Here is a 144,179-nt window from a genome sequence, read left to right on the forward strand (position 1 = left end):
AAAAATGAAGAGCTCATGAACTATGTATAGACCTCATTCTGCCTCATATGCTATAGCCTTGGTGTGAGCTCATTAGCAAAGTTGCGCTGTGCTTTTCCAAGCACCTCAAAGTTTCCTCCAGTCCAACCCCCGCTTAATTGTCCTCAACTCGCTGCAGAGATAATGGATGATGACAACTTATTTTTGTTAATGCAGCACACAAACTCAACACAGCTTTGAGTTATATCCAGGGCTCGACAGTAGAAGTTGCCAGTCTAGCATTGGCAAACATTTTGAAAAACTGTCAATCGGTTCTTGGCCTTTGGTTGCACATAAAAAATAGGACAGGAAAAACTCAAAAATCTATTTAAATTTAAATTCAGACCGGGAACCAGATAACTACTTGTGACAGTGCTTTATGTTCATTGACTTGCGTGTGCACAGGCCTTTTTTTGGACAATGGCAAAGCAAATTAAGCTGTTTAACTATGGAGTGAAAATTTTGACTAACAACATAATGCAAATTGATTGGACTGAAAAAAAAGCAGATGGACCTGAATGAAAAACAAAAAGGACAATTGTATGTCATATTTATATTATTAGGCTGATGTATAACTGCAGAGTACCCTAATTACTCAAATAAGGTGAATACACATTTTCAGTTCCAGCAAACAAAAGCTAATGCCTGGTTGCAAAACCGGCAATCATTTTTAAAAGTTAGTGCTGAGCCCTGATTACATACCTGAAAAGTGAATCAGAAGGTCTAAAAATGTATGACATTTGACGCAATTATCTACAATAGTGTGCCAAGCTGTTACCAACACAACACTATGTAGTAAGACAACCTTTGTTCCCAGGTACTACCTTATTACTGCCTGCTAGAAGGAACCGGTTCTTCCTGTCCAACTTCATATGTAATCACACAGCTCTAAGGCTAACCCAGTATGACAAAGGAAAGAAATATCTTGAACAGACGCAGACGGAAGGATGTGAATGATAAGAAGGAGAGGTTCCAGGTGTTTAAGAAAGCATTATCCCACGGTAAACAGATCGAACACATTTAAAGCACACCCGGAGTGCTCTGAACTCACTTATTCAACACAGTATGAAATTTCTGAGAGGAAACCGTGAGCATTAACAGTAAAGGTTGTAGCCCCTCCTGTTATATCCCGAAACAGCTGAACGAAGGCGATAATCAAGATGAAAAATACTATACACACATAACTGGACACTTGGAAATGGCATGTGGTTCTACATCGCCCTAATGTTTTATAACAGTCACCATGACCCGCTTTGTTTTGCTAGTTAATTCATAATTTAAGCTAATTAAAAATGTATTTGAGCATGTGTTCTTGTTCCACCAGGAGAACAAAGGAGATCACAGCAAGTTTAAGAAAGAAAAATGCAATATAAATGTTAGTTATTCAGTGGACAGAGGACTTCCATGTTTAACAGTTTTGACCGGCATATCACCACAACTCACTGTCCTCCTTAGCGGAGTATATCATCATTAATCAATTATTCATACATAGTTTTATTATATTCTGAGGAAGATTTGAGTTGTGAAAGCTAAAGACAAATGATTGCGCTTTATGAGGGGAGAAATGAGTTTAACATGTTTGTTAGACATTAGGGATTACGGGTTAAATGTAAATGAAACATGATTTGATTAAAATTAGAGGGCTCCTGAGGGCTGGATTAAACTTTAATTAGCCAAAACCTCAGTGTCAACAGACTTGTCCGCACATGACACAGTGCTGTTAAATTAAACTCTCTGTCCTTAAGCATTGAGGAGTTACAGAAAAACATGCGTCTTCGATAATATAGTTGTTGGTGTTTATTTGAATATCCTTATTAGAGAGAATGTGTGCAATAATAAAGTTAATATTACATGTTAGTTGCCACAATTATGTCACATTATGTCCTGCAAAAAGTCATGCTAGTCACAATTGAACAGTGGCTTCATAACCAGATACAGACAAATGTGAGCAACTGTGCATATATTAATATATGGCAAATTGCTAACATGATTGCAGTAAAAGACGGTGGAGTTAGTGCAGCTCAAAGAAACCTGAAACTTAGGTAGAGTTCAGAGGTAAAGTGCTCTGATCACCCTGGGGTATTGACTGCTTAATCTGCAGAAGACTGAGAAGATAGTGAACACTCATCATGTTCATATATAATACCTTTGGGAGACAAGTTCAAACATCTGGGCCGGGAAAATGTACCGACATCAGCACAACAGTTGCCCAAGTGCTACATGCCCTCTGAATGTGTGTTACGGCGCACCAGCCTCCAGGGCGCCAGTGCTGCACGGGCAGAAACAAAACCACAGGCGGATTAAGGGCAGCATGTTCGACGTAAGCAAATAAAACCAGCATGCCTGAGCCGGTCCTCTGCTCTGCTGTCCTGAGCTCCTGTCAGGGAAACTCAACACCTCAGTCCATCCAGAGAAACACAAACAAACAGACCTCATGCTGCCCCTCCAGCCCTACTCCAAAATCAATCTACTATTGCTTTTGGTGTGTTGCACAAGCTCCTGTTATGACCCCGACAGTCACACCCAGTAAACACAACCGCCACCACTGTCTAAATTGAGTACATTTTTTTTTTTAATCTTTTCAAATCCTGAGATCCAGAAGCAGAGGACAGGCTTCCAAACGCTGTCTCTCCATTTGCAGTCAAGCTGGTATTTTATAAAGCGGTTACAGTTGGACAAATCAGGTTAGATCCTGGATGGCCTACCATGCTGTGCTCCAGCTTAACGGCTAAAAACAAAATAGATAAATGACCATGTTTCTTAATTATATAATAAGGAATTGTCAAATCTAATCTCCTGGGAGTTTGTTTTGGGGAAAAATAACACCCTCTTCCCCATGTGTGGATAATATACAGATACAATACCGCAGGGATTTATGTAAAAGGGAAAGGCACAGATGGCGGCACTGAAGAGAAACGCACCCTCAAAGGGGAGGTGGAGGGTGTCACCGCATTGGATTCACTCAGCCATGCCAGCACGGCGACAGACGCTCTTTCTCCGTGTCCCGCGTCAAATGTGCCCAAACCCTCATTAAGCTTACAGTGAAGGGATTGTACTCTACTGTGTGTGTAAGTGCGTGTACACGAGAGTACATGTCTAATTAATCATTGAAATCTGGCCCATCAGTCTCTGACAAATAGACAGCATTCACGCCTGGTACCAGAGTGCAGGATCTGAGCCAAGTGGTTGAATTAACCGCCCAATAGCTGCTGGACAACAAAACAAAGCAGAATTTCTACTGAGGGTTGTGCTAAAAAAAAGCAAAGTGGAGATACAAAATGCTCTGTTACAGCAGGGATCCTAAAGTCACAGTTGGCTTGCACTAGAGCTAATAAGTTCAAATAGTGTACTGGCAATATTGGCTGCTATTTTTATTTTTTACAAATTAAGAGTTTAAGAAGTACTAACATGTTGCTCAGAGTAGGACCTTTGGGAAACAAAACATGCCAAATCAGCGAAAAGATAAGCCGACGCCGGTGTGACAATCTACAAACTTTGGTGATATCAGCACAAGGCTTCTCAGTGTGACCAGCAGATAAGTGACCAGCTTCTGAACTGAGTCAGCTTCTCAACGCCTCCTGGCATCTTTTTTTTTTAGAAGCAGCCTCCCCACTCGAGTAAAACAAACTGGCTATAAAGGCCTCAAGCACCGAGTCCTGACTAACAAGATGAGTTAATAAACCCCCATGGTGCTAACTTTAATGACACCTACAGCAAACAACAAAATGTGCTGACAAAAGAGATCACACAGGCGCACAAACATGGCCACTTCAACCTGATAATAGCAATTCGCAAAAGCAGTTAACAAGCGTTCAAATCCCAGAGCAGGACAGAGATAAAGACTCCTGCCCTGCTAAACACACGAGGACTGGTTTGCTTTCAGCAGCTCGGCTCACTGAGACAGAGCTGATCTGTGTGCATGCAAGAATCTAATATGAACTCGATATGTGCACAGCGACTTTATGTCTAGTGCTGGCACAATGAGTCAATTAATAACTTTTGATAATCGTGTAAATGTTTTTATTATTCATGAAGCAAAAATATAAAATATCCTCTGTCTCAGCTTGTCAAATGTGAGGAATTGCTTATCGTTTTGTGTTAAATATCCCTGGAAATTGAATATGTGGATGTTGGAGCAGGGGTTGGACAAAACAAGGAATTTGAAAATGTCACCATGAGCTTTGGGAACTCTTGCCAAGTCGTTTCTTCACCATCTTTTGAGCATTAATTGGATTAATAGGAATCATTAGTTGTAGTTCTATAAAATAAAATGCCAAAGGAAAGGTAAATACTATTACACAAAACAACATAAAACCCAGAAAATTAATGTCACCAATGGCTCCTTTGAAACGTGTAGATTTGTTGTCCAGATGACAAAAGTGCCAAACTCTGAAAGATGTTGGGAATAGGCACCTGATTATGTCAGGAAAGTCTTTGAGGTATCACCAGTTCCATCTTAACTTTTCCATCTTTCTTTTATTTGGTTGTCTAGCTGTCACATCTGGCATGCTACTTTGATTTGGCAATCAAGCTACAACTTGGATTTCCTGGAAACATACAGTATGTCTGCAAGCATAAAGTTTTCATTAGTGAAGCGTACACAGATGGCCTGCTGTGGCTGTGTTTGCATTCAAGTGAATCGTGTGTGTGTGTGTGTGTGTGTGTGTGTGTGTGTGTGTGTGTGTGTGTGTAAGTTTGTATGTGTGCAAAGTGAGCACTAACTTCAAAGTCCATTAACGGTTTTTGCTCAAACTGCCATAAATAGGTTCAAGGTTCATCGGGGAGAGTTGGCCTCTGAGTCACAAACAAATGGCTCAAAACCAATCACACACACACACACCCTGTGGGTTCCCAAATGGCAGACAAAATGGATCTGTTACTGAGGAAGCAACAATTTCACACAAATTACAATAGAGGAGAAAGAACAAAAAACAAAGCAGCAGAACAGGGGAAGACGCAAACCAAACCCTTTTGGCACACCCAAACCACATGCACGCACCTACGTATAAAGACAAACATTTACGTGCACATAGACACACACATGCACAAGATGGGGATCAAAGGTGACCCACATGACTCTCTATTGACACTAATATACAAATAATTTAATGCAAAGAGACAAAGCCTTGAGATGCTTATCCTTCCAGGTATTGTAAAACTTCCACCAAAGTCCATTCACAGCACTGAAAGGCTGACCTAAAATGTCCTCTGGAGCCTCGGGCAGGAAGATGTGCAAATCTTTATTCATAAGGAAACCACTATTTCTCACGGGATCATCAGACAACCACGATGAGATCCCACAATAGTTCATGTGACCGTTCCCATCTCCTGATCTAGTTTTCCCGGCATGGATTTGTCCTCTCGTGGGCACAGAGGTGACCACAGTTCCGCCAACAGCCCTCCTTTGTCTTTTCAGTAGGCCTGAGAGAGAAACCACCTGTTTCTGTGTTGGTACAGAGTCGCAAAACAATGAGAGCTCGCTGGACTGTAAACAGGCCAAAGCCTGGACCACAACGGCCAGCTGCACATTTGTGTGCGTTTTCAATATATGACCCAGTCAGAGTCGAGTCAACATATATTGGACCAATCGGGGCCCTGCTGCTTAAAACAATATTGTACCAGTGACGAACTGGAGCGGAGGGAAACTTAATCCAATCATTCGTGGTTAATGTTTAACTGTGTATTCCAAAGAAGCCAGCGTTTGTGCTGCTACAGATGACAGAGCTGATGAAGTAGTGACTGGAATTTAATAGGAATGTACAAGAAAGAGCGGTCCACGGAGTTTCTTATCAGACTGTTCGATTTACACAACTCAGCTGATAAACCTGCTATAGAGTTCTGCAGGAACGAGTCCTAAATCCCTTAAGTGAGTCAGCATTTTGGCAATAAATAAGGTCTGTTTTTGATGAATGTGTAATATATTTTAATGTTTTGTTCTGAGATTAAACACAGCAGTAGAAAACCCCACTTGTACATGTCTTGAAAAAGGCGGTGCTAGCAAATGGCTAAATGAGACAACGGGCGTACACGCCAAGAAGACTAGCGAACTGCTATGGCATAAGCTAATGGGGATCCTTTAATAAAACATAAAACGCCGTAAAACTGAAATCAGTTACAAGCTAGTGAGTGGTGTGGTTTGTTTATAGCCTAATGTTAGCTTTTTACTTCTGGCATTTACGCTCCAAAAATGATAAAAGTAGCGTTCAGTTGTGAAGGTTATTCTGCTGTAGTATCATAAACTTTTGTTTGCCACAGAACTTGCCTTAATGCCACTGGCTTTTTGTCAAGGGAACCCATGGCAATGCTAACTTCTGGGTTTGGGGCAACAAAATCTTTTCTTATAAATGTATCACATGGAGAGATGAATTGATTTACACCAATATTACTATTAGATATCTGGCCGATACTGACCCAAATAGCTGGATCGGGTATCATGATTATGGGCTTGAGCTATTGAATTCATTTTCTATTATTACTTTTTTAAATAAATAACAATTCAGTAAATTTATATCTATGTATTTATTTGTTAAAATATGTTTCATTAAGGACATTGGGAAAGAAATGCTGAAGTCAAGCCTGATGTGGCCTTACATAAAAGAATGATCCAAGTAACTTTAAGTGAGCTATACAGCTTAGTAATTAAACACTGGTATCGGATCAGTGCTCAGGATCGGCCTTTTCACAAAGCCCAGGTATCAGTATCGGGACTGAAAAAGTCAGACACCCCTGGAAATTCCTGTAGCTGCTGGGATCATTTTGTTCTAGAAAGCTGTAGAAGGGTTGTGTGAAGGGTTCTTCCCAAAGTCGGGGTTTCCCAGATTCGAGGTAGCGAGTATCATCAGGACCAACAGACATATTGGACAAAAATGTTAGGAATAAGACCCGGGTTGACGGAAATTTCCCTTTGAGTTAGTGTCACGGGTAATACCATCAAAGTCAAACTCGAAAGAAAGCTATGACACATGTAACAAAATATGTTTGGAAGAAGATATCATTCCAGAGGATATGAGCTGCACAGGTGTGCCAGCTGATGATGGATGATGTTCTCTGTGGTGTATTTGTATAAAACAGACACTGCAGAGGACCCACCCACCGGGCTGGCCACAGCTGGCTTCACCTCAGACATGATAATTATCCTAACTGGTTTGCGCTTTTAACAATTCAATTGAAGACGCGAACAATGACATGTGTTGCAACAGTGATGGGGTTGTAAACGTAAAGTCAATCTTCCATTGGGTTAAATAAATTATTTTAAATCACATGCTGCAGAATTGCTGTGTCAAAACTGTTGTTGGGGTTTTCGTGAGTGGAGTGGAACGACTTCAATGCGGAGTTTAAGCCGTACAGGAAAATAGTTCCTGTTGAACTGGTTATTTTCCTCCACGATGGTCACATTACACTGACAATAACCAAAACAGGCACAGATCTGAGCGATAGAGTGACAGGTGCATACGGGTTGTTGCACACAAAAAAAAAGAAGAAGAGAGAAAGCTGCCTTTTTTCCTGGGAACAGCTGTGATATATTGTTGTTAAATGGGATGGTAAAGGGCATGGGTGTCACTGTGCCAGAATCAGCTTAAGTTTCTCTCGGAGTAACAGGGTTACAGCGTTGTGAAGACTGAATGTTGACTGCTTTTCATGGGGTTTCTTTAACTATTCAACGCTCGAACTGTATAGTTCCAGAATACTCTCACAACAATGAATTTAAGGCGTTGGATGATTACGTGGTTCCCTAAGAAGACAAATCTGTAGGGTCTTAAGAGGATTAACAGGATAGGACAGCAAAACATATTTCTGTTAGAACAAATTATGTTTGTTTTTAAGGTGTTCCTACACAATTTGTAATTCCTAAAAATACTCTCATGTAAGTTGCTGGATAATTTCACCTTTAAAAATGTTTTAAAATGAAACAAAATACTTTTTTGGTCATAAACAACCAGAAATGAAGGGTCACATTGCTTTGTTTTAAATAATACAATCCAAACAGGTTGGAAACCAAAGAACTAAATGATGTCTCTTTATTTTTTTTACAGGGAAGCTAGTTTCAGATTACCATCTGGTTAATTTGTCTTTTGATTAAAGTTCAAAGTCAAATACATCCTGCCAAACGCCTGAATACTTTGCATAACATTGAATTCTTCTTCCATATAAAGTCTGTTTTGAGCTTAGCCTCAAACAGCCTCAGCATGATTTTTCTTCAAAGTTCGAATACTTCACTGCCTTCTTTGCAGGTGGGGTGAATCCTGAAATGGTCTGAGACAAAACAACTCTCCTCGGGTAGTTCGACTCAAGTCTCAATGCTTTCCTGTATCGGCCGATGAAAAACTTTTACGTCTGAAGGGATTAACACGTCACAGAAACTGGAAGGCTTCCACAGCTTCGGGGCGATGAGTGAAACGTTACCTTGTTTTCGCTTTGTGTTTCTAAAGACTTAATAATGGTTTTCCCTCAAAGTTGTTAACAAAGTTGTTTTCTAACCCTCTCAAAACATAACTATGTTTCATAAAAACAGATCTCACAGAGTTTTTCTTTCCCCCAAACTCTAGGACCTTCTGCGCAGGCTGTGTAATTGCAACAAAGTCATGCAGAAGACCAAATGTCAAGACATTCTCCCAGTGTTCTCTGTCGGCCTCCTATGGAGCATGGGATAAAGGTGGGTGGATTAGAGGCCGTGAACAATTTACATAGGCATTTCCTGGGGCACGAGAAGCAACAAGAACATGCAATATACTGTAAGTGATCGCATCTGACTCCAGTTAACTCATTCGTATTCCCCCTCTCGTATAAACAAAAGCAAAAAGTTTATACTGCACACATTAACCCTCCACGTGTGGAATATGGAATCCAGACACACACACAAATAAAACACCGCCTGAGTGTTGATTCACAAGGAAATTAGTTACCCTCCACGTTAACGAACTGCCTGTGAAACTGCCTGAAGGTAGTGTTTTCATGAGAGTGCAAATGAGTCCAACTGCCTCACCCAAACCCCCACTCCTGCACGCCCTCTTTCCAGTATAAAAGTGTAATGACCTCAGCGCAGTCAGAGTCGGGCAGGTAGCCAGCTTCCTCACTACACAGCGGCAGTATCCTCCAGAGCTAACTGAAATAGCCTCCATTGCAAAAAAAAAAAAAGGAAAAGCCCAGTCAGTCAGAGATGACACACACACACACACATATATACCCCCCCCCCCCCCTCCCCTCTGACCCTGCAGCACACACAATAGATCTTGATGGAGAGATATCTGCCTGGCAGCTCTGGAGAAGTCATACAATAAGGAGCTGAAAGGCCTGGAGTGTGTGTGTGATAATGCACCATTTTAGTTTGTGAAAATGACACAGAAAAGCAATGGGATGTTGGAAAAAAGGGCCGTTGCTGGTGTGACGGTGACCAGGCAGAGTCTGACCTTGGCCTAAATCTCTCCAGTAAAGTCTCTTTATTTCCCAGATCTACTAATACAGTGTTAGGTAAACGATTCATCAAGCCAACGGACAAATACTAACTGACTTTAGGGCTGTTGTTAGAGTGTGTTTGTGCAGGTCAGAGGGCAACGGTCGTACAAAGACAACACCAAACCCAAGCCCATTAGTCAACATGTCCCCCTGCTTTTGTCCAGACCGGCTGTTTAACAAGAGCGACGATGAGCGAGTCATAATTAAAGGTTATAAAACAGGCCTGCAGATTTTATGGTCAGTCTAGTTAAAGCCAAGTAGATCAGCAGCGTGATGAATGAGACCGGGCAGGTACGCGGTCACGCGCGGTGGCAAGCCTAGAGTAAATTACCCAGCTCATCAGGCATGATGGGCAAGTGCCAGGTCTGTAAACATAAACAGGAACGACTCACTAATGATGCGGGGAAGTGAACACATTTGCGAATTGGAAGGACTGAGGTGAAAGTAGCCTGGCAGTGTTGTTGAGCTCATGGTGGATTCCCAGAGAGGAGCGGAGTATAACTGTTACATAACTCTCTGTAAGAGAACCGATGCTTTTAAGTCCATCTGCGCACTCCCATTGAACCATATCCTGTCCTGTAACTGAAAATACTTATTTGGGACACTTGTTTCTGACTTTGCAACCCAGTTCCCACTGTTATGTATCTCCTAACTGAATATAAGTTATTAGAGATTGTATTAATGTTGTAATTTGTGTGTACACAGTCTGTCGACCCTTCGGGGCTCCTAATGCGGATCCAAATGTGGAAAAGTTCCCTTTCACTGAGCAGCTTATTGTGATTTTGGCTTTGTGTGCCTCTAAACACACAGATAATTACGTAATCTTATGGACATTTATATAAAGCAGGATGTCTATATAAAATGGACGCCTCTGTGCCTAAATGTAATCTGGACAGTAATCTAACACTTCTAAGTTTGGAGATCCCATGACATAAAAAAGTTTGAGGGGCTCTACAAAAAGTCACGGCCTGGATCCAGACTCAAAGTTCCTCCAGTGACTGATTCAAAAGAGATCCAGATCCCAGACAAAGCAAATGTTTACAGAGAACTTGGAAACAAAGAATCAACTGTAGGCCTAATAAAGCACACTTTGACCCAAGAAGATGAACTGAGCTGGCGACTTGAATAGTGTTATGGTCTTCCTGTCACTTTCTAGTCTTCACCGGGGGGACGTCAGGGGGCTCATTGTTGTGGCTCCATATGGGACAACCAGGAAGCTCCAGGAGAGCGCACGGCGCTGATTGACCAAAGGCAGGTTTGACATTCAAATGAGATGCAGATTTCATACTTTTGGCTGTTTACTTTCACCTACATTTGTTCTCTGACCCCACAGAACACTCTAGTAAACTATATCACGTCCCTAAAAGTCGTCCTTCTCTTATCCCAAAACAATAACAAAGGAATGTTACCTTTTTTTTACGGTCCCGAGCGTTGGCGAAGTTTCCGGCTATATTCCACTCGACTTTCCGTAGACGCAGCAAAAGCGGGAGAAGAACCGTGCGTGTGGCTACAGTGTTTCAGTTCGGAGTTTCCTCGGCAGGAGAGGCGGCAGGACAGTTCCCTTGTCGGTGCTCAAATGTCCGTTGAGTTCGCATGTGTGTGGCGCACAAAGCGGCCCTTCCCCTCCTCCTCCTCCTCCTCCTCCTCGTCCTCCTCCCCTCCCCGCCTCTCATGTGCCGGAGAGCACCACCTCCCGCTGCGGTTTAAAGGGACAGAGGCCCATTTATCCCACAACACATAACAATGGGCACAACTTCAACTTGGTGGGGGCTCCCAAGCCTGGCAGTCAAGGGCCTAGCTAATGGTGAAATAAGATCCTCAAAGGGGTCGGTGAAATGAAACTTTAAGGAATAGTTTTTTAATAATAGTTATAAAAGTAATAATTACTTTTTTTGACGTACTATATTATGTCCTTTTTTCAACTCTTACTATGCTATGAATAAAAACTATTATTATTATTCTATGACCTTTTTTCATTTTTTGATACTATGTCTTGTTTTGACACACTATACTTTGACCTTTTTTGACATAGGCCTACTATTATATGATTTTTCTCCTGACAGACTATTTCAGACTTTTTCAAACAAATTATTATGACAGATTTTCATATTTATTTTACACATTGTACCATGACTTTTATGGGCTTTTTTTGATACACTAACGACGCATCGCGATGACGTCAATCAATGCGTGTGACGTATTACGGCGTGATGACGTATAGACAGCAAGAAGCATTCCGCCGAGGCCCAGGTAGTTTGAGTACAAACGGGCCTGAAGGGGGGGACAAGGACCCTAAAGCGCGGGGCACGGTATGGATGGACAGTGTGAGTGCGCCCTTAGTGACTTTTCAGACCTTCTTAGGAACATCATTTATAAAAAGCTACTAGGGACCAATTTAGCAACTTGTTCAGACCATTAGGGAAAAGGGGGAAATATATGGTTGACCTAATTCATTCACATAAATGTCGCTCAGAGTGCAGTTCAGTCTGTGGGTCCATTTCTCTCCAAGCAACAGCACTGGGGTTAGGCGATGATGGCATTTTTTAACAAAGTATGTCCAATCTTCCCCCGCTGGGACCCGGTTACAAAAGATACCATTTTCAGGCTCCGATAACGGCGGCTGTGTGTGGATGGTCGGCCTAAACGATACTAAAGTTGTGCGGTTACAGGAAAAGGCGTCTTCAGGTGGACGGGCCCTAAGGACTGGGCTATGTTCTCAAAGCCACAAGCTGCAGTTGCTGAATGAAGAGGAGTGGGACACAGCTGTGACGTCAGAGGAAGAGATGCCACTGCAGGATTTTGAGGCATATGGGGCAAAACCCAAAACAGGGCAGATGGGGACCACGTGTTTGCCAGAAGTGGGTCCTTCAAATACCCAGATGATAGATCTTTTCAGAGACTTTTTAGCTGCTCAGGAGAGGAGAGATTCCCAGTTGGGCCAATCACCACAGAAGAGGGTGGAAGCCCCAGTCTGGAACTTCCAACTCCCGGACCCAGATGTAGAGGCCCACCTGACACCTTCGACCTTGGGCAGTCGTTAACATAATCACCTGAAAGAGCGGGTAATCTGCATGTGAGTCCACAAGCTGTCCAGTTTAAAGAGCCACATATGCCAGTGTACAAACTAGGTGAAGACATTGAAAATTGAAAATGACAAGGGATACTCTGCTCAGTCAGGGACTATGCTGTAAGTGTGTTATTATTATCAGCATCAGGGCCTCAAAGCATCTGTTTGGCCCCTGAAGAGACCAAATCTGACTGGATTGTGTTATGTGCCTAGAGAGGGTGAGTAAAGGGAGGAAGAAACTAGATCAGTATCAGTGAAAGTAAATGGTAAACCTGTTAATGCACTTCTTGACTCTGGTGGCTACATTTCACTCCTGTGCCATGTGTTATAGACTACAGTCAACAAACAGAGGTTCTATGTGTACATGGGGACTGCAACACTGTTTTTGAGCTGGTAGGGAAGATTATGTGGGTAGACCAAGCTCATTTAGCTTAAACAGAAACATTAGCTATTACCTTTGTCCTTTAAAAAAACTTCTATTCATGATCTATAAAAAATATAGTATATTATATACAAATTTGTGTTATTGATAAATCCTCTGTCTGCTGTAGCTGATGAATTAGGCCGTTTAAAATGGTTGTCCCCAAGTAACAGATCAGGATTTATGGGTCCACCATGTTTCATTTAACTACGACAACAAACACTTTTAAACACAACGCACTGATAATTTCCAGCTTACAATGGAAATAACCATCTTTTCCATAGAACGTGACGGCAGCATATGTACATTTATGTTGTTTCATTTTTTGTTTGTTCTGACTTTTGTTAGGACTATGTTTTGCAAATTAAAACGCCCTAAATCTATTTTTGTGACTCCAGCCATCTTGTTATTTTTGGTCAAATGAACCATGGCTTTTTCTAACAGTCATAAGATTGCCTTTCTAAAGCAGTTATGGCATAATTTCTTGATAAAAGTCAGTAAAAGTCATATAAAATATGTCCTGAAAACAAATGTCATAGTATAAAATGCCAAAAAAGTCAAAATATAATATGTCCAAAAAATTCTCAAATCAGTCATAGGAGAGCCTGTTTTAAGCAGTCATGGCATCATTTCTTGAATTAGGGTCATAGTGTAAAGACACATCTTGCTATGCCTGTTTTACACTTGCTGTAGTATTATTTTAACATTTTTCGACATAGTATACTCAGACTTTTCTGGATATACAATACAATGACTCGTTTAAACTTGTCTCGACATACACTTCGGCTTTTTCGACAGACTGTATTGGCCTACAGATTGCATTTTGAGAAATGGATTTAACAAGCAAGATGCACAGTGTCACATGACAGATGTGTGCCGCAGTACCATACTCATCCTCATCTAACTATTGTTCCAGGTCTACCAATTAAAAAAAAATAATTAATAATAATAATAATAATAATTGGTCACCTGCAACAGTGAACTTCTAAAAAGTCGCAGAACTGTTTTCTCCCTAAAAGTAGATTTGATAATTGGCACATTTTAGACATTAATGGTAACTGTGGCTGACAAGTTATAAGGTAATTAGAAAAACAAGATTGTATGATAACAACCCACACTCTTTGTCATTCTTGCAACAACAAAGAATTACATATATCTAGTGTGAGCATGTAGTAACTGCTTAAAATATTGATTTAATATTTGAAATGTGCAGTCTGAGTATGAGCCGAGTCCATACAATCCAGTAGGAAATAAGGTTCTTCCCACACATGATTTGTACCATTAGGGAAAATGTACTGCAAATTAGCACAGTACTGCAATCAAAGGTCAGAACATATTGATTTATATTAGTTCCAACTCATAAGAGCCGTGAAGGTAATTGGGGTAGACTTTATGCACTTTACTCCAATTATTTTTGACAATTCCCAGATTGCATTAAAAGGGGTCTTTAATTACACACACACACACACACACACACACACACATACACACAGCAAATTTTAGTGGTTACAGCAGTCATCTGGTCCTCAGGTGTGAACTTGAACGCCCACCTGTCTGTAAAAGCCTCATTCGCCCACCAGGAAATACCATCACCTCTTAAATTATTACATTATGGACAAATTATAGGCGCGTAGTTTTATGGGGAGCTCTGTTTGGGTCCTTTAGAAATTCAGTGAAGGGACAGGACGAACAAACTTTGATGGCGCTTTACCCTGAAGCGGGCCCCTTATTCAATTATTGCTTCCTTGTGTGGCTTTATGTAATACATTATATAATGCGTGCAGCCCGCCTGGAAAGGCTACAGTTAGAAAATGGGGCACAAGGGCTCTCTTTTCTGCTGGAAACCTGTCAACTGGACAAACCAAAAGCATTGGAAATAATTGTGACGGAATATGACTTCATCCAACAATTTCAGCAATTTGTGTCACGATTTTCAGTTGCCTCAGAAAGTAGATCTCGTTTGAAACACATACACTTTGAGAGTGAGGTTGTGCTGGGGCAAAGGGACTTACCGAAATGGTTACGGCCATTTTTGTGCTCTTTCCCATAATGTGCATTAAGTCAGAAACCAATTTCAGCATCCGCCAAATAGTACATAAAGAAAGGCATTCATGAACGACACTTGGGGAACATCCCCTTACTCAAATTAGTATCCTTTCTCCAACTGCCAGTATATCCTCTTCAGATCCCCAACCCGCCCTCAGTGAAGCTCACAAATGAGGCAATTAAATTCAGGGTTTCAAACTCCTTTGAACTACACCTTCTGTCTGAATCCTTTATTATTTCAACGGCGTGTTCTCAAAGCTCATCGGGGCTATTTAGTACCTTGGGCTCCCTTTATAGCGGGGACCACCAGCTCGCTCTATTCTGTCATTCATTTCCTGAGGGAGAGCAAGAGAGACCGAGACAGAGGGAAATTATTTTTTGCAGCAAGTGAAATGCCTCCTGTCTGTGATTCTTCTATTGGAGGGAGATTTCCCATGTGTTTTCAAAAAAGGGATTAGCGCTCTGGACGTGTTCGTTCCAATTCCCTGTTCTGTCCTATCCCGTCTAATCTCCTCTCTTCTCATGCCTATGTGTTTAGTAGGTTAGCCCTGGATCAAGTTCACCGTTATCCAATTAGCATCCAACACCATCTGACATCGCACATGTGCTTCTTCATGCAAGGATGTGTCTTTCAGTGTGGGTACTTTTTCATACTCTAACACATTGCTGACACCTTAAATCCAGGTATCACTTGACGTGCAGTCTCACAGGTTTAAAAGGCCAACTGAGCCAGTTTAGTCGACCGAGGAACAAATCGTGAGCTAATGAATTGTGGTTATCTGGGAGCATGGAGGAAGATGAAAAAGTCCTGAGGGCACATTTGTAACCAGATAACAGGATTTCACAGCATCTACACTGATCCAATTTATTGCTGCCCTGAGTAACACTAAGGTTAGGTGGAATTTCATCAACTAATTAGCCGTAGACAGATCCTACCTTTGTGCTCGCAGAAAGCTTTTACACACAGAGCATGGCTGGCATTTTGTACTCACATTTACCTTGGTGTTTTCACAACATATCATTAAAGGTAAGGCGCTTTTCGCGACACGGCTTGGTATTTAACGCGTGTACGTTTTACCTGGGAAACACTAATTAAACATGAGCACACTGAGAATAGCTTTAAGTTTACATGCTTTCATTTCACCTTATATAAGTGATGGTGGGCTACACATTTACTTCTATAGCTGGAGGCAAAAGTTGAGCCAGGATATACTTTTTTTTCGGTATAGCTGCTTTTCTGAAGTCACACCTAAATGAATACGAAGACTGCATTCTGAGAGCTACTGTTGGTCTGAATGTAGGCTGCAATAGTAATAGGATTTGAAATTCCCCATCAGCATTTTAATGTTACACCTCTTCCGCCCAACTACCCCGTACACATTTCAATGAGCACTAGACCTGCTAACATTCAAAAATAATTTATTTCAGAAATGTACTGTGATCATATATATTCAGATTCTGCATGATAAGCTTTTGTTGCGTACAATGAAATCACCCCACAGAGAAAAAAAAGAATAAGTAGATGACGTTTTTTTTCTTAGTTTTTTTTTTTGAATTATGAGAACTAGGAACACACCACTGAGTCTTCACTATAGCGTTATGAGTGCGCCTGGCGGGCGGCTTGGACGGCGCCGGCCCTCTGTGGCGTTACTCCAGGCAGGTTTACAGATGCTGCAGGACAATCTCTTTGTTACCAGACACACGGTGAATGATCTGAAGAGCTTACGCACAAGAAGTGTAATCACACGCACACATGCACACGCACACACACACACACACACACACACATTAGCATTTGGGACAATACAGTCACACCTGAATAGTACAGAGTGTTTGATTACACAAAAAGGGAAAGAGGTGAGGCAATTCAATGACATCATCTCTTGGCGCAGGCTTAGCGCTGCCCCGTGACTGTGAGCAGTGACAGAAGAGATATACCAGCAGGGAAAACAGGAAAAAAAAAACTTTGTTTCTTATCAAAATCTCACTATTAACATTTTAGCGCAACTGTGCCCACATGTGACTGTCCCTGTCTACTTCAGTTTTGACCCTTTTAGGTCATATTTCAAAGCATTTTCAGTAGACATATGCAAAATGAGACAATGAGATGTGTGTATATGTGAGCCAGCAAAGGGTGAAAACAAAATATGGGCTGTGAATGCAAATGACTTCACGCCCCACATCTGTCAGGATTAAAAGAAGGCTCTCGTAGTGAGAGGCCAGCTATTACGATGCCACAGTCAAGGGCACCGTCAGCAGTTCGGTAACAGTTGGTGCCAGATATCATAAATAAGTGTTTCTCTATCAAGGCATCGCTGATCCACCATTACACACTCACAAAAAGACTTAAACACTTTGACTTTACCAGATATACACTCATTTCATATATCTGTAGGATCCTTCAGGCACAGCATAGTCATTGACATTTGACCTGCCTTGGCTAGTTTTTCTATGTATTTGTGTGCTGGAGGTCAGAGAGCTGTTTCCATGGAAACCCACGATTGGTTCGCCAACGTCCGCTTAAAACTCTCCGGGCCAACGCATTATAATTTGTTCATTTTGGCATGAATTCCACATCCATGTCTGTCTTTTAGCACTTCCTCTATTTTGTTGTTTTAACATCCAGTCCAAACAAACACTTGTCCTTTCACTTCCACGATATGGCTCCATCGTAATGTTATTTCAGTCTCCATCAATGCCGACTCTGCATTGACTTGATTTTGTCTTTTAGGTACATCTACTATATATATGTATATATATATTTATATTCATGTGTGTGTGTGTGTGTGTTTTCAGAGATTCTTGTGGCTTTGTACAGAATCAAGAGATTATCGTTTGAATGAGTTCAAAGAAAAAATTACAAAAAAAAGGAGGAAATAAAGTTATGCAAATAGTTCAAACAGCAAAATAAAAGTGAACAAATGATGCAGCGAGTATTTTATCAACTGGTGAGAGAAAACTACACTTCCACACATTAAACAATTAAAAAAAGTGCTCCAAAAAGTCTGTTTTGTTCTGCATGTCTCCAGGCTGACTAAAGAAAAACAACATGTAATAAAACAGAAATAGTGATGAAAAGAAAAAGGATGGCGTAAATAACTTGATTGAGTTGACTGCGCGTTACTGTGTTCTCCTTCAACACAAGGTGGGTAGGTATTTCCGGAAATTTCAAAGTCCTTTTTCAGCATTTTTCACACAAAGGAGGAGAAGCCAGCGATTGGGGCCCGTGAGCCTGGGGCTAGGCTGCTGGGGGGCCTATAGAGGGTGCTGTGCTGGCTTGGGGGGTTGGAGCTTTGCTGGGAGGGGGTGGGAGTCCGGCTACCTTTGGGCCTGAACAGGCTGCCTTGGCCCTGGGGTGGCACCTGAGGTGGGACCTGAGGCGGGCCCTGAGGCTGGCCCTGGGCTTGCTGAGGCTGGGGGCTAGGTGAACTGAGCTGGGGTGGGAGGGGAGGTAGAGGAGGCAGCGGTGGTGGGGCGCAGTGCTCCGGCTCGCCCGACTCGGACTCAGTGTAGCTGTAGGCCTGTGCCCGGGATATGCCTTTCTGTTGGCGGCGCCAGGAGTTGTAGTAAGTGGGGTCGCTTATGTAGTGGTTGACGAAGGAGTGGGTCTTCTGTCGGTTAGGGTCCACCTCATACTCACTGTCACTTCCCTGCGAAAGACAGAAAACACATATTGATATGTAGAGTTAGCAGGGGACGACTCTGTTTATGTTTCCATGTGGAGCAGTTAGAGATGCTGAGGCTATATGTGTAAATGAATATGAAGTTATTGAATTATTCTGAGCAAAGTTATCAATTCACAATCATCCAAATAACACACACACACACATGCACACACACAATTACATTTACAACACAGCACAAGAACGTATGGACACCAAAAATGGTCAAAAATGGTCAAAGCATGATTACAGAAGGACGACTTGTTACTGAAGCGTGCATTGTAGACAGACCATCAACACAAGATGGCAAAGGTCAATTTATCTTCAGGACTTAATCGGTATGTTCAGGGTTTAAGATCTTTGTATCCACACCACGCCAGCAAGACGGGAGTTGGTAAAACCTGTAATTGGGATCTGAGGGAGAGGATTGGATGGGGACTAGCAATAGGAACCAGTCTCCTATCAGGCTACAAACATTCAAAGCAAGCAGCCACAGGAACCTCACCAAATGCAGTGGAAGTGTATGTAGGCCACCTGTCCCATATGAAAACACCAGCGCCTCCTATGGGTGAACAAAACAATGGGTTTTACAGTACATCACCATAACAGAATGATTCAAATGGCCCAGTCATGATGATGGTTATAATATAATAAATACAGGTATGTTATACATATATGTATATGTATATAACAAGCTAGAAATAAAACAGAGGTTGTGCAGTGCATTCTCAAACACAGAAAGTGGGATTTTAGGAGTCTAGTGGGAAGAAGGTAGATTATATTTTCCCCATTCTTTAAATCAGTTTCAATTCCCTTCAATCTGTAAATAAATGACTCTAACCCTCAGCACATTCTCACTGACCCTCAACTGTGCTGCAGGCTAGGCTAGAAACTATTGTATTCATGTCAAGTAACATTCCAGGTGTCAAACGAAAAAGCAATGTGATCATTGCACACTCGGTGGGGATTGCTCAACTAATTGCCTTGAAAGCAAGCTGCCAATTGGCTAGCTAGCCTGTGATTAAGCACCTGGCCACGAAGAACTGATGTACTTGGCTTTGCCAATATCTGCACTGGATAATTGCCCAAAGAGGTGACTTGGAGAATCCATTAGGTGTGGTACAAAAGTAAGGCAACAATGGCTTATTCTTTTCAGAACAGTTACTGCAGAGGTGCTGCTGATAATTGTGACTGTAGTAAGGTTTCTTTGCTCTCTCTCTCTCTCTCACCCCCTCGTATCAGCTCTGGTCTCGTACAGAAACATGGCTGTTGGCGCACACAATCTCGAAGGATACACTCCAGAGCACAGCTCTCACGCTGGATATTGCACAGCACATATGTGATACATATGGCAGTAGGCTCAGATTTCTCTCAGCCTCGACATGGTTCATGTCTCTTGTGCCGAAGCCCTACACAAACACTTTTCTCTTAAAGTTGTCAGCAGAGTTTATATATTTCCAAACAGAATGCTGTGTTGGATATCCTGCTCTTTTTTTTAATCTTCTTTGGTTCTAAACAAAGGAAAATGCCCCCCCCCCCCCACACACACACACACACGCACGCGCACACACCTTTTTCTTCTACAAAGTAATCGATGGCAGACTTTGTGCACTGAGAGATCTGGCTCAACCAATAAAGTTGAATATAATGATTATACTTAGTGTCTCTTGCTTCCTTTTATATTTCTCTCAACAACGACAGCAGGGATGTGAGATGCATCTATGGCTGTCTGTGTTTGTTGTCCATTCCTAATACTGTTACCCAGTCGTAAACACTTGAGGCCAACCAGTTGAAAAGCATTCCAGCCATGCCAGTATGTTTAGCAACACAACAACACAATAACAAGATCCATTCACAGTGGATGAACAAGTAATACTGAGCCACTTCAAGAGCTATTACCTCACTCTAAAAGAATTAACACTGCAATGAGACATGGAGCCCCACTCGTGTGTGTGTGTGTGTGTGTGTGTGTGTGTGTGTGTGTGTGTGTGTGTGTGTGTGTGTGTGTGTGTGTGTGTGTGTGTGTGTGTGTGTGTGTGTGTGTGTGTGTGTGTGTGTGCGTGTGTGTGTGTGTGTTAGTGGGAATGAGTAAGTGCAGACCAAGTGTTGACAAAGTGAATGGTGTCCTACTTCTGCCTGGCTGTGGAGTGTGTACAACAGATGTTTTTAGTTCAGGTATAAACCACTGCAATCTGTCCTATTTTTTTTTTTGCGTTTGGTTCATCACCAGTCTTTAACAGAAATAACTCAAGGATCCAATTGAGGAACATACAGTGAAGATGCTTGACAATTTGCCTCTGGGGCAGCACGGCCCGTGAAACATCTCCGTAACTCATTACGAGCTAATTACTCGAGCTGAATGCTGTGAAAGAAACAGACTTAAGGCATGAAATGCAGCATTGCACCTTAGCCTCAAGGGAACCACCAGCGTATTGATGCAAGTATATGTGTAAGTCAGACACATACCAGTCTGCCAATGACAATTAGGAGACATTTTTTTCATCATTATGGTGTTAAATTAAGCAGAGAAAGCGATTAAGACATGTATCCAATTAACTGGTGAAATCTCTCGACAGTAGTTTGTTTCATCATGAGAAAGTCCCCCTGTGTTTGTGTTTGTGTTTACCATTGCTAGCATCATAGTAGGTGAACAATGTGGGAAAGGGAAAAAATATAAGAAAATATAACCATGGATTTGCGTTAAATATAGTTTACTCTTTTGTGTAGATTAATTGGTCATCTCTGGCAAATAGGGCAGATGTTCAGACAATCTATCACTTGAACTTTGACCTCAGTCTTGAGTTCAGCTGCAACTACCCATTACTGTCATTGTTGATTAATCTGTTGAATAATCGATTAGCTGTTTGGTCCATGAGAAATTATACATTTTACGGGTAAACAAACCAGAAAGTATGCACACTGGAACCTGAGAATTTTGTCGAAAGCTTTGAAAGTTGACAACTAATCGATTCAACTTTGCAGGTATAGTGTAGAATGAGACATTACATAACATGCTGTCATATCAGTTTTAAACCTATTCTTGTTTTTAATCAACATTTATACCTAAAGTTGTTCCCCACAGCACCTTACGATAACGCAAGTGTTAAAATGCTTTGTAAGTAACTTTTAATTTGACCTTCCTGTGGTTTGTATAATGGCATGGGACTGAAAGAACAATCTCATGGCAATCCTGTCCCCCATCCCCCCAAACAAAGCTGATGCATACCCCAATACCACAGAGTGGGTCAGTCCTTTGTCCTCTAGTTATGGATTTTTGCAACGAGGACGGGGAGGAAAAGGGGGAGGCTGTCTATGTTACTCTCATTGATGAAGTGAACGCAGCAGGGGTCCCCAGAGACAAAGACAATATATGTGGGGCTCGAGGGGGATTAAAAAGTCCAGAGTACATACATTTGTGTGGGTTTTCAGCGATTTCTGTGTAGAAAAAAAGGAGATTAGATTTTTTGGAATATGTTTTTGGCATACTGAAATACCTGCCACATCAAAGTGAAGTTGTATTTAGTCATCATCAAGACATGGATATAGGCCTCCAATCCCTTCTCACTGCTATAATGCATGTTGCTTTTATCAGAACAACTATGATCTGGGGATTTGAGATTTTGTCGTGCATCAGTCCCAGACTGAAGGACTTTAATCAGAGTAATGGTAGCGCGTGCTTTTGTTGCCATTCCATACTAATAGTTTTTTTTTTATTTAATTTATTTCCTTTCTGTAGTTTAGGACTATGAGACTAGTTTCCATTGACCCACTATTTCTGTCTCTCCCCACTATCCTCTATAGACGCCTTGAATTTATTAAAAAATAAATGTAATTTAATTGCAGCTATGGTTCTCCTTTATTCTGGGTAATGACATCATACTTTCAGACTGGGCCAGTCAAAACAAAGTGGTGCGTTGTCACCAGAGACAATTCAAACATTACAAAAAGTGTTTTCTGTTGAGCCTCAGCCAAAAAAGCTACAGTAGCCAGGTAGAGAGAGAGGGAGTGGGAGGGTGGACAAAGAGTGAGTAGATGGAGGCAGAGAGAGAGAGAGAGAGAGAGCGAGAGAGAGAGAGAGAGAGAGAGAGAGAGAGAGAGAGAGAGAGAGAGGAGAGAGAGAGAGGAGAGAGAGAGGGCAGACATTTTCATTTCTCTCCCCCGGAATGCCACTCTGCAGAGAGAGCATGATCTACAATCCATCTCTGACTCAGAGATGAGATCATCTATCTTTGACTGGTTTCGGCCTCAAATGACACGCAAAGACAGTGCCACAGAGACAACCTTGCGAAATGAAAAAGCCTATACTCTGAGGGAAAAAAGTCAATAGGGAGCTACCTGCAGGGGAGCCGAGCAGTAATGGTGGCCCTGTTGCTTTGCCAAGTCAATGTTAGCTTTCTCCAAATCCTCTGGAGGAGGAGTACAATAGTGAACTCATACCTGCTGGTGCTGGTGGAGCCCCCGGGGATTAAAGAGGACAGACATCACAATGTCATACTGATAGCTTAGAGTTATCCGCTCAATAAAACTTCAAAGAGCATTCCTGGACTTTTCTGAAGCACCATTGGGTGCTGATATGGTGGCCTGTCAGGGGAATGGCAGAGGAACCCTAGGGTAACAGGCAGTGCTCTGTGTGGTGTAGCTCATCAAAGCCAGCCCCTTGAGTGTGCGGTGTGGCAGAAGGCGCATTGTCATCTCAGGCTGAGGGGGCAGTTGCTGCATTAGGACTGTGTTTGACAATACACAAGTGCGAAAGGTAGATATGTCACACAGGCGATGAAATGACGAAATGATTCATTCGAGGGGATGTTATCGTGCTGCGAAAGATCCTGTCTGTAACGATTCATTGTAGGGAGATTTTCATTTGATCTGGAAATAGGACTTAGGTCCCGATAAGGTCAGGTGAGGAAAGACTCCTGGCTGCGGAATTCACACTAGGGAGGTATCTGGCTGAGAGATGTTCCAAGATAATTTGAGAAATGCCCAGAGTAAGGAATTTGTAGATAAAAGAGAACGCTGAAGCAAGCCTAAAAGCAAGGGAATTCAGGACTGTATACCCCCCCCCCTGATGCTTTCATCTGACTAGGATCAAAACCAGCCTGCAGATCGCAATATGGTTCGCCCGAACTACTGCGGGGAGTAGGTGACACGACAACAAAAACAGAAATAACATAATGCATATTTCAGAAACAATAACATGGAGAATAAAGGAAAATCCCCCAAATAAAAAGAAGGCCAGAAATAAGAGGCATGAGGGTGGGCCGCACACAGACAGATCAATGAGAAGGGAGACAGAGAGAAAGAAAGTCACTATTTGTCGATTGCTCTTACTGGGGAAAAAGCAGTTCGTCTAAGGACGTAGGGCAGGCCACGAATTGGACATTGGAGCAATACTTGTTCATCTATCAGCCCTGACAGCGTCTGCTTAGAGTGCTTTAAAAATTAAACGCGATTAAAACTACATTTGACTACTTTCAACACTAATGAGACTAGGCTCTGCCACGGAAAAGGAGCGAATACAGTATTTTAGTTTTCCTCAGATGGCTTTTACTGACTCTGACCTGACTTACAGAAAATGCTGTAGAAAGGTTGGATAGGCTGCCTGGCTGAAAAGGTACCTTCCAATCCGTAACCAGCTCTCCAATAAACTTTGTAGAGTCCACGTGCCCTGGCTGTCTTACATAACAAGTGCTGTGGCTGAGTGCAGTGGCCTGGATCGCAGGTGGATGTTTGCCGAGTGACATTCTCCACAGGTCACCGCCTGGTCTAAAAACTGCTTTGCCGCCACTGAGCAGAGTCATTAATCTTTCGTCTCTCTTTGTGCATTACTGTAGCTCTTTCTTATGACCTCTGCAGGCCAGATAGCATCCAGGTGAATGACAGAGAAAAGGACACGATATGAACAGCATGAACTGACAAAAAAAACACCGCACAGCCAATAAAGACGACGCAAAGCGGAATTCCAGAGGAATTCAAGGAGATGGCGGTGTGCACACAGACAGGTACAAACATTTAACAAATACACACTTAATGCAGACGGACGGTGAACATTTTACATACAGCGATCATACAAGATGTAGTTCACAAACAAGAGTTGCTACTGCACCTGTGAGTCTGAGATTTCGGATGGTTTTTCTGTCAGGCTGCTGCTCTCTGCAGGGATCAGGTCATTGTACTTTGTGCTGACGTCCTCGTCTGAATAGTGGAGACTGCCTGGACTGGGCCTAGGAGGAGACCTGGGCAAAGATAAAGATCAGAGGGATTCAGTTGGTTGTTGTCCTTCACCAAAGACAAAATAACTTTTTGGTCCATCTGTCTATGACAATTGTACCGGCCAAAACATTTTTCAACGGGACATAAAACTGCAAAAGATAAAAACAAACACAAACAAACAAACAGGTCCTGTTTGTTGAGTACCCGCAGCAAACACTCCTCGCCCCTCCTTTATCTGTGACGTGCTATTAAATATCATTTTAATCATCCTTTATTTTTCCTTTTAGGTTGATCTACCAATGTGCCGCCTCATACTGGCAGACTATCTTTGCAGATAACACATGTGTAACCCTCGTAAGGGTCAAGCAAAGAATTGTAATATAGTAAATAATAATAATAATTAATGCAGTTATGGATGGACATATGTTGCAGAGTTGATGCAAAAAAAATGTGGTCAGTTAACTTCCGTGTTGTAGTGATTATTGAGTGGCGAGTGCCAATTCGGGATCCTTTCGTAGACTTTTACATTGTTCATGATAACCATTGAAAATCAACTAGAAATTTCAAATATAATTCCAGTTTTTGTCGTCTTTCCTATCAAAGTCGTTGCTAAGCTATGTGAATGCACTGAAACTACAAAAAAGGGGGCAGAGATCATGTCAGACGATCTGCCAGATTTGAAAAACAAGATGAGAAAACAAAGATAAGCATGACAACTTCTCTTACAGCTTTGTCGAAACGCACATTCTGACTGTTGCAGAGAAAGATAAAATAGTCACGGCTGAAATAACTTTCCAGAGTTGTGAAATCCTTCTCTTAGCATTACAAACAACAATGTTTTGGCGATTCACAGATCGGTTACTCAAAATGGGACTTTCTGATTGTATTTCATAGTCTCGTCAGTACCTGAAGCTACGCGGCCCCAAACGCCACCCCCCCTCCCCCAAACGCAGCCCCTTGCTTTGTTTACCACAAGGCTGATTTCAGTCTGAGGTGTTCAAGAGCTCATGTTTCTTACGCCAGCAGACTTTGTTGTATTGATGTCGCTGTGTTTACTTTGGTGAGTACAGTGCTATCATAACCAATAGAAAACAAAAGCCGGCTTATGCAAATAAGAACCGAGTTGTTGTCCTTTAAAAATCATTTGGCCTTCTTTATTGAATTCATAAATCATATTGAAAGTAGTTTCTGAGAAACAGGCAAACTTAGCAGTGCAATGACTCAAGGCCTCCCTCATTCCCACTAACGTAAGAGACACTACAGTGAGCGCTTCCTCTCAAGTTCACATGCATCACTGTCTGAATGTATAGGACTGCAGCCTGATGAGGATCATGGGACACTCATGAGATGACTCCCTGCAGCCACTAGCTGAATATGAATAATTCACCCTGGTTCAGTCCTCACTGTGGGCTGTGGAACGTCAAACTACTGGGTCCTTGTGACTAAATTATAAACTAAACGATTGCATTGCTCAAGCGGTCATCAAACAAACGGCAGCCTCAGGCTCTGCTTTGGCAAATGTTATCAGAGCCTACATGAATGATTGCACGGATTACACTGTCAGTGGCATCCTGCAGCGATCAAATATGTCATTCAGATGTATGTGTAAAGAGTGTAAGTGATAGGGCTGAGCAAAGAGGGGCTGTAAAGAGAGAATAAGGTGAAGGAGAGGTGTTGAGTGAGCGTTACAGCTGAAAGAAAGAAGGAATGAGGAAAAATGAGGGCAGAGGAAGATGAAATACTGGAAAAACATTCCCTAAAATGGTGTGCTCTAGTCAGGGGTTCTTTGAGTAAATATGAAAGGGAAAAACAGCTCTTGGTGCCTAAGCTCCTCCGTACTTTCCACTGTCGCCGGTCCTGCTAAACAAACACCCATCTGTTTCTGCTGATTGGTGCTGGTTTGGCTGAGCCCGCTGGGACATACTGACTCTTGTTGACTTTCCAGGCCAGAGTGTTGGCGGCCAGTTGCTGCCAGCGGAGCTGCTGCAGCACACACAAAGCCGCTTTACGCGTCGAAAACCACATTAGCATTATTCAAAATAAATATATTTTGAAAGCATTTAAAAAATGCTGCGGGTAAATTCCAGCAGTTTTCATAAGGACTGGAATTTTGAGTGTGGCGCGGACAAAATGGAAAACTCCCTGGGGAAATCACAGAGCAAGCTGTAAATCAATTACACTTGATAAGTTATATTAAACTAAATTCACTTCAGCAGAGGATTGAAACGTGTGTGAGAGCTACTTATATACAGTGTACTACAGGTCGGCGAACTTGTTATCTCTCTAACTCCGTGTCTCTTACATGACTTTGCTTAATTTTGCAAAATGGACACACATTTCTACTGGTTCAGACCTTTTTACATTTATTAGGTGTTATAAAATAATGGATAAATATTTATTTTGTATATTGAAAATAGATTCTTTACAAAAAGGCAAACAGGAAGCCCAAGTAGAAAAAATGAAAGAAAAAAAATTAAATCATGAGGAAAGTCACTTTTAGATGAGTGTGAGCTACATCAATGGATGGAATTAGAGTGTATATTTAGATGGTGTGTATTAATGTACAAACATGTCTGATCATGCATGATATACATGTATGCACATCCATCATGTCATACCTGAGGTATAACTGTAAATGCATACTGGACTTCACTGTATTAACTGCATTATGTACTTTACTCTTGCTCTACTCCATTATAAACATTTTCTCTTTATAAGTGGATTTTGCACTACCATTCCTATGCATCCCATGCCATAATGACATAACGTATAACTTTTTTTTTTTTACGATACAACCTTTCTAAGATGCGGTCCAACTAAAAAAAAACCTTACAACAAAGTTTCATCGACAACTCTGAATTCCACTCCTGTGCACTCATTCCCAAAAGGACTCTAATGTAACCTTTACCAGCCTCTGTTCCTCAGAAGACCGCACAGCGAGTCCCCCTTACAGCACAGCCAAACAAAGAGCCGTAGCCAGTGTGAAGAAATGCTCTCGGGAGCCCACTGGGTCATTATGATAAACTGCCTGTTTCAAAACATTGAAGAAGCTCAGCCCATTTTCACCTTGTCTCCTTGACTCTCATACACAGTTGAATGAGGCGTGAATTATTTATCAGCTCTCTCATTTGGATAGAGGAGGGTGCACTTAATCCTCTCGCAGCAAAATTCCGTCAGCGTTACGTTCGGCTAAGAGAAGAGAACCAGGGGGTGAAATCAAATCTGCCCCTGGTCTATACTCATTATCAGGCTCTCCTCTTGCTACAATCGCCTGTAGGGACTCATTAACATGTCTGAAGTGTCCAAGAGCTTTGTCACACAAGAGTGTTTAGAACCCTGTTAATCTACGCTAAATTACTTCATCGAGACCTCCTCCGTGTCAAAGTAAGTTTCAAACTATTGAAAGAGAATGATACAAAGCTACAGGGACGATGCTACTAATCCGCTCCTCTTTATCATAACAGCCGTAAAACATTGATCTTCCCGGTGTCGAACCTCAACCCAGAGACACGTTTGGACTCCTGTGTGTGAATCCAAGTAGGAGTTTAAGTGCTGTCGGAGTGGATTTGCACTACTGATGTCTTACATAAGTCTCTTTCACACATGCACTGGAACCCTGGACTTATCTAGACATCACCTGGAAGAGCTGTATGCAGGAACACAAATATGTGAATTAGTTGGACTTTACAGTGCCAGCACCCTAGTACAAAGTTGATGTCATGTCCGATTGCTATCATGTGGTCGGCGCGAAAGCTGAATTTTTCCACATCCATGGGTGTACTTATGTTTCAGTACACTGTTTCCGTATGTGTATTTGTGTATGGGTATGTGTTTATATATAGGTGTGACGTCCCTCCGTGGAGGTGGAGGTGTGTCTGTACATGTTTGTACACCTACATACCACATTTCTGCTTAATTTTTAATTATTATTATTTTATAGATTAGTTTTAATTTCACTTCTTATGTATTATTATTTCTCGTTTTTATATGTGTTTCTTCTTTTCTAAGTGAGGGTAATAAAAATATATTAAAAAGAAACTAAAAAAATTCAGCATCCAACAACAGCCGACGCATACTAACTAACAGTTGAACCAAAGAGTCTCGATGTTTATGATCAACTATGCAAACTGCACGCTTTACACACGTGCCACTCATTACCTAAACCAGTATTTCCAGTATTTCCAGTGTCTGACATGGACAACTTCCTGTTCTGTTCCACATGTATGAAAGAGAGTTCATATGAGAAAACAGCTAATACCATAGGACCACATAATACCTATATATTTTTTATTTTAACCAGAATTAGCAATGTGCTGTTGAACAGTTAATTCAAGTGTATGTTAGTGTTACTATTTTTCACATACATTTGAACCTCCTTACAGGGATTTACAATTCAAGTAGTACGTTTTCAGACACCCAGAGTTACCTTGGCTGACCCGGATCGTGACTGAATTTACTGTCGTGCACATGTTCCCTTTTGTTTTTTTTTGTTTTTTTTTTGTTTTTTGTAATTGATCTCCACAATGAAAAAAATGTCTGTATCCAAAATCAAACATAGATGGCATTGGCTGTCTGACACAGCTCTGGGTAAGAACGAATACAGTGGGATTAAGAACGTTTGATTTCTGATCCTGGTATCAGGCAGAGTACTTGGTATTCTGAGACCGGAGATCAAGATGTGGTATTAATCCATAATCAGGGGGCTCAGGTGTTGGGATTTGGGTTCCTCAGCTATGGGCTGAGTTCAAAGAGTGCTGAGTCTGAAAGTACATCTGTGCATTCTTTCACTCCCAGCCTCCCCCTTCAAGCCCAGAGACATAATAGGAAGCTGCCTGGAAGCTCCTCAAAAGACCTGGAGCTGCTTTGATCTGGCCTCAAGGCTGCACTCACATGCACACATACAAATGCACACACCGAAAAACAAATTTCTCACACATTCTTATGCACAAAACAATGTAGGTTTAACAATATGGACATGCAGACTCATACACACACGGAGGAGGCGAATTCCCAAACCACGTCTCCCAGTCAGTACAACTACAGAATGCTATGAGATACATATGAAATGCAGTCGCTGTCCTTAAGAAGATGCTTGCATTTGCAAAGTATACAGTCAGATCCAAAACTGGATTTATGACTGAGCCCCATGCTGTGTTCTTAGCACAGGGGCCAGTCAGAGTCATTAGCTTTAAAACAAGGTCATTGTCTCAGCCTGCTGCATGTCCTACAGCTGGAATTCACTGAAATTCAGAGATTTAAGCCCTAGCTGTCACAAGGAGAGAGTTTCTTTCCACTTTGCTGAAAATGTTTTGAGGCATGAGGTCACGCTTTCACAGATAACCCAATGATCTGACCTTAAGCTTCAAGTTTAAATATCATCTTGCAAGAGGACCTTTTATGCTTTTCTGTGTTTTCTGAGCTAAAAGTGTTCTTTTATAGTGATGTTTCACAATAACAATGTGTCAAATGAAGAAGTACTTGCATTTAGACGTGAGCCCTGCCGACTGCCTGGGTTGGCTGTGCTCAGCTCTGAACGCTAGGGTGTCGGTCGCTATTAGAGATTTCCTTGCATTTCTGGAATTATGTAAAAGAAGCTGGACTCCCCTATTGGTCATGCTGCACACAGGCTCAAACTGTGAGCTGCAAGTTCGGCCACTTTTATGCTGTTGAGGTGTTTATTTTGGAGGTTAACCTTTTAAAGTTAACCTTAGCATGTTGTGTGGCTAATATGGCCAGCTTCTAAATAGACAGTGTTTACAGCTGCTGAGTTAACTGATTCCGTATATGGGAAGGAGCATAACATTTCCCGGCACGCATCGTAAACAGTTGACCAATCACAGCAGAGCGGACCAGCCGACCAATCAGAGCACACGGGGATTTTCAGAAAATGGGGGTAAAAGCTCAGACAGAGCCTGCTCATATGAGCCTGCCACCCAAAGGTGCTGCATGGGTGCTGCAGCAATGGACAATATGAGAAATATAATGTGTTTTTAAAGATCAAAAATACAAATGTGACCCTAGAAACTAGCTCAATAGGGCATCTTTAACGTTCTGGTTCATAAGCCTTGTGCATCACTGACCTGGTGTAGACACCGTTCTTTCGGCAGAAAGAGTTTTTGACAGACAGCCTTCGGTTGTTGAGTTCCAGAGCGGGGAAGCGTCCTTCGTCCAGGCTGACCATGTCTCCGTGGGTCAGAGCGTTACAGTTGGAGTTGTTACCTGGACACACGTACAGAGACACTGTGTGACCACAGGCCAGACGGACAGGCAGGTTAGTGCATGGGGAGGGTGGGTGGAACTGATGAATGGCTTATTTAGTGGGTGAGTGAGTGAATCAAATCAGGAATAGGATGAAATATAGAGAGATGATTAAATTATTCTATATTAAAAACAAGGATGAATGAACTATCTGCAGAGTGAATAAAGGGCATTATATATATCATTATAGTTTTTCATGTCAAGTAAACTCTCAAGGACTAATATTTGTGACTTTAAGCAAAAATTCCTTAGTTTGGTGAATGTGCTTATTTGCTGTTTGCGTTACATGAAAAGATCAATACCCCAAAATCTGTAACTGTAGCCAGCAGCTTGTTAGCTTAGCTTAGCATTAAGACTGGAAACAGGGGGAAACTGCTAGCCTGGGGGGTTAATTAGTGGGTTTTAGAGGCACTGTTTCCTTCAGACAGAGCAAGGCTAGCAGTTTTCCCTTGTTTCCAGTCTTTGTTAGCCAACAGGCTTCAGATTTATATTGAACAGACACGAGCGGTATCAATTCTCTCATCTAAGTTTCAGTACAAAAGTAAATAAGCCCATTTCCCAAAACGAAGGGAACTTTCACAACGAGGTCAGTAATGCAAAAATGTGGCATACATAACAAATAATTTGAGTCTCGAGCAATAAAGTTTCAAATAAACGACAGACATGTACCACAATGAAAACTTTACAGTGTATTAAACACAGCATGGAGACATGTTACCAAAGGTCTAATGACAAAGGACATTTCCTATAGAATACGACATCACACCGTTATGAGTACAAATGTATATGCAAACACATGTAGAAAATACTTCAGAATATGATAAATGAGTGTGCCCCCCAGTGTAAACAGTCTGTGGATCACACATGAATAGACAATAACGCAACTATTTTGCATCAACTCCCAAGTGTCCCTCGTGATTAATCAACCCTGCACACACTATAAACTGAGAGTGACAGACTTGCTATGCTGCTCGACAGTAGATTAATGTTTGGAGGCACTTTCGCTCGCCATGCTACAGGTTAAGAACACTCTCAGTCATCCAAACGACTTATGAGGGACAGCAGTGAAGGCCAGGACCTCCGTGGTTGCTCCAGGGGCTATTTAAGGTCAATTGGTGGTTATGCAAACACAAAGTAAAAGAAAAACCACTAGGGAAGGTCCAGTAGCCTTGGCCAGATTCCTAGAGGGGAATATGGAGGCTTTGAGGGAGTCTTTGTGTTAGAGTGAGAAGGAACCTCTTGTTTTCCCTCCGTCAGTCAGAAAGATGGGCAGTGACCCGCATGGACCCCCCTCCCCTCCCATGCCTGGCAGCTAAACAGCAATGGCAGAAGTGCTGAGCCGAGGGAAATACCCGCTGATGTCAGAGCTGCACTGAATGGACAAGTATGCCCCCTACTCCGGCTTCCCTACCGCCGTACTTCTCGCCTCCGCTTTTTTGTTCTCCTGCTACTTAGTCAATTATCCGATTCATTCAAAATGAAATTATAACCTTCTCAAAAAGAAGTTACCTCAAGTTCACTCAGTTCATTATTTCAAAACTGCAAATCATTAAAATACCCGTATGAAAAGAAACTGTTTTATAAAAGAAAGTCCAGTCAACAGATTCTTGGCCCCTTCGTGCCATGGGGTTTAGAAGGTACAAAACTTCTATAAGAGTTAGAAGTCTAGTTAGAAACTCTCCATTTAATTGTGTGCACTCACCTGATTCAGACTTCTTGGCATACTTCTTGCTCTGTCCTCTGATAATGAGGATGAAAACCAGCAGCAGGATGAAGATGAGCCCCACCAAAGCCACGACGACCAGGAACCACCACTCCTCGTAGAACGGCGCCACTTTTTGTGCTGGAAAGAAAAACACAGAAAATCGGAATTCATGGTTGTTAAAAAACAGTTGGCCATATTTCTGTGATGTCTGAAACAACCCTAAGGAATTTAATTTGAGTCTGAAAAATGAATGTAACTTAAGTTAATTTCAAGAAATGCATGGAGGCTCACCGGATATAGAAGGAGAAGGTAGACTAGGGGAGCCATAGCCGTAGTCGTTCACTCCAATTACCCTGAAGTCATAACTGACCCCTTGTTTCAGGATGTCCATGTTGAATGTGTGCGATGTTACTTCCTTGGGGATGTCCTTGATTAGGATATCCCACAATCCCTCATCTGTAACAGAGATAAAATTATAATTTTGAATGAGTATGGGTCTGATGAGAAACAGGAAACTTGTAAAACAATTGAACAATGTCAATATGTCTTTGTTAACAAGTTGTTTGTTTAGTCTGATATAAGGCTCCTGTCTGGCTGGCAGCTCCCGGGGTAATTCATAATTCCTACAAATATTACACAATCCATCAATTTCACTGCCCCCGTAAAATTTACAGCGACCAAATCTACATCATGAATAGCAGTACAGCCATATTTCAAAATGAAGCAATGTTGCTTGCTTTGGAAAACCTGCCAGAGACCATTTATTACACATGGCTGCTTGTAAACATCTATGTAAAGTTTGACTCTTCCTCTAATGGGGTAAACAAACATAAACAAGCAGCGGAGTTCATCTGTCATGTTGCTAAACTTTGGCAAAAGTTTTTTTTTAAAAGCAGATGTAATTTGATTTGAACACAAAAACAAGTCATCAAGTTAAATGATACTGCAGAGAATTATGGCTCTTGGTTTATGGATACAAGAAGATGAAGGGGGGAAGGAGGTGATGTGAAGTTCATTCAACCATCTTCCTCATACTCTGGGCATTAACCTAGGCCACCGGTTCTCAAACAGTGGTACTTGTACCACTTTTGGTACTCAACCTCTCTCTGGTGGTACTCGAAATAATCTCCATAATAAAAAAAGGCAACATTAATTACTAAACAAATATGATACTCTTAGAATACTACAACATTTTGAAAATACTTAAACTCTTAAGATCAATGTAATGTAATTTAAAACAAGTTTGGCATTTTCCTGTAATACTTTAGTTCATGATTCATGAGCTAAACTGTGATGGCAAGAGAGTGAGCAGGGGTAAAATGAAATCTTCTGATGAGGAATAAACCTGCCTGCCCGTAGTGTCGGCTAGTAAATTTTAACATCCGTATTAGTGGTGGTACTCGAGAGAGCCTGATATTTTCTGAGGTGGTACGTCATGTACAAAGTTTGAGAACCACTGACCTAGGATATGTATTATCATCAACAAGGCTGCTTAAATCTAGGACTAAATACTCCCTTGAGAAGCGGTGAAACACATCCATCCCTGTGAGTCAGCTACCATGCATCACTTTCTTAACCCTGCCAGGGCCTGTCAATCACGACTGGAACCTGATGCCAGCTGTCTCAACTGCAGCGCCACGATCAATAACCCATTAAAATACCAGGGAGACAGACTCTGGGGCAGCAGATGTTGACACCTGACACCGCTCTCCTTAATCAAAGCATCAAGGAGGCGGACATAAGGCAAAGATTTGCAAATTCATGACTTAAGTGGTGAACCTTTGTGCCCTTATGCTTCTTAGGCACACACCTGAAGGTCTGGCCTCGATCACGTAGCGTGTGATGGGAGCACGCCCTGGGTCCCCACTGGTCCAGTGAATGGTCAGGGCCGCACCATAGCGCGTGATAAAAGGTTCTCCGGGGGGTCCTGGGGCGCCTGAAGAAGAATAATGAAGTGTTTGACATAAAGTATAAAATGAAGGATTCAAAACATCACAATCCGCATAGACAAAACATCAGGGACGGTACCTTCTCCTGGCCCAGTGGTGATGTTGGCCTCCACCTCGGGCCCGTAGGTGAAAGTCCTGGCCCGTATGCGAAAGTTGTAGGTGATGCCGTCAGCCAGGTCTTTGAGTTTCAACCAGAGAGGACCGCTCCCCTTCACATCCACTGTTACTGTCTTACTGACGCCTGGGGGGGAGGGGGAGTGAAGACAGTCGACACAGGCCACTGAGGACTCTAGACAAACAAATCACATTTAGAGCAGGTCTTACATAGGCCAGGCAATGTGGGAGCACATCCAAAGACAAGCAAACAGGCACACATCCGCAGTAATGGGATTAGTAATGGCAAATATGTTCACATTTTGGCACTGCAGTAGATCTATAAAAAGTTGCAATGATATGCAAGCTCAAGGTGATGATTAACTTATGGCCCCAAAAAATGCACACCACAAGATTTTGACCAGGTTGAGCTTAATTGATCTAAACAAAAGTCCAATTCTATCAATTAAATCCTAATAGATCTTGTCGTGTGCATGAAGCTTTAATATAAGCCAGCAGTCATTGTGAGCAGAGAAAGTCTAACGGCTAAGAATGAAAGCTCACCATCTACTGGTGTGCAAGGTTCATAGACCAGACGGTAGCCCTCGATTATGCCATTAGGGAAGGTGGGCTCGCCCCAGGACACGTTGACTGAGGTGGTGGTCAGCTCACTGAAGTGGATGAAGCTGGGAGCACTGGGAGCTGGAACATTCAGAGGTCAACGGTTAAACGATACACAAGAAGTAGACAATAAAGTACGTGCAAGGGATTTTAGATGTTTTCTACGGACACATCTTTTGAATCTTAAGGCAGTAAAAAGTGTGCAAAATAAAATGCAATCTGTGAGAAAGAGGGCTCATGATAGAGTAGAGCCAGAAAGATATATCAGATATTGGCCTGTCACAGACAAGTTGGTGTCTAGCGTATCAGTGTATAGGTTTTCTGATATGTGCCAATATGAAAACCTTTTTTAACAGAACATATAATGCAGAAAATAATGCTCGGGGTGATTTAGAATTTGTGTCATAGAGCTATTTTACTTTTAGTGGTTGACAATGAAACTTATTGAATGTATAGTGTAAAATAATAATACAAAAGATTCAATTAATCAGCCTTCTGAGCACCTTTGCAGAGATATATAGATATATATAGAGCCTATAATAAAGTTTAGATACAACTAAAAGATTATCATATGACAAAGAGGATCACAGATTTATCTTTGTCACTTGGTTTGCATGATATTTGCAGATACTTTATATTCTATTCTTATATTGTTGTATCAATTTCTTGTTATAGACTAGATATCATCTTAGATTTTGAATATTGTAAGTGTTGTTTTTTCCTGGTTTGAAGGCTGCATCACAGTAAAGTGCTGTCATTTTCTGAACTCACACCAGACTCACACTAGCTGTTCTATTATTTGGTTTTACCAACTTAGTCATAATATCCACTTTACTGGATGTTACTTGTCAAGACCTCATTGTGTAAATATTTTATGAAAGTACCAACACTACAATCTGTTTGCAATATCGAGTTATAAAAATTGTTGATCTCTGCAACTGAATGATATTGTCTGAGTCTGGTTTCAGTGCCCGTGTTGTTCACCAGCTGAACTGCCTTGACTGGGTCAACACCACATGTTTGATATACTGCATACAGGCCAAAAGGCTAGACATCACTTGAAAACACTTTCTGACCTGGGTCATAGCAATCCAACTTCGGCATGCAACTTTATTTGTCCCCGGAGGGCGACTAGTTTTGCAGTATGGACCGCAACATAAAGCACCAATAGTCAGAGCCAGACAGACTCGGCAGCACTGCACGAATGAACGTGCATAGTCATCAGAACCGCAGTAATAGAATACATGAAGACTACCCTGTCATCCACCTACATACAAGTATAACCGGCATGGAATTATAATTAACATCAAAAATACATCAAACAGAATCAGAACATAATCAGAGATTAACATGAACATCATCCTACAGGCAAGTCTACATATTTCTTCCTCCTTTTCTGTGAGATTAGGAGTTTAATGCCGCTTGTATTCACTATTATATCCAGCGAGTTATTCCAAATCACAACGACAATTCACAGCCTCCAGGCTCCATCACAGCTGACTGAGCCTGTGACACGCCACCGTGCTCGAGACACAGTTTGCCCTGTTGTCTTTAAACTTGTCGAGCAGAAGTTGAGACGCTCTGCCGAAGACAAAGCCCCTTTGTCTTCTAAAAAAATGGGATAACTATTTCCACCCCCCGTTCCAGCTTGTCATCTGCTTCCTCCTCTCACGACAGTGAGCCGTGCGGGAAACCGAGAGGCTGTGAACACACTCTTTTTCTTCCTTTTTACTGGGCCAAGTGACGATATTAAAAGGCACATAAAAAGGCTTCTTTTACACAGTGGTTTAAGGCTAGATCCACACTAATCCAGATCTCTCTTAGGAATGAGACCCCATGTTTCAATGAGATTACCTGTATAAATAATTCTATCTCTAACCTCACATGCATTTTAGAAGAGCAGAAGGAGGAAGAACAGCAATGGGGAAAATATTTATTTGCTTGGACGGCCGATGAGGTGGAGCATAAGGCAGCAAAGGCAGCAGAAAACATAGGTCTGCAGTTGTTTCAAAGCAAAGACGGTAGAACTGGAAGATAAAGCCAAAATCTTCTATTCCGATATATCACGTTATACTAAGTTCTCTGGTAATTCAATAAATAGATCTTATTCTGTATGAAATAACCACATGGTGAAGCCTATTTTACTAGATTCTGGTGTGAATTTTACGCTGACAAATGAAAAAACATTGAAGAACTTTAGTGCAAATTGTAAACTCACATCAGATCTTCTGACAAGTCAGTGTGTGCTTGTTATTATCAGTTTCTCGATATATGATTTCATCGTGATATGATTCCATTTCAGACTTAAATGGGGTCAAAGTCAATGTGAATCCCGGGCGTTAACGTAGCAAAAGTTATGCATTTTAAAACAAAAATGTATTCATGTGGATGTCGCCTAAAAAGAGGGAAAGAAACAAAGAAATAGATGGGTAATGGGGAAGTTCGGTGGTGATGCTGTGTGTACACATGGCGTGCTGGTAGACAGAACGCTTGCTTCGAGAGTTTCCATACCATCTACCTTCCAGACAAAACGGGAGATTCAGCAAATGAGTTCCGAGTGCCTTTGCTGATGAGGAACTTATGCTCAGTGTGTGGTTCCGCTAACATCGTTTGGCATGCTGACAGCAACAATTAGCATCATCTTCACATCAAATCCTTTCCTCTTGGTTGACTCATCCACTTTGGGAAAACACTCAGCGTTCTCCAAACTAACATCGGCACCAGTACCAGCAGCAGTACATAAATATGACAAATGAATGAGCATGGCAGAGCGTGCTCTAATTCATCTGCTTTAGTCATGTCATTCCGTTACCTCGTTTGTCTTTGGCTTGTCTTCGTTTCCTCAGTACCTCTCCATCATGTGTTCATTCGTTACATGCAGAAATATTTGTTTTGCTATATTGCTTGATTGCGGTAGTCCTGACTGTTGCACTTCAAAGCGTATAAATAATTTGCATGTTTATTGGTATCTTGTGGTTAGATGTACCTGCTTGCTGAGTGCGTCCCCTGGTCGGTGTGCTGCGGGGTCCGTCCCCTGCTGCATTGAAGGGAGCCACGCTTATCATATATGTGGTGTAACCAGTCAGGTTTTTCAGCTTCACCCCTCCTTCCGGCATGAACAGAGTGCGCAGCCTCTCTGTCTCATTCTTACGCTGGAACTCCCAAAAGTAAACCTACACGGGGTGAGAGTCATAAATAAATATAAATGCAAGTCTACAGATGCTATTCAGGGAATACGGATACTTCTGCTTCTATAAAACTCAGTCCCATTTCAAACTCCCTCAAGGGAGAGCAGTCTCATTTTATTTCCTGTAAATGTTTTCAGACTAAACCTTTCGTTGAGGGCCCCTCTGGAGAACAGTGCTCTCTAAGAGTGTAAAAAGTAAATTTAATGGTGATTAACATCAAATAAACGTAGTCTCTCGTGAACCACAAAGCCATTTGAATATGTATGTAATGATAACAACTGAAGACAATATTGTTGCCTTATTGGGAAGTGGTCCCATAAAATGTGTTGCTCCTGGGCCCAATATGGCATTGGCAGTGTTTGCTGAAGGTTTTAAAGGTCCTATATTGTAAAAAGTGAGATTTCCATTACTTTTTTTTATTTTAAAGCAGGTCGATGTGCTATATAAATACTGTGAAAGTACCAGAAAATTCAATCCACAGAGAAATGCAAACGGCCTGTATTCAGAAACTGTGTCTTTAAACAAGCCGTCAGGACTTTTGTCCGTTTGCGATGTCACAACTATACTATATATAAGTAAAATGTGTTGCTACAATACTGTTACAGTCCCTTCTTGGCATTTCAGATAGAGGGTGATCACAGATACTCAGACATTATGAGAAAAAGAACATTTTTGAACATTAAAGCATGTAAAAATGGAAATAATAGAATCCCAAAACACAAGGTTGAAGCTATAAATGACTATAGTACCACTCCTTTAAGAAAAGTGTGAATCTAACCTTGTAGCCCTGGATGTCTCCATTCTGTGCGTCCACAGGAGGAGGGTCCCATGTCACGTCCAGCTGGGTGGCTGTTGCGGACTGAATGGCCACATTCTGGGGTGGGGCTGTAGGCACTGTTGAAGGTCATCACACAAATTAAGCATACAACACAAGAAAATGCCATTTTTCTATATTAGAAGTGATTGTTTAAAATTACTGGTAATGCTATAATACTCATTGTGTAGTACAACCTAAGCAGGAAAGCCCTGGGATTAAAGACACAACACACCTGGAATCTTAGCATGCTTTTAAAGGAGAATCCTCCAACACACAGGTTGTGTGTACAGAAAAGCTTAATCCACTTGCATCGAGGCTGCTCAAATCATTTTTCACTTGAGACTGTGTTGATTTAAATGACAGGACGCATACATACCTGCTTCTCCCACAAACACCTCCTGCGGCGGGCTGGTTGGCCCCTCGCCCACAGCGTTGTATATACTCATGCGTATCTCATAGCGCTTGTGTTTACTTAGCTCTGCAGAAGAAGTAAACATCCAGGGATATAAAGTTAGCAGTTATATTTAACACCAATTTGGAAATTGTACTTGTTTTAAAGTTTAATCCCCATTTGCTCTCAATTTTGAAAACCCAGTATTCCTTTCAGCCATTCCACTTCCCTCAACCTACCTCCAGGTACCACAAACAATTAGTAAAAGTCATTAGTGCAATACTAAGGATATAATCCCTCACTGGCATCCCACTGATCCTTACAGCACTGCCACTGGGAATTGAACACTGATTTTCTGCTGTAAACAATTACAAGAGAAGTATGTGGCCATCTGCTTTGGTAGTGCTTATCCAAATAAGCTGACATGTGCAAACCAAGGGGAATGTTGGGCTATGAGGGCTTGTGTACTCAGTACACAAGAATCTCTGTAGACAGAGAGCTTCCCTTCAGGGCACACTCACACTTGGCCCAGATGATCCGTGTCGTGCTTTAGTGTGATTGCCCTTCTTCCTTCCCCGTAGTCCAGGCCCCCCTGCAATTACTTGCAAAAATCTTGGCCTCGGCTCGATTGCTTCTTGCTTCTTTATATGTCATCATCCCTAGGAGATTTTTTGTTGTCCAACTGTTTTTGGAATATTTTAATCTGACCAAATCTGCAGTTAACACTCGCCCTCCGCATCAGACAAACGCAAACCCTTCAGCGGCATATTTTTAAATGTCGGTTGGGGGGAACAGTCGTAATAAACAGTCTCAGGATCACTGTCAATGCTCGTGCTCGTACACGTGCACATGCTCATACTCATGTGCACTACATGTGCATCTGTGCTTTACTAAAGCCCACCTTTCTCAGCCGGGCTGTGGCTGGGAAGTGTGTGGTACCTGGGCACAGAACAGTTGTGCTCTACTGGTCAAACTAGACTTTAGCCTACGTTCGTGCTTGGGCCCGGTAACAATGGCAAGTGTTAGTGCGCCCTTAGTTTTCAGTAGAAGTGTTTGTACCTATGTGATGTGTGAATATAAGCAGCCTAATGTGTTAATTTCCTCGACACTCAGCAGGCCGATTGAAACACATGTTGAGATAGCTGTTTGGGGATTGAATCATCGAGAACACATGTGCATGTGAGACATAACAAAACTTACTGTCCAACTCATGCTGGGTCAGCGTTGAATCACTCAGATTCTGAATGCTGTAGGGGGCTGCAGTGGAGAGGTCAAAAGGAAAAGTCATTAAAAAAATGGGTCAAACTAAAGGGAGATAGTGAAAAGACAATACAATTGGTGTCCAAAGTCTGATATTTTCCTTGTTGAGAAACGTTTAACTGCCATCATGAAGAGATAACACAATCACAGTGATCATACCTCTGAGTGAGCCCCAGAATAACTCAACCAGAGTAAAATTACAGGCTAAGTTACACCGCGCAGTAGAAACAGAGCTGTTCCTGAGTAAACCTAATAATAGCTTGCAGCTGATAGCTACTGATCACAGATTGCTGTGAAGTGTCAAGACCAGCGGGGAGATCTTGAGAACAGAAAGGGCCTGTGTGAAAGCTTTCCTCTGATGGAAATAATGTTGCTGCTGAAACATAAAGACTTCTCAGAGATAATCAACTGTGACTGAGTCTCATAATTGTGTGACATAGTTACTGCAGTAATGTGAGGGGAAAACTTCCCCCCCCGATGTACCAATGCTGGATGAATTTTTATGTGCAATTTCTGTCCTTGGTTAATTTCTTAAAAGTGAAGTTGGCAACTTTCTATGGAAAATATATATATTTTGCATATTTGTGGAAACTGTCACTATATCCTGACAGCAGAAAAAGTAATGCAGCTCTTCATGGACCTTCTGTTCCTGTCTGCTCCCAGAGCCCTCTCTATGTGCTCCTAATGCCATCTGCTAGATTCCACCACGGGCGACCTACAACACCCACTCAGAGCCGAGGAGTCTCTGACGCAGTGTCAATGACTGCTCTTGAACTTCGATCAAACTATGAAACTAGTGCTGATTAAATATGAATCATGATTCTGTTACTGTATCGCAAATTTCTCGCAATATCTGTCGAGCTAAACAAAGCAATGCTAAACAGTGCACTAAAATATGTTTCTGAAAAGACTTTATGCGAGAAATATGCAATACAGTAGCAGCATTTTGATTTATATTTGATCAGAGCTGCAGTTTGATTGGAATTCAGAATCATTGACACTGTCTCACAGACTCCTCGGCCCTGATTGGTTGTCAGGCGCAGTGGAATCCAGCAGATGCCATTAGAAGCAGACGGAGAGCAGAAGGTAGAGGTAGAGCAACATTACTTTTTTACAGATATGATGTCAGGATATAGTGACAGGATCAGCAAATATAAAGAGAAACAGAGAGTTACTGACTGAATGTAGCATATTAAATATCATACAGAATATTTACAATAAATGCAACACATTCATAGTTCTACATGAACATTTTCTACTGTAAAATGTCAACAGTGTAGGTGGTAAAATACTGAAATTTGTCATGTTATGCTGCAGTAATTCCTTACCAGTGAGCTCACCCCAGGAGGACACACTGTTGATGGCGTGAATAGAGTAACTACGAAGACGATCATACAGCAGCTCACGATATCTAATTCGGAAGCCCAGTAGGATTCCATTGATCTTTTCCTCAGAGGGGGGCTGTAGGGAAAAAGATGGGGAGTTAAGGACTAATGTAGCAGATCTGTGCAGAACTGATCCCCAGAAAGAGCTTAGAATATTGTGAACCTATTTGAGCCACTTTTTCAGTTTGAATGCGGCTATATACATTGCTTTCACCTTAAAGCAACTATAGGGAACTTTCATTTTGGCGGCCCCCTCGACAAAAGTGGTTCCATGGGCATCACCGCCTCGCATCATAAAGATCTTCATCTGGCGAGCATGTGTTTTAGAAAGCGAGTGAAATCACGACGCAACTTATTTTTCTTTTTTAAACACAGCCGGATGCATTGCTTAGCCATCAACATAAATTCATACATTGATGTAAAACCACATCTCGCATGAATTTCTTAGGTATAATAGACAAATTACATGCCTGTTTAAGAGGGAGAGGGCCGATTGAATGACCGACCAAAGATGACTATCACTGTCCCTTTTAAAATATTTTGTTCTTTGGTTTCTTTTTTTGCATGTTCTCCCCGTGTCTGCGTGGGTTTTCTCGGGATCCTCCGGTTTCCTCCCACAGTCCAAAGACATGAGGTGTTAGGTTCATTGATGACTCTAAATGGTCCGTAGGTGCCCTGCAATAGACTGGCGTCCTGTCCAGGGTGTACCCCGCCTCATGCCTGATGTCAGCTGGGATCGGCTCCAGCGACCCCGATAGGGGCAAGCGGTTGAAGATGGATGGATGGATGTTCTTCGGTTAATTCTTTTCTTTGTCTCTTTGCTGATCCTGCACCAGTATCAGCCGTAACTACAAATGTAACGTCAAAAACTTATTTTAAAAAAAGAAAAATCTTCTCGTTCTGTACAAGGGGAAAAAAGACCCAGGGACAGGTATAAAGAATATAGAATAGCCGATCTGCTCGCTGATGGTCTCATTTTCTTGTGTAGACGCATCAGATTTAAATTGTGACTGTTTCATAACCAGTTAAAAACTCCTTATAGCTGCTTTACCAGGCATTGTACATTGTACGTTTCTTCATTGTAAAATTCCCCTTCATCATCCCGTGTTTGGACTCCAACTTACCATCATTGAGGAGGCTTACAGTAATTGAAAGAGAAATAAATACCTGCTCTCAGACAAAGCTCGTCATCAGGTGAGTCACACAGAGAATTCCCCTTTGGTTGAACATGAGAGAGCAGGGCCAGAGGGGAGAAGCAAACAAGTACCTCTCTATCCTTATAAACTCTACAACTGTTCTCCATAAAAGTGAAATTGCGGCATGGAGCCTCCTGTTTTTCTCTTTATGACCTGTTAATTCAGGTGTGAGTGTGGGAGAGGGTGGTTTTTTTTTTTATTACACACACACACAGAGTAGATGGTGTGTGCACAAAAGTGTGTAGCATCCAGTCATTAATTATAGGCCTACTCCGTGAACTGCTATGGTCTGTCATTAGAGGCCACTTTCTTAGACTTTCATGGATTTTGCAAACAATGAAATGTTAAAAAAAAAGAAATTATACTGTCTCCTCTTACCTGCCAGCGGATCAGCACGGACGTTGTTGTGTGCGGCGTGACCGAGAGAATTGCGGGTGCTTCGTCAGGCGCTGAGGCAATAAAAGTGAGATAAATGGGCTAAATTGACCTGAAAATGTGCACGATTCAGGATGCTCAAACCACCCATTTGTGCAGTGGCATTCATGGAGCATAAACACACAATAGCTTACACAGAACAGCCATTGACAAACGAATCAGAAATAGCAGTTGGAAAAAAGAACATTTCTTTAGCTGGTTAAAGCCAGACTGGCCACACTTTGCCAAGGTTTTAATGCTGTCCTCTTGTCTCATGGTAACTGCAGATGGCGCACACATGACATCACCCAGTGCCTTTGCCAGTAGTGTCTGAATCACAACAATAGGCTAATTCATGCAGACATTGAACTCCTTTCATAGTGTTACACAAGTGTGTAGTGTAATATCATGCCTATAAATACTTACATTACGTATATGTGCATATAGGTTATAAGAAATATGACCATGTTAAACCCACAGTGCATTACAGAATTATTTTCTTTTAAATGAATAGTTTGACATTTTGGGATGTACCCCAATTAATTATTATTCGCTCTTACGTGCAGGATTATTTCTTGGGCGCAGTGACTTCCTGTAGTCTTGTCAACACTAAACGTATTTTCCCATCATCTGGTTTGGAGCTAATAAACAAGGCTACAGCATAGTTTCATCAGCAGTTGGTGCTATAGGCTGTAATCTGCCATTAACGGAGTAGATGAAGTCGAGGTTGTTAGCCAGAAAGTCGTCTTGGCTATCTAAGCCATCTACAAGAGAAAAATGGATAGAGGTCTTCAGGAATTTGGTTCACTTGGGCACGTTTTAATTGTTTTTTTCATGCTAGTAGATTCCATGTTTCATGCTGTCCAGAGATGAAGACACGTTATGGGAATATACGGGATGACGCGGACAGCAGAAACAGCTTATCACTCATGTGACTTAAATGGTTGCTATGTCAGAACTAATTCAGCAAAGTTGTTTCCATGTCCCATTTAGTGCATCAACTCTTTTTCCACTTTGGAGAAAAAACAACTTCAGAATGCAGATGCGCAATACAAGAAGGTTTTAGGAAATGTTGTCGTTTTCATGCAGCTTTTCTAGAGCAATACTTCAAAACGCGCAAAAAAGTATGTGAATGAAAACACAGCTATTGTGAGGTTGCCGGGCAACTCAACACATGACACATGAGTGTGAGCGTGCTGGTAGGTGGATTTTGTTACCTTCCTTTCAGTTTCATGCTCAACTAAGCTAATATTTACCACACAGACATTAGATGGGTATCAATCTTCAAATCTAACTCTCGGCAAGGAAGCAAATAAGCGTATTTCAGGAAATGTCAAACTATTCCTTTCCGATCAAGCGAATTTACACATCAGATATTTAAACTTGTGATGTCACTCTTACCATCCTGTAGAGTCGTGATTGCTTCGCTTTCCTCGCTGTACTCGCTGTCCCCGATGTCATTGGTGGCTTTTACTCTGAACTGGTACGATGTGAAGGGCTTAAGCCTTAGGGATGGAAGCACAGGAGAGAACATCAGCTTTGATTATACATGACAGCACCGGATCTCAAGCCTTTTACGCCACAGATATCAGAAGAGAAATGTAGACTCACTGTGGGAGCTGCAAGTTTTTCAAGCAAACTGAGACCTTAATGCTGCATTTACTGAATTCCTAATATCCTAAATGTGTTTGATTAAGCTACACCATTGTTTACCTTTGACACCAGACTGTAACAGCCTGGGAGCATTATTCTGTATAAGGATATTGTAGATTTGCTAACTAGACTACAGCTTAGGGAAAGTTAAAGTGGCAGTGGGGACTGTGAGAAGATTGAAGTGTTGCTTCATTTAAAATTGAAAGCACACGTTACCTGGATACTATGTAGGAGGTGGCCTCGTGGTTGACAGAGGCAGAGTGGACTGTCCAGTTGTTCTCAGGAAGCTCTCTGAGCTGCACTGTGTAGTAACGCACAGGGGACAGGCCGTCACTGCCCGGCTCCCACGACAGCAAAACCTGGCGGGCCTGAACGTCTTTCTGAGGAACCATGGGACGGCTGGTGGGCTGAGGACGAGCTGAAAGGACGGACACACAGACAGAACGTATAATGTGTAAACGAGGGGAAGAAACATTGGTAACAGAGGGGATGGATGAGAGAAATTTAAATTAGCCGTAAAGGGTAGAGTGGGATCAAAGGATTTAGGGAATGAATGTGGAATTGATGAAGGCAGGAGGGATACAAAGGAGAATGAAGAAATGAAAAAAAAATACACTTTTTACTCGCTCACATTTGCATGGGCTGTGTTGCACAAACAAGGAGAGTGCGATTCTGATGAATGAAAAGTAGCTGAGGAATGAAAGTTGCAGAGTAAACAATCCACTCCACGCCTCGAGGGAAGCAGATGGACTGATTCGTTCTCAACAACTGCATCAGAGCGATAAACACCCAAAGGGCACACACACTCCTTTAAAGAACACATCTGCTGACTGGACTGTTAACTGCAAATGAGCTGAGTGCAAAGGAGGCTCTCTACCAGTGGTGTCATTGCTGAGATCACACTGGGTCTGCCCTCAGAATCATGCATGCAACTGTTTCCTGTTTGTTTCACTCCAAAATCCCACTTCACTTGGTAAAACAGTCAGATTATTGACGTGTAACCATCCACCACCGGCAGTCTTAACATGTTGGAATTAAAAATACACCACACAGTCGGTAAGCTTTGGTTACCTCGTTTCTCCGTGGTGACCACCAGTGCCTCGGCGGCCTCACCCCAGCCCTTTCTCGTCTGCGCTTTGATGCGGAACACGTAGACGGACTCCGGCTTGAGGCTGGTCACTGCGTACTGGCGAGCGCTGGGGATCAGCACGTCCACTGTGGGTGTGTTGCTACTGGAGGAGTTGAGGTGGTACGTGATCTGGTAGGCTGGAGAGAAGTGGTGGATGAACATTCATATTGAAGGTGACATAAGGAGCTCATGGAGGAAAAAACATTTTTAGGTTTTTGAACTAGGGCCTAACCAATGAATGAAAGAGCTAGATATTACTGTGAGTTCAGTGTCAATTGTACAGCATTTAAATAAAGAATGCATTTAAATAAATGAACTAGCTATAAGACCATTTCTAATTCGCTGCAAGCATTGTTTTCTGAATTATAAGTTCTGTAAAAAAAGGTGTTTATGTCAGCGCGTATTCAGCACATTGATACTGATATCTCTGTTATAGGCTGATATGGGCTGATAATATCTAGTCCTGGTTCTAATTTGAAGCATTTGTTCTTTGTGCTGGTTTTCCTACTCACAAGGAAATCCCCAATTATCTTACAAGAGAATCCAACTTATCCAATAATCCCTTTACAGCCAAAAAATAACAGGATTTGATGTTAACATTACAAAAGTGCAGTCTGTTGAGAGTCATCTGGAGCTACACCTGTGGGCCCGATGCTACATTCAATCTAAATAAAGACATGTGTGCAGTATCTGGTAGTTTCCAGGTCACTTACTAACACTAAAGCGAAACATCCTGACATTTCCAGACTAGAGTCTACATTATCTAGTTAAATGTCAGTGAATAAGGTTAATAAATAAATAAAAAAACAACATCTTCCCCAACAGAAAAAGGTCTTGTATGTTTTACTAACCAAGTATAATGCCATTGGGCTGCGAGGGGGACTGCCAAATAAGCCGGACTGAGATGGTCCGCACTTCAGGGAACAGGATACCCACTGGTGGTCCTGGCACTGCAGGGAAGCAACAGACATATTGTATAATACTTTAACAACTCAGAATCAAACTAAAGATATATTCTTCACCTTTACATCATTTAAAATTAAGAAGAAACACTGTTAATTTCCCCAGCATGAAACAAAATGTTGCTACTTTCCATAAAGTCATTATGTAAATTCGCAAGAAAGATTATTGCTATAGTATCATTCATGTTTTGCCATTAAGGCTGTTTAACTGTAATGCTTAATGTTGCTTTGTCCCTACCATCATCCAAAGTCCTCTCCAGGATTGGTGGCGAACTGGGCCGTCCATCTCCAATCCGCGTGAAGGCCAGAACCTGGATCTCGTAGAGCACATATTTTCCAAGGCCAGTCAGCTGAACACTGTGGGTGGCGTTCCCCTCCACTGTCCAGAAGTGGACAGCACTGTCAGAGTCCTTCTCTTTGTACACCACCTGATCCAGTGAGGAGATAAGGAGAAGTTGGGGGGGAAAAAGAGAATTTGGAAATGAAATAGGAGAAATAGCCTTGCATTCTTTCACCCTGCTGCTTCGTATACAACCCTAAAATAGCTTTAGCTTTGACTGCTCGGACAGACCTTGTAGCCCAGAATGAGACCATTTCTGTCAGGCTCAGGCACTTCAAACCAGCGCACCAGGATACTGCTAGAGGTGGTGGCGAAGGCAGACACGTTGGTGGGTCCACAGGAGGGAACTGGAAAACAAAGAGAGCAGAGAGGCGAAAACATTATGTCGGAACAGTCCACCGTTAGTCATTTATTCTGAAACATTTATTTGCCACGCTCCTTATGCGCATTTGTATGTACTCTGCTGTGTGGACATAGGTGTTCCGCAGAGATGCAGTTTAAGTGATCCGCTATGCTTATATCATGTGTGCTTGTGTTTGTACAAAGCCCTCTGATATCCTGGTATACCCTCCAGGCCTGTTTGGAAAAAAAGAAAGACTCAAGAATAGGCCCTTTTCTCTTCCTTGGCACTCCTCCCTGGACATAATACGCTGATTCCTAAGAATCTGCTGGAGTGAGTGGAAAAAAAAGAGAGAGCTGGAATTCCACATTCGAGTCCATGTGTTCTCAATTTCCTCAGTCTCCTTCCATTCCTTACTACCCCGCCAATGTCTGGTGAGCGATATGAAAGCAGAAGCGTGGAGGGAAAAGAGGTGCTTTTGCATTGAGCAGCTGAGTCACTTGCACATAGATTTAACACGTGGCACGTCTGTTACTTTCAATATGACTGACAATCAGGATATTCCACAGAAATGTTGCAAAAAAAACCAACATTAGTATTAGAAAATTAAAGAGGGTGCTTTCCTTTTTGAGAAAATCAATGACAATATGTCCATGATACTGTACATGATACAGGAACGTGTGTGTCGCAGTGGTTTGAGGTGTGACATAAATCATTGTTTCATTGGTGTTTCTCTCGACAAGAACTTAACATATGGCAGCAAAAAACAAAAATGCTTTTGAGCAATTAAGCCAGCGATGCTATGTTTTTGTGATTGAATGATACAGTGCAATTTGCTGCTGAATCACTTTAGGATCATTGATCTTCATACGTCTTCATATTCTTCTATTTTCATTTAGGATGACAGATAAGGTGCTAACTCACCAGACTCCCTCGTCCTGCCTCTGACTGGCTGGCTCCAGGGTCCCGTCCCGATGCCGTTGACGGCCTGGACCCTGACATCGTACTCCGTCCACTCTTCCAGGTCCTCGATGGTGAACTCTCTCTCCAGACGGTCAGCGATGATGTGGGTCAGCGCTCGGCCCTGTGAGCCCGCGCGGGAGTACTGAATTCTATAGCCCACCTGCTCTGCGTTCCCGTTGTATTCCCATTCAGGCAAAGGCTGTGTGCGAACATTGAGAGAGGGACGGCAAGGGAAACATCATGATTAGAAAATGTAATGAATAATTCAGACTCGGTGTGCACACGGGAAGCCGATTCCTTCTCACCATCCATCGTAACCAGAGGCTGGTCTCGCTGGCAGTGCGCAGGGTGACGTTTGCGGGGGCCATGTCGGGAGGAGCCGGCAGGGTCTGGATCTTCCTGGAGGGCTGGCTGGGAACACTGGTGCCCACAATGTTCACCTGACGCATGCAGAACCTGTTGTTTGGAGTTAAACATTATAATGCAACTCCTGCGTAAAGGTTGCTTTCATTTACTTGCAGCGTGCATCCACTGACGTGATGCTTATTGCATTGGAACTGAGATCAGAGCATAAAATATGAATACAGTATAAAAATGAGTGCAGTGCATATTTGTGATACAGGCTGAATATGCAAAAAAAGTTGTTTTTTCTTTTTATATCCAACACAAGCGTTTGCTCTACTTAAATGTAAAGTGGCAGCACTAATGTTGGAATGATGACAACTATAGCTGTTAAGGGTCTTCAGGGATTGGCTCAGTGAAAATGTTCGTCGGTTTATATTGAATGGGATCATGGGAAAAACAGCAAGCAGACTGCAACAAGATAAAGATCATGTGCATGCTGTAAAAAAAACAAATTTAAATCACGCTATCCATAACAAGCTTGTGTCCGAATCAAAGGAATGGAGAATAAGATAAGGCTTGTGGGAAAACGCTGAAGATATACTGAAGCGCACATAAAACCTTATCTGTTGTTGTCACATTTTGCGCACGCTTAATGTTATCTAGCATTATTTTATATTGGAAAAATCATCCCTTCAAAGACGATTATATTACTTTAATAATGAACAATGCTGTGTATGCATGTCTTGTATACAAAAGTCTAGTGACAGCTGATCAAAATCTCATGTGTTTGGGCCTGTGTTCTGCTATTGGAGAGCATGTTTGTTGATGTGGTCCTGATTAAAAGAGAATTAGACACCAGGCTAAGTCTTGTTCCATTTATAGGTTTTTTTTGTCAACCAAATAGATAGATAAATGAAGGCAGGCACAGTGAAGCGGATAACAGTTCCCAGTAAGCTACCTGTAGAAGGTGTATGGGTTGAGACCCGGCACCTCCAAGGAGCGAGCCTCAGGTTCGTTGGACACCTGGTGGACCATCACCCAGTCCTCAGTTTCTCCCACCACACCCACCTGGGACCATGACAACAGAGAGCATGACACATACAGTAGATACCCTAATGGGGATGATACCTCCAAAAGAAGATGATGAATGAAACTGGAGTTTCAGCTCTGGATTAAATGTGGTTCACCTGGGCCTCCACCTGCCAACGTGAAATAGAGGTTTTGCCATCATAGCCAGGTTTGAACTGCAGGGTGACAGAGCGTGGGCCGATGTTGGATATAGCCATGTTGGTGGGAGGGCCAGGGAGCTCTGTGAAGGAAAAGAGCAGGACATGAGAGAATAGCTGCGGGAGCAAATCACTGGCCTCTCACTCAGGGTGGTTTTGCTTTGTAGACTTTGCTGCTAAGGCAAATCTATCTACTCCAGCGCCCCCTTGTGGCCGAACAGATACAACACACAGATGCATTCTCAGTGACCTCTCTTATTTCTTTGCCGTGCTCCCTCCAAAGTCCAGCTACAACAGCGAAAGTAGATTGGATTTGGAAAAAGATGCCTACACACAGTACACAGGCGGAGAAAATGCCATGAATGTCAATTACACTGCAGTTATCTGGAGATACGATTCAATCTGATACCTCACTGTTTACACTTGAGCTGAGTAAACAATAAGAATGGATTATTCCCTGGAAATCCCAGAGGGGGAAGCAAATCTGGAAATTGTGAATTCAAAGAACAAGCAGGAGAGATTTTTTGTGACAGTTGGTGTTTGAGTGTGTGTGTGTGTGTGTGTGTGTGTGTGTGTGTGTGTGTCTGTGTGTGTGTGTCTGTCTGTGTATTTGTGTGTGTGTGTGTGTGTGTGTGTGTGTGTGTGTGTGTGTGTGTGTGTTGAGGTGGGGACGTACTGCATGAGAATGTGCAGCTTGTGCATAAAATGATTCATTCTGCGTCGTTTATCCCTCATGCTTCCCTCGAGATAAACCTACCATAACAACTCCCCGTTCTAAAGCACAATATAGTTCACATAAATCCAAGTTGGAGATATTAACGTCAAACTACGGCATATTGGAGTGTGGACACTGGCCTAATATTAAAAAGATATAATCGCTCCCACAGGCACATTGAGCAATTTGGCCAAGATTGCTTAAATGCGCGTGTATTCAACCCTAATGAAATGCAAATGATACGCGTCATGCTGAAATTACCACTTCTAAATCATTTGCATGACTGATTATTGAGGTGGCTTTTAGCTGGATGGTTCTGTTGCACAGTTGCAGACCCATAGGTGTTTTCTTTACACATATACAATGAGAGTAATCACCATTCTGGGGACTATAACTGCTGCTCTGGAGCCTGCTCTCGATATAACAGCCTGTCATTTCACACACTTCACAGATGCACAGGCTGCAAACGCTTCTCCAGTAATTGATGCGGGCATTGTATTTCTATTACACAATCTTGCAAATATGAAATCATTAAACACTCTAAATGCCCTTAATGCTCTCCTGGGAGCTTTTATTTTAGCGGATGTGGCGCAGATGTGTGTATTGGTGTTCTTTTTGGCTTCGTCCCAACCGAGGTGACTGGGGTCTGATTTTCACAGCGTCTGGCGCCAGACAACAGTGTGTTCAACAAATTGAATATGAATCCGTAAACGCGCAGAAAGGAAAGGGTCAATAAAGGTGAACTCTGACTGAAACAGTTGAAACAGAAAGCCTGCAGTACGAACTGGAGATGTGCAGTTTGAAAGAAGACATTAAGGATGCACATAGGCTCCACCGAAAAACCCCATTAAGTTGCATTATGGGAAACGTAGGATCCAGTGTTTTTAAACCGAGAGACAGGATTTCTTGGTTTCAATTGCGTCAATTTGGATTGTTATTCTTAATCAGTCTTTCAGGCACTGCAAACTAATAATTAAATATTTCACAGTGGCTAGATAGAAGTTGAACTACTTTCATATTTGAATACTGATCCAAGAAGTTAAATAACTTTTTGGGGCTTTGTTTGTTTTGTTTGTAGTTAAATACTAAAACTACAAGAGTTTTTGAGCCATAAAAAAGGAAAGAAATTATTTTTCATATTATTTCACCATCACTTATCTGCTGTAATTGAACATCCTTCGACCTTCTCTCATGCTGACCACTGTGAAGGGAATGCGAATGCATTCAGCCACCACCACACCCACCAGACCTGTAAGCTTTTGTGTGTGTTTTGTGTGTAAATTGGCGAGCATCACTCAGTGCTCACACTCATCATGAAAGAAACTCCTGAATATGAATCAACAGATGATTAAAGAAGTGGTTGCATGTTATTTTAGAAGTTAGCTGCTTGGTGCAATACCCCAGCTGGACCCTCAAGGGTGTCAAACTGATCCAGTAAAGGGCCGTGTGGCTGCAGGTTTTTATTCCAACCAATCAAAAACACACCTGGTCCAACAAATCAACTGTGTGAAGACAGTTCAGGTGATTGCATAAGTCGAGTCAGGTGTGTTCTTGCTTGGTTGGAATGAAAACCTGCAGCCACACGGCCCTTTACTGGATCAGTTTGACACCCCTAGTCAGGTATTTTACACATGTACATAACTGTTGTTTTTCTTTAATTACTTTTTCTTAGTAGCTTTAGTAAACCAAATTAGATTTCTCCCTAAAGTAGCTTTTCTGTGGTTCAACTTCCTGAAGTGTGAGGAAAAAGAAATGTAATTAAACTCAAAGTTTTTGCACTATGAGAACCTGAAACCATCTGTGAGGTGGCGGCAGATGCCTCATAACTTGAGCTGTGAGGCTTGATATCAGGTAAGTGAGAAAATAAGCACTTTTTTTTGTAGCCTGGGTTTATCGACTGTGTGGTTACTGACCTGGGGGGACGCCGGAAGAGATGGTGGAGGAGGACAGCTGGCCCTGGCCTTTCGAGGTCATCCCTGCCACTTCAATGGTGTAGGTGGTGAGAGCAGTGAGTCCAGTGACCCTGTACTCTAAGGTTACATTTGGCAAGTAGTGGGTAACTCTGGTGTTTGTTCGATTGTATTCCTCCCACGAAATGCGGTAACCTGAAAAGCAGCAGAGATGGGTTGACAGGAGCAGACAAGAGAGCCTTCTCGGGGGGGCGAAATTTGACAGCAGTTTTACTACAATAGCAACTCTCAGCTCGCATGCTACAGGGCACGCTAACAGAAATATTAAATTAGCTTCATCAAAAATTGAATATAGCAAATTAAATCAGCTTGTGATTATACTTTCCTGCACACACTCACACACATCCTCCGCCCACTCCCATCCAAACACACACACACACACACACACACGCTTACCCTCTCAAAGTTAATGCAATTTGCTCCTTGGCCAGCAGCTTTTCATGTGATTGCATAAGGCATTAGGCAGAATTTCTTGCCAAATCAATAATTTCACATGGCATGTCAGTGTTTTTGTCTCCCAAGAGCGAGCAGCGCATTAAAATGTTTTGGAAAAACACTTCACGATATTCTGCACCATCTCAACCTTTGTAAACACTTGAATATTGATGTCACTTGTGGGCACTCGTTCTTTATTCAAAGCCTCTACAGACTGAAGTAAGAGCATTATGCAAACAATGGCTCACAGTATTCTGCTTGGTAATCTGACGGAGTAAACAGTATCAAAAGAAGATGAGTATTTGGGGAAGGTTTTACTGGCTGCTACAGCGGTAAGAAAGCCTTTACTTGAAAATGGTATGGGAAGGACTGCCCTCCGCAAAGTCAGTGGCTGGAGTAGTGTCAGTTTAGGTAATGTCTGATTGAGCCCATGTGTGAATAGAGTGGTGTTTTGGTGCTGCTCTATCGCGCTGCTCATGAGAACCCCGAAGAAAACAAGAAGAAGAAAGGGGGTTTATAAGATTACAGCAACAAAATGATCTGACTAAAGAGACGATGAGATTGCGAAACTGTCAGATACATTCAAGGGGCAAAATACTTGTTTATGACCAAACTACAAACCGGCTCTGGGACCGCGATGTAATCCGTATTGTTTCCTGCCTCCTGCACGCTCTACTCGGCACCACCCCTCACCTTAACCTCACGAGTGAGAGCACATCTGACAGACAATCATGTGCCGCATGTGTGAAAGGGCAACTTCAGACGGACCTGTTTGGTCGCGGTTCATATAAGGAAACGGAAATATTGTCTTGTAAAAAACAACTAGTTATTCCCAGGGACACTACCATTTGCCGAAGAAACAGAAAGCTTTCATCGACGGTCTCCATGGGGAGGAATCCTTTGGATGAGACAGACAACAGTCCATTTGATTTTTATTGCTCTTTATACAGAATGATGATTTAAGGGCTATACTTTCAAAATGCTCTCATCTCTGCTCACTTCTCTTCTGTTATAAAAATAAAGCCTTGAGCTGTGTTTTAGGAAGGGAGCCTTATTTTGTGACAGAATTACTTGCAGAGCTCAGAGGAGGAAACAGGGTTCGTTGTTTGGAATGTAATGTTTTATGTAGGAAGTGATACCATTTTCCGACAAGTATGTGCACGACGCAAATCAAATGATGAAAGTAGCTGTGTACCCATCCTGAGAGCTAAATATGCTGGGCTCACTGGAAGGAGGTCAGGCTATTGCTACTTTTGCTTCTCTCACCTTACCACAAGTGTGATTTTGGAGTGAAGTGAATGTACCTGTGAGAACGCCATTCTTCTCGCCGGGCTCACTCCAGCTCACTTTGAGTGAGGTGTCCAGGATCTCTGTGAAACTCAGGTGACCCACAGCCCCCGGAGCTGGACGGGACAAATAAGAATAATGAGCTGAGCCAACGGGCAAACTCTACACACAGTATGAATTTTTTAATGTTTTTACAACGTCAGCAATAACAAGGTAATCGCTGAAAGTCTGAGAATGGAGCTTAACCAACGCTCTTTAAGGAAACTAACCATAACCAATTATGATGATCCTGGCTGGATGCAGAATATACTCAGTCATTAGCACTTCACTACATCGTTCTGCATGAATAATAGATCTTGCCAGGAGGATGTGTTTCTGTGAGACGCTTGTGTCCCAACACCACAGTGAGAGAGAGAAAACCTCGTAAGAAAAGTCACTTACTGTCCTCGTGTGTCCTTAATGCTCTGGGCGGGCTGCGAGGGCCGTCTCCGGGCGTCGTGAAACACAGCACAGAGGTGTAATACTCTGTGAACTTCTTCAGACCTGTCACGTATCCCACATGGACGCTGTCCTGGAAGTTCGGTCGCACTGTTACCATAGCAACCTCTTCGTCTTTGCCAGGCTCCCAGGCCAGCAACTAAAAGAGACGAACAGGGAGGGAAATTAAAGTGTGTGTGAAAGAAAATTAGCAGCTAATCATTTTCCTGTATTTCTCACTCAACTGACAGTGTCTTTCCCTGGTTGTCCTGAGCTGCTCTGAGGAGCTCTTTAGCATCAAAGCTCTCCTAAATATATTAAGGAAGACACCCTGAAGAGATTTTGACTGCTTGAACAGCTCCATTAAGACGGACTCGCAGGGGCTGAGAGAGTCGAGGCTCATGAGAGACATGATAGCATCCCATCGTGCATGTTGATTGCGGAACCATCTACAAATGGGACCTGGATCAACCCATTAGATGCTTAGGTAATGACTCCCAAAGGCTGGTCTGTTGGGTTTTGTTTCCAGCTTCCAGAGAGAGAGGGATCTTCCAGGGAGGCAAAGAGCTGGCAAGAACATGTCAGAGAAATAGATATTTGACTGTCTGCCACTCGATCGTTTTTTTTCTCTCTCCATCTGTCTTTTCCTGTCTCTCCCTGAAAGCCTTCCATCACCTTTATCCACCCCTTTACACCCTTTTTCTCACTGCTGCTTTGATCTGTCCATGGAGGAAAAATCAGATTTTCAAAGTTTCAGATTGGGTTTGTACAGCGATCGCCGTACTCAGCTGAGTAAGACACATGGAGATCTATTGAACGTACAAACAAAAAGGCTTGGGGAAAAAAAAAGCGATGACATAATTAAGTTGCCATAGAGTCATCGGAAAAATAGGACCGCGCCATAGCTGTGGCTTTATGATTCCCTGTGGGCTACATCCGTTTCAATGAACTATACACAAGAGACGGAGAGATGGACTATATTCAAGAGCCCATGACAAAATAATGAAGACATTCATCATTACGTGCACACAGCTTCACAATAAACCATATGAAAAATGGTTACAAAGGTAAAGAGAATGACCTCCAACTGACAAATGGGTGAACAAAGTCCATTGCTCACGATCGCGCCAAATATATTTCGCCCCTTGGCCCTCCCCTCCCTCTCGCTACACAGGTATATGTGATACTACAAGTCCAGCTCTGACAGGTCTGTCAATGGACGTGATGGCTGCCGGTGACAGCGCGGCGACAGCTACTGACCTTGTAGCCCTGGTTGATGCCGTTGATGAACTGAGGGTTAGGGGCTTTCCACGTAAAGCGGATAGTTGTCGAGTTGACCGACTCGGCCTGCACGTTGCCAGGGGCGATGGTGGGTACTGGAATGAATGAGGAGAGGAAGAAAAAGGGAACCAGAGGGCATGAAAAAGGAGAAGTGGGGAGACAGAAAATGAAGGTGTGAGAGCACATTTCAGTCGACTGTTGGAAGCCTGCCTGCATCTATTTGGATGTCAGTATTGATCGCTGCTTCACAGGTCAGGGAAGATACCGCCATCACTCTCTTTCTGATGACAGTTACACCTAATACCAGGGCTCTCTGTGGGTTGGCTTGTGACTGTGTGAGCTGCTTATAGATTTCGGGGGGGGGGGGGGATGTAACACCTCTGTGTGGTCCTTACAAAGAAGAATCAATGCTAATGCAGGGGAACATCTGTCAGCATTGCCTTTTAGTAGATGATTTCAATCAGAGGTGAAGATAAACGTGATGCTAAAGGGACTATTTCTTTCTTGCACGTAACAACACTGCACCTGCAGGATGTTGCAGCCCAGTCTTATTCATCATGAATAATCATCATGCTTTAATGCATACATATACATGCAGGCTTAGCAAACACAACACATCCAATAATTAAAAAGAAAATAATCAGTATATCAGCTTAGGTCTCTAATCAAGGACATTGATGATATGAGTACTCACCTCCCTGCAGAGTCCACTCAGTGACTTTATGACTGAACGTGCCCAAACCCGCCCCGTTGTAGGCAGCCACCTCAATCTCATAGTTAGTCCAGATGATGAGGTCCTCCAGCAGCAGGTTAGTCACATCAGGACTGGAAATGTTCTTCATTTGGTAGTCCACAGGCAGCCCAGTCAGACGGTACCTGACATACATACACATGAACTTTGAATGCCGGACTTTGACACTAATTAAAAACCAGGGTTTGCTGTTGCACCCAGTTTGCACCCTGAATTAGACATTTCAGACGGTTCACTGACAGAGAAAGGACATTACAGAACTTGTGTTGCTTGAGCCAGTACCCTGGACTACCTGCTAGGGGGAGACAAAGTACCAGCAAACAAGTGATTAAACAAAAACCCAGCCAGCACCTGCTGTTTCATTTGAATATAATGAATAAAAAAACGAACTAATTACATGTTTACAGGATTTACAGTCACTTTGGCATACTGCTGACTCTGTCTATTAGACTCGCTAAAGTTTCCTGAAGTCAAACAAGTCATAAAATTGTATTTTTCTCTCAGAATTATTTTTTAATTAAGTTTTAATAAACGCAGTGGTGTTAACTGACAGTGCAGTGTGTAACGTACTGTGCGTGACTTCCAGCTCCCAGCTCTTATACTAATAACATTATAGAGTGGAGATAGATAAGTTAAAAACAACATAAAGTGGATCATGTTGGTGGGGATTTTAGTGTGTGATGGTGTAAATAAGAAGGGTAGCATGTATTGTAACGTCTTTATGCCTGCTCATACTGAAAGTGCAAATCCTAAATTCTCAATGTCAGTTATTAAAAATGAAATCAATCAATGAAAAATAACACATTTTCTAACTGTATCTTCCTTCCAATCTCTATATATTCACATTCCAGGATTAAGAGCTGTTTTGAGTGTGTCAGGAACTGAATGTATGCTTGTCATTTCCAACGTTTATCTGTTCACGAAATAAAAACTAAGACACAGGTGTTAGCGGAGCGGTTGGATGAACAGGGATCTTACCGGACTGTGTAGCCCCTGAGTATACCGTTCTGGTGGCTTTCAGGCGGAGGCTGCCACTGGATCATGATGGACTGGTTGGTCCGGCCGCTAGCAATGACGTTTTGAGCAGGAGCACTGGGGGGCTCCTCTGGGAGAGAGACTCTGCAGAATACACACACAAACACAGATGCAGAGATATGAAGAGAGACGGCAGCAGTGAGAAATAGGAATAAAAGAACATTTCCTGTCTGAAAATCTTCACAAACACAGCATTGGTTTATTTTCAAACTAAAAGCATAAAAAAACGTTGCAATAATGTAATAGACAGCTTTAATGAAGCATATCAATTTAACGCCAAATTCCAGTTAAATTTAAGCTGAAGCAACAGTTAAAGCCCTTTTTTTTTCTGTCCCTGAGCTGTTTCGTATCACTTTGTTCTCTCTGTTAGAAATCCTGACCAGTCCTTGTGTGCTTTTGCTACCTAAAAATATATATCTATATATTTCCCCTGACAAATCCCCACGAGTGTCCAGGGAGAAGATGCTTATGAGAGATGGGAGTGAGATCAGTGGCGGTGACTAAGTACCAAACGGCGTCACAGTGCACATGGTGCCAACCCCCTGCAACACACAGACGGGGCCCCCCTGTGGCTCTCCCCTGGCTAGGGAGCTGGCAGCATGAGGCAGCGTGACAGACTGGTGGAGAGAGGAAGGGAGAGAGGGAGGGAAGGGAGTGAAGGATAAGGGAGGAATGAGTGCTTGAAGTTGTGTGAGGCCGCAGAAAGGCCAAACCTAATGTCGCCTCAAACCTAAATCCCTCCTGCGGCTTTCAGAATGTGAGAGCATACGGGTGTTTGTGAGTGTGAACGTGTGTTTACACGTGATTGTGCATGTTTGTGTGTGTATCCGCTTTGGTAGGCTTATATCCCTCCCCACTGACTCTTGTCTAAAGGGATCAGTCAAAGTGGTTGTCTTGGAAACGGATTTCTTAAGCACAATGGAGTATTTTCTAAAAACCTTCTGCAGGTTATTGTATTTTTTTTGATTTGTCATTGTTATTGCAAATCCAATGACTCGACCACAGAGGACTGTTTTGATGGATTTTAAATGAAAACAATGGATAAAAAGCTTGCTCCTCTACAATGAGATATGCTTTTTCATTAACATTGTCTTCGTAAAGTTGTATGGAAAACTGCAGCTTCCAGTGCCGCTTCAAAGGAAAGTTTGTACTGGCATCTGGCATTTCTTTATTTTGTACAACCTGGATTGGTAAAAATAGATATAGGATTTGTCTTTAGCTCACCGGTCTGTCTCCTTGCTGAACTGCCCCTTCCCCACATCATTGACAGCACAGAGGCGGAACTGATAGGAGCGTGCCGGGATCAAGCCATTGACTGTCACTGCTGTGGACTCTGGCTCAATATTAGCCAGCAGGATGGCCCAGGGGGCGTCTAGAACAAAGAAAATCAAGTTTAACACCTTGTTCCACACACGCATGTATCTTGTTCATTGTTATGCTAACCACTCACCTTAACATCCCATAAAACGTAACATTTTATAAGGAAGGAGTTTAACATTTCGAGCAATTTCACTAATATTCCGAAGGGGACTCATGCCTGCAATCATTTTGTCAGGGCAGGTCACAATTTAAAATTCTAATTTATTATATTAACAAGTCACACTGAGGAAAAGGAATCAAAAGAACAATGTGCCGCAGATTCAAGTCTAACACAGTTTTCAGTAAATTAACTTCAGTTGAACAAACATGTTGGATGCCAACTGTAGTGCCGCTGACACACCCCACTTGAGATTAATAGCAGTGATGGACATTCTTAATTAGTCCTATTAATCATGCTTTTAAATTCCATTTCAAGTTCTCTGCTGCATTTACTTTGCAGTTACACTGTTTGGGGAAATCATTGGGCGTGAAGACACATGGCTGCATGGAAATAAAATGTCTTAAAACATTTAACGTCTTGGTCAGTCGTTGCTGCAATGTTGATCCCAAGAGCCAAGTTATCACTCTCTCCCCCCCAAAACCTGACTCATTATATACCATTTATAGATCTTAAAGTTTTGTAAATAGACACAAAGGGTGCGGCGGGTAGAGAAGGATGCAACAGATTGATGTGGACTGGAAAAGACAGGATATTATGTGACTTACTGTTCTCGGAAACCTCCAGGATGTAGCGCATGAGTGGACTGTTGCCATCAAAAGGCTTGGCCCAGGCCAGGTCGATGGCTCTTTTTTCAGATGTGCTCAGCCCCGCTGTCGGGTTCTCTGGGGCATGGGGCAGCTGCCTGCAGGGAACATCAGGACAACTTCGATAAATAAAAGAATCCTTCCTATCACAGCAAAAATCCTCCGGGGACAGAGGGTTACCGAGCATTTCTATCTCCTCTGAACATCTCTTGTACAAATCTGAAGTAAAGCTTAATGTTTTATAACAGAGATATCAGTTAGACAGGTGATGAATGTGGCGAGACAGGACAGCAAAGATGGTTCCTTGTCAAGATGGACACATTGGCAAACAAAAGGAGATAGATTGCACCAGAGGAGGGGGATTGAAAGGCATCAGGAGACAGATAGGAAGAAAATGCAGACAAAGACATGAATAAATGAGGCCAAAGCTAGGGATCATTAATTAATTCAGCCATAAATTCAGATAAGCACGGGCGGATTGATAGATAAACCTTCAAGCAATGAACAAATTCAGCCAGAAATTCAGTCAAAAGGCAGCCAGCCAACGAGACGGCTGAAAAGGCGGACAAAGAAAGACACAAACAATCAGTCAGTCACTCCATCACTTTGGCAAACAGAAAGTTAGATGTCTTCTTCAAACAGTGACAAAACCGTGTCAACGTACAACAAAAGCTGAAGAAGTTTTGGAGAAGATTTGAGATATGAAACAAAAACAGAGGTATTCGTGTGCGTAGGAGTGTGTAGTAGTCCCAGATAGGGAGGGGTCCCCTGGGGCTGGAAGTGTGTTGGGTGAGAATGAGGACAGAGGAGGTGAGGAGGAAGTGCGAATGAGTCAGAGGTATCAATAAGAACGGGCAGAGTGGCAGTGAGAGATTGTGGTGGAAAGCATGCACGTCTTTGGCACTTGCATGTGTCTAATGATGCTTCCTTCGCAAGTGTCTTTTGCATTATATGCAATATGAAAATGAAAGCTGTACATTATTATTATGGCTTAGATTTATATAGCGTCTTTCTCAGCTCAAGGCGCTTTACAGAGTCCAGGTTCCATTCATTCACACAGACAAACTAGGTAGTAGTCACAGCTGCCCATCGGCAGACTGACGGAAGCGTGGCAGCTAATCAGACCACCTCCTCAAACATACAGCAGTCATACACATTCACACGAGTCACGGTGGGTGAAGTGTCTTGCCCAAGGACACAACAACCATGACACAAGTAAGCCACGGTCGCCCCTTATTATCTGTTCTAAAGGAAAAGGAAAACTAACTATTTGAAGAACAATGAAAAAAACAGGATTCCCAAAATGTCAACTGTACCAGTATACATTTAGGCGCATCAGATTAAACTGAATGGCATTTAAATGTATTATTCAAACATATTATGTGTATATACATGAAAAAAAAAGAAATAATAACCAATTACAGTGAATATGTACGACATAAATTAACATTTCCTGCCGCAAAAAGGCATATTTAGTATATCGAGTCACCATTAGCCAGCTTAACATACTCCTTCCTCATTTCTGTTCTTTGTCAAAATTAGTCATAAATGTGAAGTCTTAATCCCATCACATCCCTGAATTGTAATGCTTATGGCTAAAACAGACTGTTGTGCGTTACCAATATCCCAATCTGGCCACCCCCATGAAAAATGCCTGGGGTGAACGTGCATATTGTATTGCTTCCTTCCTGCGTCTTTGCACCGGGGAATTAAATCAGAGAAAAAAAGGACAAGATAGAAAGCCAGGCAAGTGATGTAGACGACGGTGGTTACCTGACACGGAGGTGTGCGCTGCGTGAGTCGTTGCCACCAACGGAGGTGACTCTGCAGGTGTACGTGCCTATGTCGCCTGACCAGGTTTGGGAGATGTGGAGGGTGCCATCTGCCTCTAGTCGCATGCGGGGGATGGAATGGACGTTGATCGCAGAGCCCTCTTTTTCCCAGACATGCCTGGAATGCAAAGTGTCGGTTTTGTTATTAACGTCATCTGCAGATATTTTCATTCCTTTAACAGTATCAGTCGATCAGTTTAACAGTGTGCTGCACTCAATAGTCCCCTTTAAAGGGTCACTTTGGTATTTGGCATCTCAAACACCACACAGGAAGTAGTCCCCAGGAAATCTGAAATCCCAAATCTAAAGTGTTAAATAATAATAATGATAATAATAATAAAAGGTGTGTTGAATGTGAAATTAATTAAGAAGCTCAATCCTCATTCTCGAGTGGAACTGCACAATAAAGTATTCTTTGTAGGCGGCACAAAATGAGGCAAAACCCCATGAGAAACTGCAAATGAAAGTAGTTATAAAGACACTGAAATAACACTGTGTTAAAGCACATTTGAAAAAAAAACATTTATCTAGTGACCAATTAAATGCACATGCAAATCCATGAAAATATAGTTTCTATATTGTTGCCTTCAATCTCTGTTTACTGCTTTTAAATCAAAATCAAAAAAGAGAAACATCAAATAAAATCAGGAGAAGAAAGCTAAAAGAACCCAACCCTCCCACAGTCATGCACGGAGACATACACAAATATATATACGTTCATACGAACATTCACACATACACACACAGCCACACACACTCACACCTACACAAACACTAGTTGTCACTACAGAGTAGTAAGTGTACCCATGGAACAGATTACTTACATTATTTAAGGTAAAAAACCACGCTTTGAAAATATTCAGGGCCCTTTTACACAATATCTAGAGAAGTAATGTGAGGAATTTGACAGTTGAGGTCTAAATGTAAGTGGTCCTCTGCAGTTGCCTAAATATGATAATATGACAGTATGACATGAATATGACAACATGGGAACATCTTTTAAAAACAGAGACCTTTTTAACGATGACTTCTTCTTCTTCTTGTTAACATTTTATTCTTTCTTTGTTGGAAATACTACAATTTGAAAATGATGACTAAAGATGTTGATGTTTCCACTAGATTTCCAGAACCCGACATGCATCGCTTAGTTACCACCTGCTGGGATGTGAACCGTGATGCACACACGCGCATGTCAGCTTTAGATGGAAGGTTAAGTCTTTTTGACAGTCAAGCAATGAGTAAACTGAGGGTTCGCTTGCCTTTATAATCCACCGCAATTCGGGGAAGAATGTGTTATTAGTGAGGCATTTCATCTTTCTCCTCTCTGTCTCTTCAAACTCGCCATCAGAGCTGCCCCTGCTCGTGTATCATAGCGGCTGACGGCTGCATATCAAACGCTGAATTCACACTCATCAAAACGGCACAGCTGTAGCATCAGATGTAGCCTTCTCATCTGAGTACAAAAGGACAGAATGCTCTATTGATTGCTACCGATGTCGGCTACATGCTTGGGAGTTCTGTAAATATCCGTTGCGAGGGTTGTTTGTGTTGCACTGGTTTGAACTGCAGTTGTAAGCTGGAGGTGTGTGAGAGTCACTGTCTCATATGAGGTGATAGATGCAAATCAGTGGTCGTAAAACATTTTTCACATGTGTAGGCTTTTTACTAACTGCATGTCCAGGTCACAAATCATTCTGCAGTGTTTGCTCAGTCTTGATATTTGCTATGCGTGCATTTTAATATCAATTCAGCGAAACGCTAAACATTCCTGTGAGGGATCTGGAGCAGCAGAGAATAAGATACGGAGAGATACATAATAAGTGCACAGGGTAGTAAGGGCGCACTCACACTTTCCATCCGTTCCGTGCCCAAACAGGTTCCACGGGTAAAGCCTAGTTCCTTTGACCAGTGTGAGTGCAACCGCACCACGGCTAACTGCGGCCAGCTTGACGGCCCCGGACCATTTGGGAGAGGTGGGCTTTTGTAAGCGCATTTACACATGTACAAGCACGAGCGTGCACACGTGTACGAGCATGAGCGTGCACATGTGTACGAGCACGAGGCCTACGGCGGTTCTGACGTCATTTTGACATTCAGACCATGCACGAACATTTAAAATAATGGCGGCGAAAGGTTCACGTTGGCGTGATGCGGAGGTGGAGTGTTTACTGCACGCACAAAAACTCAGAGGTCTATGGAAAGATTTGTAAACAAAGCGACGCATCGCGATGACGTCAATCAATGCGTGTGACGTCTTACGGCGTGATGACGTATAGGCAGGCAAGAAGCATTCGCTGAGGCCCAGGTAGTGTGAGTACAAACGGGTATGGCCAGCAGGGGGAGAGGGAGGGGAGGACAAGTACCTTAAAGCAAGGGGCACGGTATGGATAGACAATGTGAGTGCGCCCTAAATGACTAATTAACAACCAAAGGTGTAGAGAACAATACAGCAAGTAATTACTAATGATGAACTAACTTCATTAACAAATCTGTAGGCCAAAGTGGCTCAATGGGCGATGCTTTATTGGGTCTAATATTTGATGGCTAGGGGATAAATACTTAGAAACTTTTCCATCTAGACTATTGGAACTCTGTTTTCACCTGCCTTAGCAAGACATCCCTGATTCTCTTGCGAGTGACCCAGAATGCAGGTGCAAGTCTTTAGAACATTTCTTTTAAAGGTTTTTATGTGAGAACTATTAAATGTGACTCCCTCATCAAATTCAGAATCAAATGAAAGATTTGTCTGTGTGGTCAGGCACCCGCGGGTTTGCAGGTTGGACCTCGCTCCTGGCTCAAAAGCAAAGGATACCTTAGCTTTGAGGTTGTGGCTTCTTCACTTTGAAACTCATTCTTTATGGACTTTTGATCTCTGTTCATTGTGGGCGCATTTAGAGGACCAGGCTGGCAATAGTTTATATTTTCTCATTGTCAAATAACCCCATGAAAAGATCAAAAACAATAATGTTCTGTTACTAACAAGTGTTGTCTGTGTAGCCAAGGCCTCATATTCACCTGTGCTCCCAAAATATTTAAAAACACATGCATGAGAAACACTAGGTAGGTGGTAAATCAATCCAAAATAGTGTACTCACCATTGCGTCAAATGTGTGTTAACACATGGCTGAAAATAGTCCCTGACAACTGCACTTTGCACATTAACTTGCCATTTGTTAAAAACTACAGTTCCTTGTTGTTTTAGGAAATGACTTAGCCTTTAATAAAAACTATTACTCAATAAGAGATAGACTGTTTGTTTTTGTCATTTCATTTGTCAAGAAGAAAAATATAAGACACCACCAGCATTATCACATTAAACAGCAGCTCAAGACCAAGCAATTTTAACTTGCTTTTATTGTAAGGCACTCCACACACCAAAGCTATATATAATACTATATAAATACACTTCGCTAACTATATATCCATAGCCCCTTTCACACATGCATGGCGAACCTGAAATGATCTAGACACTACCGGCAGAGCAGGATATGAGAAGGCAAATGTCTGAATCAGTTGGATCGGACAACAGATGGACCCTACCCTGTTAACTCCCTGGTCCAATGTCCGTGTGATGCCCAGTGAGTGAGTGGTCGCGTTGATGACATTTATATCATGCAGTTCGCGTAAAAGGAAGGATACAAACACCCAAGAGTGAAGAAGAAGAGTTATGGGGACTTCTGTCTATAAAGACTGACACCAAAATCAGGCAAACTCAAGGAACTGCAAGAGACTCTGTTTCATGACCAACTTGAGAACCGAGTACATGACCGTGGTGTAATCCACGTCATGTCAGGCCTCCTGCCCACTCTTCACCTTAACCAAACCGTGAGTGTTTGTCTGAGACAAACAGTCTTCTGTTGCTTGTGTGCTACGTGTGTGAAAAGGCAAATTCAGACAATGTCTGGAGAAGATTCCTAAGACACTGTCCTGAGATTATATGAGAAAACAGCTTCATTTGATACTTCTATTGTTTGTGAAGGTACCCTCACCTGACAGTAACACTGGGGTCATGTGTGACTCCACAGGTCATAATTGCTTTAGTTCCTTTGATAACACTCTGGTCCTGTGGGGGGGTGGTAATCCGGGTGCGAGCTGTGGATAAAATAAGAAAAGAAAGGGAGAGAGAGATGAGGAGACAGCTAACAAAAATCCTCCGTGAGAAGAATACTATAAAAAAAAAAAAAATCATGACAAACATTTCAGAAAACTCATTTCAGTTGAAATGACATGCTGCTGTTTTGGACTTTTTTTTTTTTTTTTGACGGCTTCTTGCATAAAACTGCTTGATGCAGACTGCAAACTTGCACAGAAGAGTGCTTTTGTATCTGAAGGAATTGAGTTCAGCTTCGCTGTTGTACGGCACGACCTTGTTTCCCAAACAAACATGCCTCTCAATAAAACTCCACCACTGTTAACTTCCTGTGTTTTTGCCACATATGAATGATTGTGAATTGGAGAGGTACAACACACAACATGAGGCATGTTTTTTTATATGTGAAAGGCCAAGACAATCTAACCCTTCGCACTCACCCCAGACCACAAGGTCAGCTGACGCCTCGTCGATGCCCCTGGAGTTGCTCGCCATGCAAGTGTAGGTCCCGGCATCTGAGATGTGTGAGGGGGAAATGAGCAGGCTGCCTGACTCGAGCAGGGTGAACCTTGGCAGCTGGACTGAACCACTGGCCAACACACGCTCACCTTAAGTGTATGAAAAGGTAGAAGAGAAAGAAACATGAAAAAGGGTACACATAGATAGAGAAAAGGCAGACAGAACAGAATAGGAGAGGAAGGGGGTCGTGAGGACCTGATCTGCAATTTGGATCCAAATGTGGAATCCAGTCAGGCGTTTGTTTGTTAAGCCATTGCATTTTATGGTTCCATAATATATAACAGACATCATCATCAAGTGTGTACGCATGCATGTGGGTAATCGGGACCTTTCTGCCAGGTGATAGCCGGTCTCGGTGCTCCTGAGGTCTCACAGTGCAGGATGACTGACATGCCGTCGATCACAGTGCTATCTGAGGGTCCGGCTGTGATATTCGGGGCAATGCCTGAGGGGAGACAAACACACACTGAATAAAGAGGGAGCTTAGTACAGTGGAGAGAGAAGGTAAGAGGGTTATAGAGGTGAGAGAATAAATGTCTATGGGCAGAACCCCTCTTCAAACGCGTTTGTGTAAGCCCCAACGCCTGCATGTCAGTGTTTAGTCGATGCTTTGTCCCAGTGATCCTTTACAGATTGACAAAGCCTTCACCTTAGTGCCAGAACTGCATGCTACTGGCCTAATTTTTACTTTTTTGCACCCACAAATATAGCGAATATAGCAAGGGAGAGAAGCAAGGGAGATTGCTGAGGGAGAAGAACAGAAAGATAATGCAATATGTACTGTAGATAACTAAAATCCCCAATTTTGACATGCAATAAATCAAAGCTTTTTAAAGGATGACAGAAAATCGTATCTCCTCCCCAAAAGGAAAGAGGCAGAGGGGAGTTTGTCAAAGGAGCAGTGTAGATTTCATGACACAGGGAGTAGGACATAAGGAGACTTGGGAATGTGAACGTGTTGAGGAAAACGGAGATGAGATCTGGAGGGACGATAGAGGAGAAGAGGAGACAGTGTCAAGAGAAGCAAGAGAAAGACAGAGATGGGGATGGAGGTTGGTGAGTTTGCAAGAGAGAATAGCATGAATTGTGATGATGCGGTGCAGAGCGGGGTGAAGGCAGCAGGAACCGAGACAAGGTGTAGAAAATTAGATGTCAGGTACTTGGCAAACAGATGCACGGTGAGGGTAAAATAAGAAGTGGCACATGCTCGGGGAAAAAAGACTTCTACAAATTAACATCGATGGTATTAAACTTAATAGTTTAGGCCTGAGTGTCAATTTATAGAAGAAGATTTAAAAGCAGTTGTTAACTACAAATACATTTATATATTTCAGAAAAACTCTCATAACATTTCTCCAAGATATGTTCAGTCAGTTAGTTCCCATGTCTTGGAGTAATGTCACCTGACTACAACATCCCAATCACATTATTGTTATAATGTGACTGTGGGCTGTCAAATTCCTGTCACACCAAAAATATTGTCGAAAACAAATTGTGTTAGAAACAAGAGGAGGAAGTGCTAGCATGACAGTAAAATTCAGTGTTTTATGATCACCTCCATATAATTGCTGTTATGTGTAGTTTGCTGTCGCAGGGGATTGGCAGTCGTGAAATGCTGCTTAGCACATTTATACTTTGTGCTGCAAAGCTTTTACTTTGACTTTATCGAGATTCTTGTCTTGCTGAAGTTTTTTTTTCAACAACTCTGATGGATGCATTTTCTGTTATATATAATTATAGGGTGAGAAGTTCAGCCATCCGTGAGGAACTCGGAGTAGAGCCGCTGCTCCTTTGCGTTGCCAGTTGAGGTGGTTCGAGCATCTAGTAAGGATGAACCCTGGGCGCCTCCCTAGGGAGGTGTTCCAGGCACGTCCAGCTGGGAGGAGGCCTCGGGGAAGACCCAGGACTAGGTGGAGAGATTATACCTCCACACTGGCCTGGGGACGCCTTGGGATCCCCCAGTTAGAGCTGGTTAATGTGATCTGGTATAGGGGAGGCTGGGCTCTCCTGCTGGAGCTGCTGCCCCCGCGACCAGACCCCGGATAAGGGGATGAAAATGAGAAGATAATTATGGAGTAAATGTTGATCGTTCAATGTAATGGCTTTAGAAAAGTGTCACCACCAGTGTTTAGACTGGGTTCCTATAAAGCTCACTTTCTCTACGCAATTCGGTCTGCCACCGGGTACAATCTTGTGGGAAAAGGAGGACTCGATTTACAGCACAAAGGAAGAGGAGGTGTTCTTGTACTTATGAAGGTACTAAAATGATAGCACGAATGCTTCGTAGTTGGAACAATTGTCTGAAAAACATGGCCAACCAATTTGCCTTCCACATTGTGTAACGTGGGCTGGTGTAGGTGAAGGTTATGGCCAGCTTTGTGCTTTGTGAGACCTTACGTACTTTGAGCTAAACGCTACATACAACAGCATGCTAACATGCTCACAATGAGGCTCTCAGTCTACAACAAGAGGTTAACCAACTGACCGCTATTGTTAGAGCTGCTAACATGGCTGAAGAGTTCAATTTGTGCAATCTTCTATCACTTATGTGCAATTAAGTTGTACTTAAAGCACTAAATTGCTCCAACTCGTCTCCCAACTTACAGGTTGGAATTGCTGTTCCATTTTTGTAAAGCAATTAAACCCGGTATGTTCTGAATTTGACAAGGTGTTTGAGAGAGCTCTGTATTGATTTAACAGTATTCTGTGAAATAAGGTTCATTTTAGTACACATACTTCAATAGCAGGATTTTGTGAAAAAACAGTTCCTGAAAAACTGCTTGAGCACTCACTGGTGACAGCCAGGTATGTGTTGGTCTGAACTTCTCCTGCCGAATTTCTGGCAAAGCACTGGAACATCCCGGTGTCATCAGGCAGGAGGCCGTTGACCTGAAGGCTGCCTCCCACCAGCACCCTGTACCTGGGCATCTTCACTGGGTTGATGGGCAAAGCATCCTTGTACCACACAATGTCTGGCTGTGGCACTCCTGCAGAGGGCGAGTGGGGGTGAAGTTTACAGAGAGTAACTCATGCTTCCGATTTTTTTAATGCTGTTGAGTGCTCTGACAAGTAATAGGGAATCTCTGGCATTAAATGCACACTCATACACACTCATACTCTACAGAAGCTGTGAGAGGAAACAAAAAAAAGAATCCGGTGATACAATTCATGACTGTTCTCCAAGACTTATCGAAAATGTTTTAGCTTCTGTAATTATGACTGAAGTTCGGCCTATCTAATTTTCTTTTTCTTCATCTTTGAAACAGGTGAACAAAAGAGTTTTTCCAGGATGACAAAGGTACAAATATTGTATATTGATTTTGATGAAGACAGTAGTGTCGAAACGTAGAAAGGAAATGTTAGAAAGTTATATAACATTGTGCCAAAAACACACTAAGCAAAGTGGCGCTCTACGCAATAATTACATTTTTCTGCATCCAGAAGGCATGTCATTGTGTTTGATGCCAGAAGAAATGATATCTAACATCACAGAAGACAAAGGACTCTGTTCCTGATTGGCTGCAGGTATTATCTGGCTGCACTTTGCTGCAAAAAGTTAAATTACCCAAACTTTTAGTTTGGCTGCACTTCATCGCATAGTGAAACGGCCACTCTTTTCAGGGACATTGCATGGCAGCTTGCCGCAGGGCACAATTCACTCCTTGGCTATGTCTTTCTTTTGGCTAAAAATAGACCTTGTATTGAGAGAGCAGGGAGAAATTAAAACTCACTAGAAAGAAAACATGAATGATTTTAGTCCTGTTTAGAACCTGAGGTAGTGATGCACTTCAGCCTCTTGTGGCCAGAATGAGTATTGTAGGGTACCATACGCTGCTTACCTCGTGCCTGACAGGGGATGTCCACCACCTTCTCCATCTCAGCGGTGATGTGTTTTTCTGGTTCCTTAAAAAACTGTGGTGGTTCTGAGGATGAGGAATTGATAAAATAAGAAGCAAGATAACAAACCTGGAAGCTGTAATCATCACAACTCCCCAAGTACCTGGTGACAGTGCCTTTAATTAATGACACTAGAGGATAAAGCTAGCCTGGAAACCAGACAAATCTGCAGAGGACGTGTTTCATTTGCCATGGCATGTATGTCTGGCCCTTCTCCCATTCAGATACAGTATACAGTCCGCCAGATCCTGGGGAAGCTGAAGCTGAATGTTTATCTCATGTGGGCCAGGTTTAAGACGATGACTGACAGAGGAGCATCAAAGTTACTAACATAAATGTTCTCAGTCCAGCGCAGCTTACCTGGCTCATCAAACTCAGATCACACCGTCAAACTAAGGAAATCTGATCAAATTTGAATCAACGTTCTCTTAATGTGTTGCCTATTTCTCGTCTATAATGTGTTTTCAGAAACAATTTCAGTGTAATGTTTGTGACTCAGCCGTCTGCTTCAAAACGGATAAAGCAGGTGTCACTCAGCGCTACAATCTTTCCTTGCTGTGATTGGTTGTAGGCCACGTTTCATTGGTGTGATTGGTTGTGGGTATGCATTTTCAGGCTAGAATAAAGCTATTGTACTGTAAACTTTAGTTTTGCTTAAAAATATATTGGTCATGGAGGCAAACTAAATTACAGAAATCAGTAATTGGTCTACCATCACGGTTTCAAAGGTATCCTTCAAACACATGGGGAGAGGAAAGGCTCAGTTAGCTGTATCAAGGGAAAAGTGCACCACACCTTGTCCTTTGAATCACATTACAACCTTGAAAACATCAAAGTGTTTCAGTGGGATGGAATGAAAGTGACTGAAGCAATGCTATTAAAGAGTTTCTTGAGGCCAACCATTAGCTCTCTGCCTTTTAAATCAATAATACTTCCCCCCACTGCCTCATGAATTCACAGCTATAGCTTTGCCAGACTCATATAGTGAGACGTGTAATATTCATTACCAGTTCATACCAGCTCTTTTGTTTGAACTCGCAAGTCTAAATGCTACTTTTACTCCCACACACTTGCCTATAGCTAAATGGAGATGCACGGCTTGTTTTTCATTTAGGTTGTCATGCTGATATGAAAGCACATACAGACATTCTGCATTGTGACTAATCAGATGATTTTCTCTTTACCTTGTGCACAATAAAAGAGAAAAGTAAAGTACAAGTTAAATAAATAAAATTATGATGCGGAGAATGTAAAGACGAGCATTAGGAAAATGTGTTCCGAAACCTGAAATGCTGACAATATCAAAACACATATACAAAAAGGCAAAAGCACAAACATTGAGATGAGTTTTGCAAATATCAAAACACAAACAAAACAAAGGAACGACGAACCGATTTTGATTTAGCAGCGGAAAGCTACTGAAGATTTCCCATCAAAGCCCATCTGGATGTGGATTTGGAACACATAATGCCTGTGCTTTCACTCTTATATGTGTTTTTGTGCTGCAGTGTCTAATTCAGAGGGTTTTTTTAAAGTGGGAGGCTGGCCTCCCCAGGGGGGCTCCAAACTGTTTCAGGGGAGGCTCAGTGAAAGGAAGTGAAAAAAAGTGTTAGTTATCAAAAGAAGATCACATAGAATAGACTGAATGTGTGTGATTTGGTTAAAGAGATAGTTCAGAGTTTGGGGGGATTTGACTGTTCTCCAACAAGTCAGAAAGTAATAAAGGCCTTAGGACGGACCTCTTTTTATGTATTTGGTGTAGTCTGAAGTTATGTCAAACAGCAATATTAGGCTATTTTGGCTCAACTGTTGCCAGTCTATGGCATCAATTTGACATAATCATGATCCCACAGGCATTCATGAATTGAGCTGCCCACAGTCTTAGACTTCGAAAAAACACCTAAATATAAACTGCGTGGACTGCGATGTGTAGACATCCACACGAATACATGAATATCTGGGAACGGTGTTTTAATTTAAACACTAAATAACACAAGAGCACACAGTATTTCAACTTATAATTCTTACCTAGTACATGCAGATAAGCCCCAGCATTGACTGATGGCACGCTGCTGCTGCGGAGAATGGCCTCACACTCGTAGAAGCCGGCATCGCTCACTGCAGGACTGAGGACGGTCAGCCTGCGGTTGAAGTCGCTCAAACCATTGGTCACCAACACGCCGTTCTTACGCCACGAGATACTCAACTTGATAAGAGGCCTGCAGAATGAAAAGAAGCAGGGTTTGAAATGTGTTCTAATCTCACTTTCTCTGTGATTTTTTTGTTTTTTGTTGTGCTTGCTGATAAATGATTCCTGTTCTGCCACAGTGGTCCAATGCAACACATATCCATCAGTCTATTTATTCTGCTGGAGCGATGGGTATTGAAATCTAAAAAAATATCTGTTTATGGGCTGAGATGATGCAAACTGACTATTTCATGAATCAAGGGATGTCATTAGCAGAATACTTCGCTATAATAATACGCCGTATTCCAAGATACAAGAACACTTGTGACTACAAAACCTATTGGAATCAACTATAATCAGCATTTGATTGTCTTACTTTAGACTAATACACATTTGGAACATATACCTCAAGTGTATTAAAGGATAATTTCATTCAAATTACAAAACTGATGAACTATGACCCTGCTGTCCTAGAAGGTTTACCTGGCGTTGGCAACACACTCCATTGTAACTTCTGAGGTTCCTGTAACCACGCTAGTGTTCCTGGGAGGGATGATGATCGTGGGGGCAATGGGGTCTGCTGGACCTCCCACATCTAGACAGACAGACAGATAGGTCGCCACACACACACATACCAACAAAGACACACATACATGGAGAGGTTAAGCAGAGAGCAATGATCTTAAGAGATACATAAACTATATTTTTACAGGCAGAATATACGGCGGTGTCCTATATATTTCATTTCCATTTAGTGCGCTCTGTGGATACTCATAAACGTGACATATTGAAACTGACCAATGAACACAGTGTGTCTGAGTTCTGACAGAGAGATGGGCGGAATAGGATGAGACAGTGCACTGAGTGTGTATAATAAGATGTCTGCTGGAGAACCAGAAACATGGATAGAGAAATACTCCCTGACAAACATGAAGCTAAAGGGCTGAATAGACTGCTGTGTGTATGTATGTGCATGTACACACTTTCTCATTTGTGTATAAAACTCTGCATGTGCAAACCTGTTTATGTCTGACTGATCGTGCGTGTGTGTGTGTTGTGAGCATCACAGACAGACAGCCCATGGCAGTGAGAGCACATTGTGTGTGTGTGCTGCTTGAGATATGTCATGTCTGTGATAAACTCTCACTGATCCGTCAATCCCATCATGCCCTAGGATTGTGCTTGTGGCTGCACATGTCAGATGTAGCTACAGGGGCTGTCATGACTCAATCTTACCAATCTTGGGTCATTTAATGCTGCATACAGACCATGTGTGCACCCCTACAAACACAGAAACCTTAACCTTCTGAACCCCAAAATCTGTCTGCAGGTTTGAAAAGCATGATTTTTCTAAGAATGAATAGCCAAAATTACATTATTGACAATAGTTCATAAACTGTAAGAACACACATTATCATCAGATTTCAACTCTGTCCGTGTAGGCTGTAAAAATGTAAATAGTTCAATATGTATGTGGCATGCAGTCCCCATTTAATTGAATTATTGGTAACATATGTGGGCACTTGAAAGAAAAAAACTTGTCTTTTTACCCCCCCCCCCCCTATCTATCTATCTATTTTTTTGAATGATAATTTTATGATTCATGTCATTTTAACAGTGCTTTACTGCAAAAAATATACGTTTTAGTTCTCTCTACTTCCTGCCATGATTGGGCTGTTTCCACAGATGTGCAGGACTTCATGCTGCTGTGAAAAATGAGCCCATGGTGAGTTAAAATGTGACAAGAGCAAAAGTAGGGTTCATTAAACAACTGCAAGGTTCTTCAACAGAAAACTGCTGCATATTTAAATCAGACAAACCATAGTTCATAAAATTACTTGCATTCTAAAAGGACCGGTTCCACCTTCATCTCGCTGAAGTTATAATCACGTTTTTGAAATTCGGCCAGAGTATGAAAACCGTATCATGAGCTGCTCTAGTAACCTTAAAGTCCTCTGTGACCTTCGCTCATGCCAAGTCCTGTCAGAGCCGGGGAAGCACATAGGCGGGGAAGCACATAGGGCATTGTCGCTGTAGGAGAAGCTGCTGCAGCAGATACTGACAGATACATGTGCACACGGTAAAATGCAAGCATTCACTCAAACGCACAAACACCTCTCTTGGCTCTTTCCAGCAGCCTATATATAAAGGTGTGGGTGGTTGGGTGGTTGGGTGTTTGTGTGTGCGTATGTAACAAGTAGAGAGACCTGCCGCTAGGCTTTCAATCTAACCCGAATCAGAGAGTGTGTGTGTGTCTGTGTGTGTGTGTGTGTGTGTGTGTGTGTGTGTGTGTGTGTGTGTGTGCTTTCTAGCACTAATATAATCAACTTTGTCACTGTTCTCCATGTGTCCCACAGACTATTTCTGCTCCCTTGTGTTGTAAACTGTAATACTGTTTCCTCACCCTCCTTATTCACTTCCATACTAAAGTCCACTCTACCATGTCATAAGATGCTGTCTGTTAGGTTTCCTCCTATAATTCACTCTGCTGAGCTGAAGCCAACTGAATTGGTTTGATTTGTGTATCTTGTGTAATTTTTTTTGTTGTGGCAGCAAAAGATGCTGATGAATATTAAGAGCCACTTGGCAGTAGAACAGTGTGTCTGCGTCCTTGTCCCCATACTTTTTTCCAGTGTGTGTATACCTGCAACAATGTGTGAATGTGGCTGCAGGTACGTCGGGTCCTTTACTTCAGTACAAGTAAAACTCCAGCATTCAAAATCCCACTTAGGTGAAAATGCAATTTTCAGCACATACAGCATGTTTTTATAATTTGAAGTGAAGAAGAATTCCTTTATTAGTCCCGCAACGGGGAAATTTGATTTTTTATTATACATGTTACACACACAGGCCCGAAATACCCACACATGCACAAACAGGACCTATATACATGCAATTAATGGAGAGATGTTAGAGCGAGGGGGCTGCCAGTGACCAGCGTCCCCGAGTAGCACACTCATTCATTCATGGTCCACACAGGGACTCGAACCTGCGACCCTCCGGTTCACAGCCAAGTCACCATGGTGGAATTCCCGTGGTGGAATGTAACTAAGTACATTTACTTAATCACTCATGTATTTTCCATTTTTTTCCATTTACAGGTACTTTATACATTTAAGGGGACATATAATGCTCATTTCCAGGATCAAACTTGCACTTTGGGTTTCTACGAGAACATGTTTCAATGCTTAAATGTTTAAAAACACATTATTTTTTTCATACGATCTGAATACACCTGTAGGAAACGCTCAGTTTTAGCGCCTGTCTGTTTAAGACCCCCTTATGAAAAGCCCAGTCTGCTCTGATTGGTCAGCGTTTCTGGGCCTTGTGCATCTGCCCTCTCTGCACTCATGCAGCCGGGGAAAGACTTTAATGGCACTGTAGCATCATTTTCTACATATATATATATGGTATATATATGACATCACAACTGTACAGAAGCCCCGAAGGCACATTTAGAGACACATTTGCTCAGTACAGGCTGTTTGTATCTCCGTGGATTTAGTGTTTTGATACTTTCACAGTATTTATATTACACCTCCACCTGCTTAATAATAAAAAAGAGACATGGAGATCTCACTTAATACGATATGGGACCTTTAAGATTTTACATTCAAAACATATGGTGAGCTTATAACATATGATGCAGTGTTATACAGTACAGCACTTGAGTAGGAGCTGAATATTCTTAGCTTAGCTCTCCATGATTGATGTTGCAAGATGGCAGTGCATCAACTATTGTCACCTGTCCTGGCATAACCGGTCGATTAATGTATGTGTGTATACAGTATGTGATTACTCACTCTCTACTGACAGGGTGATGGGCTGGCTGGTCTTGTTCTCCCCGTTCTTATCGTTTACCGCTTGGACGTAGTAGCGCCCGGCATCTGGTGCCACGGTTGACAGTATAACCAGTGTGTTGTCCAGCGTGATGGCACTGAGGAGGGAACAACAAGACGAGTATTAACAAAAAAGTATTTTAAGACATATAGAAGATAACGGGGAGGAGAAGTCAAGCTAAGTGTAAGGAACCCAGCGTGACTGGCAAATACATTTAAAAAAGATCCCATAGAACTAGCTTAAATAAATAATGATAATCATCATCATCATTAGAATCCTGCCATCATCAGAATCCACACTCACAATAATAGTAATAATAGTATGTAGAGTAATATACAAACACAGATGTTAAAATAGTGACTCAGAAGAAAGAAAGAAAATATGACTGTTCTACAATATACTCTCAAAGCTCTTTCAAAATTTCCAGATTCAAGAAGCTTCATTTATCCCGAGGGAAATGATTGTGCAACAGTTTCAATACACAGATGGGAAAGGGTCAGAGTGACAATAAGCATAAAAACATAAATCAAATCAAAATAAAGCATAAAACATAAAATAAATCAAACAATAACTAAGTGTGACAGAGTGCAACAGACATTGTGGTTAAACGTAGGTAAATACAATATACAACAATACGCTGCGTGCGGTTTAACAAAATATTGAAATAAAAGTACAAAGTACAAACTAAATAAGTGATAAGGAGCGATAAGTGATAACACTGTTAAAGTGTAGCAGTGATGATATAAAGTGACATAAAGTGATATAAGTGACACGTGACATTTATTTCTTTCAAAAGTTCAGAGAAAGCTCTAAAAATACACGTTTAGCCTTCAAAGGTAACGTTGGACGGCCTTATTAGAGCTTAATGCGTTTGGAATGGGATCGTGTGTCCACACTTGATCCTATGGCTGAAAAGGGCATTAAACATTTTAACATTTTAATTACACTGTTCAAGCTGCATTAGGCATATCGATTTACAATGTGTAAACACTGCTGATGCTGACTGAGCAAGGCGGAAATATTGACAACCTCCCTTGTTCATACTTCTCCTTATGGTCTGCTTTGAAATATGATATCCCTTTTGTAATAACCCAGGGCTTTTAATTGGTTATTTGTACCCCTCGGCTTCCTGTGGCTTGCGTTTTGGCAGCAAACCACTTTTGGCAGGAAACAATAGCGTCTTCCTTGTCGGCCCCTGAAAAGATGCCTGAATAAATAAGCGCTAATCCATTTTTCAGCAGATGTTCTATAGGGTCTAATACACAGTGTCTTGTGGCCTCTATCAAGTCCTCTCTTGGACTTTCCACTGTCAATGTAGCAAACGGTGAGGGGAGAAATCTTTATCCCTCCTCTTTGCTGCTGATGTTACAGCCCCCTGACTATGTTTACAATCAATATTTTCTTATTATCTGTGCCTGTTCAACAATCTGGCAGTAGATAGCCTGTTCCAACCGGTTGCCTTCCTCCACATACATCTTTTCCTCTGGCCTTATCCCTCCATCTAATGTTCTGTCCTACTCCCCCCTCTCTCCTTTCCTCCATCCATCCCACCAGATGCTGATGTGGTCATGTGGGGGAAACCATATCTGGTTAGCTACCCTGACAGACACACGAATACTAAACCCCATTTGGGAATAAACTCATCCGTACAGCAGCAAAAAATGCATCCTGGAGACGCGGGCACTAAAGTACAAATATCTCACAAATGAGTCACGGACCAATCAGGAAGCTTGGACTGTCAGAAAAGTGCGACTGTCGGAGAAACCGATCGATATCATTCAAATGGTTGTGGCTCCTGCCCACCTTCTGCACTCTGTGACATTTCAGTTTGATTTTGTCTTTGACGTTTTCTTTAAAGTTCCCAGAGTTATTGGCGGGACAAAATCGGTAATAGCAGCTATCCTATCATTCAATATCAAAACAAAAGTCTTTGATCCCCTACAAGACGTTTTCTATAGAAGTACTGTAATTCTCCCCCGCGTGCTGCACACTAGTGTAAAATCTATATCTCCCGCTGTGTACATTTCAGCCATGTTCCTTTTTTTTTTTTTTTTATAGCTGATGACCTGCTCTTTCCCTCCTCATGCAATCTAGCCCGCTCCACTTCTGCATCCACTCGTTCCTCCATCCTGACCTTCATCTCATCAGTGGGGGATCTGAGTACCTGCTGTGCCTTATTACATGAGCGAGAGAGCTGATGAGAAGGAACAGTTTCAAATAGCTCAGAAATTATAAAATATACAGGTGTGCACGCATGAAAATAGACCTTCTTAAACTCTCATTGCGGCTAAAGACAAACATTGGAAAAGAATTGGACGCAGCACAGGGAGTGATACACTGTATGCTGCACATAGCTACCTGCTGTTAGCATTTACAGTATAACTCATGAGATCCATCTCTGGACTGATTTCTCAAAGCTAGCCCAAGTCACTGGGCTCACTTGGGATTCCCCGTGTATGCTGAAACCGAAAGCAGTCTTCCTAAAGGGACTGGCAGGCCTCAATGGCTGCAGCTTATGATCTGAGGTAAATATTTAATGCTAGCTTGCCGGAGCGGTGACATCCTGGACGTACAGCCATGAATTATGGATCCCTTCAGGGATGTGGGCAGAAAGGATGTGTCCACAGCGCTGAATGAATCCCAGGACCTTCCTAAAACAGGGACACAATCCAAGGGCTTACTTTTTTTACATGTCCCTTTAGAAACTCTTGAAGATGAATATACAGCGCAGTGCTGTAAAGTTCTAAGAAGCAGAGTTTTATGTGGCCTAGGCGAGACAGTGCTCTCTCTGTGATAATGTCCAGCTTTACATGAAGTGATCTTCCAAGCTTTTCCTTTTTGTTTTTCTAATTTTCTTTTTCCTCCAAAGAGTTCCTCCTACTTCGTAACCACATCCAGGCATCAGACAAAGTAAGTTCAAGCTAATATTTTTACAATCATACATTGCAAGTCCTGATTTCATCAATAATAGCGGGAGCAAGAGGCATTTTTTTTCCCCCGGCTAGTTGATTTTCATGTGCTTCCCCGCTGAGCATTCACTCCCCTCAGCCTGTAATCAGGGCTGGTGCAGTGGGGGACACACAAGATTTTGTTACTCGCAGCGTACACGTCTAACCGCTCCCCGTGTGCGCCAGTCCTCAGGGATCAAAGAGCGCATGATGCAGAAAGAAATTAAAAGTAAGCCAATTATCATGAATGGCTTTACGTGTTTATCAAGGGAGCAGGAAGAGAGAGATAAGACTTTGTTTAATAGAGGTAACGGACGTTTTTTGACCAGCTTCTTGAAGTAATTTCTTGTTTTTGCATTATGCTTTTTTTGGTTTTCTATCTCATTATCTCTCTAAATAAATTTTGGTCATCCTTATTAAACTCCCCAGTCGTTTGAGCTGTCGGAGGGTAGCTTGAAACGATGGCTTGCCATGTATCAGGCACGGTGAAGGGACTTATCAAGCCGTGGCGCTGAGAAATTTGGACTAATCAGATATGTGCAAACATGTGCCTCTATCTCTGTCTGACTTTTATGTTTATTTCTGTATCTTTGAATGGTTTCTCTTTTTATTCCAAACCCAATCTCCCTTTCCATTATTATTCTTCAGAAAGAGCTGCGGTCCACAAGAGAGCCTGGCAGGCTGGACAGCTGCTCAGAAACATCTTGGCCAACTGAGCGGCTTTATGTGCAATCCCAGTTTTGCTTGAAGCAAGAAGCAGTACTGGGCTCACATGCAATTACTTTTTTTGTGGATCAATTTATTTATGTTTAGCATCAAGGGTAGCTTTTCAATGACTGCCAGCCTGAAAATGAAACTGTAGGACTTTAATCAATAACGATGAGGAGGATTTATGTTTGAGTGAAAACGAGAGAAGACAGTTTAAATGTTTTATTTGCTACTAGCTGCACCACTTCTCTAATATGCAATAATACTTATAGATGACATTACAAGAAAATGAAAATAAACAGTGATCCAGGGCCGCGCTCTATATTAAAGAATGCATCGTCCCTGGACTCTACATTCTGAACAGTTAGCTTTAAAGCATATCTTTGTATGTAGTTCAACCACTGACTGTAAGTCTGTATGCATATGTTATCGTGTTGATCCAGTACTGACGCAGTGGGAAAGATCTGTGCCTGTTCTAACACACACACACGCACACACACACACACACACACACACACACACACACACACACACGCACATGCACACACACGCACACGCACATGCACACACGCACACACACACACAGAAGTGTTTTGACATCTGTCGTGGTTGTCCCTCTCCGCCGGGCCGTGAGCGGCCTAACCTCGCTCCACAGCCTCAGCCCTCCATTACATGCAGGCAAATGGCCCCCAGGTCGGCTGATTGCCCAGGAGAGAGTGAGAGGGGTTGACTGGATCAAGTAGCTCACATCGCTGGCTAAAGTATGAGTCAAACTACAGCCAGTAAAAAAGATGAAGGCAAAAGAAAGCTAGAGAAAGACGGAAGACTGAGAGCAGGCAGCAGACTGCCTGTCCTACTGCTCAATAGACCCAGGGATGGAGAGTTGGAGGAGAGAGACAGAGAGATGAGAAGAGTTAAAGAGAGTGTTGCTCACGGAAAACAGCCACTTGTTTCCTCACCAGGGGTATGAACTTGAGATTTGTGGCACACTGTTAGCTTTCTGCTTCCCTGTTGCTCACGGTTGGTAGAGTTCAGAAAACGATAAAGAAAAGAATGGATGTGTCATATCCCCCGAGTAATTTTTTCATTCAACGCAATAGTTCAATCAGTGGAAAATATACCTTTGCCTACGTAAAATCTGTCAGAAATGTGTCCTGATTTAGATTAAATGGGAAGAAAAATACTATAGAGGTTCATGGTGCATGTAGTGTTGAAACTATACATTTTTTAGTTGACTGACAAAACATTTACCAACAATTAATATAATATAATCAAGTGATTAACGATTCAGAAAAAAATGCTTTATCTGTCATTGTATATTGAATATCTTTGGGTTTAAACTGCTGGTCGAAAAAGACTGAAGACGTGTCCTTGAGTCTGGCTGGGAAGAATTAATCAAGAAAGAAAGAAAAGAAAAAGAAAAAATAATTGCTAGCTGCATTCATCCATTCCTACATCCTTGTGCATGATGGTGCTCGCTGTTGTTGTTGTTGTTGTTAAAACTGCTTCTCCTTGACATCCCTTCCATTGTGACCTACAGATTGTTGGGTTCATGACTAATGCTGGGCAGGGAAATGCAGAGAAAGGGCCTGGCTATTCACTGGCCCTCGTGACTAATGGGGAATCCATAGCAGACTGACAGGACCCGAACATCACAGGCAGGGGCCATTAATTGATCAGTAGCTACAGCAGATTACTCAAGGGAATTGCAGTGTGTTTGTGTGTGTGTGTGTGTCGGAGATGTCCTCCCACAGACTCCAGGTCAGGCTCCTTTGTGTTCTGTCTTAATGGACACCCCTACAAGACTGTTTTCAATGTTATGCAGATAAATCCATGCCTAAATGTCAATGGAAAGTTTCTCGGAATGAAAACCAGGTAGAATGGGCAGTAAGTTGTTGTCGGTGGTGAAATAGTGAGAAGACGGGGTCCGCTATATCCAGGGGCAGACGCACATTCTAGCCAGCATTCTTGAAATTCCTGGCAAATGTGTTTACTGAAGGAGTCTCTGATTATACACCACATTAAGCCTCCAAAATAACACAACAAATCACTGCAGCTGAATGGAAAAGACCCTGCCAAATACATTACCATTCAATAAAGGAAGAACAATGGCTGCTACTTAAAAAAAGTAATTTTTCTCCTCGCGACCTGCTCTACATCACAACACAACAAAAGATGCAAGGACCCCGGTTGAACCGATCCATTGTACAGCCAATGCCTAGCTAGCTGCACATTTCTTTTGAGTCAATCACACAATTTCTTGGGCCTGGAGAGTGAACAAGAAGCCCCTCACAAAGAGACACCACAAAAAGTGAATCTGTAAGTTCATGGGTGTACTGCAAGAGACAACACAGGAGTCTCTGCTGACGCCAAGAACAACAGCTGCAGAGGCCACATGGCAAAGCGAGAGCAGTCACAGTGCCACAGTGAGATGCTGCCTTGCCAGGGGGGGAAATGGCAGCAGGGAAGCCAAAACGCAGTATTCACTAAGTTTCTGTGGGTTTTCTTTACACATGCAGGGCCTGGGGTGTGCACTGTGCTCACACCAAACTACGTTTACAGGCATCTATGACCCTGAGCGCTAGGACAATGCATGATGATGATCTTTACCATCTTAATTTAGTGTGCTATGTTAGCATACTTACATTCACTGACAAAGTACATGTGGGGCTGACGTCATTCATTATGCAGGTATTTGGTCACAAATGTGTTGAACAAATATATATTTGGAGCTGATGATGTTATATGAATGGTTAAGGGATCAGCAAAGTTGTTATAATTCATCTTTAGGTGGACAGGAATGTCAGAACCAAATGTAATCTAACAGTTAAAATCCATGGGGAACGGAGGACAACGTGCAGAGGTGGGGTGCAGCAGGATTTTTTACATGCTAAACCGACTATCGGTAGCATGTTGCTGCAGTTGGATCTGCAGAGTTTGTGGCCCAACTGTCTACTACTGGAGAACGACTGGTCTGCTCTACCGACGACAAAGGCAACCTGTTGAAATTTTTCTGAAACTGTGTAGCCGTCCCTTTAACCGTCACTGCTTAAAGTCCTGTCCCTTAAACAAACTCCCCAGGTATGTATATCCATTTGATAAGTGGATATGATACTTGATTTGAATATATGTAATAAAACCCTACTCCCATAATTTCATTTTCAGTTTGCAGCTCCAATAATACCTTGGAATTGGGAAATGGTTAGGAATTGAGGGCCGTTTCCAGTCCAGAAATCAATACTGATGCCCCGAAGCTTATCAATTTTTTATCAATGCTGTTGCACATGTTGTAATAACACTAGCGTCAAATGAAAATGAATGCTGTATAATGTCATTCATACTGTGCTCAAAGTCTGAATGATGAAACCTGGGTTGGCCAACTTTCCTCCCCACACAGAAAACCGATGAGGAGTCAATACGGGACTGGATAAAGAATCGGACCGATATGCAGAATCGGTAACTGTATTAGTATCTATAATATCCCATCCCTAATTTTGTTGCATCTACTTGTGATCAGATGACCTGAGATGTGTTTGCTTAGGCTGAGGCACAGTTCACCTCCCAAAAGAGTGCAATCAGCAAATGTCATCTTGAAGGGATTTCCAAGCTTGCAAGACAAGAACATCCCCTGCTGTGTGACACTATTTGAAGACGCAACTGACAGCATTTCCACAGTTTAGGCCAAACTGATCGCAACGTTAATGTAAACACAACGCTACAAATAATGCCGTTCAAGTACAGCAGCATGCAGAGGAAGCGTACTTTTTATTAGCAATTGGTTGGAGGGGATTAGCACAGTTACTCTGGGTCTGGCTGTTTTTTCCTCTCTCCTACATTGCTGAGGTGTGATCAAGCAGAGCACAGAGAAAAGAGGCTAGAAGAACCCCTGGAGAGAACTTCAAATTAAAGTTATGACACCTGAGGAGGGATGGCATGAGCAGGGAACAATGAGGGCGAAACAGAAAAGACAGCACACAGAGTGATAAATTAAAAGAGATATTGTAAAAGAAAGAGAAAATAGTCACCATGGTTATAATCCGTCATTTTTCTAATCCTCCCTTCACTGCTATACTACATCTTAACTCGGCACACATAGATCTTGCAGATGGAACTACCAGTCTCATAATGACGATAAGAATGATACATAAAAGCCCGTGTGACAATGTTTAGAGAGAGCCCACAGCTGGGACTGACTCTGGAGAGCCCTAGTCCTTGGAAAGAGCCTTCATCAAGGTAACAACCACTGTTTGGCGCAGAACTCTCTCTTCGGTGTTCCCTTCGTCTCCCCCACTAGCGAGACTTTGATGCCTCTACAGACTCAATGCTAGTGGCACGAATCAAATTCAATTAAATGATTTTCAATAAAAAAAAGGGCTCCCCCGTTATCAACGGTGCTCATTTGCACACGGTGACCTTGGTACTCCACTTGAAATTAGCATACTCAGAGCTAGAGGGTAGGTAGTGAGGATGAAGAGAAGCAAAGTACACACAGTGGGTGGCAGATAATGGAGATAAAGGAAGCGAGGGAGGAGAGAGAGAGAGAGAGACGTCAACAGAATAAATAAATTAGACAAGGAGAGGGAGAGGCGAAGGGGCTGAAAGAAAGAAATGTCAAACTAATAAAGAGTTGGATGATTCTTTGATGAACCCTTCTCAGCAAAAACTGTCAACAAACTGTGATCGTTCGTCGAACTTTCCGGACAATAATCTCTTCAAATACCAACTTAATACCACACGTCACTGTTGTTTGACCTTTTTTTCCGAACAGCTTCTCAAAAGTAATCCAGATTTCCACAAGACGGAACAAAATTGAAGCGACCGGCCTGCCGACGGCCGTCCGCAGCCTTCAGCTTCTCAGTCTGGGCACTTGTCTCATTGTGATTCTAGGTCAGGGTATGATTACTGATGACGAGGAGCTGATAAGAAAGATTCACTCTAACCAAGGGCAAGGTCACCTCCCATTGCGAAGAAATGCAGATGTGATGGGATGGGGATATGTGCCCTTTTCTCACACACACGCACGCACACGCACACGCACACACACACACACACGCATGCACGCACGCACGCACACACATACACACATACACACACACACACGCATGCACGTACGCACGCACACACACACACACACACACACACACACACACAGGCAATTACACACCCACACAAAGACAGGAGTGTGTGAGCTTGGACCTCCGTAGCCCTGCTCCTCATCCTCAGGGCTACATTACTCGCTACCAGCATAACACACCCGAATCTTCAAACGGATCATCAGCGGTCGAGTCGCAGTCAGAAGTAGTGTAGCAGGTGCCAGGTTTTGATAAGGAAGAGGAAAGTGTGGAATAAAAAAAAGATCTCTGGTTCTGCTGCACCGATTTGGATCCTCGAATGTACATCATGAGTACGACAATGATAAAGGAGTGCAACAATATATTACTGGACTATTCTATTAATAAAATATAAACCTGGATAGATCAATGAAATGTGTGTTTGTTTTTAAATGTTTCTGAGCATACAGGATCGATACACATATAACTATAGTAACAAAATTGGCCACTGCTTTGCCAAAGAGCAAATCAGAGAGGAACACTCCCAATCCACCTCTCCATTTACACCCTTCCATTTTCACTGAATCGAATGGGAAAGCAAAACAACCATCCCATTTTAAGGCTGTCAGCAGCTCCTGTGCTCGCGGGCCCCTTCGGGTACTGATGGTGCTGCACGAACAAAACAGCTGCCGGCTGGTAAACACTGATAGGTGACCTCCGGAAACGCATGGCCTCCCATTTTGAGACCGAAATGAAGAGAGACAGAGACACAGATAAGCTGAAATAAAAATGGGTTTGAACAAAGTGGAGATTTCACATTTCACACAGTGCAAAAAAGAGTGCTTTGGTGTTGGTCTTCGTTTTGCAGGAGAAAAAAATCAAACTCTGCTGTAGCATAACACGTAGGAAGATGAATGACAAAAGACAGGTAGGAACAGACGCTCCCAAACTAACAAAGCCCCCCAGGAACAAACAAGGTACAAGGAAGTACTCACAGGATCAAAGACAAATACAGACTAAAGCACAAACTAAGACTCAAAGGAAACAAGTAAAAGAAAAGAAAATGACTTACATGCGACTGCTGGGTGGAATCTTACGCCCATCTCTGAACCAGGTGACTTGTGGCTGGGGGAAGCTGCGAATGCGCGGTGCCGGGATGACGGCGCCCTCTCCCTGAGAGACCGACTGGGTGCGTTCACCCTCCTCAAAACTGCCCATAACTATTGGAAAACACAAACAGTACACACTCAGAGGAGAGAATGAGAAAGGAAAAGTGTACGTACATTCTCAAATTCCTTTTCTTCCTAGAATCTAACTTTTGATGCCGACAGAGCTTTTGCACTCTGCTCGCCGCTGTGAAGAACTCAGCCACCTTGATGGACAAGCGAAGTGTTGTTGCCATGGTTTCAGAGTACATCAAGAAAGGCTAGAAGGAACCAAGATGTAATGACTCACAGAGGGACACAGAGGGGGCGCTAAATTGACTCATATTCATATTCCGTATCCTCCTGTGTGGATTCATCAAGGACAATCAATCTTGATCACGCTCTAAATGCGTGCATTACTCAACATGGTAGATGACCAGCGCCGCCGCTATTCTATTATCTCCTAATACATTTCATTTGTTACAGCGCTTTTATTCCTCCCCTGCCTCATTATATCTTTAAAAGCTGACAAAAAATACTGCACTAATATTGCTGCCCCACACTCTGCCTATTTGTAAGTGAGATCTATGGGCGGGTTAGACATTTTTTGATGGATTTCCCGCCAATCGGCCCAAACTTCAGTTTCGATCTCTGCTGTGCAATTCTCTGACGCAATCATATTGGCTGATGCGGACTGTAAACCTTTACAGGACAGCAGTAATAAACAGACTTTGTCTTTTCTCCCTCCCTCGTTGTCTGAAAGAGAAAGTGCACACTTTGGTTTTGAGACAGCTGAATACCTTTGTTCTATTAGCTCCATGAGAGGCGAGGAAAGGATTGTATATGTGTCTCTTCAATACGAGGGGAACAACAGAGAAAAACTGCTGAAATCATTTTAATAAACATCAAACGCACAATTAAGTTCTAACACAGTTTAGAAATACTAATATCCTTAAAAAATGTAGGGATCAAGGTACGGGGCTTTGAACTGGGGGTGTTAGAGTGGTTGTGCATCGATGGCAATCTTATTTCTGTCTCTTTCTCTCTCTCCCTTTCAAAGGGAATAACAAAAAAGGTAATCTGGCTTTGCGGTGGAGCTGTGGTGCTTAGCTTAAATGAAAATCTGGGAAGTGTGCAAATCCCCTGACTTTGATCTGCAGTTTCGGCGATCTGATGTCCTCCTCCCCTTCCCTAATGCCTCTGCATGTTTTCCCTTTCTCCGAGGTGTGTCTCCGCAATCCCAATTGTGCCACCTCAATGGAATAGCTTGCAAAAAAGATCTCCCCATCTTTCACGTTCTATCCTTTTTTCTCCCTCCCTCTCGTCCGTCCGTCTCATACATTTCTTCTGCAGGTGTCCTTAATTCTCCGTTTTTACTCTGGCTCACCCTCTGTATCCCTTCATGAGCAACCGATGAGGGAGAGAAGAGAATTATGGAAATGGCAATAATAATGGTGGGGTGGAAGCCAAGAAATAAATAGAAAGCAGTGGTGGCCAGACAACAGACAACGTCCAAAGAGAGGAAGGGAAGCAGCAACAAAAAGAAACAGTGATGGATGCAACAAAGAGCCTGACTGCTGGAGGAAAGAGGAGCTGCAGAGGGAATCAGTTGACTGCAGCTACAGCATGTTTGCCCAATACTAAAGAAGTGGACCAGTGGGACTGTTTGGCCCTCTCCGTCTCCCTCCCGTCTCTTTCTCTCCCACCTCTTTCTCTCGCACGCCTGGTTGGCTACATTATTCAGTCAGGTACAGCGATGTGTCACATCCACTCAAATGTTGCTGAAACAAGGGGAAGCCAATGAACCTGATGTACCCTGGGAAGGCAGGATAATGGGCGTAGGGCGATTGTACTTATGGGGGGGTGGGGGTACATTCATCGTGACAACACTCCAGACGCCTCTGCGGTGTGTTTGTAATAGCTCGTTAACACGGCGAGGGAGCTCGGCAGCCTGAAAGTGGCTCAGGAAATTTACAGAAACGCGGCGCATCTGAGCCCTATTTTCGCCAAGAAACGACAGATGTTGTTGACAAAAGAGAGAGAAGGAAATAAGCAGCGGTCATATTGAAATGAAGCAAAAAACAAAAAAAAAAACCCCAATAATATCAATCTAAAGAGAATGCTGAGTGGAACAGCTGTCCGGGTTGATAACACCCCGAATGAAATGCAGGTAGATCTTTCACCCTGCCAGCATCTGTCCCTCGCTCGTCAGTCCTTGATACAAAGGCAACCAAACAGAGTGTGGGCATACTGTGTACTCAGTCAACACGCGCGCACACACACACACACACACACACACACACACACACACACGCACGCACGCACGCACGCACGCACACACACACACACACACACACACACACACACACACACACACACACACACACACACACACACACACACACACACACACACACACACACACACACACACACACACACTCTCTCTGTATCCATCAATCATCCATCCTTTTATTTATCCATTAGGTCCATTCATCTGTGTTTCACCTAGATCCCGTGTGGATACTTACAGGCCACCTGTACTTCTGTGCGCCTCTGCAGAAGGGCTCCCACACGATTCCTCACGATGCAGCGGTAGAAGCCAGCATGGGAGCGATCCAACGAAGGGATTAGGTACCTATAATAAACACATACACCCAAAGGACACGGATGAGGATTCCCTTGAATTGCAATAAAGTGGTGAAGTAATTAAGGCGAGAGTAGAAATCATACGCGCAATTATGTGAGCGCACAGGCATGGATATTTGCAAATTTGTGAGCATGGATGCACTGAAAAGGCACAAACAGACATTACCGTCTAAGCACACACACACAAACGTAAGACTATCTAACAGAGGAACAAGGGCACAGAGGACATCGGAGCTTAGCTATTGTTTATTTCAATGATAATGATGCTTGAGAGGCTAACCCAGCTACCACAGCACAGCTCTCCCCCAAGACGCACACACACGCACCACACACACACACATACAAACACACATGAACAGGCACAGACAACAAACACATTAAAACATCATCTATGCAAACACACACATGCATACATATGCACAAAATCCCCCTAGGACAAAGGCTGAAGCTGTGTGTGTGTCCAGCAGTTGACACCCTCTCTCTGACCTTGACTTCAGTGTCCAGCTGTGGTGGCAGTACTGCCTCCCTACCAGGTGGAGGCAGCGTAACATATACTTTATAAGGCTGCTGTGCTGTGGAGACTAATCACCGACTTGATGTATGTTGGATCTTGAGCCACATCTGGTGATGCAGCTCATGCCAAAAGAACAAGTGGTAAGTGATGACTCTAAAAAGTCCTCTCATTTATCCTGACAACCCAAAAACACTACACACACGGAAACTATAACTAACATTTGCTATAGATATATTGTAACATTTCATATCATAGAATAAATACGACTTATTAGTACACAACAGGTTACAACCAAACAATACACTTGTGAAAAGGACACTTAATTGCAATTCAAATGATCCCAAAAGATTTCCAAAAGGGACAATGTTTCATTCCTTACACAACGTGACTTCCAAACGAGGGACATTCCAAAAGCGTATGCACAATTAATTGCATTGAGACTACGAAGACATGCATAAGACTCAGAGCTCTTGGAGAGAGTTCAGGGAGTGGGATGCATTTAAGCTAGGAGGAGGCTACGATTATTTTAAGTGGCCATTTAAAACAGCCCTAACGGTTCTGCGTGTGTGTGTGTCAGTTGTGAACTAACAACCAAACTATTGGCTTCAGAAAGAGACTCCTGTAGATACTCATCAGTGATCAATGTTTGTTTGCCTGTGTGCATGTGTCTTTTCCATATCTGTGAAACACCAGGGTACATCTGTGAAAGATAACCTGAACAGCGCCGGGATACAGAATGGATCTATTTTGAGTCGTCCAACTCATTTATTTCAGAGCTCGAGCATCCAGACTGCTCAGAAAGCCAGGCATCATCTTTTTAACAGCCTTCCAATAACTAATACATGGCGGTGCAGCGGGATATACACGGAGCAGGAGACTATTAAAGTCTCTAATGGCACACTAGATAGCAGCACAACATGTAGACGTTTTTGAATTAGCCTACAGCGGGATGTGCAAGTTTCATTTGAGTCATTCTAGCACAACACATTCTTGTCAAAATAAATACTTTTTGTGGGAGTTGAAACACTTCTGCCTGCCATCTTTGCTGTCACATCCCTGCGAGCTATGACCTCATGAGTGCTTAGCGAAGTGCCAGGCGGGATGTCCGAGTGTAACCTTCAGCGATTGGATGGGTCGGTTTTCCATAGTTACCACATGCAATTTGTTTTGACATTTTTTTTGGTGATTTAACCTTTTTTTAAAAGAGTTTTTTGTTGTTGCATGAAACAATGTTTGGACAGAGCTTAAGTGAATGGCATGGAAGTAAAAGAGATCAATTTAGGAGTTCAGAAGTGCTTTCAACAAGCTGTTTGTAGGAAAGTTTGGATTCTTGCACAATATGAAAGCGAACGTTAAGGACTCCCATGATAGGAGCCGTGATAAGTACTGGTACTCCATAATAAGCTCTACAATTTGAGTATGATGTTGCCTGAACAAACAGCTCAAACAGAAACAAAATGAAGTGATAATAGAAAATAAGCAAACAATTCCAAGTTCACTGAAATGTGCAGTGCAAAATCTAAATATTTAAACAGACCTTTCCACAGAGAACGTGTTTTTGAAGTCCTTGTGATTTTGATCAGGCTGACAGAAACCCTGCTTTAAAGCAGCACCAGCCATCTATAGATCTTCAGGGTTTGTTTTTTTATAAAAGTAAAGTTACGTAATATCAAACATACACATAGAGCCAGTTGACAAATTAAAATGAAAAACAACATCCAATTAAGAGCCGCCAGAGCAGCTATTTCAATGTGCTTTGGCTGGGATTCTGTGGAACACTATTCCTCCGAAAGATACTCTCATTTAGTGTTTTGATGACAGTGGTGGCGAGCACCACCACTCATACTCAATAAACCATTCAGTGTCCTCACCCCACCCTGAGCTTTGTATGGAAGCATTTTTTTTTTGTTTATCCGCTCAGTTTGGATTTTTCCTTCATTTGTCACCAGTCGATACGTGTTGTGTTGTGTATTTCTGGCCACATTTCAGCATGCAAGATCACTGACCCGTTCACAGCAGCCACCTGTTGGTTTCCAATGCCACTTAAATGAAAAGGAGATATCAGTGCGTACCTAGAAGTCTATACAGACCTCTGAAACACAGATTCAAATAGGTCTGGCACTGTTCTCACTGATGTCTAATTCTCCCAGATGGAGACACAATAGACAGATCAGGCCTATGTACACAGGGAAAACCATAAACTGGACATCATCTAATACCATATTGCCATTCCCATCCCAATCTCTCACATACTGCTGCTTTGTTCGAACCCTTTCGTGTCACTTGCCAATGCCCTGGGTAGCGCTGGGTGTCAAAAAACAAGACGCTCCACTACAGTTGTTGTTTTAAATACAAGGAACACGTGGTAAACGTTGTGAATTTGAACAAATCTACGTGGTTAAGTTCAGGCAACAAAACCAGTTGCTTAGGAAAAGTGTGTGGGGTTATTATAAATGCGTTTGCAATGTAACTACAGTGATGCATGGCACACGCAAACGTGTTTGTTTGACCCATCGACCACCCTAACCCTCGATCTCACACTGAGTTTGGCGCTCTTTAACCTGGAGCACTTGATCTGAGTGTCTAATATCACCGCGGACGGGTTTAAAGAAAGCCTGGTGCGGTGTGCACGCAAAAGGCACCCTTGTGCGTCTGTGCCGAAATATCAAAGGTGCCGTGGGCTGTCAGGAGGGCGGGCATTTGAGGTCCAGTGAATGAGAATGAGCTGCTTTGTCACAGGTGGGTGACCTGTATTTTAGTCAGCTGCCATTACTCCATACCAGGCAACTTCACTGGTATCAGTTAATTTATAAAACTATCATCGGAAAAACCCCTCCATATTTCCCTTCACTACTCAATACATCCAACAGTCAAAGCAATTTACGTTCTAGCAAATTCATTAGTATGGTCGTTCCTAAAGTCTGCACCTCCTTTGGCCACCACTTGTTGGAACAGGTTGCGAAAGACGCTAAAACTCCACACCTTTATTCCGTTACCCTCCTTTAATAACTCATTACAAGCAATGGTTGCTGATCACTTCAACTGCTTTTGAATCGGCTTATCTGGAACATAGTGCATACATCTATGTTATAATCTCTTGTATTGGCCTCCCTCCTGTTGCTGCCTCTTTAGCCAGGTCCTCATTGTAAATGAGAATTGGTTGTCAGTTGTTAACCAGAAATAACAACTCTTAAATCTGCATATTTCTTACACATGTTGTGAAAAAAGCCACTTCTGTGTCAATGGTTAACTGATATGTCACTCACAACTTATTGTTTAGGGAAACACAAAACAAGACAATCCCCTTTCCCGAACTGCTATCTTCCGACATTCACATGTTTTCAGCGAAACGAAACTGGCTTCATCTCATGCAACAGTATTAACATTAGAACAAAGCAACAGTCTGTCCTGTGCTATTTTAAAGCTTACCATGCCTAGAAAGCTGCCTTTAAACATTAAAAAGTATCTGCTGCCAAATGGAAGTAGTGCTGGAATAACAAACGGTTGGGTGCATTCAAAGGCCGTTCAATCTATAACAAAAAATTAAGTGGTATCAAATCTCATTAACAGCAGCGTCAGTTGGACCCACAGGACTAAATGAGGTTTTGCCCAAAGTCTGTTGAGACTTAATCAACTAATCAGGAGGCTCTATTAATGATGTGTGACTCCTTTCATATGTTCCATCAACTAAATTAATACAGCTACGTATATGTGTTATGCATAGATGGAAGGAAGATGGGTTGACTAGATGATGGAATAGTGTGCAAGAGAACGAGAGTGTCAAAAAAAGCAAAAAAAATGTTAATCACATCAGTTTTGGTGGAGAAGCAGCAGACATTAAGAGATAGCTAACAGGTGGTGTTGGTGCTCCAAGTTTAACCCCGCTGAGGCCTATGGAGAATTCACCACAGAGCCAGTACCTTCAGGGTGACTTTAGACAGTATTCTCTCTCCCTCTTTTTTTTTCTCTGTCCCTTATATAATGAATACAATTAACCTTTGCGGAGCTGTGCGTGTTGGCAGCAGGTTGGGGGAGTCAGCAGGGCCTTGCTGTGTTGGACAGAGATTGATTGATGTTCCTGTGGTCAGCGCACTCCGTCAGATCCCCTTTAATTAGCCCCACTCAGGAGAAATGATTAGATGGAGGAGTGGCAGGGAGACGGAAAGAGGGACAAGAGAGAGAGAGAGAAAGGGAGGACTGGATATGAAGTGGGTGGGAGAAGGAGGAAAGTAGCGTGTGGAAAAGATGGAAGGATGATAGGATTGATTGGCAAAACTATAGTCCTTAATTGAAGATAGCTGCAGTGCACTAAAAATCCCACGTGACCAAGGTTAGCTCCAATAACATTCAACTTAATTTGCTATAGAGTGAGATTATAAACTCTAATACATGCAAACACATCGTTATTATGCCCTGACTGCTGTAAATCATGAAACACCATAAAGCATCATAAATCTGGGATGAGACGGCAGTGACACAGGTCTTTTGTCTCTAGCTTCAATGCACTTGCGATCATTTCCAGTTCAGTTTCTTGTCATTAGGGTGTGTGTAATTTCTCTGCTAAACATGCACATCATTTGAAAAACCTGATGTAAAAGGGTGCCTTTTTGCAATACACCACATTATCATGCAACAATTATTTTACAACTCACACTAAAAGCAGACACACAGCAGCCTAGTGCGTCACGGCTCACTTGTGATGATGTGGTTGTTTTTTTTTTACTCTCATCGCATTGTTTGAGGTTTATGATGAGGTCATCACCCCTTCACAACACTTTGATTTCCCTTTACTTTTCTTAATGAGCTCGCTTATGACATTGTGGCACACTTATAAGGCTTTAACAGCTTGTACATCCAGTGCCCTATAAACAAAAGCCGTAGCAGAGGCAAATTATTACTTTTAGCAGCTTAATTACATATTTATTCGAAGGATCTTGATGGATTGATTATAAGCTTCTGCTGTGCATGTCAAGACTTAACATGATCCCTCGCAGAAAGCAACACGTGAAGTAAAATGCTGCCACGTGATAATGTGACAATGGAACACACATTTACAGTTCTTCACCGAGCGATAGGTGATGTCCCTGAGAACAAGTGGCTGCAAATCAATACCGCACTATATATTTCTGAAGATATGTCTTTTGAAAGTGTATTGAATTATGTATTGAGATCATCTTTGAAATTCTGCAGGATGAGAGTCTTCATTCTGATCTTGTTCTAGAACATAATCCCATCACATACAACACATGACAGGTAATAGGGACTTCTGGCTTAAGCTACAGGAAATCAATAGTGGGTAATTTCGTCTACAGGCCCAGAGGGACAGCCTCAATATGTCTATCCTATCTCAGGATAAAACAGATGGACAACTGTCTGACGGAGACTCATTTTTGTCAACTGTATTTTTTCACCTCTTTTTTATATATTTGTCTGCTTCATCATTTTGTTCCTTGCTGAATTTGCCAGCTTTGATCCCTTTAAAATCTCATTTCCCCGAGGTGCACCAACAGCGTTATACACAATCCTTAAAGCAGTGAGGCATCTCCGATGGCCAAAACTGGTTTGGTGCTGGGTATCGAACATCAGTGTTTTAGTACGGACCATTATGTCTCATATACAAAATGTTGTCATCAAATCTTATTCTTAGACTTGTTTGATTGTCGTTGTTTGATCAGAAATTACCTAATTTAAATGAAGGCTACGAAAAGTAGGCTGAGACACGTCTCTGAATATGCTGCAACTGGAGCTGTGATGTTGAAGGATTAAAGGAGACGGCACTCAGCAGAAAGGGAATGTGTTTGCTCAGGTGCGCTTTGGTCGAATGGATGGCCGACATGCATATTTTTATTTTTTGACCCAAAGCCAACTGCGATCACCTCTGTGAAACGAATCAATCATCCCCATGTTCCTTTATTGTGTGCCAGTTACTGAGCCTTTCAGAGTGTGCAGAGCAGATTTGACTGTGCAAGCTCTGTACCACAATATGAAGCAATGTGGTCAACAAGATTTTATTCTAGTTATTTGTCTTTTAAGATCCTATCTATCAAAGAGTGAGTTAAAACAATGGTGATTGAGGACATGACCCACTAATGAAAGCAATAGTAATTGTTGCTTTTCTGAAAAATACGATCTGAGCGTCTGTGGAGACTTTTCTGCACTAAAATCCAATGGGACGCACAGTTAGTAACACTTTTTATGTTGTTCTGCTTCTCTCTTTGGACCTCCGATCAGTGCGGAGCATGTGAAGGCATCACGCCTCATCACGCAGGTGAGAGCTGCTGATCTACTGACGGCGACACTGTTGGGTTTCCAAAGGAGCTCTGGGATATGAACTTGTTAACCTTAAGCGGCCGCTTTGGTTTACCAGTGGGGGACTAGTTCATGCTTATTGAAATCAAATGATTTGGGTGAGAATTACTTACACCCTGTTCACAATTATTGCAGTTTGCGACGCTTTTGACCGCATATCTTTTGTTGTGTAAACGCTAATTCAACCAAAGTGACGTAACAAAATCCGAACACAAGTGGTCAGCTGAAGATGCATGATAGACACAGGTGTGACTGAAGATGTGTATCGGCCGTCCAGATGATCAAAACACATTTCAAAACTGGGCCAGGCTATGAATTCTAAATTATCCATCCCCAATTTCCGATGCATGTGATGACTTTTGGTTTTTCATAGCTCCATCCCTTCTGTGACACGTGCGGTGTATCGCAATCACTGTATGATACAAAAGATCAGAGAGAAGCCTGCAGACACCAGCAGCCCGGCCAGCCTGCTGTGAATGTAGGTCAGCCCTAAACGTTTGGGAACCTCACCAGTATGTTTCTACCACGCCATATCAAACTGTAAAGGCAGCATTATGCAAAATCATAACATACTGTATCAACACAGTCATAAGTGCGATTATGCAAAAAAGTAAAAAGGAAACATAATACATGCTTCTGAATGGTACGTCCTCGAGTATTCGGGGCAATCAGAGAAAAATAACGGTTGAATGTTTTAGTCTAGCTGTTAATGTAGTTAGATGTCCATGTGTTCAGGCTATACAGAAATGTTTCATAACGCTGGCTGTGGATCACATATTAGCAGCCATACCTGCCAACCGTGTGATGGCACTGAAACTCATTAAGACACACGCACACACTCATACACAAACAATTTGGATCTGCCCTCTCTCACTCCCTCTCTCTGTCTCTCTGTCTCTCTCCCTCTCTCTCTGTCTCTCTCTCTCTCTCTCTCTCTCTCTCACACACACACATATACACACACACACTTGCACTTTCAGACTTACTCACTCCACCACAGAAAATAGGAGCAAAAAAAAAAATCTATTGTATCTGAGGGCTGTGGAGGGTAATGCCAGGGAGATAGAAAATGGATGTTTTTAGTCACAGAGGAGAATCCATTAAGGTCATTCAGGGAATGATGCTGCCTGGCTTGCTCTGTCCAAGCTCTGCCAGTCACTGACATGATGATGGTTCAAGCACAGAGCCCAAGGGCAGCCAAGTTTTCTGGTACTGCTACTTTTTCTCCTTAACAAGGATATCACTGATCTCATCTGAACTAACACAGTTATATGATAAAGTCTGCCTATACATTTCCTCGACAGCTATGGTACATTTCTTCAAGGGTGCTGTCATATCATCCAGTGAAGTGGCTCTGCTTGTCTTGTTATTTTTTTACATTTACATTTATATTCATTTATTGTTTTTACCTACCATAAGAGGCCAAGAAAAAATATATATAAGGCTTCAAAGCCTCCAAGCTGGTCATTGAAGAACGGAAATTTGAGCAGATGGGGAGGAAATGCATATAGATTAAGACGATAAAGCCACAAACAAACAACACTTTTTTTTATTTGAATTTAACTTGACGGAGTGTGGAGCTGAGCAAAAGCAGCAGCAGGAGGAGCATTGCATTGATTTGTGAGATGTGCTGAATGCTGCCAAACTCAAGAAAATAACAGGGAGGATGCGAGATGGAAAATAAAAAGCGAGTCAAAGGGTGAATTTGAATCTCAAGGCCTTATTTGATGCTTTGTTTGCGCCTCGTCCCATTTCATTTTCTACACGCACTCCTTAACCCTTCTCCGGATCTACACACGCACACAGTGTGACTTGTTAACAAGTAAACTCTTTTGATTTTGTTGTGTTTAAGTTATAGATGGAGAATGCAAAAAGAGAATATCAAAGGAAGTTATTTGAACAGTCTCAAATTGGGGTTTTATTCTGAAGCTCTGCTCTTTGGGGGTTTGTTTATGATACACTGCTGTTTATGGCATGCAAAATTATGAACCATGGTCTGGTTTGCTTTTAGTGTGAAATCATTTTTCTGGACTTTGGGACCAATTGCAGGACGTTCTGGCAGGCTGCCATTAACTTATAAGAGTAGGGAAGGTCCTATAAGGAATAGCTCTGTGCTTAGTGTGTGCGTAGCGAGTGTATGGTCCAGCTGGAGCGGAAGAGTGATGTTTGACTCTCGTCCCCGGAGTTGTTTGTGCTGTCTGTCCGACGTTTCTGCCTGTTTTCATTGCCAACGTACTCTAAGGGGGAATTGTTGGGTCTATGCCTAAATGTAAAGTGTCCTGAGATAACTTTTGTTACGATTTGGCACTATAAATAAAATTGAATTGAAACTTGAATTGACTGGTGTTAGAGGTTGGAGCAAAGAAAATAACAGCAAGTGGTAGTTAGTGTACAGTGTAGGTCTCAGTTTGTATAGTAAACGCTCGACTTGCTTAACATTCCGAAGTGCAAAAAGAAAAAATCAACGCAAGTAAACAAAATCAGTCACTCTAGCACTTGGAGTGAGCAAGACTGGAAAAAAAAGATGATAGGACGTAGGTTTGGTGGGTATGGTTCTTGAGTACACTCACATAATTGCAATGTGAAACTAAAAGTAACTGGATCAATGTAACAAAAACATAAACCGCGGTTCAGACTTCCAGGTCTAAAGAGGTACTAAAAGGTCTGAAACTCAATCATCGAAACACCGCGCCCCCCTGCTTTTACTTCATCTCCAGCTAGTTAGCAAACTGAGCTCGTCATCTCTTTCCCCAGACGTGGAATACTATTGTATTGAACTTGTGTTAATTTGTTCAAAGCCACCATGAAATTATATCTGTAAGAAAAAAACTGAGGCGGACAGGGTCAACAAAAAGAGAAGATGAAAGAGAAACCATGAGTGTGTGAGATGCGGGACCATGTAGTGGGGATTTTTATAGGAAATACAAGTGCAACTTAATGTAAAAATGTATTTATAGTACCTGTCCGTTGCTTGACTAAAACATGTTTTCATAAACAATACATATGAGTCACTCATCGACTGTAGGTAGCCACACCCTAAAGCATCCCATGCTTTATCATCTATTTTACTCTGAATGGGACCATAATATACTAAATGTACATCATGTCAAGATCTGGTTCTGTCAGTACCTTCCTCTCTTCCCTTCTGAGTGAGTTTGTCGCCCTCTGTCTGTGTTTACCTGCATGTGTCTTCCCTTGTCTGTCTAGGTCCGGTAGGCGTTCCCCCAAGCTGCAGCCTGTTATGCTGATTACCTCACCACCTTAAATACCTGAAGCTGACAGGCATGCAGTGCCGGACTGTCGTCGACCCTGTATTGGTAAAACTATTACCCCGGACTGGCATCCCCTTTCTCGTTGTGATTTTCACACTCCCCGTAGTAAGTTGATTAATCGTGTTTGTTTTCTGTTTTCTCCGTAGTTTCCCGTGTTCCCGTTTCCCGTCCGTCTCCTTGATCTTTCGTCGTCTTCCCGTTCCTGTTGTTCCCATGTTTGTTTAGTTAGTTATTGTATTTGTATTCCTTGTAGTGTTTTGCGTTTATCTGTTTATATTATCAAACGTTTGATTTGTACTTTTACTTTTTGTCTGTGTCTGCATTGGGTCCACCTTTTGTGTTATACCTGTACTGTTCCTGACACATCATGCTGAATTGGAGAATAATTGAAATTAGCGACTGGGACCATAGACGCATTAGGAAAAACTTTATTGGGGTAATAAATCAGAGGAGAAGGTTGATTTTCCCAGTGATTTCTATACAATCAGACTTATTTTTGTAACCATGAGTCACCACCAAATTAGAAAGAATACAGGTTTAAGGCACATCTGCATTGGCTTCACTTTTCAGACAGTCTATGGTGCCATTGGCCTATTTCTAAACACATTTTCACATTCTGCGGAGACCAGCCATTACTGGAGTGACACCCTATTATGCTAGCTGTCAAAACATTAATTTAATTTTTTTTCCAGCTTGATTGTGTGAAGCAGAGCTGTCCATTTTTCAGCCCTCAAAAATGGACGACGACAACAACAGGAACAACAACAACAACTGAGAAACAGAATGAAAGAAAGTCAATTGGTGACTTGTGATGCTGGGGCTGTCAGGTCTTCTCCCTCATGCTATTTCATTTTCTTCCGTGACTGCCAGACTGCACCAACCCAGCCAAGAACCAATCGACGAAAAAAAACGACTCTTTTGGGTTGATTAATAATTAACTAACTTAATTGAGCTTTCTAGGTTAATTAGAGCGGCGGTATGCCAGGTAAACACCCCCTGAGGTTACTGTCATGTGATAGGAAGTTCTGAGCCAGACCAATATCCCCAGTCGGCTGCGCGTACATGTTTTTTTTCACAGAACATACCTTAAAATGGGTGTCATATACAGTAGCTTTTTATTTTATTTTTATTTATTCTTTCTTTAAATGTTTAGCAGTTGGCTGATACGGAACATACAGCACTATATATCTATTTTATTTTTATTTTATTTCAAGAATTGTTTGATAATGCAATACATTGTATGTATAATGTGATACAATGACAAACAAATCTTTATTAATGTTATTTCTTTCCAACACAAATCTCATATTGGTGCACAATCCTCATAGGGAAGGTTTATTGCATTCCACTGCAAAATCTTTAGACTATCGGCCACCACATTTTCCCCTCTAAAATCAGTAACAGTCTCAAAAATCCTGTATCTGTCGCCTCCCCTAGTATTTATAGACCAATTGATCTACTAAAGCATTGTTTTTGGGATAATTCACTGGCTGATGGGCTCAAAAATCCTTAATTGTATTGGATGTAATCTTCAATCTTAATTAAGCTGCATTTTAATTTGGAGATCAATCTTCTCAAAATGATTATTTGGGAGCAAAGAAAGCATGATGCTGGCCCCGATGCTGTGAATACATGTGTGTATGGTTGGTTGGTTGGTTGGTTGGTTGGCACTTGGATACTGTGTAGGTGATGTTGTGTGACAGAAGTCAATGGAGAGCCTGTTCTCTCCCTGCAGCAGATCACTAACACTGTGGCACCTCTTCCAGCACTCTCTCTCTCTCACACACTCCCACCTACATGTTGAATAGTAATGCACGCACACACGCACATACACACACACACACACACCTTGCAGTATTGATCGGTTGCCAGAGGACACAAGGTCAAGTCGCATGGTGTCAATATTTAAACCAGCACTCAGCAGTGGGGACCTCTACCATAACCTCATTAATATGGGGGGTCTGCTCTGCTCAAATACTCTCCTGGCACCAAGAAAGGTCGACTTGAGAAATGAGGATACACACACACACACACACACACAGACACACACACGCACACGCACACGCACACGCACACACACAAACACTACTCATTTAAAATGCAGAAAGCTGTCAAAATACACAAGGAGATGAATGGCTGCACTCATGTTAATCACATAACTACAGTTTGTATCTTTGTGTCTGTAGCGTGAACTACCACAGAGGAGGTTGTGTGTATTTTGCCAGGTGTCACATTCAAAGCATCGCAACCGTGCACGACACAGTTGAGATCAAAATGAAAGCTGAGTTCTAAAATGGTTGGATCTGAGCAAAGGCGTAGGATTTGGGGATTTTGGGGGGATCTCACATTGGGATGGGGCCCTTGCCCCTCCACTTAAGGCCCCTGCTCCTGCCCGATGACGGTGCAAGATGCAGTCACAAAACTTTACAGCTGGGTAGTTGAGATCAAAATGAGTTCAAAGATGTGTGTGGTCTGAGCAAGGCACCGGATGTAGGGGGGTAGGCAGTAGGGAAGAGGCCATTGGCTCCCCCACTTTACATCCCTGGAACGATTTGGTGTCGCAGCTGGTGGGGTCCCAACCCAAGATGGTCTCTATTTACTTCCCTTTGTCGTACTTTATTCCCTAATGAAACGAGATGGTGCAGTGGAGCATTGCACAATGATTCATCGCTCAGAACTGTAAACTGTTTCAATCGATTTTTCAATTGCATAAATAAAGTTTACTTACATTACAAATCCGTATTACTCATTTAACTTAATTTTAAGAGCACAGATCAATTTTTGTTTTTCCAATGTACATAAAAAACAAGTGAGAGCATGTATAATTTATGATAAAAAAGTAAATTATGTTAATGGACCATGATCTGTAAGAGGTGAGTAACACCAAAATGACAAATTTTCGGCAGATCTTAAGTGTCTGGTATTAAATCTTGCTTTTATACAGTAAACACACACACACACACACACAAACTTACTCAAACTTACTTTGCTTGACTGCTTGTTTAATTACTCATTCTATCGCTCAATCACTTACCAATAACACAGTCAGAAGGGGCCCTGAGGCTCCACTGACAGTGTAATTCTCAAGTACAGTGCATTCTGATCAATTGTTGTAGAATCCTTTTGTCACTGCTGCCCTTCCTCACACCCCAATGTTCCCACTCTGGTCTTATCTGTCTCCGGAGATCTGGAGGAGAACGGCTCAGCTCCATCAACAGGGCTGCTGTTGCTTGCATGTTCACAATCTGTTGTTTTCACACACACACTCACGCAGAACGTTCAGCTAAGATCAGCAAAATGTGTGTCACTGAGCTTTTTTTCAATCCTCTAGTGCTTCATTTACACTGCTGTCTGTACACAAGCACACACACACACACACACACACACACGCGCACACACACACGCACACACACACACACACGCACACACACGCGCACACACACACACACACACACACACACACACACACACACACACACACACTCACACACACACACACACACATAGCGCAGACACACAGCTCTCTGAGATAAGAGCAATGTTCGCCACATCCCAGATCTTAAAGTTACCAATAAATACGTTTTATCTCCTGCCCTTACTCTCATTCACGCCTTTCGCTGCTGCGCTGCCTCTGGAGAGAGTAATGGAGGTCACTGAGCCACGAGGAAAAGGAGAGAGGCGGACGCGAAACAAAAAAGAGAGAAAAAGAAAAACACCCAGAGATCTTTTCATTATTTTAGTAAACTATTATTTCGACATATTTTGAGACGGAGTATTATAGCAAGTGTTTAAATTTATGATTTAAGATAGCTTAATGACATTAAGTCTTCAAGGCTAACATGCGTGTTGGGGAAACAGCTACTGTGGGAAACTTTTGCTTCAGCTGAGTTAGCTGCTGCTACATCATCCAGTAAGCTTTACCTCAAGGGATATGTGTAACATCCAGTTCAAATCTACGACATGCCACATCTACTTTACAGACACTGCAATCATTTCCTGTACATTCTGGCCATAATGAAGCTAGAATGCACGGACTGCTATATTGGTTTTACCTGATATCAAACATAATTGTCAACTTGTTAGGCCCAGGTCAGACCAAAGATTCACGACGAGACGAGGTGAAACTTGCAAACACTGGCAACGTGCAGGTCTGCAACAATCTGAAACCTGCCAGCTTACACCAATACAACAAGCTTTTGTATGAACTTTTCAGGCTTTTTTGGTGGCTGGATATAATTTATAGCATCTTAATATGAAAATGAGGACAGTGATAGTGAGATTCTTGCTACAGCTGCATTTCAAGTAGTGATGAAAGTGTGAAAATAGTGAAAATGAAGTTTTATTTTGCTGATTTACTGCTTCATTCTCGATAACGGCACTCTTTAGGCCTCTGTCTTACACGCAACCATTTGGACCAGCTGACAGTTTGTAACAGACTTGACCAGTTCTGACATCAGCTGCTGGCGACTTGACAAGCGGAGTTGCAGGCAACCCCATCAGCTTTAGTTGAGATCAGACAAGCCAGTTCACACCGCTGCATCTTTTCCCTGCAACCCTTCTAAAAGGGTTTAATCTGTGTGAATCTTTGCTCTAAATTAGGCTTTACACCTCAGTCCATCTTCAATCTGCCTCCACTCTAACCGGGGAGGGGGATTCGATTTTCGGACAAAGTAAAAACACACTACAATGTTGATATCGAGAAGACAGGCCATGTAGTATGACAACAATGTTAGCTCCTCCACTGCGCTCATTGCTCCAACTCATTGGAGTGGATTCAAACGACTGGGCCCAGGATAACACTGGCTTCGATTTTAGCAAGTTAAGACTAAAATGTCAAAAAGAGATACTGGTATTTGCAACATTTTGACCAAATATAAATGCTGTCTTTTGGCTCTGTTCAGTAACTAATAACAATTTCCATCCCACCCCAGACTGATTGTATCCATTAAGCAATCAGTCAGTGATACATCTCTCTCACCTTTTCTGTCTTATGTTATTCAGTTAGTCCTCACCTGTACTCCAGTGAGAAGCGGGTCAGCTCTGTGCTGTTGTGGATCCATTTGAACTCCAGTGGCCAGCTTCCCTCAGCCATACAGGTCAGCACCAGCCTGTTGCGTTCCAGATGGAGCTGGCTACGCACTGGCTCAGTCTTGAAGTAGGGAGGCACGTCATCTGTAGAGAATGACACATTTTTAATGAGACATCTAGGGAACGGGAAAATACCTCAAAAGCATCCAAATAAAGCACACAATTTTGAATCCCAGACATATCCGTGAACCTGGAGGCGCAAACATTCACATAAAATGTAGACTTAAAGAATGACGGGAAAAAAGGGCGCGCTTTGGGAATAAGACAGAGGGAAGGCAATGTATGTTTGTGTGAAGTTATCTTTATCCTGATAAAGTATGTATCCATGAGGAGCAAACAAGAAGTTGTCAAACTAATGAAAAACAGTTGAACAGTCGTGCTTACATCCATCTGACTGTAACAGATTGTACATGGTCAGATGCTAGGATCACACCTAAGACAAAGCAAATTCTGCCATATTTGATTATCAGTGGCATGTAAACAGCAAGCTGCCACACTCCAGATGGAAAACCCTTCCTGAATGTGTCCCCTTTGGAGCTACCTAATCTCTTGTGAGGCACTGTTGCTCATGTTGGGTGATTTGGACTTGCTCAGAGATGTAAGGGATGTCTGGCTAACAGGGAAGTGGAAGCAGAAGCATCAAGTCAAGAAAGATTGCTCCTGCATCTCCTGCTGTGTGTATTTGTGTGTCAGTAACTCATTGGCACGGGGCACCACTTTCCCCCAAGCCAGACAGAGCAGACAGGAGAGGAGTAAAGCCGAGGAGGAGGCATGAAATCCTTTCATCATTCGTTCGCCTCCACTTCGTTTCACCCTGTCTTTTGCTGTTTCTGTGTTTCTTGAACACGCTCTGTTGAAGTGTGAAGGAAAGGATTGAGGAAGACCAGCGAGAACCTCTCCACAGGGTGATGCACATACTGAACATGGCGCGCACGCACACACACCAACACACACACACACTCACACACACACACACACACACACACACACACACACACACACACACACACACACACACGTTTTTATATCTCAATCAAGAAGCCTCACACACAAGCTGTCAAGGTCCCTTGTGGTTCTAATATCTCACCCTTGATAAATGATGCAAAAATAGAGAGCTTACTTGATGATCATTGTAAATATAGAACTCATTAATTGGATGGTTGGATAATATAATTATCAAATTGACTGATAATCAGGCATTGAAATTAAACTGTCAAAATGATCTATAGTGCTGATATTTTGCTCCTCAGCTTGCGGATCGACATCCACCGAAGGTAGACTGATAAGAGGAGGAATGGGGAGGAAAATAGGGAATGAAAGTGAAATAGAGTGAAGGACTAAAGATGATTTACAAGCTTTCACTTTTGATTTGCTAAGGCTTCTGGTATACGTATATGCTAATTTGGTAAGATTTCTTCATAGGTAGTATTACAGCTACTAGTATAGCGTGAGGTAGAGTGTCTTTCCATGACGAAAACAACAAGATCTAACATCTTTGGTTTCCTGTTCTAAGTGCTCTCATTTGAAAATATTGGCGATCAACAGCACACTATTAGCAAAATTAAAATGGTAGTTTGGATATTTTGAAGTGGGGTTGTATGAGGTACAAATCTATAGCAAGTATTATTGCCAAGTATTGCCTATAGTATACGGCAGGTATACCAGCATAGGAGTGATGTTACTTTGTTGTGCGTGTTTTTGTCAATGGAATGACATTGGAGAAGCTATTATGAGAGCAGAGTTAACGGATTCAGTGCCCCCATTGAAAAGTGCTGTTTGCGGTAAAGTGGTGAAAATATTGTAAATATAGCGTACAGTTTAAGCGATATTGATTTTCTTTAGGTGGGTCTTTTATTAGGTGGATAAAATAAATGCATCTGCTGCCCCCTCAACAATTACATTGCTTAGCTTTTGTGGTCGTCCTCCGGATTTTTCACAAATTATTGTGAATGAAGTACCTCAACCCCACTTCAAAATATCAGAACTATTACTTTACCTACAGCCTCAAAATGATCCTAAAGTTGGATCAACACCTCTGTAAAACATTTCAAATATTTAAACATGAAGGTAGGATGTATTATAGGTCTGTTGGATAAGACTACATTCGTTTTAGTAAGGGGTACCTTATAAACTGGGAAGTGCAATTGTGGTTATGTTGAGGAACTTGAAGTGATAGGTGGAAAGTCTGTTCCGATACCTGAACTTGCATAACTGCTGATACCGAGTACCAATCTGATACATGTGCGTAAAAAGAACATTATTTTGTATATAACTAACTCTGTGTAGGTGTGATATGATCGCTATCATTGATGCATGGCCTGGCTCATGTTCTAACACCTGTACCTGCACATACAGAGAATGAATGCCAAAGAACTTTCTTTTATCATCGGGTTTGAGAGTCGGTCGTAACTGAAAAGAACATAAATAAACTACTTAGAAGTGGAGTTTTAGGGGCTACATCTACATTATGTAAAACCTGGTTCACATTAGGTACATAATGAGGAAAATAAGGGAAATTGCAAGCGTATGAACAGCAGTTGTTTGCAGTTCCAAGGTGCACGACACTCCTGATTAATTCAAGAGTGAATATTCATAAATTCCAGCGACTTATAGATGCATATTTATCAGCTATACTTTAGCGTTCCTGGCTTTGACTTTTGAGAACCTGTGCGCTGTGCTAAGCCGTGGGCTGGCCGTCATGCATACATATTTATAACAAATAGAAGAAAACAGAGGAGAGTAAACAGAACACCACATAGTATTGATCTGTCAGATACAACTCACAGTTATATCTAGCATTTTAAGTTCAGAGGTGTGACCCCTACACATGTTCTGCTCAAGTCGGATTCCTTTAGCGAGTCAAACATGAAGAAAGCCCACACAGAAGCATAAAATGAGGAGCCGGAGCACAGAAACACCAGAAAGTCACACTGTGAAGTGATGTATCTGTTAGCGCAAATAAATAATATACAATAAACCATAAGAAAAAAGAAAACTTAGGTTAAGTGATATAAGAAAAATAATCATAAATGAGCAGCATGGCACACAGAGAGCTTAATAGATGCAAAACAGATATTAAATGCAAAATAGACTCTGAGGTTCCTTTAGAGTTGAAGTGCCTGGGCATGTCCCAAAGCACTGTGGGTTAATGCTCAGCCCAACACACACAAAGATATATAGGCTGCAAAAATGAGGGAGATGGAGATGTGCAACTGTGATTTGAGATGGCCGAGACTAATTATTCCCTGGCGACGTGCGCTTTGCTTTTATCTACGATGGGGAGATAAAAAGAGAATGAAGAGGGAGGCAGAAGAAAGCGAGAGGCAGGGAAGAGACAGCAGTGCAGTCAGAGGGAGTGCGGGGTATGCAAACAAACGCACGCATGCATAGCGCATCCCACACACACGCACACAAACACACACAAACACACACACACACACACACACACACACACACACACACACACACACACACACACACACACACACACACACACACACACACACACACACACACACACACACACACACACACACACACACACACACACACACACACACACACACACACACGCACAGACAAACACACGCACACACACACACACACACACACACACACAGACTCATTCATCCCCAGGAAGGTGTGAGGCCAAAGAAAACATTGATCACTGATGATTATCTCCACCGGTCCCTCTCATTAGGATGTCCATGAGAGCTCACCAGTGATATCTAGCTGGGGAATCGGCACACACAGCAGAAGAAAAACACTCTGGGGACATGTGCTGGCATAATAGCTTAGAAATGCAACTAATTACTGTTTTCCTTAACCATCAATCTGCCAATTACTTTTCCGTCACTGAATTAATTGTTTATTCTAAGTCCAAAAAAAGTACAAAATAAAAACAAACAAGAAAAAAAATGCTTTCAAAAAAACTACCACGACTTTTAACACTCGTAATAATGATGCTATTTAAGCTGCACTAGTCCACATGCTTTATGCAAACAACGAATCAAATGACTAATTGATAATAAACGCGTAGTGATGACCCCAAACAGGAGTATCAGAAAACTCTACAGTGTCCCTCAGCTCTACAAAGTGTCTCAAGAACATGTGTCGAACTGATCCAGTAAAGGGCCGTGTGGCTGCAGGTTTTAATTCCAACCAAGCAAGACCACACCTGACTCAACTTACTCAATCACCTGAACTGTCTTCACACAGTTGGTTTGTTGGACCAGGTGTGTTTTTGCTCGGTTGGAATGAAAACCTGCAGTCACAGCGGCCCTTTACTGGATCACTTTGACACCCCTGGTCTAAAGAGTCAATCCCATCATTGTCTTGGTTTTATGGCCAGCAACTTTAAAGTTTGGTTGGTATAATTTTATATTCCCACTCTGTACGATTATTTACTGAGACACAAATAAGACAGACAGTAGATCTTTCATAATACATCACTACAGTATGCATTGTTATCTGGCACGTGGTCAACTCGGGCGTGGTGTCATTCCCAGTTCTTACTTCTGACTTCTGAGGTAAACAGAATCCACCATTCATTCTCTGCTTTGGTCGCCATTACTTCGCTATTCATTTACATGGAAAATAGTTGTCTGCTGCTATTCTGAATGCTGGGTACAGTCCATAGAAGTAAATTAGTCCCAAATGGGAATTATTTTTATATTTTAGTGTTACAATGCAGCACATACTAATGACTACAAACAAGCATTGATAAATGAGGCTACGTACTGTATCCCCATTCATATGTCACATCCATGACATGAAATCCAGAGTATCACCAACAATGGCCAATGATTTCGAACACACAAAATAATTCAACCCAACTCGAGCCTTCGCCACGCGGCTGTGTGCTTCCCGTGCAATACAAAGCAATTATTATGTGATAGAAGCCCAGCATTTGCATACAGTACCGCTCCTGCCAGAGGATGCTCCCTGGGGCCACGGCCCAAGTCGTCTCAAAGCTGGAGCATGTGAGTATGTGAGCATGTGTGTATGTGTGCGTGCCGGTTAGTGTGTCAGGCGGACACTCACAACCTAGTCTGCGGCACACAGCCAATTAAATCAGCTCTCTCATTAATGAGAACAGTGCCAGGTACAAATGCCCGCCCTGGGGTGGGAATCCATAATTGAGAAGAACTTGGAGAATTCATTTCCAAATAACAAGAGCTATAGTCGGGGACATTGCTCCTATTTTGCACTTTTATACACACTGGTGTCAAAATTACAAATTATTAATACTTGATTTATTCTGAAACATTGTTTTTTTTTACTGTCAAGAATTTTATAGAATATTTGCTTATTTTGTGAAAAAAAACATCATCTCTTCTGACACTGAGGTTACTGTTCTCTCATCTGCTTTTTCACTAAATAAAAGTTTTCGTTGAAGTGCCTTGGTTATTTAAAACATGATATTACAGCAGTTGTGTAGCCACAGCTGATATGCTATCAAATTCTGAACATTAAAAAAAATAGAAAATTTAGAATTTATATTTACAATAAATCAAGTATTAATAATTTGTCCTCTACGTTTGCTCTCCAGTGTACTGTATGTACAGAGAAATAAGTAAGCTGTCACATCAATAAATCCCTTTCAGTCACGTTTCAATAGCATTTGAACCATGACAACTTTATTTTGCAGTGAATCTTTTCAGATGAGAATTTTATTCCCCTTGATGTTAATTATTTTACCCATGACTTCTGAAAGAGTGGGTTTTAACCTTTACTCAGGAGTTTCTTTCATGATGAACAAAAGCTCATTGGACTGAAGGTAATGCCGGCTCAATAGTGGCTCGGTGTATTGAAATAAATTCAGCTACTTGTGTTTCTTGTCCATTCTCGGAGAACTACCCTCTTATAATTTTCATGTTAATGCATCATTTCAATAAACACATCTGAATTCTTCTTATGGCTGAGAGTTTGCCAGCTTTACAGGTGACCTGTTTTCTCAGCTTTCGTGAGCCTAGAGCAAACCACACAGCTGAGTTTTCACAGATAAGTCAGGCAGCCACACACATGCTACTTCCCAGTTCCCAGAAGGCTGCGGTGCTGCGGCGGCAGCCATGAGCAGCAACCTCCCTCCTAACTCAATCCTCAGGGGTCCGATGCTCCTGGACAGCATACATATTTCAGATGCAGCCTGGGGCCCCACGCATACTGACAAATGCAGGTGTTTATATTTTGTCTACTTGAATATCAAAAAAACCCACTAAGTGATGTTGATAGGCACAGTCAACTGTACATCATTTACAAATGTGAAATGAATGTGTGCCTGGATGTGATGTGTGTCCCCTGCTTGGGTCTACAGGGATTTATTTATTTTTTTACATCATTTGTGAGTGTGTGTGACATTCTGTGATTGGAGGTGTCTGGATATACGTATTTGTGATACTGATCAGGATGGAAGTTTGCTGGTGGTCTAGCTGAGCTGCTAATGGCCCTGCTGGGTGTGAAAATCTGTTCTACTGTCTGTCTGTATTTAGCACACTGCTCTGGCCCTCTTGCATAGTCTGTGTGTTTCTGTGTGTATGTGTGTGTGTGTGTGTGTGTGTGTGTGTGTGTGTGTGTGTTGATATATCTGCCATCCCTAAGAGACATTCAAGCCAAGGCCAGCTGCTGATTTCCTCTAGCCTGTGTCTATACGCGCATATATGGCACGCAGATTATACAGAGTCAGCTGTTCACTATTCTGTTCATATCCATCATTATCCATAACACAAATACAGTATATATATATATACACATGTGCACAAACACACAAATCTTGCCCTCACATGCACAATAGGGCATATCTCCATGTTCTACTGTTGGCCCTTTTTGTTCAATTCACAGCTCAGTGACGCCTCCTCCTCCTCCTCGCCTGTAGCACTGCATTTCCTGTGAGACCATGCTGCCAGCCACTAATCTTTATTCTTGCTGGTCTTCCAGGCCCTGCCTCTGCCTCTCAGGAACATAGCCTTTTCTATGCGTTTTGGCCTTTCGTCAAGGCGCACACAGGGTTTCAGGTCACTGAAAACTTTTGGAAACCTCAGGCCAGGGTGAAGATTTTCAGAAAGTCAGGGCTTTAGAGTGTGAACCGTTATCTCCTAAGTGAGACATCACAAAGAAACCGCCATTGTGTGAAATTGTGAACATGGCAAAATGATGCTGGTTCTAACAGTTAACAAGCCTTTTTACATAGATGTACAGAACAAAGGCGTCCAAATGTGCTACGGAGCAATCGATGCGTTATTGCAGCCAGGTTGCCTTCTACTAATAGCTTTTATTCAGGGTTTTGATTGGCCAACACATTCTTCTTGGCCAGATAGGCTTGTTGGTTTAGCAGGACAGAGCCATTATGTGTTGTTGCATTTTCATTTAGACTGATTTTTTTGTTTCGTGTGGACCCTGTTTGCAAAAACATCCACACACAGCTAAGGTCACAAGTTCATTAGTGATGACGATTTGTTCATTTGCCATGTATTTATTTATTGGTAGAAGACGTCCGCTTGTAAAACATGCCTCATCCAGCTCACATTAGATTCAATGTTGCTGTGGTGCTTTATTTCTGGGATGTCTATGGCTGTTTTAAGGGGTCAGAAGAAAAAGTATAACAAGATGATTCACAAGATAAAAAAAGAAAAGAAAAGGTGTTTCTGCTAGTTTGTAGCAGAAACACCTTTTCTGCCCACCCACCGCCACCTCCGATATTTCAGTAATCTATTTTTTCCACCTTGTAAAATATGAAATTCTTAACTTCACCAGTGCGTGGAAGAATCTGAGAAGAATATGTTTGCAGCAAAGTGCGGTGTGATGATGTGTTGCAAGTACAGTGCACTTTGCTTTAAAGAGCTGACAAGCCGAAAAGGTTGGGAGCCATTGATCTGGGATAAAAAATGATCAGTCGATATGCGATAACAAAAAAGCTATTAGCTCGGTGCAGGAATCAAATCGGAAACCTCAAAAGTTTGAAAATTGATACCACTAATATTTCTGCGCTCTCCTCTGTTCTCATCTCCTCCAGCAGTGTAGGGATAAGACAGCGCTGTCTGGCCACAATCAATCAGCGCAGCTCAAACATTAAAAGTGTCTTCCTCTTTAAACAGCCTGGGCAAAGAGTCACGGCAGCCATAAATCTATGAGCTAACCTTTAGCCACGACAGGCTAAGCTCTCAGCTTGCATGCTTACCTTTATCGCTTACCCCACAGCAAGCAATCCTTTCCCCACCTCCGATAATAAGTTGCAAAGCTAGACTAAACAGCTAATGTTGTGAAACAGAGCCACACAAAGAAAAAGGAGTTGACATACACAGGTGTGGGAAAGATTATGTACTGTAAAAATAGAAAGAAATATGATTTAATGTATGCCAATACGTGCTTCTCCATTCCTGTTACTTTTGTGTGATTGCCCACATGCAAATGTGTTTACGTGTGTGTTTAGGATTGTGTGTGCTTGCTCAGGAGCAGGCTGGTTTAATTTCCCACAAGATCCAGAAAGAAAAATCTCCTTAGTGCTGGAGTGTGGGGCACAGTACACTGAGCATATTATGCTATTATGTTTATGGAGGCAAATCAATTCCTGCATTATGGGACACAATAAAGCTGAGAAGCATCTCTTGCGTCAAGATCATATGGCTAAAAAGCCTGCATGAAACATCCCCACAGATAACCTTCACCATGCTCCACCGAGGTCCTCGTGGACCGAAACAGGCATTTTCAAGCCCACATCTTCTCTTCAGAACTGCATGTAGTGTAAGATTTTAAACACATTTATGTCAGTGGAGATTTTCTACATCAGGTAAAGTGAAGAATTGGGTAATTTCAAAGAGCGTGTGAGGAATGGGGCATAGTATATGATGTTATGAAAGACTTTTGGACTCGCTCAGATACCACTAGTGCTGAATGTGGAAGTAAGAGCAGTCAGAGTAAATAAATGAACACACACACACGCACATGCGCGCACACACACACACACACACACACACACGCACTAACACACACACACACACTAACACACACACACACAGCACACAACTACGAGAGACAGTACGCATCAGTGACCTGGCCAACCCATTGCTTAGGGATGGGGTGTGTCTACAGTCCACCCCTAGCCTGCTGAAAAATTAAGCAGATATGGCTGCGGAACATTGTTCATAGGGGCTCTATAATGAATGGGCAGGTTAGAGTAGGAGAATCGCAGACCAAAGAAGAGAAAAGAGCAGTCTACTCCTTCTAGCACTCAAGTTCTCTGAAAGGGAAACGGACGTGCACCCAAGCACAAACACAGGTGTTGTAAAATGAGGTGTTTACCGAACCCTCGGTTGAACTTCATAAGTGCCCGCGTGTGCCAAGTTTACAGTCGAATGTGAGAATGAACTGAAAGAGAGTGTTGCTCATGCGTCAGCCACAAAATAACACATCTCTCCCCCGTCTTGGCCACAGCTCATTACGTTTCCGTCGGCCAAATCATGCGGAACCAATTTATTATGATGTGAACATAGTATTATCAGTGAACTCTTCGAATACAATACTCTGCAAAGAGCACTGATCATTTGGAGAGATGCCAAATAGCAAATCACTCAAGAGGATGACTTAATCGGAGCCTACAGGTGGGTGCACCAGTGGGATAACGTGAGTGGGCAGAGTGGGCACTGCCTTGTTGCAAAGGGTGCGTTTGATTTATTCTGCAGAGATTACTCGAACTGTCGGCCTAAAATGGCTTGCAGGTTCATACTAGTTATTTGGGGTTTCTGTTGGAATATGTTTAAATGCTTTCAAAAACACTTTTTTCTCTCTCATATTGTCTGTCTGAATATACCTGCATTCACCCTCTGTCTGAAACGGAGAACAACATCAGTCTGCTTTCATGTCAGAGCACACTGACGCTGATTGGTTTTTCTTTTCACAATCTTGTGTAGTGCTATTATTAATAAAGGAAAGCCATATTGTGGTGTCATCGCAGGATGGACACAGGGGTTGAGAGTTGGTTTATTTAATTGACGTATCAATGATTGGATTAGTATAGAACAGGCGTAGGACAGGACACGCTTCCTTCTACTCCTTTTTAAGCATTTATTTACACACTAATTATGCTCATGTGTTCACCATTATGGTTGTTTATTATATATATCTTATTGACTATTACTTTAATACTTTAAACTTGATTTTGAATACAATTATTTTCTATTGGTTTGCATCTACAGGTCCTCTGCATCTGTGTTCTCATGACTGTAATGGCACTATAATGTAACTTTCTACCTTTAATAATTAATTAATTCATGAATTATGTAAATAATTAGTTTGTTTAAAGGCACATTTTCTGAATATGTGCTGTGCGCATTTCTCTGTGACCATTTAGCACCTTCGCATGTTTTATAGTGACTCTCTAAATATCCCATAATTCAATGTAGTAAAAAAGTACTGTAGTGGTTTAGTGTTTGTGAGGGATGCCTGACAAAGCCAAAATCTCATATTTCCAATCTGGGATGGAGAAAAAAAGTCTGAAAACAAACCAGGAAATGTGTTCATGACTGCAGCAAATGTGCTACCGACATGTGTTGCTCACAGTTCTGTGGATGTGCCAATTTTTTTCTCAGCGCAAAGTCGGAGTGAAAAGAAAATTAACATCAAGGGTATTTCATCATAAGGCCATGGCACAACAAACAGCAGCATGTGTAATGAGTAAATACTCGTGAAACATAACCCTCGATTGAGAATGTAACATTGAGCAATCATCTAAAAAATGAATGACTGATGAAAGACACACTTTGGCTTCTGGCTTTTTTCTGCATGCTCTTTATAGTCTATCAGTTCACGTCATTAATAGACGCTTGCTCAGTTGTCATGGAGAGGGCTAACCACATCAGGTCATTTTATATGATAAAAGGTGAACAAGATGCGGTTGAAATATCCAGAAAAAGCTAGTCCATTTGTGGGTAAATGTCGGTGTGTGCTGGTTAATATGATGTGTTCAAAATAGCACATGTTCTAAAAAAAGAAAAAAAGAAACCACCTCCATAATAACTGAGGTGGTTTGACAGAGGGGCCATTATGCATCTTTCCCGATTCAGCCCTTTTGTGCTGTGGAGTAGGGCAGGAACCAATTCCACTGCATGGCCTTGTTAGTAGGCTTTTATTGCACTTGAATGGGCTTTTTAGTCAATCTCTGTTATTGCCACATTGCAGCTGTTTGTTGGATAAAAGAGGAGTAGTCAAGATGCCTCAGTTAATGTTGTTTTAACGTTGGTTCCTTGTTTTTGGTCTCTTCACGCTAATTGAGGAATTGGCAAATTGGTCTTTTATTCTTGCAGTCTGGACAATGAATGATATGCATCAGTATATCTTATTGAGTATTTAACTGGAGCAATGCACTGCGCAAGTATAGCAGCTGATATAATTAAAAGATTCATTTCTGTTGTGTTAATGTGCATGTGTGTAGTGTTGATTACACTAATTGTAAGTTGCTTTAGATTATGCGGTGGTGTTTGTTGATTGTCTGTATATGCATGCATATATACAGTATATGTACATGTACACATATATACTGTATATTACATCTCTCTCTCTCTCTCTGTCTCTCTCTTTTTCTCTCTCTCTCACTCTCTCTCTCTATATATATATATATATATCATTAGAATGCGCATGCGTCCCTCAGTCTGTGTATATGTGTTCAGCCATGCGTGCTCTAACGCACGCAGCAGGTGTTCGCTCACAAGTGAATCTCTTTTTTGGCACACACACAGACACAAACAGTGTGCCGCCGGGATTTTGACAGTCTCAACACAAATAGAGCTGCATGCGCACACACGTTGCCTACCTCATCCATCTCATGCCTGTCTCTGTTGGTGGCTTTCTGCTCATCCTCACGCTTGCACAAAGGCATATAAACAAGCAACCCCCCCTCTGCCCTCTCTGTGACACACGCAAAGGTACACACACACACACACACACACACACACTGCATATACCCCCCTCCACCTCCCCGGGATAAATGTGATCATTGCTTTGTCCCCTTTGTGCTCACCTAATGAAGGGCATGTCTTAATAAAGCCAAGAAAATGGATGGGGCTGGTTTCACTGCTCAGCAAGCCAATTAGCTTCTTCCATACTTTTTTTTTTGACCTCCTGCCGTGTTCTCTCACAGTAATCATGGTTGGTTTACCCCCTGCTTTTCTTTCACCTCTGATTGCTCTCACCGTGTACCTATTTATAAGTGTTTGGAGATCCAAAAAAGGCAGCAGGAAGGAGCACAAGTGCAGGAGTTAAGTGCTGTGGTATGTCATGCCATGTTTCACTTCTTTTCTACCATTATGTCTCTTATTAGTATGAGGTCCCAGCTTCTGGCATAGGGTGTGACTTTAGGGTAAATGTCTGCACAAAAGCTTTGCTGTAGACCTTTTTACTCCTGCAGGGGTCAATGTTTGGTTCTTTTATGTTTGGTTTCTTTGTACTGCATATTATGGGCACATAATAGAAGCCCATTCAGAGGAACCTTAATCTTTCATTAATGAGCTTTCAATTTAGGTATTATAAGTTATCAGGCCACAGTATATTGAGCTAGAATACCCAGGTCACAGGAAAGAATTAGAGGAAGTGGATGAAGCATAAAAGAGGGGGATGAAAATAAGAAAGTGGGCTGGAGGAGCAGAGTAATTATAAGGCTAGAGGTATAATAACTACTCTAAGCTGCTATAAGTTTGGGTTTTGGGGGAAAACAATGGTTCTATTAACGTCACTGCACACAGAAATTCTCAAGCCGGAAGCCTTGTTGGATGAAAAGGACTGGAGATTTTTGTTGCAAAAGGGGCTTGCAGGCAGTGAGTGTGAGCAGGGTTGCTATATAATGTGCCCGATGCTAGTTTACTGTCAAATTATGCCTTATACTCCTCAAGATAATCTGTCACAGCACGTCAGTGCAACAAAAAGTTGAACATTTTTGCTCACGGCATTTGTGATTTTTTTTTTACATAATATTCTCATAAAGACTGAACAGATGGAGACACAAGAGTTAGAAGAGAGTGGACAGGGTGGCAGCAAATGAAGCGGCAGTAATAGCAGACATTCTTGTCAAAACTGCCCGTTTAATGCAGATGGAAGGCCAAACACTGAGGGGGAAGAAGAACTGAAAACTTTAAAGCCAAAATAGACGAGTATTCCTTAGTGTGACTTGGCGTGTTTATCATCATAAGCAAAGTGAAAAACAGGTTCCTTGTACAATTACATTTGTCCTTCTGCCATTAATGCTGTTTACAAGTAAACCCAGGTTTAAAGAAATACAAATGGAGAACACTATGTACAATATACAATATAGAGAGTAATAGATTCAGTATATCTGTGCACAATGCCATGCAGACAGTGGGTAAATGTCTGAGTGTGTACGTGTATTTGTATGTGCACATACACACTCCACACTCACAGACATTGATCTAAATGTGTTATTTCTCTTTCTAAAGGTTACATCGTGACACTATGAAGTGCTCAGATAAATGGAAATTCAAACATCGTAATTCCCACGAGGATTGGGCAAACTCGTCTGGCGCTAAAGACGATGTGATAACTGAGTTTATATAGGGCTCTCGCACGCACGCAGTCACACACACACACACACACACACACACAAACACACACACACACACACACACACACACACACACACACACACACACACACACAATACAGTGAGCTACCACGCAAACTATAAATGTGTGAGATGTCAATTGCTGTGTCCAAGGTCAAGAATATACTAAAGAAAGAAAAAAGGAGGACGATCTGGCCCATTTCTGTTCTAAAAGTAAATTAGTGATGACGAGAAACATTTTGCACAAGCTACATGGACAGGAGAGATGCTTTTTACAGATTTCTTTACAGACAATTAGGCTATTATATGACTCCAGATGGAACACTATAAAGGCAGCGACCGTCCTCCCCCAGAAAATGACCCCAAAGGTCATCTGTGCGAGCAGCTTATTACGAGCCATATTTACGCTTATTGTTAGGCTGTGACCTCTATTGGGCATAGTACTTATGGTCAGGGTAGATTGATGGGACAAACAAACAGAGGACTTTCACCCGGGAGACCACTCTTTGTGTCCCATGTGGAATCAAAATGTCAAACCTGACTTATTTTAACTTATGTAGGTAAGTGAAGAAATGCAATAAATATACTTAACGCAAACCACAATCTTTACGGAACTTAATCAAGTAGTTTTGTTGCCTACAGCTGCGATTGTACTTTAAATTCTGCAGAATTGTACACAGTTCTATATATGTGCATTTCCTGATCTATTCTAGATAGTGGCAGTTGACAAACCATACAGGTGCACACCCCACCTACTGGCCGGCGGTGCCGAACCACAAGAGCGTGTGCAGTAGACGCACTTGCTACGTGTACAGTTGGTGAGACCACTTATTTGGAACACCCGGACCCTCAGAACATGGGTGGGTGATGACTTTTGGGGAGTTTTGGCAGGATTTCCATAATCTTCGCAACCGCTTGCTGAGATCGCGGAGGCAGCAATGTTAGATTCTGTTTACAAAACGCGACTGTATTGGTCTAGCACGATCACGTGGCAGCCGCTTCACCGCTTTGGAACAAAATCAGTCTCTGTTTGGATTCCTTGTCTGTGTCTTGCCGGCATAACTTAGACGTGTCTTGCTTTGGAAGTCCGTACAGGTAGATGGAAACACACCAGCAAGGCTCCAGAGGCAAATGAGATAGTTATCTGTAGTCCAAACAAGAGGACAGACGCCACAGTTGAGGGTCTAGAACGAACTAGTGCCGTATTTAAACACTGATCATAAAAAAAATACGGGATTACATGTGGATAACTTTTTTTCTTTGTTGCTCAACCCAAATAGATCTTTTTGTATGTCAGAACGAGATTCACTTTCTTCACCTTTACGGCCTACATGTGTTTGCAAAACCGTTACAGAGGAAGAAAAGGAGGAACAGTTTAATCATGGAGATTCTCCTCAGCTGAATTAAGCAGTCTGGCACAACTGTTCCTGACCTGTCCCTCAAGAGTAAGTAGTAAGACAGTATATGACAAAGGAGCTAAATTGATGACTGGGAGGGATAGAATGATGTACTGTATCCAGAGCTGCACTAAGATTTAGGAGGCCCAGAAGAGGTTGTAAATTTATGATAGCTTTTCCATTCATTACTTTAAGGAGCACACAGTTTTGATTTTGTGAATGTGAACCTTATTTCAAAGTCAGTATGGGAGTTTATCATCTGGATTCAGAGTCTTTGTTTTTTGTTCACAAGAGGTCGAGCTAGATTTATTTTTTTCTCCTTAGATGTGTCGAAAGGGCAAGTGGTAGTTTTTTTCTTTAGTTTCTTTTTGAACTTTTTGACAACATGGGAGCAGAAAGAGAGGTGGAAAGTTGTATCCCAACAGACTTTCTGTTGGCGTGATCTCTTGTCAAATATGAGGTGTTTTGAGTAAAACAATAAGACAAGTAAAAATACAAAATCAAGAGTGCATTTGATTGTGAATGCTGCTCAGGAAACACAAATGTATTGAAATAAGACCATACAATACAATGTGAGCACCTATTGATCCCTTGCTGTACTGCCATGTAACAACAGGAACTCAATAGTAGATTAAGGGTAAATCATTTCCTTCCTTAGACACCTTGGAGGATCACCAGTGTAAATTGATGGATTTAACGCCAGAAAAGAGACGTTAGCAGATTCTCACAAAAGTAATGTGTGTGCACTGCTTGCCTGCAGACCACAGTGTCAGCGACCAGCTATACAAATATTTGCCCATTACATCTAAATGTGTGAATCCTACATGGATTTGTAGGCTGTTTTATTTTTTTGAATAATTAAACTTGTCAAAATGAGCAAGAGGAAATGATGGACAAATGTGCAGCTTTTTTGCTGTACAGTTCATGAAATGACAGCAGTCAGCAGATAAGATCCACCTTTAGTTTATAAAACACCAAATCAAACTTGCTTCTGACTGAAAAAGACCATAGTTGGACATTTTGGGAAACACCCTAATACATCGTTAGGGTGTCATCCAACTCTCAGCAAGAGTATGTCTCAAAATGTCCAACGATTCCTTTAAAATCATAATATAAAAAAATAGAGAAACATAGTAAAGGAAAGCAAAAAACACCCATAGCTATGGCTGCATTTACTGTGGGTATCAAATTATATTTGCTCAAACAACTAACTCCAGAAGCTGTAGGAAGGGATTTGAGTCTTGGAAAAGTGGCTTCTCCCTCCAGTCCACCAACTCATTTTCTCTAGCTCTACTTCCTTCAACCCTCCTGCCAAATCTCTCTCCCTCTCTCTCTATCTGGTGACAACCATGCCATTACTGCACCTCTCAGGTGACTGACAGCCTCCTCAAATGGAAGTGTATTGGCTGTGCTGTGATTGATAGGCCTGCCGCCTACTTCCATAACTGTGTCTGCCATTGTTTGATTAGCATCTGTCTAAAAGTGGACACTCGAAACACACAATCTGCCACTACACTGCTCTTAGCGGGCTTCTCTCCTCCACCACTTTATAAAATAAATAATATACAGTGGTATTTGATTTGTGTTAGATGCGTTTCAGTTTACAGCAGCCATTTTCCATCACACCGCATAATGTCCCTGAAGCCCAGCAGAGACCTCATACATACCAGGCCTGCCAATCTGGTGATATGTTGACCTGAATGACCTGTGTATTGCTTAAAAGGTCCCATTTCATGCTAATTTTCAGGTTCATACTTGTATTTTGGGTTTCTACTAGAATACATTTACATGCTTTAAGGTTAAAAACAAAAAACATTATTTTTATTATATTGTCTGCCTGAATATACACTGGAGATCACACGTTGGGGGTAAACCACGTAGTCAAAGCTCCCCTGGGGCAGAGTGACTGAAGCGTGGCTGCTAATCAGCCGCCAACCCTTCGGACATTGGCCGACCCGTTCTACCAACTGAGCCACAGCCGCCCCTAGACGACGCTCTTGGTGTCTTTTCACTGCTACTGCAGCCGGGGAACAACTGTAGCATCACTTTCTACTCATAGATAGTTGTGACATCACAACTGTACAAAAGTCTGAAGAAGAATGGCTGTGTGCAATATTCTTTGTATTCAGTTTTGATATTTAAAAAGGACTTCATCTGCTTTGTTATCAAAATGGGAATCTTTACAATATGGAACATATACTCTTCAACTTTATCTTGAAACAAGAAATGCAGGGATTTTTTATTTATGTAACTCCTTGTATGAATTGTCCTGCAGGCACTACACTTAATCTTGGAAAAAAAACAACAACGTATGATTTGTCAGCATCCTAATCTGCCTTAAGCTTGTAAAACCACATAACTCCCCCATTGTCCTTTGAGGGTTAATGCCCATCACTGAGAAAATGAAAATAAGATTTTGATGTCTACTGAGGCACATGTGCATTTACAGTTCCATATGAAGCTGCCATTGGACCAGTTTAGCCGCGCTCCACAGAGAAAATGAGTTTGCCCTTTTGCACTGTATCTGTGCCATATAGTGGTATCCAATTCATACTGGAGTAAAATAGCTGAGATAACGCCAATGCTGGAGGCCAGTTTGTATTACTGAGTGTATGAACAGACCATATGACTGTGTGAAGTGCTGAATCCTAATGTGTAGATATCTGTGAAAACCCACTAAATCCATTTGAAGGTCTGAATTGCAATACACCAACACATAGGTAGAAAACTCACAAGTAAACCACAATTATGTTGGTATTTCAATTATTATTTCAATTATCAGAAGACCTTGTTACCACATATGCTGCAGTAAAAGTTTAAGGCCTTTCTGGGTGGTTATGACTCATAGATTGTATGTGTTGAAATCCCCACTTCTTATAGCTCCAGAATACAAACCAGTGGAACTTTATTCTTGATGGCTTCAGCCGAGACAGCAGCTTGGTGATGAATGGGCAGTGGCACTGCACGTTGCATTCAGACAAGTCCTACAAACCTCTCTGCCTAATGACACTGCAAAGACGGCCGAGGTTGGGCCATCCATCAGAGGCCCTGCACTCATCACTGTCTATGGGAAGATCACACCCTCATCGTGCAATGTGGGGCGTCACCTGTCCTTTACCCATCCTAAACAATCCAAACACTTTTCTTTTACTGTCTCTTTGCTCTCTATATCTATCCTTCCTTTTAACTCTGTGTTTATTTCACCTTTCGTTTATCACCCTCACTTTGTGCTTTCATTTTTTTATAATAAACACATACCTTTTTACATCCAAAGCACCTTACTTTGCCATAACTGTGTGTTTGCTGGTAAAGGAAAACGTTGCTTAATGGCAGGGATCATATTTAGTGACAGTATTTCCATATGTGCTTTACCTGCTATGACAACTTAAAAGGTCTGCTGTAAAAAATCGGTCTATGCAGCAGTGAAAAGTTGGTCGAGCAAGTCAAGAAACGAGAGCGATAAGACAGTCGTGCACATTGTATCCAAGCTGACAGTTTTGCCAAATTAGCTGCCACTTTAACGAGAGGTAAAACTGAAAGTGCCAGTAATAATCCCAGAGGCACTCTGAGTTTGGGTTGGGTCTAGATTGTTCGAAACTCTTGCGAGACTCGCAGCCCGATGACCTATCCTAACCTTGACTAGTCAAGGACAATGCCTCACCTCAACAATCTCACGAGAGTTTGCTAATCTTGTGTTACTATGAGGACATGGCCATGTGTGCCCATGCATTTTATTACGAAGGACAATTTGGGTAACAGTTTTATTTTAATTTTCTCTACCACATAAATTTTAAGGTTTTATCACTGCATTTTTTCTCATTTCTTCAACCCCTGTAACACATCCACTGCATACTTACATACTGCAACTTTTTGACCCCTTCCATCCCACCTCTATAGTTGGAGGTGGGTGTCATGTCCCTCTCTGGTTGCACCATGTCTTCAGTTTAAACCCTAAATGATACAGGCGACATTGAACTGTGGGTATTGAAAGGAGATCGGTGTGGCCTGATGTCTCTGAACGGGAAGGGAAATAGGGGAGAGAGAGAATAGGAGAGATGCAGAAGTGTATAGTCTAATTGTGCTGCCTTGCTCCCTTGTCATCGCAGAAGGTCAGAGCCATCCCTCACCAGCAGCAACACCGTGACAGGTGCAGCATGCGTGATTGACATCATCTCAGCTGTCTTTTTACATCCTCACACACGCAAAACCCACAGGCACACACACAGAGGTAGACTATATATGTTTTACAAAAGTATACAGTATGTGCATGCACATACACTACCTGCATGGTATTCAAACACCTATCTTAACACACTCTTGCACACACGCCTTTTCTTTCCCTAACACACACGCCTATCTAGCATCACCGTCATATATCAGATGGCTCCCCATTCATTGTCACAATCTTCCCACATGGCACTGACAAGACATACTCCATTTCTTTCCCACCTCGTGCAGATCGGGTGTGGACCAACATGTATTCACCATCACATCACAATGGCACATCATTCTCTGGCTGCCATTATGAATAATGAATCCTTTTAACAGTATTAGTGACACAACATAATGCTGCTACAAAGGGACCTCAAGTAATTGCAGAACGCAATGAGCATTGCAGAATAAGTTTGTTTGTCCTTCAATTTTCTCAACAACCATTCATCCTATCAACTTCCCACTTTATGGGCGTATTGCTGAGCATCCCAGGAAGTGCAGGGTCAAGTGCCAGCTCTTGAGATCAACGAGACGTATTTATTAGTGGTTCATTATATACAGACAGTATAGTGCAGGGGTATTCAATTGGCAGCCCCCGGGAGAAGACCACTGAATTGTGGTAGGGTAGAAGTATAAAGTAGCATGAAAAGAAAATACTCAGGTACAAAACATGAGCCTCAAACTTGTACTTTAGTACGGTAATTGAGTGAATGTAGTTAGCGACATTACACCTCTGGTTAACAGGAATGTTCATTTAATAAGGATTGGTTTTTGACAAGGTTGTTGAGTAAACCTATTATTATTATTTACATTGATCAAATAAAGACAATATATGCACTGTTATGTCGTTGTTGTGTTTTGAAGTTTCTATAGCTATTAATGTGATGCTCATATTTTTAAAGTCAGATTTTTACGGCCCCTCCCTTTGTATAATTTTTCGTCAACCAGACCCCATTCCAAACTAATTAAACAGCCCTGGTGTAGTGTATTGAGAGGGGATCTGCTTGCTGGGTACAGCTGCAGTAGATTGAAGAACAGATAAAAAAAGAGTTTAGAGATGTTACATTCTAGTAAACTCAAACATTTCAAGCATCAGCAATGTAACCTTTGGAATGAACGCCTTTGTCCCAGGAAATAGCCTGGTCTCAAATAGCTAGCTGTTTTCAAATTTCACCTGTGCTTTAGCATTGATAGGGGGCGCAATTATGTCATGGCAGGTGTATGCTCAAGACCCACTGAAGTGCAGCATTGAGTGTGAAGTTGTTTAGATAAGCTGTTCTCAAGAAAGCTGCAAGCTATCGGCCCGCTCTCAACAGGCACGCACTAGTCTTTTCAATATTAAAAAAGAGATGGTGTATTGATGTCAAAATCGTGTTTGTTATGATAACATTGTACTCAAAGTAACTGCTTATATGGGGAATATGGTTACCAGGCTACAATAAAATATAATGGTACAAGATACACAAGCATTCATGATCAGACGGATGGTGAAAAGCCAAAAGTTTAGACAGATTATGGGAACTACTTTCTAAACGTAATAATCCTGCATTGCAGTTGTTTCGAGTCGGAACCAAGAAGTTGAGTATGCATAAGAGATATTTTGGTTAAACATTTCTCTATCAAGTAAGTCTGGCTAACCTGAAGATTAGTTTAAAACCTGTGAGACTGCTCATGTTTTGGCCCCATCTGACTACTTGTTAGTGATGCTGCTGCATTCCTCAGCAACTCATTTGGTGAATATAATGTTATCATTAGAAATGGGAACAATGGCCAAAACTATGAGTATAGGTCAAGGTAAATAGAAGAGATTTAACACTAAAATGTTCACATCACAGGTGCATTGTTTCATACCTTTACCTTTATTCGGGTACGACGTCTTCTCTATTCATTAATTTGCCGTTTTTTTCTGAGATTTGTTCCAAAAGTGTTCAGGCTCTATTTGTTACATCGTGTTCACTATTACCATGTTATTTGGCCGTTTAAAGGCCAATTAAAGTGAAGTCATTCTTTAGCTCTGAAGCACAATTCTCTTAAGGATAACCTCTCTTTTTCCGGGTGCCCTCCACCTGTCTCCACACATCTAACAACAAGAAAAGCATGTTAGCGTCCTTGCTGAAATTAGCCCAGCCAGTCCTATTCTTACCTGCTGCATCAGGCTTCTTTTATAATGCAGATCAGAGCCAGACACAGTCCTACGGTGCATTGTCCCGGAACGAAGAGTGTTGTCATTGTAAGAAAAAGGGCAGATTGGCCTTTGCGAAGCTGGGCGGGTGGGATGAGATGAAGGGCTAAGGTCCTTCAAAAGCAAGATACGAGAAGCCGCTTGCCTTTGCCATTTATGTCCCAGATGGGGGTCATACAATGCAGCCTCGTTGCTTCCGCTTTCTTTGTGCTTTCCCTCTGCTTTTCCCCAGCTCACCTCCTTTTCAGGCCATCACTTTGTTCTTTATTGTGACTAACTCCTTCACCCGTCTTCCTTTTTACTCACTTAGGAAAGAGAGCAAGCAAAACTCACTCAGATTGGCCGGGCCTAAGAAGTTGTATAATATATGCATCATTGCCAAAATGATGGAAAATTACATACATCATTTTTGTACAACTGTCGCATTTCTGTGAGAGGAGGGATACAAATAAAGGGAAATACAACATTAACCTTGAAAGGATGTGTAGAATTTCCGCAATGGCTCTTCTCCCACTCATTGAATGTGTTTCTCTGAACATGGTCACAAAGCTTCTCTGACTGCAGGCTACAGATGTGTTCGAATAAGCATGAGTGTGCGTGTTATGACAGCACTACGGCAGGTGGTGTTCTAGAAGAGTGTCAAGCTATACTTTGCATTGATAAAGATGAGAGAAGGCAGAAGACAGGCACTTTGGGAGGCAATTTGAATGAGTGTCTGGAGCTGCTCTGAGGTACAGCTACAAGTGGAGTGGAAGTGTTCATTAGTCATCTCAGGTCTACAAGGAGACATTGACCAGGAAGAACAGCAGTATCCGCATAGACTTCATTACTGTACAGTACATGAAGTGTTCTTTGACCAATAAAGAATATGTTTTGCGCCTATATTCATGTCCTTTCGCATGAAGTACACGTTGAATTCGCATCCAGGGACGGGTCTGACGGTTATTATTGATGTCACATGTCTTGAGGAAACAATAGTGGGCAGAGGTACAGATGGGAAAATCATGTTTATGAACATGTGTACTTTCAAGATGGATATTTTTAGATTGGTACCCTTTAGCTCAATCTTATATATTATACCAGTTGCTATATTCTTATCCTATACACTCAATCCCCACCCTAAAGTCTAAACCCTGAACCATCATAGACTTAACTAACATCCCCTGGTATATGATTGAGTATGAGAGGCTACAAGGCCACAACGCCAATAACCCCATGCATAAATGTCACAATGCTATGAACTGTGGGTAATTCCCTAAGGCGCATTCTGCAGAAATGCGTATTTACAAAAAGTGTTCAGAAAGGACTCGAAATGTCTGCGATAGAGTCCTCATACACTTGACGATTTGACAGTGGCTTGGCCCTCAGCCCTCAGGGACTTATCAAGAACGTTCCTCGAAGTCCGTGAGTCCTTGAGTTGGTAAGTCTGTGAGGGATTGGCTCAATGAGGGATGGAGGTTTATTGCAAATCTTTGCACAAGGATAATTATGTGCACTTTCAATCATTCATTAGGGTAAGATGCAGGATAGCAGATTCAATATAATACCTTATGTGTTATGTATTGCAAATACTCAGACATGATGTTTACAAACAAGATCTAATAAATAAAATATATAACACGTTGGAGACAGCTTTGCTGTGATAGAGAACCTTGAATTCCATTCATCTGCTCTATGTTCTTCTTGCGTGGGATCAACAAAGAAAAAGGTTATCTTACACGATGAGCAGTATTTCAACATGAGATCTCAATCCAAATCAGGATCCTTATCACAACATTAACTCATTGGATGCGCATGATTAGATGACAAAAGAGCAGCCACACATAATCAGAGTGGTTAAGAGTAGTATATGCATTTCTCAACAATGCTCAAAAGTACTTATTTAAAGCACTGCATGTCCTGACACTCAGCGAAACCTCGAAATCAGCAAGTCAAATCAGCTAGTACAACTAGGATAGCAAAGTCATGTACGCATTGATTAAATACAAGTAACACCAAATATGTAACTACTGTATGTTTGCGAGGGTCTCATTTTACCCATTTTGGCAATGACCCTAAAAAATCACTTGCCAACTGAAAATACTGCTATGAATGATAAAACTGGATTCATACTGCAGTAACCTTGGCTGGTAGTGTGTGCCTATTTGTGCGTGCATATGTGTGCCGTTTAATGATAGTGCAGCATATCGTAACGAGAGAGGTTGTTCCTGAATGGAAGCCCACGGCCTCACACTGCTCAAGGTCATTAGTGCTAATGCCACGGTTTTTGCCATCTGCTGAGATTGTTTACACTTGCCTAGATAATTAGCTTCTAATTAGTGGTGGATAGTGGGGAGTATATTTTCTGTCTGCGTAAATGTTTGTGTGTGTTTAAGAGATGGTATGTGTGTGTATCTGTTTCAGTAAATATATGATTGTTATTAAGAAAGGCAGGCTGACCTGAGCAATTAGAGGTTGGCTGGAGGGACGGAGAGAGAGGCAGGTTGGAATGTACGCTATATGTCTGAGTGCACGGGTAATTGTGAGTTATTATATTCTCACTATGGTATGATGAAGTAAGCAGGAAGCATGTCATTCCCTTTGCTAACAAACACTGTTAAAAAATGTAATAAAACTGAATTTTAGTTTAGTTAGTTTCTGTGTTTTTAAATACCATTTAATTTGCAAAAAAGGGACTGTGATGTTACATGTCATACGTAAAATAACATGAAATCGCTGTAACTGTAAACAATATTTCTGTTCTTTTACAAAAAAACATAAGAAATCCGTTACATTCACAAATGTATGGTAATTTCACAAATAATTCTCATTTATGTAAATACAATAAACTGTAAAATTTAACTTTAAACTAAAAAAAGGAAAACTCTTTTAAAATTACTGACAAATTCATAGTAAAAAACACTATTTAATTTTTAATTTCAGTAGTTCTTTGTTAATTGACTAATGTTTTCATTGTAAATAATTACAGTTACTTCATTTCATATATGGAAATTACAGTAATATTGCCACTGTACTCTACGGGGGAATTGTTAGGTCTATGTAAATCATAAATAAGTCATAGAGTGTGGTCTATACCTACTCTGTAAAGTGTCCTGAGATAACTTTTGTTATGATTTGGCACTATAAATAAAATGGAATTGAATTGAAATTGAAAATGAACATTTATTAACATTATATTAACATGTATATGAACGAACAGATTTCCATTGGTCGAACCCAGCAGGCCATGCTCTTTTGTAAATGTGCAGAATAAAACTAAAGAAATTAACTAATGTTGATAACGATTTTTTTATTGACGACCAAGGTATCATGACTGAAACCAAATAAACATACATTTCAGAATCAGAATGTCTTTTATTGTCACGATGCACAGTGCAATGGGATTAAAAGCGGAGCTGCTTTCTACTCAGTGCAGAGCTGCTTTCTACTCAGTGCAGACCAACAAGATATAAAATGTAATAAATAGTGCAAAAGACAAAAACAAAGGTGCAGAGTTCTGTCACGCTGTATAAATATACGTATATTAAAAGGAGGAGAAAATGTATGAGTTGGGTGGGATTGCATACCACCGTGACTGTGATGTATGAGAAAGTGGTGCAATACCATCAGCTCTAAGTTGTTTCATGAGGGACTGTTCACAGCCTAGGTGATGGTGAATGGTAGTGGAACAGTGTCATCTTTCTCTCTCTAATCTTTTCTCTTTTTGGTGCCACAGCTGCCAGAAAATCATCGTTTAAAAAAAAAAAAAAAAAGTTTTACAGTGTAGGATACCTTTGATTAGTATTTGATACCAAAACATTTTTTTTTGCATTTGTAATGCACATTTTGAATCTGATTTTTATCATTAAAAAAAGTGTTTTGATACCAGTGTAGTCTTTTTCTCGTTACCTTGAATTCTTGAAGGAAAATTAGTTTTCTCACACGCCTCCACGGTGAACAAAGAATGAAGAACCATCTCCATATTTGGATACTCGTTCACCGAGGAGGCATGTGAGAAAAGCATTTTTCTGTCTTCAAGAATTCACATCATTTCTATAGAAATAATCATTTTGAGGGTGAAGTATTCCTTTAATGGCGGTCCCTTCCTCTGTCCTTGCATCTTCCCCCTACGGAAGGATAAAGTGGTGCAACAAGACCACAAACACATTGCATATTTAGTGGAGCTGTTATGAGCTGGAATTTTAATTAAAAGACAGGAAAAACCTCAGTCTGGCCCTCAAATCCAATGAAAGACAACATACAGATTGTGCCTTCTCAGCATTTTCTCCAAAACAATTTCCCCTTATTTTCTGCCTCTTTGTTCTTCTTTTATAGTTTGTATCAAGAGAGAACGCAGATTCTAATCACTTGATGAGATTACATCTTGTGCCCATGTGTTTGTAACTGGGCATGTGGTTTCCCCTATAATCTCCATGAGCCTTTATAGTCAAACAGATGTCGTGGAGGGAGATGGCCCTAATCCAGTCATGGACTATAATCCACAGGTCCTCTAAATGGTATCACAGAAGTTATTATGTTTCCTGGTCCAGCATTTGTTTACGAAAAGGGAAAGGCGGGGTCGCTAAGGGTTTGCGTTGTGGTTCGGATGTTGCCTTAGTGGGTGAAAGCCATGCAATCGATGCTTGAAAACAATGTCAGTAGAGCTGCGAACCAAAATTGTGCTTTTTTTTAAACTTTAACTCATGCATAAGAAGACTCTTCGAGGGGGGGTCAGAGGTTTCCCAACTCCAGCATATCTGGGAAGATTCAAGTAGCGTCCAACTGTGCGCTACACAAACAAACCTTTAAATCAATTGTTGAGAAAGCAGAGCACACGCCTTTGTTTTACAAAATAAGGACCAAAGGGGAATCAGAGACCCAAAGCTTCCTTGGTGTTTGGGCATTTGCTGGCATATCTGAAGCGTAGCCTGGGGCCATATGAGAAGTTGAGTTGAAGACAGGGTTGTTTGATTCCTTTTTCTTGTAAGGAATAAGATATGACAGCCATGGGTATGCAAGAGCAGCAGTGGAGCAAAGCAGTGTAGGGATGCTCGATTAACATGCAGGTAAGTTGTAACAGACAATAGTCCACATTGAAGATCAGGCCAGCTTATTTTTATTTAGTATTTAATTGATTGAGTTGTGCCCATCAACAGATGACTTTTCCAAGACTTGTGGCTGAGGATTGATATTGTGGATCAAATGCTATACATCTTTCTTTTCTTCTCACTCTCCATCTACATTCAAAACTGCCCACTTCCTATTATTATTTCTTTAGACTGCTGCCTGTTGACTGGTGTCAGAGTGCTGTTTACTGTACATCGAATGATGCAAATCGATTCCTCGCACCATTTAGCTCAATAATACCCAGCAACATTGGTACGCCACATAAGAGGCGTAAATTTCATACCAATCACTCATCTTGGGTAATAGAGCTTAAAGTCTATGGAGTATGAATCTCTGGCAGATGGCAGATAATAATGTCTCTGTTGTTGATAAGAGGCTTGGAAACTGAGAACAAAGCAACAATGAAATGAAAAAAAAAAATCTTCCTCCCATTTCAATTTGGGGAATGAGAAAAGAAATTGCATAATGCCTTTTGGGAATTGGGAAATATGTCTTACAAGGATAATATTCTTATTCTAGACATGGTAAATATTATTGTAATAGTTCAGTCAGAGTGCACCACTTCACTCAAATGTAAAATATGTCTTTTTGGGAAGGAGTTAAGAATAAAATTTTGCCCAAGGCCCCCTAGAGGCCAGAGCCAGCACTGTTCAGAGTTCAAAGATGTTATTGGCCCCCATGATCTCCTCTGGACTGGGACTGGGAGAAAAATCAATATTTATGTTTTTGCCAGATCAAGGGATCACTGTTCAAAAATAAACACACTGTCGATTGCAACCACCGCCTCCTTCCTCCATCACACACCACTTCAATCTCAAATACTTTTTCACCTCAGAAAACCATAGTTTTCACAGCTCAGCGATGTTAACTAAGTTCCGACAGAGTTAGACGTGGAGAAGATTTTGATCTCGCATCAGCCGGTCAACACTCAATTGGAGGCATTGTATTCAGATGTGAGAAATTTAACTGAAGTAGAAAAAGGTCAAATTCTTTTGATGCTCAGAGAAAGTTGACACCCACGGCTGGGGGCTCCTCATTTGGAGAAAACCTTCTCTTACTCCGTACCTCGCTGTGTGCTCTTTTAACTCTGAATTGTGTTTTTCATGTCAAACAAGGCAGTATTTCATCCTGAGGAAAGATATAAAGACGTGCAAGTGTCGGATAGAAAGAAAAGGGCAGGTTTTAGATGTGAGACGTTTGTGGAGGTGACTGAATATGAAATGAATGCTTTTGTTGTACTGGCGAATGCTCTTTTATTTTGCTCATTGCTAAAAGAGCATTAGCTATTACTTAACCTAAAAGATCTTTCACATCTTCACGGTACTACTCTGTAAAAATGTCCAACAATTTTTTATTGACCTAGAAAGGTTCCAAAAACTTCAGAAATGCTGAACCATTTCATTACCTGAAATTCAATGTTTAATATTTCCAGATAAACAATCTGTATGCTTATTCTGTTTATCACAGTATGGTATCACAAGTCATTCCTTTTTAAATTAAAATACCTTGCCAATGCCAAATCAAGGTTTGGCAAACGTTTTTTGGAGATACATCAGAGATCCTCCGTTAGCCTCCAGGTCAGTGAGTGGGAGAGTCATGTTGGATTGAGAAGGGGGTGCAGAGGCACCATGTAAATGAAGTTTGCTCTTTTAACTGTATCTTAAAAGGCAAGGAAAGAGTTAGTTCCCCCAAATCACAAAAAAAGTAAAAAAAAAATTACTTTAAGTCCCTTTTTACACATGTACTGCAACACTGAACCTATCTAGACAAGGAACTGTTTTTGAGAATGCAAATGTCTAAATCAGTTTAAACAGAATCTTTTCACTGCCAACTCCCTAGTAAGAAGTCTGAGTCTCTGTAATTGAGTGTGAAGGCGTGTGGATGACATTTCTACCATGTGACCTCCAAAAACCTTTAGAACACAAACATCTGAGCGTGAAGAAGAAGGGTCATAACACAAAGACACCAACGGAAATGTCTAACTACGAGATTCAGGAACTTCTTTCAGGAAGAGCAGATGCTAAAATTGTTGGACAAATTTAAGGAACGGCAGGAGACTGTTAATAAACCAAATTATGAATCAGCTGCATGACTACAGTGTTGTGACCTACATGTTCTACCCAGGTGCCATCCCTCCCCTAAACCAAATAGAGTATCGCCAGTAGGTAAGGTGCTGACCACGACAATGTCATGTTGTCTGCAAGAAAGCAATCTCCCAATATGTTTAACCATTCCTCAAAAAAATTAGGACTGGTTTGTTCAGCAAGCAAAGGAGCAACACATGCTTGTGGCTATGAAGGAGACATTAGCTTCAAACATAATTTCACGTGTCTCTCTTATGAGAGACACGTGTCTCTAATGTGTCTTGAAAAAACAAGAGGGGCACCAATTTCAGAGTATGTATCCCCGTAGCGGCACTGTCTCATCAGTCCAGCTAAATGAAACATCAGGGCACCAAAGCAGAACTAATCCATCTCTGTTTAAATCCACAGTTATTCCAAAATCACTGTCCAATTATGCTGACACAGGACACTCGGGCACCCACACACAAAAGAAATATGGAGAAAAGCTTTAACGATACTGTTAGTAAGTCCCTGTATTTCAAGGTGTAAGGTGCAGGGACACAATGTAGAAAGAAAAAAGAAGCCAATGAGAAAAAAAAGCAGAAGCATTAATGTCTGCCAAGGACAAAACAGTAATGTAATAAGTCCTTGTGTCACGTAAATGTCTTCCCACTGTGAAACATGGTCGCTGACACAATGCGTAGATCAATAGTCGCCCAGTGCAGCTCCCTTCATAGGCCTAATCAAAATAATAACAATTATATTAATTGTAATGAGCTGGTCACACTCATAATGTCCATAACAATTACAAGAAATGACATGCAATGTGAAACTTCTAACAGCTATTTAACAGAATTATTCATGCTGGGGGGGAGGGGAAACTCTATGATGTTACTGGGTGTTAGGAGGTCCTAGTGCTTCAATGGATCTGTCACCTACAGATAACTGAAACAAGAAAGAGATAAACTAATGTACGGTATATATATGTGTCTCATCTCCAGTGAGGCAGGTAAAGGTCAGGGTCTCTGATCAGCAGGATGGACAGAGCGGAATCAAGTCCATGAAAGAGGGTGACAAGGAACAAATGCTAATGGCCTAGGTGAAGCTTGTAGGGGAAAGTAGCATTAATACCCATTTAATGGACTGTGGCGGAGCCCTGTGTGAGGATGTGAGGTGTGCGTGTGCGTGTGTGTGTGTTTGTGTGTGTGTGTGTGTGTGTGTGTGGGTGTGGGTGGTGTAAGACAGCGGCTCAAGGTTTAGGGGTTCTACGGAGAGCCATTGTGTGTTAGTTTAAGCCTCAGATTTAACCCTGCTGCACAGGGAGCAAGATCAGCTATTACTGTCAGCAAAGTTATTACAGCTACACACCAGTTGTAGGATTACTCTCTGTGTGATTATGTGTGCCTGAGCGGATATGTGTGAGGAATATCAGTGAGTTTACATTAAGCGGATGTGACATGTGCATTATACGTTGTTTGCATATGTGTCTAGCTGACAAGCATATGTGATATGTGCTTGTCTACCTACCTGTCTAAAGTAATGCGTCCCCTTGTGTATTCGTTGCTCTCTGTAGCGTCCAACTATTACTGCGTTGGCATATTTGAATTGAACGTGGTTTCACTGACAATAGAATCGTTGATGATTGAATTATCATGGTCGACAATCAGACATTCTGATGGATGAGGGTAGTCAATGTGGAAGGGGATGTTTTTCTCTGTCTTCCACCCGGCATAAAGTGGCTAATGGCGCAGTAAAGCTTGCATTGCTAGTTTTAAACTGACGCAGTTGTCATTTTCACACCCACGTTGCTTAAGTAGCAAACGTACTCATGCCAATCTGTGTGCCCATGGGTGTTTTGGTCTTAAAATGAGGTGTGGTCAGGTGCATTGTTGGAGCGTGGCCATTATAAGGCAGCAGAGAGCGATTGCCGCGTCGACCAACAAAAACCTGATCCAACTGCTTTTTTTTACTGATCATGTTCTAGATCTTTAGAAAAATAAAATGTTTAATGCTTTATTAATGTTCTGAATGTTGAGGATGGCTATTTTAAATGTCCTTGAATTACATTTGCTGCATGGAAACGTTTACAATCACTGAAAGCAGCTTCTCTAATAATTAAAGAAAACACTCATCACTACAGGGACAGGGACTACAGGGACTGGTAGAAGGGGAGTTAAAATTATTCGAGTCGGTGGAAGGTGAATGATTTAAGTTTATCAAGCGAATTCAGATCGCATCAGGGACGATCCACGCATCATTCTTGTTACACGTTATCTGTGTATTTTCTCATATGCAGTCAAATTGAGTTGTAGATGGAAGAGAGGGTTGCGAGATGGAAGAGGGTGCACTGCTTTGTGCAAAGCAGCAGAAAACCTTTTCCTTCTTTCTTGTTTATTTCTTGAATCAGCTGTTTTAATAGCAATGTTACCTTTCAAGCACACTTGGCTTGTAAAGTAAATGGGAGATGACACTCTGACTGGTTTAAACTCATGTTAAGCCAAAAACACAACTGTATTTGATTAAGAGATGAAATACTTTGCGCCCAGATTTTGCGCCATCTAGCGAGCAAAAATGGAGTTGGACACGCCCTAAATGCACCTGAGACCATAAGTTATAGATCATCTAAATAGGGCCCATAGTCTGAAATGAGTAATGACACAGGCTTTAGAGAAAAATGTTAACGTGAACTACGTTTGACCGACCTCCACCGAATGGAGGTGGAAATACGGTGTAAACAGCCTCAGCCGGTATAAGTTTGACTTTGCTAGCATACGGTTGCCATAAGAACCCATTTGCATCCTTCATTATTTTCACTGTGATCAGATGAAATACAGTATATAAACTCACAAAAGAAGGTGCTCTGGTATGATCCTCTATGCTTTAAAGAAACATATAAAGGCTGTCTGGATTCAGAGAGATCATGAAGATTTCACAGAGATGAAATTAAATCCATGATGATTTCACGGAGCATAGACTGGTGGACTTTGCATACCATTTTAACCCTCTCAGCTGAAGTTTGCCACAACTGTTGGCTTGGCTCATTACAACACAGCCCAGTGTTTCAATGGCAATTAAAAGTCTCTGCTTCAACATTTTAAGTGCTACAAATGCAGTTTCTATACTAAGATGTTACACAGAGTGAGATGCCACCACGATAACGACGTATTGGATAGGTCAATAAATCGACACATGCATGCGTATTTGTGTTTCCGGCCCTGCACTGCAGTGTGTGCACACCCTGTAAGGGACTGAAATGCATTTTTTTCCGTAATAAAAACTAGATGAACAGCCATATTACTGCTAAACCTTCTTACCCAGACTATTTTCTTCTAACATACCAGTAGACAGACATAACAATCACACCTGCTTACACACATACAGCTCAGACAGAAATTATTCATCTCCAGCCTCTCTTCAGTCTATCAGTTAATCCTCTTCTCATCCTGAGCTTCCAGGTGGAGGAGGGAGTGAGACGGAACAGCAAGACAGTCTTTCCATCTCCCTCCCTCTTTTCTTTTCTCTTATCTGCAGATGTGTCGTCTCCTGCAGCCCTCCCAACTCTTTTCAGAGGTTCTATTTTAAGAGCAGAGTTGCTTTGTTCGATCACGCTGTCCATCTGTAGGTTTTCCTGACAACAAAAGGAAACAAAATCTGTCTGTGTGTACAGTATGCCTCTGTGCGTACGTGCGGATCTTTGTGTGTGTATGCATGTGACTATTTAAACAAGCTACACGTCCACGTTTAAAAAAGCAGACCAAAACTGAGTGCTTCCAGATGGAGACACTCTGTAAACCACAATGGCCCATCCCTTCAACCATGAAGAAACACACATATACGTACACAGAGTGGAAGCCTGTCCTGCTGGGGCATACCATATCTCACTCTCCCACTATGTTTATCTCTAGTGACAACTTTCTAGGCCAGGCTATTGTTTCACTGTTTATCTGAACCTCAGGCTCCACAACCAGCAGCACTATGATTCAGTCGTTCGGCTCCCTTTTATAGACTTAGAATATGAAGTTGGGGAGAAAATGGTTTCGAGAGGTATTAAGCTAGGAAGTCAGCATGCTAAGAAAGGAGTGTTTAGTTCAAGGTCTCTTCAAGGTCTCGTCATTCAAAATTCATCAGAGCCTGAAAGGCATTGATGAGACTGCAGATAAAGTGGTTCCGCAAATGTTTAACAGGAATTCAAAGGTCAGTTCACCCAAATCACATAACAAAATACTTTAAGAAATTGATATTTTGTGGAATATGCTCATCCACTTTCTTGCTGAGAGTCTAGCTTCACATTTAGCATAGTGACATGTGAGTGGTATTAAACTCCTCATCTTACTCATAGCAAGAAAGCCTTTTCTTCTTCTTTTGGCTGCTCTCGTTAGGGGTTGCCACAGCAGACCCTCTGTTTCCATTTAGTGGTAACCCATGCTTCTACCGATCCGGTATGGAAATCTGATTTTTATGATCTGGTATCTATACTGGATGACTCTCCTGACTCAACCCATCCCGTTTACACCGCTCAGGGAGATGCATGTTTTCGTGGTGGGAGAAACAGGCGCACCCAAAAGAAATCCACGCAAACACAGGGAGCACATGCAAACACTACCCCTAAAGGCCCTGCCTAGACGGGGGATAAACCTTGGACCTTCTTGCTGACATTGTGAGGTGACAGTGCCACAAACTCTTAGCAAGAAAGCAAATAAACATAACCCCCCAAATGATGAACCTTTTCTTTAATACTAGTAGTATCTAGTTTTGGTATTATGTGCTGACACTTTGAGATTTCCACCTATGAAAGTTTTAAAGTAAGTATTGAAAAATTATATTTGGAAAAGCATCATTGTGTCTTTTCGGAAACAATGATTGGGTGGGCTGTGGATAATCCCAAGACATCAATGTCAACATCTCTCATAGGGACTAAGGTCTTAAGTACAAAGCGTTTCCACAGAGTAATGAGGCTTTGTGATAAAATACAGTAAATTGCTTTCAAGCTTTCAAAATGTAACGTAACATTACATATAATGAAAAGTATGCAACAAACTTGTATTCACCCTTACTGTATTGTGATACTGTATAGGCAAAAAAAACTCTGAGATATACAGCAAATAAAACCAGATCTATCTGCATGACTACATCCCACGAGAGGGTTACAGCTAACTTCTTTACTTTAGATGTGTCTTTTTATATTCTCTATTTTTGCCCTCTCTATTTATCCTGTCATCTTCTCTTCTCCTACTTCTTTCTTAACCTCCCCTCTCTTCCCCTCTCTCCCACAAGGCCTCATTGTGGTCGTTACATGGTGCTGTACTTTGGAATCTCAGAGCTGAGCCAAGGACGTCCCCATCAAGAGAAACACCGTAAACAAGGACAAACCACTGCGAGCTTTTGACTGGAATGAGCTAGTCTCACAACATGATAATAGTTCTCCTCCTTCCATTATTTAGAAAGACAGCAATGAACCAAATCTATTAATATGCCCTTTGACGACTTAATTAACAAATGATAAAATGTGAATAATTAAACGATACAACTAATGAGGAAACAGCATTAAAATCGGAAGAGAGGAAGCAGAATGACTGTTCTCATCCTCAGTGGATGCTAAGTCCACTCTGTGTTCTTGGGGAGCTCTGGGAAGCTTAGAGCCCATTTTGGTCTATTTCACTTCGACAAAGCGGATGTCCTGAAAATCCCCCCTTCATTCTACACCGTCCACAGGCCTAGCTCAAAGCCCCGGCACCGACTAAGAACCAGTCAGAAACACCACACATTCTTTTAATCCCCATCTCCTTTGGCTTTGCTGTTCCTCAGTACAACTCAGAACATGCAACTTAACTTCTGGCTCAGGCGCTCAGTTTAGCTATTAACTGTGTCCAATAGCCCGACATATACCAGAGATGGCTTCCATTTGTAAACCATTTTTGATAATAAAGCCAATTTTGTCAAAAAATTCTGTTCCTGCCTTTCAATTCTTCCCCAGACATGGAATGAGAAAGATTCTGCTTTAAGAGATAAAGATAAACCAATAGGCTCCCGAAGCTTAGAAAATATTAAATTCACTGGTTATACCTTATAGCCTGGCCACCATCTTGGGCTGGGAAACATTGTTGTGCCAGCGTGGACTTCTATCGTTCTGTTCACTCATCCTGCCGGCATGTTGATTCATATCATACACTTAACCCTCAGAGGGCTATCTATGTATATAGATCAGCTAGTGACAAAGGATTCATATGGCTGTCATTTCTTTTGGCTTGAGGCGGTGATTTTTTGCCGCGTAGAGCCACAGGTGGTTTGATCGATTGGAGGCAAGGCAAGACATGACATGTTTATTTATATAGCACAGTTCTGCAACAAGGCATTTCAATGTGCTTTATAAATTTTGAAATGTATTTTGGCCCTAAACCATTTTATAAACCAGCCAGTAGCGGCATCATTCAGCTGTCTTATTGGCTTTTTACCGAGACTTTTAAAGACACTGTTACTGCAGTCAAATCTGTTAACGTTATATGCACGGAGAAGTTTTTCGAAATACTTCTGAGCCATAAGTCCTTAACCTTTGATAAACTCTGAAGGTGATTGTAGGCTGAAATTATCTTGGTGTGACAGGTATGAGTCCATGGCCACGCCAAGATTTTTTGGATTAGTGTGTGTTTTTTAACATTGCTTATTGAAGCTGAGTGCTGACTTTAAACTGTTCTTCTTTGGCTCTTTATTTAGATGAAGAAAGTTTGGCACATTCTGTTCTTTCAACAAACTTACCCAGTGTTGCCATTTCCCCATCGTCCCTTAGTGATACGGTTATGTAAATGTCTCGTCTGCATAATTATGGTAATTCATTTGCTGTTTTCCATAATCTGAGCCAGTGGAAGCATGTTGATGTAAAACAGAAGAGGCCCCAAAATGGAGCCTTGGGGAACTCCGCATGTCATATTTCTCTGCTCACATGTGTAATTACCTATAGGCACAAAGTAGTTCATGGTCTTTAAGCAGGATATGTGGTCAATCGTGTTGAATGCTGATATCCAGTAAGACTAGTAATACTAAGACTGACATTTTGCCACTACCTCTGACAAGAAAGATTTACGGTGTTGAAAAACAAGTTTCTCCGTGATTTTACTTTTACCTAAAATTGTTCATAAATGACGTGTCTAGATTATTCTTTTTTAAGAGTGGCTTGATGACGGTTTCCAGTGCCTGTGGGAAGAAACCTGAAAGATGAGATATGTTGACAATTTGTAAAAGATCTGAAGCCAAACAATTTGACACATTTTTGAAAAAGCCTGTTGGCAGAATATCAAGGCAGCAGGAGGAGGATTTTAGATTTTGTATAATGTCCTCCAGGTTTTTTTATGGTGGATCGGATAAAATTGTGTCATGGTATTTGAATTGGTTTTACATGGACACTGGGCCAACAGATATCTTGTACCCGATATGGAAGCACTGACTGCTCGTCTAATTTTAAGAATTGTGTCAGTGAATAAAGAGAGCTAATTCCTTACAGTCTGTGATGGATAGACATTCAGAGGCTACTCAAACACAGGAGTTTGTTAGCCTTTCTATAGTAGCAAACAACGCATGTGTGGAGGTTTTTTTCCCAACTCTCTGAATTAGTTTTTAACCGGTGTCTTCAGTGATTTACCATTTTGTTATCACCTCAGTTTCATGATTTGTGTGTATGGAGATAAGGCTGTCAAAGAACACACATGAATGATTAGAGAGAGCAACATCAGTCACCACAACCTAAGAAATGTTCAGACCGTTGGAGATAATCTAACCCAGAGTGTATCCCTTATTATGTGTGGGCTCTGTCATATGCTGTGTCCATCCATAGTGGTTGAAAAACACAACACACGGAGGAGCAAAACAAAATAAATGGCTGTGCCTTGCAAGATGTGGACGCCCTGCTGGGTATTTATGGGAATATCTGGAAAATCAGGGGATTTACTGAAACCAGAATTATTCATGTGTCTGAGCTGGGAGGTGGTGGTTGTGTAGAGGGGAACTACAAAGCCTTGGACAAGCATATATTTTTTTATATAATAGTTTTCTAGATATTGTGGAGGTCCAAGGCTTCATTAGATGAAAATGGTACACGAGGCACATTATAAATGTTATTGAGTAATGTTAAAAGGCCTACAACTTGGGCGGTTTTATATATAAAACCATATGGTAATATTAGTTGTGGTAAGTACATACAGAGCATCTCTTGGGGAATTCCAGATTACCAGGCTTCAAATTCATTTACATGCAAAAGATAACCCTTTCAATTTAATTGTATTGCAAGACAAAAGGCAAAACACTAACAAAACAACACGATGATGACAAGAACAGAGAATACAGCCAGGTAACGATATAGGTTACACTAATATTAATTCTACCTATCCCTCCACCAGTGCTACCACTAATAACAAATATAATCAAAACAATAATAACTTGGAGAGCATAGACCTCCTCCAAGGCATGCATCTCTCACAATAATAATGAAGAGTACATTTTCAGATTTGAGAACAAATTTTTCAAATTATTCCAGTACTACATGAATGCAGCACAAAAACCTTATCTTGCAATGTTTTGTTTTTTTTAAATGAAAAAGTAATATGAATGATTTATTCTAAAATTGAATTGCTTCTTCCTTGGTCCATGCTTCCACTGAATTTCATGAAAATCGTGCTGCTAGCAGTAAAGTTAAAGTTATACTTATAGTTACACTTGATATGACTTTTTTTTTTATGGTGTTACGGTCATGTTTTTTTATACAGTTCTATGTATACAATATTTTATTTATAATATGATGTGATCTGTGTTTTTTTGACGGACTAGCTTTCGGTCGCACCCCTCAGAACCTCAAGAATGCCTGTTTATTAGGGGTTGACAATTGATTTAGAGGTGGTATTGGTTAAGAGAGGAAAAAATTAACCAAGCCTTCTTTCCCCAAGACGCATGTTCTAGAGGGAACTGCCACAATGCCCCAAATGAAGCTCTGGCCATGGCTCTTTTAATACAAAGGAAGGATTTGACTACAGGCTCTTATACAAGTTTCAATCCTTTGCCACTTGGGGATGTATGAAATGGATATGTACACTATGAGAGATAAATACAGAAAGAGGAACTGTAAAAAGATTTCAGAGAAAAACAACTGACCTCTTCTCTGAGTCCTTGTTAGTGAGTACTAATAACCTCACAGTGCCTCCATCCCACGCTGCCGAAGCCTTGGCCAGTGTAAAAAAAAGAGATGCTGGCATCACAGCCGCAGCACAAGAACCAACAAGCGTACTTCTCTTTCCATTTGGTCTAATGCATATGCATGCTCATAACCTTTGCTGTGCTATGCCGGGCCTCTCCACCTTTTCCAAACACCAGGGAGTGCCCCGAGGTGTTACAGTCATATTAACACACTAGGATAAGAGGCTAAATGAAAATAAAGAAGAAATGTCTACAGGGACATTTGCCCTGCATTGTGTTGTGTCTAATCAACACTGTTCGAGCTCTGCTTATACACTCTAGCCACAAAGGCAGAGTTGTTGGTGTGGGCTCTCGGGATGGTCAAACTTTTTTTGAATGAAAATTACAGCTGAATCATAATAACAATTGGCCCGAGGAGCACATTTGCTCCCAATAAGGCCAGATGGGCATTGACCACTGCATTTAACACAATGCACCCTCAATACGTAACAAATCCACATTTCACACTCGTTTACGTCATGTTTCACACGTCTTGATAATTGATAAACGCACAGTGGACCACACAAAGTGTCAAATAAATAGGATGAGAAGGATTAACTTTGCAGCCATCTCAGCCACCCTCTTTCATTTCCTCACATTTAATCATACCCAATCATCTGCAAGAGGTAAATAAGTTTCCTCCAGGCGGCTATTTACATTTCACCAATCTGTGTGTCTCTAATCCTTCCTACGGTTGTAGGGCGAGATCCAAGTTTTATCTCAGACTGAATCATTCCAGTGCAGGATGATACTGAGGAGTATCCTGCATGTTTTTTTTTGCACCAAATGTCCTCTGAGTTTCTGGCTTGCCCAAAACACTTAAAACCTTTATTACAGGCACTTAACCATAGGATCCGTCAGTGCTGAAAATGGGCTCTAAGTCACAGATAATGGGCAGAGACACACGCACACACGAGCATGCACACACACAGGTTATGGTATCATTATGGTATCATCATCTATTCTCAGTCAGCAGTGTAAAACTACCAGTGTTTGACGCAGTGAGGAAATTACAGTGTGGATCAAAGGGTTTCTGTGTCTACATCAGAAGTGTGTGTGTGTTTACTGCTTGTGTGAGTGGTCTTTATTGTACACATCTCTGTGTAGCCCTTGCGGACTCCTTAACAAGAGACATATTGCTGCTATAGTATTATCATGTGTATGCACAGTAACTACGCCAAATATGAACAGACACAATATCCA

General features: G+C 41.8%; 2 protein-coding genes across 3 annotated transcripts in view; both read right to left on the reverse strand.

Annotated features, from left to right (window-relative positions):
- cdc42ep4b (CDC42 effector protein (Rho GTPase binding) 4b) overlaps positions 1–11,073 on the reverse strand; it is a 19,851-nt gene extending 8,778 nt beyond the window's left edge. The window contains exon 1 of one of the 2 annotated variants that reach the window (XM_083932925.1): positions 10,881–11,073. The gene's annotated coding sequence lies outside the window, so the exon portion shown is untranslated. Of the gene's footprint in view, positions 1–9,051; positions 9,134–10,880 lie in introns of those variants that run through there. The other variant, XM_083932926.1, reaches the window with a different exon arrangement.
- Positions 11,074–16,469: 5,396 nt separating this feature from the next.
- Positions 16,470–105,255, reverse strand: sdk2b (sidekick cell adhesion molecule 2b). The gene is made up of 44 exons (XM_083932349.1): positions 105,161–105,255; positions 89,936–90,042; positions 87,333–87,480; positions 77,517–77,650; positions 74,197–74,308; positions 73,554–73,744; positions 71,468–71,551; positions 70,421–70,615; positions 67,957–68,073; positions 67,550–67,717; positions 67,009–67,111; positions 62,961–63,137; positions 61,149–61,285; positions 60,288–60,435; positions 59,007–59,147; positions 57,972–58,153; positions 57,257–57,372; positions 55,961–56,156; positions 55,537–55,635; positions 53,741–53,932; positions 51,074–51,195; positions 50,845–50,954; positions 49,847–49,997; positions 49,503–49,740; positions 48,470–48,585; positions 48,137–48,326; positions 47,788–47,886; positions 46,879–47,073; positions 46,024–46,225; positions 45,556–45,659; positions 44,119–44,189; positions 42,488–42,620; positions 41,100–41,156; positions 39,885–39,986; positions 39,470–39,585; positions 38,490–38,676; positions 35,447–35,584; positions 34,869–35,030; positions 34,651–34,776; positions 33,132–33,296; positions 32,838–32,978; positions 30,958–31,096; positions 24,771–24,900; positions 16,470–18,655 (listed from the first exon to the last, which is right to left on the reverse strand). Exons 1-44 carry the CDS (start codon positions 105,238–105,240, stop codon positions 18,197–18,199), a joined length of 6,480 nt encoding a protein of 2,159 aa, XP_083788475.1. The 5' UTR covers positions 105,241–105,255; the 3' UTR covers positions 16,470–18,196.
- Positions 105,256–144,179: the final 38,924 nt, after the last annotated feature.

The sequence above is a fragment of the Echiichthys vipera genome (genome assembly GCF_963691815.1).
Source record: "Echiichthys vipera genome assembly, chromosome: 18".
In the NCBI taxonomy this organism is placed as follows: Eukaryota; Metazoa; Chordata; class Actinopteri; order Perciformes; family Trachinidae; genus Echiichthys; species Echiichthys vipera.

What these genes read in the sequence shown, in the direction of transcription:
- sdk2b (XM_083932349.1), bottom strand. Translation starts at nt 105,240, where the DNA reads ATGGCTGAGGGAAGCTGGCCACTGGAGTTCAAATGGATCCACAACAGC. An exon ending in CGCTTCTCACTGGAGTACAG is followed by an intron (nt 90,043 to 105,160) that starts GTGAGGACTAAC and finishes TGTTTATTATAG; the next exon opens with GTACCTAATCCCTTCGTTGG. An exon ending in GTTGGCAGGTGGAGGCCCAG is followed by an intron (nt 50,955 to 51,073) that starts GTGAACCACATT and finishes TCATGGTCCCAG; the next exon opens with GTGGGTGTGGTGGGAGAAAC.